Source organism: Aythya ferina, assembly GCF_964211825.1.
Source record: "Aythya ferina genome assembly, contig: HAP1_SCAFFOLD_37, whole genome shotgun sequence".
Lineage (NCBI taxonomy): Eukaryota > Metazoa > Chordata > Aves > Anseriformes > Anatidae > Aythya > Aythya ferina.
Window position 1 is genome coordinate 207,786 of NW_028181461.1, and position 142,185 is coordinate 349,970.

The 142,185-nt window shown below is 50.2% G+C and overlaps 6 protein-coding genes, 1 long non-coding RNA gene and 1 pseudogene across 9 annotated transcripts in view; 4 read left to right on the forward strand and 4 right to left on the reverse strand.

Annotated features, from left to right (window-relative positions):
- Nucleotides 1-45,929: 45,929 nt before the first annotated feature.
- LOC311428280 (olfactory receptor 14A16-like) lies at nt 45,930-88,900 on the forward strand (the record flags this gene model as incomplete). Its single annotated transcript, XM_084539807.1, has 2 exons — nt 45,930-46,472; nt 88,511-88,900. 2 exons carry the CDS (start codon nt 45,930-45,932, stop codon nt 88,898-88,900), a joined length of 933 nt encoding a protein of 310 aa, XP_084395933.1.
- On the reverse strand, nt 52,113-54,368 carry LOC311428223 (olfactory receptor 6E1-like). Of its 2 annotated transcripts, none has more exons than XM_084539762.1 (2): nt 54,279-54,368; nt 52,113-54,135 (listed from the first exon to the last, which is right to left on the reverse strand). In XM_084539762.1, exon 2 carries the CDS (start codon nt 53,316-53,318, stop codon nt 52,335-52,337), a length of 984 nt encoding a protein of 327 aa, XP_084395888.1. In that variant the 5' UTR covers nt 53,319-54,135; nt 54,279-54,368; the 3' UTR covers nt 52,113-52,334. The 2 variants fall into 2 exon arrangements, with proteins under 2 accessions (XP_084395888.1, XP_084395889.1); XM_084539763.1 differs by having other exon boundaries at nt 54,226-54,307.
- LOC311428230 lies at nt 55,856-57,830 on the reverse strand. The gene is made up of 2 exons (XR_014687629.1): nt 57,764-57,830; nt 55,856-57,497 (listed from the first exon to the last, which is right to left on the reverse strand). It is a non-coding gene; the product is annotated as an uncharacterized lncRNA (long non-coding RNA).
- LOC311428235 (olfactory receptor 14A16-like) lies at nt 61,762-62,694 on the reverse strand (the record flags this gene model as incomplete). The annotated part of the gene is made up of 1 exon (XM_084539773.1): nt 61,762-62,694. The coding sequence occupies one exon, from the start codon at nt 62,692-62,694 to the stop codon at nt 61,762-61,764; it is 933 nt and encodes a 310-aa protein (XP_084395899.1).
- Nucleotides 88,901-102,706: 13,806 nt separating the features above from the next.
- LOC311428218 (antigen WC1.1-like) overlaps nt 102,707-142,185 on the forward strand; it is a 101,438-nt gene continuing 61,959 nt past the window's right edge. The window contains 7 exon segments of the mRNA XM_084539751.1: nt 102,707-102,891; nt 104,066-104,374; nt 104,613-104,922; nt 105,027-105,356; nt 105,437-105,446; nt 105,448-105,751; nt 105,877-106,191. Coding sequence (XP_084395877.1) covers nt 102,780-102,891; nt 104,066-104,374; nt 104,613-104,922; nt 105,027-105,356; nt 105,437-105,446; nt 105,448-105,751; nt 105,877-106,191 — 1,690 coding nt within the window. The 5' untranslated portion in view covers nt 102,707-102,779.
- LOC311428236 (olfactory receptor 14A16-like) lies at nt 108,584-132,384 on the forward strand (the record flags this gene model as incomplete). Its single annotated transcript, XM_084539774.1, has 4 exons — nt 108,584-108,681; nt 109,375-109,527; nt 109,761-110,065; nt 131,396-132,384. The coding sequence occupies exons 3-4, from the start codon at nt 110,062-110,064 to the stop codon at nt 132,382-132,384; spliced, it is 993 nt and encodes a 330-aa protein (XP_084395900.1). The 5' UTR covers nt 108,584-108,681; nt 109,375-109,527; nt 109,761-110,061.
- Nucleotides 118,486-119,421, reverse strand: LOC311428237 (olfactory receptor 14A16-like; the record flags this gene model as incomplete). Its single annotated transcript, XM_084539775.1, has 1 exon — nt 118,486-119,421. The coding sequence occupies one exon, from the start codon at nt 119,419-119,421 to the stop codon at nt 118,486-118,488; it is 936 nt and encodes a 311-aa protein (XP_084395901.1).
- LOC311428238 (olfactory receptor 14A16-like) lies at nt 124,148-125,075 on the forward strand (annotated as a pseudogene). The gene has a single exon. The product of its transcript is annotated as an olfactory receptor 14A16-like (transcript).

The window sequence follows — 142,185 nt, forward strand, 5'->3', positions numbered from 1 at the left end:
CCAACAATCCTAGCCTCAGCCCCATCCCCCTTCCTACCTAGTTTAAAGCCCTCTCAATGAGCCCTGCCAGTTCCTGGCCCAGGATCCTTTTTCCCCTAAAAGATAGGGACCCGTCTGCGGCCATCAGGCCAGGTGCTGAGTAAAGTGCCCCATGATCAAAAAACCCAAGATTTCTGCGTTGGCACCAGCCCCGGAGCCACGTGTTTAACAGGTGGGCTTTCCGTGTCCTCTCTGAACTCCTCCCTGCCACTGTAGGCATGGACGAAAACACCACCTGCACTCCCGCTCCATCCACTAACCGACCCATTCCCCTAAAGTCCCTTTTGATAGCCTTGAGGCTTCTCTCTTCGATGTTATCACTGCCCGCCTGGACTATCAAAAGGGGGTAATAGTCAGAGGGGCGTACCAGGTTAGGAAGCTTCCTGGCAACGTCCCTGACCCTGGCCCCAGGGAGACAGCAGACTTCCCTACGGGTAGGGTCCGGCCGACAAATAGGGCCCTCTGTTCCCCTAAGAATCGAGTCACCAACAACAATAACTCTCCTGTCTTTTTTGGTGGAGGCAGTCCTGAGGCGCGGAGTCGACCTCCTCGCCCCAGGCATCCTCCTGGGAACATTTGCTACCTCTTCGTCACACACCGGCCTCTCAATCTCTAGGGCCTCAAACCTGTTGTGTAAGGGCACCTGGGAAGGTGGGGCCGGAAGGGGAGAGCATCGCCTGCGATGTCGAGCAGGGACCTGTTTCCATTCCTCCTCAGCTCCCAGATCCCCTCCCTCTGCCCGACGGGGACAGGGCAGGGGGTCCGCCCCCATTTGGGGAGTCTCACCTCGGCACCTCCCCTTGAGGCCCTGCAGGGAGTTACTCCAGAAGTCTATCTCCCGCTCACACTCCCTGATGGCCCTCAACCTCTCCACCTCCTCCTTGAGCTCCGCCACCATGCGGACCAGGTCATCCACCTGCTCGCACCTCACGCACGCAGTTTCTCTGCCTCCCGCCGATGGCAGCAACAGGCTCAGACACTCCATGCACCCGGTGACCTGAACTGCGGCATTTTTTAAGGGGTAGTCGGTCTGCGTGTGTACCGACTTTCTGGAGAGCGCGCTGTGCCTGGTGGCGACCATTATCGCCTAGTTACGGCTGTTGTTAACGAGGTGTTGTTTGTGTGTAGGGGGAGCGCTCTGCCCTTCCTGCGCGCCCTGCCTGCGCTACCTGCCGCGCCACTCCCTTCTGACGCGCCACGCCCTGTTTGCCCGCCCTGTTCGCCGCGCTCCTGGTCGCTCGCGCTCCCTAGGGGCTGCTTTTGAATGGCTGGGGAGGGGGCGCTGCTGGCTCCGCCTTCGCCTCGTCAGCCTCCCTCACGAGGGCTGCCGGGTCCTGGCGGCTCCCTCAAGTAGGCTCGATGCCGGACAAAATTAGCCCTGCCTGGCCCGATCCCCCGCTCCGCTGCAGAACGCGTCTGCCCCGGAGCCGATCGCCTCGGCAAATGGCTGCAAATATAATGCAGTTTCCTCCAGATGAAACAAATTCTTCAGCCTGTTCCTGACCTCAGCTGTGGAAGAAGAGACCAACCTCCAGGCACAAGCACTGAGGAAATCCTCTTTTATTACGGAGATATGACAGAGCTGTGCCATAGCACCAGATATATGTACATGGGCCTCTGGGTACGACAGAGTGTGTTCAGACCTCTGCAGAGGTGGAGTGCATGCAGAAATTCCTGGACAAACAAGATCATCTCAGCCAAAAAGATCAAAGACCAGGAGTTTCCTGAGATCAATTGGAAATCCCTTGTGAAGGACTTTGGCAGATTATGGCTTCTGAAGTACTGCTTACTGAGTCAGCTTCTTCAGTGCATCCTTGAGATCCTGGTTCCTCATGCTGTAGATGAGGGGGTTCACTGCTGGAGGCACCACTGAGTACAGAACTGTCACAACTACATCCAGGGATGGGGAGGAGATGGAGGGGGGCTTCATGTAGGCAAACATGCCAGTGCTGGAAAAGATGGAGACAACAGCCAGATGAGGGAGGCACGTGGAAAAGGCTTTGTGCCGGCCCTGCTGCGAGGGGATCCTGAGCACTGCTCTGATTATCTGCATGTATGAGAAAAGAATGAAAACAAAACAGCTGAGTACTAAACAGACACTAACCACAAGAAGCCCAGCTTCTCTGAGGTAGGCATCTGAGCAGGAGAGCTTGAGGATCTGGGAAATTTCACAGAAGAACTGGTCCAGGGCATTGCCTTGGCAGAGGGGGAGGGAAAAGGTATTGGCAGTATGCAGGACAGAGTTGAGAAAACCACTGCCCCAGGCAGCTGCTACCATGTTGACACAAGCTCTGCTGTCCATGAATGTCCAATAGTGCAGAGGTTTACAGATGGCAATGTACCTGTCATAAGCCATGATGGTGAGAAGGGAATATTCTGCTCCCAGCATGAAGAAGAGAAAAAAGACCTGGGTAGCACAACCTGAGTAGGAGATGGCTGTTGTCTTCCTCAGGGAATTGGCCATGGCTTTGGGGACAGTGGTGGTAATAGTGCCCAGGTCAAGGAGGGCGAGGTTGAGGAGGAAGAAGTACATGGGGGTGTGGAGGCGGTGGTCGCAGGCTATGGCTGTGAGGATGAGGCCGTTGCCCAGGAGGGCAGCCAGGTAGATGCCCAGGAAGAGCCCGAAGTGCAGGAGCTGCAGCTTGCGCGTGTCTGCAAATGTCAGGAGGAGGAACTCAGTGGGGAAGCTGCTGTTGGACATCTTCTTCCTGTGGGCATGGTTGTCTGTCCATGGAGGAAAACACACAAACCGTCAGGACAGGGTCTCTGAGCAGAATCGACTCTGTTTCTCACAGATTCCTTACACACTCAGTTCCATTTTCCCCTGCTCAGGATGGCATACTTACAGCTCCCTGGCTGGTGCTCTGTTCTGTTTTGTTTGAGTGAACTGTGAGGAACACAATTCCCTGCCTGAGGGCTCCTTCACAGGACACTCAGCTTACCCCAACCCTGCTGCCCCAAAGAGCTGGCATACCCAATGGCCCCAGCATAAGAGAAAGGAAGCAACACAGAGAGGTAGAGGGAAAAGGACAAGCAGCATGACCGAGAAAGGGGAGGGATAGATGAGCAAGCAGGAAGGGGTCACTCTGCCCAGCCGTGCCTGCTGCCTACCAGGCAGCACCATGACAGAACAGTGGCTCTCAGCCCTTTGCAGGACAGTGGGACAGGGCACAGAACTGGAGAGGCAGACCTTCCTTCTTCTGGGGCTCTGGCTACCCAGGAGGCAGCTCCTGCCCAGGACCCCCCAGCCCAGAGGGCAGAGGCTCTTCTGGGTGGGAGAGGAGAGCTGAGGGGGGTTGCTCAGGGATGGAACCTGCACTGCAGGGGATGGTAGGAGGTGCCTGTCTATCCTCTGCAGCAGGGTTTCACTTTGCAGTTCCTTTTCTCCCTGCCCATTTCTGCTGCCTGCAGGAGTCCCTTCCAGGAGCTCCTTTTCTGTCCCCATGTCTGTGCCCTTACAGTGCTCACACACCCCATCCCATCTGCTGTCTGCTCAGCTCTGTCCTGCACCTTTACAGTGTGTGTAGGTGCTGAAGGGCAGGCCACACAAGCCCTGATTAAACTGGGAAGGTGATGCTGCTGCATTATGAAGGACTGAGGATGCTGAATGCACTTTCTGAGGTTCCTCATAAAAATTGAGGTAACGGAAACTCAAAATCTTCTGTACTCCGTAAAGCTCTGTTTCCATTCCTATCCTGACGAACCAAAGAAACCTGAAAGCACAGCATCAGGAAAGCCCAGACCACATCAGGCAACCACAGACTGGACCTTCTGTCTGAAAAGTCCCTCTGATATGGCCTGGGGGTGCTGTGGAGCAGTGAGCATCCTGCCTCAGGCAACAGCAGGACCCTGCCCTGCCCTGCCCTGCCCTGCCCTGCCAGGAGGCTCCTTCCATCCACAGCTGCACCCTGGGCAGCTCCCCAGGCAGGCTGAGTGCTGAGCCTGGCAGGCAGCAGAGGTTCTGCCCAGGTACACAGCCCCTGGGGCAGAGCAGGGACCCTGTTCTGCACCACAGCCCTGGCCACCCCTGCCTGCACCCTGCCTGCACAGCCTGCAGCCAGCCCGGTGATTAGGAAGCCTCACGTCCTGTCCTTCTGACAGCTTTGTCAGGTAATCAGTATTCCAGGGAATATCTATCCCTGTTCTCTGTACTAGAGAAGCCAGCACAGCTCCTGTGACATGTCTTATAAGCCATGGGAACTGGCAGCTATAGAAGAACCCTGTTGGATACTGCATTTCCTGCCCTCACTCAGACACTTACCATGTTACAGCTGTGAAGATTTTTCCTGCAGTGAGCTCTCAGCATCCCCCCTCAGATGCCTTTAACATCTCCCTCCCTTCTCTCAGCCACCCTTGTCCTCTGCAGGCTGTGTCCCCAGCCCTGCTGCGCTGTGCAGAGGAGCTGCTCCTGGGCAGAGCTGTCTCTCTGCAGTGCTGCGTGCTTGCCAGGAGCTCCCCTTGGGCCCAGGAACCCGGCCCAGCTCATCAGCACAGCTCCAGCCCAATGCGTCCCTGTGTCTACCCCTTCAGCCTCCCTGGAGATGTCCCTGGACCTCCAGGGGAATTGACTTTGAAAGTGAAGCAATCCCTGATGTTCCTTCCCTCCACTGGACAAGGGAACTGATTTCCAGCACTGTTGTTATGCATTATCAGATAAACAATATGGGGAATGACACAGAATTACCTTTCCATGTCCTGGTTTCAGGCAGGTATTCCATGCAAGGACCCGGAGAGGTTTTTCTTCCCCCTGGTGAGGAAAGGGCTTCAGCTTAGTCAACCAAGACATCTCATTCTTTGCAGTCCAGAAGCTAGAAGGGGGTTCAGCTCCCTCCCATGCCTTACACAAGCCCACAGGATTCCTCTTGCCTGGGCACAAACCAGGCATCTGCATGTAATCTGCTTGCCTCAGCTCCCAGCACATTGAATGGAGCCAGAGGCCAGGAGGGAGCTGATTTGCCAGAGGTTGTCAGAGACATATGCAAGTATCTATATGGTCTGATGGATTAATTGTGGGAGTCAGGGAGCATCCGGGGGCATCATTTTTAAGTGCAGGGAGATTTTCTTGGGCTAACAGAAATGAGAGCAGATGCCTGTGTTTAGTACCACTGAATCTTTTTAGTGTCCATTAATATTTTCTGAGCAACCTATACTGCTTTCACTTGACGATATGGAGTCATGTAGCACAGGGAGAGCTAAGTTTCTGTCTTCTCCATCAACTGTGTTTACAATATCTCCATTAGTGACCATAATGGCAGTGGCCTCATGGACATTTCCACATTGCCTAAGCCAATTCAGGGAAGGTTCTTGATTTTGTTATGGCCAAATACCGGGCCTGTAGCACTACATCAGATGTCAAGACTCTCACACAAAACTACCTGTGGCTGGAAGGGCCAGCACTGGTCCTGGGAAGGAAAGCCATCCCCATCCAGAGCAAATGCATGGCAAAAAACCAAGGCAGCAATTGCAGACAGTTTGCTCCCTCCCTCCACTTTTACTCAGACTCTTGAAGTCATTGAACAAGCCAACAATTTTCACAGAGTGACTGTCAGCAGCACCTGGTTGTTCCTGGAGATCAGCTTCTCCTCTGCCAGAGACCTCCAGGGGCTGCAGAGACACACCTGGCAGCAAATCTGTTTCCTGCCAGGCCTGCCCAGGGCATCCCAGCTCTGATTCTCTCTGTCCTTGGGGACAGCAGGGTTTGCTCTCTCTGTTGGCATCCCATTTCAACCATATGTTCACATCTGCTGTCCACTCCAGCATGTCTCTGGCTACAAACAAAGTCTTTACACACTTGGAGTTTTGGAAATTTGTTACCAGGCTTCCCAAAGGAGAAGAAACAGGCTTGACATCAGAGCTGAGGGACATAAGGAAGGAGATAGAGGACTTAGGTGCCAGACCTCAAAGCAGCATTTCTGGGCCTGTTCAGGAGGCTGTTAGTGGAGATCTCATTGTCAGTAGCCCTGAAAGGCAGAAAAGCTCATTGCCATAAAACATTCCTCTGCAAAAGTTGCATGCAGATTTCAAGAAGGTCCACGAGATGAGCTGGGGAGCTAAAGCTTGCTTAGTATTACTTTGGTTGAGGAGTCTTTCCCAGAGCATGTCCTCTTGGATCTCATTGCTTGGAGTATTGATAAGAAAGTGACTGAAAGTGAGGGTAGACCATACCTGACCACCTGCAATATTTTCTAGGATGAAATGACCACATCTCTGTGTGAAAGGAGAGAAGTGGGTCTCATTTACCTGGATTCAATACAATCCCCCACAGTATTCCCTTTTCCAATAATAACAGTGTTGGAGGGATAGGCCAACTGAAACTCCATGATGTCCAGCAAGGACAAAACCCCATTTCTGCTTCTGAGGTGGACAACTGCTCTACCGTGACACAGGCTAGGGGCTGTATAGATTTATAGAATAGAATTTAAACGGATCAAAACAAATTGAACCAAATGGAACAGAATAGTTCAGTTTGAAGGGACCTTCAAAGGGTATCTGGTACAAGTGACCAATCTCTTGAGGGCTAACCCGGAAATCAGAGACTATATATGAGAGCATTATCTAAATGCCTCTCTGACACTGACAGGCTTGAGGCATCAACCAGGTCTCTAGGAAGCCTGTCCCTGTGTTTGACCACCCTCACAGAAGTGAAAGGTTTCCTATCTCCAGTGTGAACCTCTCCTTGTGTAGCTTTGTTGTCATTCCCACACATCCTGTCAGTTACCAGGGAGAAAGGATTGTCACCTCCCTCTCCACTTCTCCTTCTCTGGAAGTTGTCAAGAGTAATGAGGTCACCCCTCAGCCTTCTTTTCTCCAGACTAGACATCCCAAGTGTTCTCAGGCTCTCCTCACAGGACATGCCTTCCAGCCCATTGACCAGCTTTGCTGTCCTCCTCTGGATGCTTTCAACTCCACATCTTTCTTCTATTGTGCAGACCAGAAATGCATACATGATTTAAGGGGAGGCTGTACCAATGCTCAATATAGCTGAAAACTCACCTCTTTTGACCATCTGTCTGTGCTGTGCTTAATGCATCCCAAGATGGTTTTTGCCCTCTTGTCTGCCAGGGCACCCTGCTGGCTGATGTTGAGCCTGCTGTCAAGCAGCAACTTGAGAGCCCTTTCTGCTGAGCTGCTCTCTAGCCACTTGTCTCCCAGTCTGTGCTGGACCGGCGTCCAGCATTACTCTGTAATTCATCTGAGGTGATCAGCTCCAGGCAGTCACTTTCTCCAGAGCAGTGGCAGATCACAGCCTACAAGGGTTTCCTGAGCCAGGACAGTTCCACGGGAGTGCAGAGACCTGCCTAGAGCTTGCAGCTCTCACCAGAGTGGCTGACAAAGCATGGGCATTGATGGCAACCACCCCCCACCCTCATGAGTGCCAATGACCAGAAGCATGGCCAACAATGTGGGGAAACGGAGTGGGTCTGGTTGGTGCTGTTGTTGGTGCAGCCATTGGACCAGGAGGTGCACGGAGGGCACCCAGTGAGGGAGAGCCATCCAGGAAAGGGTGGGAGGCACCAGGTACACCTGCACCCAGGCCTGCAAGGGCTGAGGGCATGCACCCCACTGATCCTCGAGGCAGAATGGTAACCACTCATCTCCAGACAGAGGCTGCAGCTCCAGCTGGGCCACCAGCACCACCTGCCCCAGCGGTGGTTGATGCCTGCACCCAGACAGAGCTGCCGAGGTGTGAGATTGCCATGCAGACCTCAGGCTGCTGGAAGTGCCCAGGCCTTTCCCCTGGGGCAGGGGCAGGCAGCAGAACTGCCTGACAAAGTTGTGTCCAGCTGGAGGACTTCCTGCAGCAGGGGGCCGAGCTGCAGGAGGCAGGGAGAAGGCTGCATAGCAGCAAGGAGGTTGATGAGGAGTTGGAAGGCTGGATCGTGCACAGTCTGCAGGGCACCCACAGCCCACAGCCAAACAACCCAAAACTCCCTCACTGCACTCACAGAAGGGAGGGGGGGCCAATATCGCCAGAGGATGGAACGTGGCAACGACAAGGGAAGAAGAGTCTTCCCCCAAAGCCTGAGGTGCCCTTACAGAAAACGTCACCTCTCTATTGATGGAAAAGGAAAGACCTGTAGCAGGGGGTTGGAGCTGGGTTAGACACACCAGTCTGTTCCCTACATAATGGTTAGGGCAATCCCAAGCACAAACACAGGCCAGAAAGAATGGATTGAGAGTAGCCCTGATGAGAAGGACCTGAGGGTGCTGGTTGAAGAGAAGCTCAACATGAGTCAGGAATGTCCACTTGCAGCCCCAAAAGCCTACAGTATCCTGGGCTGCATCAAAAGCAGAGTGACCAGCAGGTTGAGGGAGGTGATTCTCCCTCTCTACTCTGCTCTTGTGAGACCCCACCTGGAGTTCTGCATCCAGCTCCGGGGCCCCAGCACAACAGACACATAAGATTTTGGACATAGGACTTAGAAAGTGGGACCAGAGCAGAGCCACAGCAATAATCAGTGGAGTGGAACACCTCTCCTGTGAAGGCAGGCTGAGCCAGTTGTGTTCACTGAGCCTAGAGAAGAGCAGACTCTGGAGGGAATCTTTTTCTTGCCTTCCAGCACTTAAAGGAAACTTACAAGTAACATGGGGAGAGACTTTTTCCAACTCCAACCAATTTGTGATTCAGTCATTCTGGAATGTCTTGCAATGTCTCTGAGAACTTTTCTGTAGTATCATTGCACCAGCTGTACTCCAGGTTCCCAAGGGCAGAGACTCATTTTGAGAATGACACCACTCACTGTGTAACCTTGAGGAGCAGGGATTACAAACAGTGGCGAGGCCTCAAAACACAGCATTGTCATGCACTCTAACTCCACAGTCTAGCTCTTTCTTCCCTGAGTCAGAAGGGACCTCTGGAGGTGTTCACTACCATCATCTTCTCTGAGCAGTTATAGCTTTACGGTAGATCAGGTTAGTCAGTGCTTTCTGCAGCTGGGTATTGAAATGTCTGAGCCCATGACCCAGTGCTGATCCACAGTAGCTGTTCCACCATTACAGACGCTGATGCCAGCAGGAAGATGGAGCTGGTCAAATTTCAAATATTAGCTCCCCTTGGGTAGTGGGGAATGGCCGTCCTCACACTCCCCACATGTGGTCCCCAAGCTGCTGCTGCTGCTGCGCACAACAACCAGGCTGTGGTTCTGTATCAGACAGAGGTACTTCACGAAGGGAGAAATTAATCACTCCACAGCTTCCCTTCCCTCTGCCTGCTGGATGCCCGCTCTCTTCCCTGAGATTGCGGAGTCACAGGGTCCCTGAAATACCTGGCTTTAGTTCTTTCACTGTGGCTGAGCTCACAGTGGGAGATCTCTCACTTTCAGAGGGGCTGCAGTCACTGCCCACACCAGGCTTCGCTGTCCCTGGAGGTATCCTGGGCTCTGCATGCAGCTCCAGATTCCCCTCCTGAAGGATATCACCTGTGGATCACGTGTGGGAATGGCCCTGGCTATGTAATGCAGTGACCATTCGCTGCCTCTGCTGTCAGCAGACACACATGGGTGAGTGTTAAATCTAGTCCTTGGTCTCTGACAGGTCACAATGCAAAAATGAGCTATTCCCTCCTGAACTGAAGCAGGAACAGATCCTTGTGGGGAGCAATTTTTTGGGCCTATTCTTGACACATTTTTTGGGAGAAGGAAGTCCCAGCCTTCAGGCATTGCATGGGGTAATTCCGTTTTATTACTGAGATGTCATGAGAGAGTCTTCACTGACTCACAGTGTTAGGTGCACATCTATACAGCCTACTAATGGGACAGAGCAAGTATGTTCATTCACAGCAGTAGGGGGAATCCAAATATTTATGTACAAATGCAAGGAACAGAAGCAGTAATAATGACCCACACCCCACACCCCCCCAAAAAAAAAAAAAAAAAAAAAGTAATTAATAATAATAATAATGAGTACAAAGACAACACAAGCTTGGAAGGGGATGTACTTGTATTCATTATTGGACAGTGAAGGGACCTTTATAAGTACTGGAAAACATCCTCCAAATCCGTCTCCTAACTGCACACTTGAGCTCCTTGTTTTGCATGCTGTAGATGAGGGGGTTCAGAGCTGGGGGCACCACGGAGTACAGAACGGCCAGCAAAAGGTTGAGGAATGGAGAAGAGATGGAGGGGGGCTTCAGGTAGGCAAATATGCCAGTGCTGATGAATAGGGAGACCACAGCCAGGTGAGGGAGGCATGTGGAAAAGGCTTTGTGCCTGCCCTGCTGCAAGGGGATCCTCAGCACAGCCTTGAAGATCTGCACATAAGACAGCACAAGGAAAACAAAACACCCAGATAATAAACAGGCACTAACCACAAGAAGCCCAGCTTCTCTGAGGTACGCATCTGAGCAGGAGAGTTTGAGGATCTGGGGAAGTTCACAGAAGAACTGGTCTAGGGCATTGCCTTGGCAAAGGGGAAGGGAAAATGTACTGGCAGTGTGCAGCACAGCATAGAGAAAAGTACTGCCCCAGAGAACTGCTATCATGTTGATACAAGTTCTATTGGACATTATTGTACCATAATGCAGGGGTTTGCAGATGGCAACGTAGCGGTCATAGGCCATGATGGTGAGAAGATAAAACTCTGCTGAGACAAAGAGAATAAAGAAAAAGACCTGGGTAGCACAACTTGCATAGGAAATGGTTGTGGTATCCCAGAGGGAATTGGCCATGGCTTTGGGTACAGTGGTGGTAATAGTGCCCAGGTCAATGAGAGAGAGGTTGAGGAGGAAAAAGTACATGGGGGTGTGGAGGCGGTGGTCGCAGGTTACAGCAGTGAGGATGAGGCTGTTGCCCAGGAGGGCAGCCAGGTAGATGCCCAGGAAGAGCCCGAAGTGCAGGAGCTGCAGCTCGTGTGTGTCTGCAAATGGCAGGAGGAGGAACTCAATGGGGAAGGTGCTGTTGGACATTTTCTGCCTCAGGACAGGACTGGCTATCCATGGAGGAAAAAAGCAGAGACAAGTTAGAGAGACTTTTCTGAGCAAGATTCACACCTCCCACAGAAATTACCCTTCCCTGATCTGAATGAGGAATGAGTCAGCTTATCTCCAACCCTCCCAAGTGGATGACAGGAGTGTCTGACAGTTTAAAATGAAGCTTGAGCACCTTGTTCCGAAAAAGATGCCCTCAGGTCAGGGTCCAGCATTTCATATCAGAACAGAAGCTTACACACACCTGCACCCCAGACAAGAGAGTAGGAGACCCACACACAGGTGGAGAAATAAGAAAGAATATCACAATGCTCCGACCTGCAGACAGACAGAAAGGCAGATGGGTATGCAGGGAAGCCTTCAGCTTAAAAAGCTTGCATGCCACCTTTGGAAGTGACACTGCAGGGCAGGTACTCTTAGTCTCATTCTTGTGCATCACACTGCAGGACACCGGCTCCTCTCCTCTCTGGGAGGTCCAGCTGAGGAGGAGGTGGCTCATGCCCTAAAGCCCCTGAGGGCAGAGGCTGTGCTGGGTGGCAGAGGAGAGCAGGGGGTTGCTGCAGAGAAGGTGCCTGCACTGCAGGCCTGGCAGGGAGTGCCTGAATCCCCCCCTCCCTTGGTGTTTCAGGCAGCAGCTCCCTCTCGCTCCCTGCCAAGGTCTCTGATGCCTGGAGCTGTCCCTGCTGGCAGCTGCTTCCCTGTCCCCACATCTCCTCCCTGCCATTGCTCACAGACAACATTCCACCCGCTGTGTGCTCAACTCTGTCTTGCAGACACTGCCTGTCCCTGTATAACTTTCAGGAATATCTCCATGTGTTCAGTGGCTAAGGAGTAGCGTGTACCTATCAAGAGCTAAGAAGAACTGGGCTCTCAGGGTCTTCATCAAAACGTAGAAATACATTCCCATCTCCCACTGCCACCCAGGAAAGCAAGAGGAGAGAAGTCGAAATGCAAACACCTTCCCTTCAAGAATTCCTTGCTCTGATCTTCCTCCTGAAGAGTCTCCTACAAAACACCCTAGGAGTGCTCTGGAGCCTGACTCATAGAGCAGCATCTGGACAGGAGGAGAGTCCTGCTGAGTTATGGAGTTCCTCATAAACCTACAGATCTCTTTCAGTGTAATGATCTTGGAGCTTGTTTTACTAATACAAACCTGACAACTTCCTAATGATCCCCCTGACTGCCCTTCAGGGAAGGAAATTTAAAGCACAGACTCCAGAGAGTCTTCCCTTCAGGTAGTCCCTGCCTTGGTTTTCACTGTCAAGAATATCCCCAAAGATGTAGTGGGGGTGCTGTGGAGCTGTGAGAAGCCTGTCCAAGGCAGCAGCATCTGGACACCAGCAGGACCCTGCCCTACCCTGTCCTGCCAGGAGGCTCCTTCCACCTGCAGCTTCTACCTGCATCTCTCTGGGCAGCTCCCCAGGCAGGCTGAGTGCTGAGCCTCCCAGGCAGCAGAGGCCCTGCCCTGGCACACAGGCCCTGGGGCACAGCAGGGACCCTGCTCTGCACCACAGCCCTTGGCACCTCTGCCTGCACACCCAACAGCCAGCCCTGAAAGAATAAACTCTCAAGTCCTCTCCTTCTGACAGTTTTCACAGGTAAACCCTGCTCTGGACCTTGTTCTTCTCCTCTTATCCAAAGAAGCTCTGAGAGTCCTCATGAAAGATCGCATAGGCTGCAGGATTTGCCAGCAAATCTGGAGATGGCAACAGGAACAGCAGTTGCGTTGCCCTGCAGCCACAGACTTACCCTGTTCAGGATAGTGAAGATTTCTTCTGCAGTCAGCTCTCAGCATCCCCCCTCCACAATGCCTTTAACATCTCCCTCCCTTCTCTCAGCTGCCCTTGTCCCCTGCAGGCAGTGTCCCCAGCCCTGCTGTGCTGTGCAGAGGATCTGCTCCTGGGCAGAGCTGTCTCTCTGCAGTGCTGCCCGCTTGCCAGGAGCTCCCCTTGGGCCCAGGAGCCCAGGATCCCAGCTCATCAGCACAGGGAGCTCTTGACAAGTCCCTGGGCCTCCAGGGGAATCAACTTTGAAACAAACTGAAATGAGAGAGGGAGTTAGGAGAATACAAGTTATTGTATTCTAACTTTTTAGAGAAGAAATATTATTAAAAAATTATTAAAAACTATTACTAACTTTTTAGAAAAGAATTTACTGGACTGGGGAGAGGACAGGGAGGTGTGGAGAGCTGGGGAGGCTGAGCTGGGTTGGCCTCCTTGTCCTGGTTTCAGTTAGAACAGAATTAATTTTCTTCCTAGTAGCTGGTGGAATGCTGTGTTTTGGCTTAGGATGAGAAGAGTGCTGATAACACCCCGATGTTTTAATTGTTGCAGAGCAGTGCTTATACCAAGCCAAGGACATCTCAGCCTTTCGCTCTGTCCTGCCAACAGGCAGGCTGGGGGTGCAGTAAGAGCTGGGAGGGGACAGACCCAGGACAGGTGACCCAAACTAGCCAAAGGGGTATTCCATACCATCTGACGTCATGCTAAACAATATATAGGGGTGGCTAGCCGGGGGAGGGGGCCGGACTGCTCGGGGTTAAGCTGGGCATCGGTCAGCGGGTGGTGAGCAATTGCATTGTGCATCACTTGTTTGTACATATTATTATTAGTAGTAGTATTATCATCATTGTATTATTATTATTATTATTATTATTATTATTATTATTATTATTATTATTATTATTATTATTATTTTCCTGTCTTATTAAACTGTCTTTATTTCAACTCACGGGCTTCACTTTCCATTTCTCTCCCCCGTCCCAGAGAGGGAGGGGGGAGGGTGAGCGAACGGCTGCGTGGTGTGTAGCTGCCAGCCGGGTTAAACCACGACACTCCTGCAAGTGTCAGGGAGGACCACCAGAGCAGGGACTGGGCTGGGCCCCTGTCATCTAAAGACTGCATGTGGAAACATAAGTCTGGATGTGTGGGAGGCCTTCTGAAGCATGAGCTGGTTGGCAGGCAGAGTACCCGAGGGATTGTGCAGGACATCCCCTGCACACACTGCTCCTGGGTGTGCTGGAAAGAGGCCTCCTGAGCACAACAGCTCCTTGTAGCCCTGTGGATGCTGGCTGTGAGGTCACTTCTGTCCCAACACCTGGCTGGCCAACAGCAGGGAGGCAGTGCCTCTGAGGTCATAAAGGCCTTCAGAAAGCTGCCCCCAATAGGGTGAGTCCTTTGGGGAAGCCAGGGAAATGCTGGGAGAATAAAGATGAGATATTTGGGGGAGGTAACAGGGACTTGGCTAAGAGAAAGGAAAGATTCTGAAGAAGAGAGAGGGGTTCGGGTAAGGCTACTGCTGCTGCAACACTTAGTGGGAATAAATTCATGTTAGATCCTGACAATATTTCTAACAAGTAACTGTAAACCCTAGGCCTACCCTTAAGCACTATCTCTCATTCTGAAATGAATCCTCTGTAGTAATCACCAACCTCGAACCTTACCCTGAAGACAAAGACCATAACCACTTAGACATTACCACTTACCGTTTTTTACCCCATTGCTCACCATAATCCACAGCCCTTAATTCCTAGCATTAAATTGCCTTAACCCTAGCCCTCACCCAGGCAGAAATAAAACCATAACCAAAAATCCAGCCTATAACCTAAACACTGAACGGGTTGACAAAGCAGAACACCAAAGCCTCCCCCTAAGTCTCTGACCAATCCCTAACCTGGAAGGCAAGGTCTAATCCCTAGACCTTCACCTGAACACCTAATCCTCAAATCCCTCATTTCTGGACTTTAATAATGAAAGTGAAGTGTCTGGCTGTGGAGGTGACTCTGAGGTCACTTTTGCCTCTGGAGCTGATAGGCCATCAGCAGGAGCATGGCTGGGCAAGGGACTGGGAGCAGGTATGTGGCTTGGTTGTGTCTATCTGAGGAGCTGAAAGGCCTGCAGGAAGGCTATATTGCTTGGAAGATCATGGAGAGGTTCCTTTTGTCTGGTCAGTTGACTGGCCACAGGAAAGCTGATAGGTTGGGATGCCTGTGTGAAGGATGGTTTCTGAGATGTTGGAACTTCCCTTCGTCACAGAAAACTTACCCTGATCACGATGAGAGAAAACTTGCCAGAAATTGAGGCTTGGATGATGGAGACAGGGCATGAGAGGGAAGATATATCACTGAAAGGCTAATGCTTTAGTGTCAGAGGTCACCTGGAGGGAATCTGTTCTCCGTCCATAGCTTTGTGTTTCAGGGCACAGCTGGAGAGGGTACGTGAATCATCAGTGAAGGCACAGAAATGCTAAGCTGAGAGCAGAGTAGGAAAACAAGATGCATGTTTTCAGCCTGCATGGAAACTGGGATGGGTGTGGAACAGCATAGGACAGCCAGTGGTGGAGATGGACAAGGACACTGGCAAGAGTAGACTTAACCAGGAAAACCAAGGTCTTGTCCCCTTGCCTATTGCAGGTTTCTCTGCCACCAAGGCCTAGGAGGAGACATGTTGTCCTATTAGCAATGGGGGCTCATCACCTCTTTGCACCTCCTGACAGAGGCTAAGAGGTATCACACCATTGTCTTTCACTTGTCACTGCATACCCCACATCCCACTGTCTGAGGAAGAGCCTGGAGCCTCACATGAGGGACAGGACCTCTCTGCCCAGAGCTGGCAGCAGGGTTTGGTCTTTGTGCTTGATGAACCAAAGCCAGCATTCTCTCAGCCTCAGAGCCACCTCCAAAGTGCCTTGGCCAACCCGTAATCATGACCTCTAATTGACTCATCAGTCTCCTTTCAGGAGCTGAAGTTGTTGGACTTTGCAGAAGCTATACTTCGGGGTTTATTAAGACACAGCAAGCCCTGAGTGTCTCTTAAGGAGGTCTGGACAGGTAGGAGAAGTCTGACCCTTTATGGACAAATTTGCTCCTCACCTTCCAACCCCACTATTTCTGTCATTGTCCCACCAGGATTTGCATCACTTCTCCTGACATCAGACTTCTCCACAGAAGTCTGCAGTTGCACCTTGTAGATCCCTTGCACCAGCTCCCTCCTTAGAGAAATGGCCATGAAGGAGACCATGGTGGAGCAGGTGGACCTGCACCGAAGAAGGCTGCAGCCTATGGAGGAACCCCACTAGAGAAGATTCTGGGCCAGAGCTGTAGCCCATGGAGAAGAGCCTACTCAGGAGCAGGTGACCTGGCAGGAGCTGCTGCCCGTGGCAGACCCAGGTTGGAGCAGTGTGCTCCTGAGGGACGGACCCCGTGGTACGGACTCATATCTGGAGCAGTTCTTGAAGAGTTGCTGCTTGTGGGAAGCCCACACAGGATCAGTTCGGGAAAGATGTGATCCCATGGGAGGGACCCCACGTTAGAGCAGGGGAAGAGAGTGACCAAGAAGATCAGAAACAAAGTGCTATAGACTGACCACAGACCCCATTCCCCTGTTCCCCTGTGCTGCTCGGGAGGAGGAGGTGGAAGATGGTAGATGGGGGAAAGTATTTTGGGCTTTCTTTACTTTGTTTCTAACCTCTTTAGCTTGCTAGTAATAGGCAATAAATTTTACAGTCTATCTCCCTACTCTGTGATTTGCCCATCACAATAGTTTTTGAGCAGTGTCCCTGTCCTTCTCTCAACCTTTGAGCCCTTTGCATCGTATTTTCTCCCCCTTTCCTTTTGAGGAAGGGGGAGTGATAGAGTGGTTGTGTTGGAGCTCAGCTGCCCACCCAAGTAAAACCACCACAGCTTGGAAGAGGTGATCCATGAAGACTAAGCAGCTTCCTTGGGCCCCTCTTTCCTGAAGGGCTTTGTCCCATGGGACTCTACAAAGGAAATGCCCCAAGAGGCCAAAGTCTGCTCTCCTGAAGTCCAGGGTAGTGAGCCTGCTGTGCTCCCTCCTTGCTGCACTTAGCATCCTAAACTGCACCATTTGACAGCCACTGCAGCCCAGGCTGCCCTTGAGCTTCACATTCCCCACCAGCCCCTCCTTGTTGCTGAGAACGAGGTCCATCATAGCACTTCTCTCCGCTATCAATGGAAGAAAGAAGGTATCATTAATGCATAACAGGGCCTTCCTGGATTGACTGTGCCCTGCTGTGCTGTCTCTCCAGCAGATACCAGGGTGGTTGGTCTCCCCTGAGGACCAGGGCTTTTGAATGTGAGGCTGCTTCTATCTGTTTATAGAGGGCTTCACCTGCTGGTCTTGCTGATCAGGTGGCCTGCAGCAGACTCCCACTATAATGTCCCCTGTCCCTACCCTCTCTTTACTCCTGATCCATCAGCTTGCTGTCAGATCCTCGCTCATCCCCAGGCAGGGCTCCATGCACTCCAGCTGCCCACACACATAGAGGCCACACAGAACTGAAGCAACTGAACAAGGTCCTGTGGGTTTGTGCGGTGTGTGAGGGGAGCTTCATCACAGAAGGATCATCACATGGATCAAGGGTTTCCAGCTGGGGATGAGATGCCACAAATGGATAGGTGCACTGCACAAGGGTACCTAACCCCTCCCCATCCCTGCCTGTGTGTCCTATTTGTTATTGGCCATGAACAGAGTTTTCCAGAGGGAATATTTGCACCTCTCAGAGAGTCAAACTCTCTTAGGAATAAATGTAATTCTGTATTCAGCCTCTCTCTGCTGTTTCAAAGGGATATTTGGCAATTATTTGAGTTGACTTTAAAGTATGTTCTGCAAAAGTGACTCTTGTTTTGCAGGAGCTGTCAGTCCTGGAGCCCCAGGGACATCTCAAGGGAGACAAGAAGTAAAGAGGCAGCAAAGCCTAGGGCTGGAGCTGTACTGCTGAGCTGGGCTGGGCTCCTGGACCCAAGGGGAGCTCCTGGCAAGCGGGCAGCACTGCAGAGAGACAGCTCTGCCCAGGAGCTGCTCCTCTGCACAGCACAGCAGGGCTGGGGGCACTGCCTGCAGGGGACAAGGGCAGTGAGAGAAGGGAGGGAGATGTTATAGGCATTGTGTGGGGGGGGATGCTGAGAGCAGACTGCAGGGGAAATCTTCACAGCCCTGAACAGGGTAAGTCTGTGGCTGCAGGGCAACACAGCTGTTGTTCCTAGTGCCATCTCCAGATTTGCTGGCAAATCCTGCAGCCTATGGGATCTTTCATGAGGACTCTCAGAGCTTCTTTGGATAAGAGGAGAATGACAAGCTCCAGAGCAGGAACTACCTGTGAAAACTGTCAGAAGTACAGGACATGAGGGTTCATTCATATGGAGCTGGCTGTAGGCTGTGCAGCCAGGGTGCAGGCAGGGGAGCCCAGGTCTGTGGTGCAGAGCAGGGTCCCTGCTGTGCCCCAGGGGCTGTGTGCCAGGGCAGGGCCTCTGCTACCTGCCAGGCTCAGCACTCAGACTGCCCGGGGAGCTGCCCAGGGTGTTGTGGGAAGAAGCTGTGGGTGGAAGGAACCCCCACAGCAGGGCAGGGCAGAGCAGGGTCCTGCTGGTGCCCAGAGCCTGCTTCCTGGGGCAGGCTGCTCACAGCTCCACAGCACCCCCACTGCGTCTTTGGGGATATTCTTGACAGTGAAAACCAAGGCAGGGACTACCTGAAGGGAAGACACTCTCTGGAGTCTGTGCTTTAACTTTCCTTCCCTGAAGGGCAGTCAGGAGGATCATAATGAAGTTGTCAGGTTTGTATCAGTGACAGATGCCCCTGGATCTTTACACTGAAAGAGATCTGTAGGTCTATGAGGAACCTCATAACTCAGCAGGACTCTCCTCCTGTCCAGATGCTGCTCTATGAGTCAGGCTCCAGAGCACCCCGAGGGCGTTTTGGAGGAGACTCTTCAGGAGGAAGATCAGAGCAAGGAATTCTTGAAGGGAAGGTGTTTGCATTTCGACTTCTCTCCTCTTGCTTTCCTGGGTGGCAGTAGGAGATGGGAATTTATTTCTACATTTTGATGAAGACCCTGAGAGCCAAATTCTTCTTAGCTCTTGATAGGTACGAGCTACTCCATAACCAGTGAACACAGAGATATTCCTGAAAATTATACAGGGACAGGTGGTGTCCGCAAGACAGAGTTGAGAACTCAGCAGGTGGGATGGGGTCTGTGAGCAATGGCAGGGAGGATAAGTGGGGAGAGAGAAGCAGCTGCCAGCAGGGACAGCTCAAGGAAGTAGAGACCTGGGCAGGGATGGAGAGGGAGCTGCTGCCTGAAACACCAAGGGAGGGAGGATTCAGACACCCCCTGCCAGGCCTGCAGTGAAGGCACCTTCTCTGCAACAATCCCCTGCTCTCCTCTGCCACCCAGCACAGCATCTGCCCTCAGGGGCTTTAGGGCATGAGCCACCTCCTCCTCAGGAAGACCTCCAGGAGAGGAAAGGTGCTTGTGTCCTGCAAGGTGATGCACAAGAATGAGACTAAGAGTACCTGCCCTGCAGTGTCACTTCCAAAGGTGGCATGCAAGCTTTGTAATGTGAAGGCTTCCTTGCATGCCCATCTGCCTTTCTCTGTGTCAGCAGGTTGGAGCATTGTGGTATTCTTTCTTATTTATCCACCTGTGTGTGGGTCTCTTAATCTCTTTGTCAGGGGTGCAGGTGGGTGTAAGCTTCTGTTCTGACATGGATTGCTGGGCCCTGCCCTGAGGGCATCTTTTTGGGAACAAGGAGCCCAAGCTTCATTTTAAACTGTCAGACACGCTGTCATCCAGTTGGGAGTGTTGGAGATGAGCTGACTCATTCCTCATTCAGCTCAGGGAAGGGTAAATTCTGAGGGAGAAGGTCTTAATTTTGCTCAGAGAAGTCTCTCTAACTTGTCTCTGTTTTATCCCTCCATGGATAGCCAGTCCTGCCCTGAGGCAGCAAATGTCCAACAGCAGCTTCCCCACTGAGTTCCTCCTCCTGCCATTTGCAGACACATGCGAGCTGCAGCTCCTGCACTTCGGGCTCTTCCTGGGCATCTACCTGGCTGCCCTCCTGGGCAACAGCCTCATCCTCACTGCCATAGCCTGCGACCACCGCCTCCACACCCCCATGTACTTCTTCCTCCTCAACCTCTCTCTCATTGACCTGGGCACTATTACCACCACTGTTCCCAAAGCCATGGCTAATTCCCTGTGGGACACCAGGGCCATTTCCTTCTTCGGTTGTGCTACCCAAGCCTTTTTCTTTATTGTCTTTGTCACAGCAGAGTTTTATCTTCTCACTATCATGGCTTATGACCGCTACATTGCCATCTGCAAACCCCTGCACTATGGGACAATAATGGACAGCAGAACTTGTGTCAACATGGCAGCAGTTGTCTGGGGCAGTACTTTTCTCTATGCTGTGCTGCACACGGCCAATACATTTTCACTGCCCCTCTGCCAGGGAAATCTCCTGGACCAGTTCTTCTGTGAACTTCCCCAGATTCTCAAGCTCTCCTGCTCAGATGCCTACCTCAGAGAGGCTGTGCTTCTTGTGGTTAGTGCTATTTTAGGATTTGTGTGTTTTATTTTTCTTGTGCTGTCCTATGTGCCGATCTTCAGGTCAGTGCTGAGGATCCCCTCGCAGCAGGGCCGGCACAAAGCCTTTTCCACATGCCTCCCTCACCTGGCTGTGGTCTCCCTGTTCATCAGCACTGCTATATTTGCCTACCTGAAGCCCCCTTCCATCTCTTCTCCATTCCTCAACCTTTTCCTGGCAGTTTTGTACTCCATGGTGCCCCCAGCTCTGAACCCCCTCATCTACAGCATGCAAAACAAGGAGCTCAAGTGTGCAGTTAGGAGACGGATTTGGAGGATGTTTTCCAGTACTTATAAAGGTCCCTTCACTGTCCAATAATGAATACAAGTACATCCCCTTCCAAGCTTGTGTTGTCTTCGTACTCTTTTTTTTTTTTTTTTTTTTTTTTTTTTTATTGCTGCTTTTGTTGCTTGCATTTTTACATATATATTTTGATTCCTCCCACTGCTGTGAATGAACATACTTGCTCTGTCCCGTTAGCAGGTCATATAAATGTGCATCTAACACTGTGAGTTAGTGAAGACTCTCTCATGACATCTCAATAATAAAATGGAATTACCCCAGTGCAATGCGTGAAGCCTGGGACTTTCTTCCCCCAAAAAACGTGTCAAGAATAGGCCCAAAGAATTGCTCCCCACAAGGATCTGTTCCTGCTTCAGTTCAGGAGGGAATGGCTCATTTTTGCATTGTGACCTGTCAGAGACCAAGGGCTAGATTTAAGACTTACCCATGGGTGTCTGCTGACAGCAGAGGCAGCGAATGGTCACTGCATTACATAGCCAGGGCCATTCCCACATGTGATCCGTAGGTGATGTCCTTCAGAAGGGGAATTTGGAGCTGCCTGCAGAGGCCAGGATATATCCAGGGACACTGGAGCCTGGTGTGGGCAGTGACTGCAGCCCCTCTGAAAGTGAGAGATCTCCCACTGTGAGCTCAGCCACAGTGAAAGAATTAAAGCCAGGTATTTCAGGGAACCTGTGACTCCGCAATCTCAGGGAAGAGAGTGGGCATCCAGCAGGCAGAGGAGAGGGAAGCTGTGGAGTGATTCATTTCTCCCTTCGTAAAGTGCCTCTGTCTGGTACAGAACCACAGCCTGGTTGTTGTGCGCAGCAGCAGCAGCAGCTTGGGGACCACGTGGGGAGTGTGAGGATGGCCATTCCCCACTACCCAAGGGGAGCTAATCTTTGAATTTTGACCAGCTCCATCTTCCTGCTGGCATCAGCGTCTGTAATGGTGGAACAGCTACTGTGGATCAGCACTGGGTCATGGGCTCAGACATTTCAATACCCAGCTGCAGAAAGCACTGACTAACCTGATCTACCGTAAAGCTATAACTGCTCAGAGAAGATGATGGTAGTGAACACCTCCAGAGGTTGCTTCTGACTCAGGGAAGAAAGGGCTAGACTGTGGAGTTAGAGTGCATGACAATGCTGTGTTTTGAGGCCTCGCCACTGTTTGTAATCCCTGCTCCTCAAGGTTACACAGTGAGTGGTATCATTCTCAAAATGAGTCTCTGCCCTTGGGAACCTGGAGTACAGCTGGTGCAATGATACTACAGAAAAGTTCTCAGAGACATTGCAAGACATTCCAGAATGACTGAATCACAAATTGGTTGGAGTTGGAAAAAGTCTCTCCCCATGTTACTTGTAAGTTTCCTTTAAGTGCTGGAAGGCAAGAAAAAGATTCCCTCCAGAGTCTTCTCTTCTCTAGGCTCAGTGAACACAACTAGCTCAGCCTGCCTTCACAGGAGAGGTGTTCCACTCCACTGATTATTGCTGTGGCTCTGCTCTGGTCCCACTCTCTAAGTCCTATGTCCAAAATCTTATGTGTCTGTTGTGCTGGGGCCCCGGAGCTGGATGCAGAACTCCAGGTGGGGTCTCACAAGAGCAGAGTAGAGAGGGAGAATCACCTCCCTCAACCTGCTGGTCACTCTGCTTTTGATGCAGCCCAGGATACTGTAGGCTTTTGGGGCTGCAAGTGGACATTCCTGACTCATGTTGAGCTTCTCTTCAACCAGCACCCTCAGGTCCTTCTCATCAGGGCTACTCTCAATCCATTCTTTCTGGCCTGTGTTTGTGCTTGGGATTGCCCTAACCATTATGTGGGGAACAGACTGGTGTGTCTAACCCAGCTCCAACCCCCTGCCACAGGTCTTTCCTTTTCCATCAATAGAGAGGTGACGTTTTCTGTAAGGGCACCTCAGGCTTTGGGGGAAGACTCTTCTTCCCTTGTCGTTGCCACGTTCCATCCTCTGGCGATATTGACCCCCCTCCCTTCTGTGAGTGCAGTGAGGGAGTTTTGGGTTGTTTGGCTGTGGGCTGTGGGTGCCCTGCAGACTGTGCACGATCCAGCTTTCCAACTCCTCATCAACCTCCTTGCTGCTACGCAGCCTTCTCCCTGCCTCCTGCAGCTCGGCCCCCTGCTGCAGGAAGTCCTCCAGCTGGGTGCACCTTTGGTAGGCAGTTCTGCTGCCTGTCCCTACCCCAGGGGAAAGGCCTGGGCACTTCCAGCAGCCTGAGGTCTGCACGGCAGCCTCACTCCTCGGCAGCTCTGTCTGGGTGGAGGCATCAGCCACCGCTGGGGCAGGTGGTGCTGGTGGCCCAGCTGGAGCTGCAGCCTCTGCCCAGAGATGAGTGGCTACCGTTCTGCCTCGAGGATCAGTGGGGTGCATGCCCTCAGGCTGTGCAGGCCTGGGTGTGGGGTGCAGGTGTACCTGGTGCCTCCCACCCTTTTCTGGATGGCCTTCCCTCACTGGGTGCCCTCCGTGCACCTCCTGGGCCAATGGCTGCACCAACAACAGCACCAACCAGACCCACTCCGTTTCCCCACATTGTTGGCCATGCTCCTGGTCATTGGCACTCGTGAGGGTGGGGGTGGTCACCATCAATGCCCATGCTTTGTCAGCCACTCTGGTGAGAGCTGCAAGCTCTAGGCAGGTCTCTGTACTCCCCTGGAACTGTCCTTGCCCAGGAAACCCTTGTAGGCTGTGATCTGCCACTGCTCTGGAGAAAGTGACTGCCTGGAGCTGATCACCTCAGATGAATTACAGAGTAATGCTGGACACCGGTCCAGCACAGACTGGGAGACAAGTGGCTAGAGAGCAGCTCAACAGAAAGGGCTCTCAAGGTGCTGCTTGACAGCAGGCTCAACATCAGCCAGCAGGGTGCCCTGGCAGCCAAGAGGGCAAAAACCATCTTGGGATGCATTAAGCACAGCACAGACAGATGGTCAAAAGAGGTGAGTTTTCAGCTATATTGAGCATTGGTGCAGCCTCCCCTTAAATCATGTATGCAATTCCGGTGTTCACAATAGAATCACAGAATCACAGAATTTTCTAGGTTGGAAGAGACCTCAAGGTCATCGAGTCCAACCTCCAACCTAACACAAACAGCCCTCCACTAAACCATATCCCTAAGCTCTACATCTAAGCGTCTTTTGAAGACTTCCAGGGATGGTGACTCTACCACTTCCCTGGGCAGCCTGTTCCAGTGCCTCACAACCCTTTCAGTGAAGAAGTTCTTCCTAACATCTAGCCTAAAACTCCCCTGGCTCAACTTAAGCCCATTCCCCCTCGTCCTGTTACCAGGCACGTGGGAGAACAGGCCAACCCCCACCTCGCTACAGCCTCCCTTGAGGTACCTAAAAAGAGCGATAAGGTCACCCCTGAGCCTCCTCTTCTCCAGGCTGAACAAGCCCAGCTCCCTCAGCCGCTCCTCGTAGGACTTGTTCTCCAGGCCCCTCACCAGCTTCGTCGCCCTTCTCTGTACCCGCTCAAGCACCTCGATGTCCTTCTTGTAGCGAGGGGCCCAAAACTGAACACAGTACTCGAGGTGCGGCCTCACCAGAGCTGAGTACAGGGGGACGATCACCTCCCTAGCCCTGCTGGTCACGCTGTTCCTAATACAAGCCAGGATGCCGTTGGCCTTCTTGGCCACCTGAGCACACTGCTGGCTCATATTCAGCCGACTGTCCACCATCACTCCCAGGTCCTTCTCTGCCTGGCAGCTTTCCAACCATTCCTCTCCCAGCCTGTAGCTCTGCTTGGGGTTATTGCGCCCCAGGTGCAGGACCCGGCACTTGGCCTTGTTGAACTTCATGCAGTTGACCTCAGCCCATCGGTGCAGCCTATCCAGATCCTCCTGCAGAGCTTTCCTACCCTCAAGCAGATCGACACACGCACCTAACTTGGTGTCATCTGCGAACTTACTGAGGGTGCACTCGATGCCCTCGTCCAGATCATCGATGAAGATATTAAAGAGGACCGGCCCCAGCACCGAGCCCTGGGGGACGCCACTAGTGACTGGCCTCCAACTGGACTTGGCTCCATTCACCACGACTCTTTGGGCCCGGCTATCCAGCCAGTTTCTAACCCAACGAAGCGTGCGCCAGTCCAAGCCAAGAGCAGCCAGTTTCTTGAGGAGAATGCTGTGGGAGACGGTGTCAAAAGCCTTGCTGAAGATGTGGAAAGATGAAAGATGAAAATGAAAGATGTGGAGCTGAAAGCATCCAGAGGAGGACAGCAAAGGTGGGCTGGAAGGCATGTCCTGTGAGGAGAGCCTGAGGACACTTGGGTTGTCTAGTCTGGAGAAAAGAAGGCTGAGGGGTGACCTCATTACTCTTGACAACTTCCAGAGAAGGAGAAGTGGAGAGGGAGGTGACGATCTTTTCTCCCTGGTAACTGACAGGATGTGTGGGAATGACAACAAAGCCACACAAGGAGAGGTTCACACTGGAGATAAGAAACCTTTCACTTCTGTGAGGGTGGTCAAACACAGGAACAGGCTTCTTAGAGACCTGGTTGATGCCTCAGGCCTGTCAGTGTCAGAGAGGCATTTAGACAATGCTCTCATATATCGTCTCTGACTTCCGGGTTAGCCCTCAAGAGATTGGTCACTTGTACCAGATACCCTTTGAAGGTCTCTTCAAACTGAACTATTCTGTTCCATTTGGTTCAATTTGTTTTGATCCACTTAAATTCTATTCTATAAATCTAGACAGCCCCTAGCCTGTGTCACAGTAGGGCAGTTGTCCACCTCAGAAGCAGAAATGGGGTTTTGTCCTTGTTGGACATCATGGAGTTTCAATTGGCCTATCCCTCCAACACTGTTATTATTGGAAAACGGAATACTGTGGGGGATTGTATTGAATCCAGGTAAATGAGACCCACTCCTCTCCTTTCACTCAGAGATGTGGTCATTTCATCCTAGGAAATATTGCAGGTGGTCAGGTATGGTCTACCCTCACTTTCAGTCACTTTCTTATCAATACTCCAAGCAATGAGATCCAAGAGGACATGCTCTGGAAAAGACTCCTCAACCAAAGTAATACTAAGCAAGCTTTAGCTCCCCAGCTCATCTCGTGGACCTTCTTGAAATCTGCATGCAACTTTTGCAGAGGAATGTTTTATGGCAATGAGCTTTTCTGCCTTTCAGGGCTACTGACAATGAGGTCTCCACTAACAGCCTCCTGAACAGGCCCAGAAATGCTGCTTTGAGGTCTGGCACCTAAGTCCTCTATCTCCTTCCTTATGTCCCTCAGCTCTGACATCAGGCCAAGATGTTTCTTTTCCTTTGGGAAGCCTGGTAACAAATTTCCAAAACTCCACGTGTGCAAAGACTTTAAAGCCAGAGACATGCTGGAGTGGACAGCAGTTGGGAACGTACAGTTGAAATGGGACGTCAACAGAGAGAGCAAACCCTGCTGTCCCCAAGGACAGAGAGAATCAGAGCTGGGATGCCCTGGACAGGCCTGGCAGGAAACAGATTTGCTGCCAGGTGTGTCTCTGCAGCCCCTGAAGGCCTCTGGCAGAGGTGAAGCTGATCTCCAGGAACAACCAGGTGCTGCTGACAGGCACTCTGTGAAAACTGTTGGCTTGTTCAATGACATCAAGAGGCTGAGTAAAAGTGGAGGGAGGGAGCAAACTGTCTGCAATTGCTGCCTTGGTTTTCTGCCATGCGTTTGCTCTGGATCACAGAATCACAGAATTTCTAGGTTGGAAGAGACCTCAAGGTCATCGAGTCCAACCTCCAACCTAACGCTAACAGCCCTCCACTAAACCATATCCCTAAGCTCTACATCTAAACGTCTTTTGAAGACTTCCAGGGATGGTGACTCCACCACTTCCCTGGGCAGCCTGTTCCAGTGCCTCACAACCCTTTCAGTGAAGAAGTTCTTCCTAACATCTAGCCTAAAACTCCCCTGGCTCAACTTAAACCCATTCCCCCTCGTCCTGTCACCAGGCACGTGGGAGAACAGGCCAACCCCCACCTCGCTACAGCCTCCCTTGAGGTACCCAAAAAGAGCGATAAGGTCGCCCCTGAGCCTCCTCTTCTCCAGGCTGAACAAGCCCAGCTCCCTCAGCCGCTCCTCGTAGGACTTGTTCTCCAGGCCCCTCACCAGCTTCGTCGCCCTTCTCTGCACCCGCTCAAGCACCTCGATGTCCTTCTTGTAGCGAGGGGCCCAAAACTGAACACAGTACTCGAGGTGCGGCCTCACCAGAGCTGAGTACAGGGGGACGATCACCTCCCTAGCCCTGCTGGTCACGCTGTTCCTAATACAAGCCAGGATGCCGTTGGCCTTCTTGGCCACCTGAGCACACTGCTGGCTCATATTCAGCCGACTGTCCACCATCACTCCCAGGTCCTTCTCTGCCTGGCAGCTTTCCAACCATTCCTCTCCCAGCCTGTAGCTCTGCTTGGGGTTATTGCGCCCCAGGTGCAGGACCCGGCACTTGGCCTTGTTGAACTTCATGCAGTTGACCTCAGCCCATCGGTGCAGCCTATCCAGATCCTCCTGCAGAGCTTTCCTACCCTCAAGCAGATCGACACACGCACCTAACTTGGTGTCATCTGCGAACTTACTGAGGGTGCACTCGATGCCCTCGTCCAGATCATCGATGAAGATATTAAAGAGGACCGGCCCCAGCACCGAGCCCTGGGGGACGCCACTAGTGACTGGCCTCCAACTGGACTTGGCTCCATTCACCACGACTCTTTGGGCCCGGCTATCCAGCCAGTTTCTAACCCAACGAAGCGTGCGCCAGTCCAAGCCAAGAGCAGCCAGTTTCTTGAGGAGAATGCTGTGGGAGACGGTGTCAAAAGCCTTGCTGAAGATGTGGAAAGATGAAAGATGAAAATGAAAGATGTGGAGCTGAAAGCATCCAGAGGAGGACAGCAAAGGTGGGCTGGAAGGCATGTCCTGTGAGGAGAGCCTGAGGACACTTGGGTTGTCTAGTCTGGAGAAAAGAAGGCTGAGGGGTGACCTCATTACTCTTGACAACTTCCAGAGAAGGAGAAGTGGAGAGGGAGGTGACGATCTTTTCTCCCTGGTAACTGACAGGATGTGTGGGAATGACAACAAAGCCACACAAGGAGAGGTTCACACTGGAGATAAGAAACCTTTCACTTCTGTGAGGGTGGTCAAACACAGGAACAGGCTTCTTAGAGACCTGGTTGATGCCTCAGGCCTGTCAGTGTCAGAGAGGCATTTAGACAATGCTCTCATATATCGTCTCTGACTTCCGGGTTAGCCCTCAAGAGATTGGTCACTTGTACCAGATACCCTTTGAAGGTCTCTTCAAACTGAACTATTCTGTTCCATTTGGTTCAATTTGTTTTGATCCACTTAAATTCTATTCTATAAATCTAGACAGCCCCTAGCCTGTGTCACAGTAGGGCAGTTGTCCACCTCAGAAGCAGAAATGGGGTTTTGTCCTTGTTGGACATCATGGAGTTTCAATTGGCCTATCCCTCCAACACTGTTATTATTGGAAAACGGAATACTGTGGGGGATTGTATTGAATCCAGGTAAATGAGACCCACTCCTCTCCTTTCACTCAGAGATGTGGTCATTTCATCCTAGGAAATATTGCAGGTGGTCAGGTATGGTCTACCCTCACTTTCAGTCACTTTCTTATCAATACTCCAAGCAATGAGATCCAAGAGGACATGCTCTGGAAAAGACTCCTCAACCAAAGTAATACTAAGCAAGCTTTAGCTCCCCAGCTCATCTCGTGGACCTTCTTGAAATCTGCATGCAACTTTTGCAGAGGAATGTTTTATGGCAATGAGCTTTTCTGCCTTTCAGGGCTACTGACAATGAGGTCTCCACTAACAGCCTCCTGAACAGGCCCAGAAATGCTGCTTTGAGGTCTGGCACCTAAGTCCTCTATCTCCTTCCTTATGTCCCTCAGCTCTGACATCAGGCCAAGATGTTTCTTTTCCTTTGGGAAGCCTGGTAACAAATTTCCAAAACTCCACGTGTGCAAAGACTTTAAAGCCAGAGACATGCTGGAGTGGACAGCAGTTGGGAACGTACAGTTGAAATGGGACGTCAACAGAGAGAGCAAACCCTGCTGTCCCCAAGGACAGAGAGAATCAGAGCTGGGATGCCCTGGACAGGCCTGGCAGGAAACAGATTTGCTGCCAGGTGTGTCTCTGCAGCCCCTGAAGGCCTCTGGCAGAGGTGAAGCTGATCTCCAGGAACAACCAGGTGCTGCTGACAGGCACTCTGTGAAAACTGTTGGCTTGTTCAATGACATCAAGAGGCTGAGTAAAAGTGGAGGGAGGGAGCAAACTGTCTGCAATTGCTGCCTTGGTTTTCTGCCATGCGTTTGCTCTGGATCACAGAATCACAGAATTTCTAGGTTGGAAGAGACCTCAAGGTCATCGAGTCCAACCTCCAACCTAACGCTAACAGCCCTCCACTAAACCATATCCCTAAGCTCTACATCTAAACGTCTTTTGAAGACTTCCAGGGATGGTGACTCCACCACTTCCCTGGGCAGCCTGTTCCAGTGCCTCACAACCCTTTCAGTGAAGAAGTTCTTCCTAACATCTAGCCTAAAACTCCCCTGGCTCAACTTAAACCCATTCCCCCTCGTCCTGTCACCAGGCACGTGGGAGAACAGGCCAACCCCCACCTCGCTACAGCCTCCCTTGAGGTACCCAAAAAGAGCGATAAGGTCGCCCCTGAGCCTCCTCTTCTCCAGGCTGAACAAGCCCAGCTCCCTCAGCCGCTCCTCGTAGGACTTGTTCTCCAGGCCCCTCACCAGCTTCGTCGCCCTTCTCTGCACCCGCTCAAGCACCTCGATGTCCTTCTTGTAGCGAGGGGCCCAAAACTGAACACAGTACTCGAGGTGCGGCCTCACCAGAGCTGAGTACAGGGGGACGATCACCTCCCTAGCCCTGCTGGTCACGCTGTTCCTAATACAAGCCAGGATGCCGTTGGCCTTCTTGGCCACCTGAGCACACTGCTGGCTCATATTCAGCCGACTGTCCACCATCACTCCCAGGTCCTTCTCTGCCTGGCAGCTTTCCAACCATTCCTCTCCCAGCCTGTAGCTCTGCTTGGGGTTATTGCGCCCCAGGTGCAGGACCCGGCACTTGGCCTTGTTGAACTTCATGCAGTTGACCTCAGCCCATCGGTGCAGCCTATCCAGATCCTCCTGCAGAGCTTTCCTACCCTCAAGCAGATCGACACACGCACCTAACTTGGTGTCATCTGCGAACTTACTGAGGGTGCACTCGATGCCCTCGTCCAGATCATCGATGAAGATATTAAAGAGGACCGGCCCCAGCACCGAGCCCTGGGGGACGCCACTAGTGACTGGCCTCCAACTGGACTTGGCTCCATTCACCACGACTCTTTGGGCCCGGCTATCCAGCCAGTTTCTAACCCAACGAAGCGTGCGCCAGTCCAAGCCAAGAGCAGCCAGTTTCTTGAGGAGAATGCTGTGGGAGACGGTGTCAAAAGCCTTGCTGAAGATGTGGAAAGATGAAAGATGAAAATGAAAGATGTGGAGCTGAAAGCATCCAGAGGAGGACAGCAAAGGTGGGCTGGAAGGCATGTCCTGTGAGGAGAGCCTGAGGACACTTGGGTTGTCTAGTCTGGAGAAAAGAAGGCTGAGGGGTGACCTCATTACTCTTGACAACTTCCAGAGAAGGAGAAGTGGAGAGGGAGGTGACGATCTTTTCTCCCTGGTAACTGACAGGATGTGTGGGAATGACAACAAAGCCACACAAGGAGAGGTTCACACTGGAGATAAGAAACCTTTCACTTCTGTGAGGGTGGTCAAACACAGGAACAGGCTTCTTAGAGACCTGGTTGATGCCTCAGGCCTGTCAGTGTCAGAGAGGCATTTAGACAATGCTCTCATATATCGTCTCTGACTTCCGGGTTAGCCCTCAAGAGATTGGTCACTTGTACCAGATACCCTTTGAAGGTCTCTTCAAACTGAACTATTCTGTTCCATTTGGTTCAATTTGTTTTGATCCACTTAAATTCTATTCTATAAATCTAGACAGCCCCTAGCCTGTGTCACAGTAGGGCAGTTGTCCACCTCAGAAGCAGAAATGGGGTTTTGTCCTTGTTGGACATCATGGAGTTTCAATTGGCCTATCCCTCCAACACTGTTATTATTGGAAAACGGAATACTGTGGGGGATTGTATTGAATCCAGGTAAATGAGACCCACTCCTCTCCTTTCACTCAGAGATGTGGTCATTTCATCCTAGGAAATATTGCAGGTGGTCAGGTATGGTCTACCCTCACTTTCAGTCACTTTCTTATCAATACTCCAAGCAATGAGATCCAAGAGGACATGCTCTGGAAAAGACTCCTCAACCAAAGTAATACTAAGCAAGCTTTAGCTCCCCAGCTCATCTCGTGGACCTTCTTGAAATCTGCATGCAACTTTTGCAGAGGAATGTTTTATGGCAATGAGCTTTTCTGCCTTTCAGGGCTACTGACAATGAGGTCTCCACTAACAGCCTCCTGAACAGGCCCAGAAATGCTGCTTTGAGGTCTGGCACCTAAGTCCTCTATCTCCTTCCTTATGTCCCTCAGCTCTGACATCAGGCCAAGATGTTTCTTTTCCTTTGGGAAGCCTGGTAACAAATTTCCAAAACTCCACGTGTGCAAAGACTTTAAAGCCAGAGACATGCTGGAGTGGACAGCAGTTGGGAACGTACAGTTGAAATGGGACGTCAACAGAGAGAGCAAACCCTGCTGTCCCCAAGGACAGAGAGAATCAGAGCTGGGATGCCCTGGACAGGCCTGGCAGGAAACAGATTTGCTGCCAGGTGTGTCTCTGCAGCCCCTGAAGGCCTCTGGCAGAGGTGAAGCTGATCTCCAGGAACAACCAGGTGCTGCTGACAGGCACTCTGTGAAAACTGTTGGCTTGTTCAATGACATCAAGAGGCTGAGTAAAAGTGGAGGGAGGGAGCAAACTGTCTGCAATTGCTGCCTTGGTTTTCTGCCATGCGTTTGCTCTGGATCACAGAATCACAGAATTTCTAGGTTGGAAGAGACCTCAAGGTCATCGAGTCCAACCTCCAACCTAACGCTAACAGCCCTCCACTAAACCATATCCCTAAGCTCTACATCTAAACGTCTTTTGAAGACTTCCAGGGATGGTGACTCCACCACTTCCCTGGGCAGCCTGTTCCAGTGCCTCACAACCCTTTCAGTGAAGAAGTTCTTCCTAACATCTAGCCTAAAACTCCCCTGGCTCAACTTAAACCCATTCCCCCTCGTCCTGTCACCAGGCACGTGGGAGAACAGGCCAACCCCCACCTCGCTACAGCCTCCCTTGAGGTACCCAAAAAGAGCGATAAGGTCGCCCCTGAGCCTCCTCTTCTCCAGGCTGAACAAGCCCAGCTCCCTCAGCCGCTCCTCGTAGGACTTGTTCTCCAGGCCCCTCACCAGCTTCGTCGCCCTTCTCTGCACCCGCTCAAGCACCTCGATGTCCTTCTTGTAGCGAGGGGCCCAAAACTGAACACAGTACTCGAGGTGCGGCCTCACCAGAGCTGAGTACAGGGGGACGATCACCTCCCTAGCCCTGCTGGTCACGCTGTTCCTAATACAAGCCAGGATGCCGTTGGCCTTCTTGGCCACCTGAGCACACTGCTGGCTCATATTCAGCCGACTGTCCACCATCACTCCCAGGTCCTTCTCTGCCTGGCAGCTTTCCAACCATTCCTCTCCCAGCCTGTAGCTCTGCTTGGGGTTATTGCGCCCCAGGTGCAGGACCCGGCACTTGGCCTTGTTGAACTTCATGCAGTTGACCTCAGCCCATCGGTGCAGCCTATCCAGATCCTCCTGCAGAGCTTTCCTACCCTCAAGCAGATCGACACACGCACCTAACTTGGTGTCATCTGCGAACTTACTGAGGGTGCACTCGATGCCCTCGTCCAGATCATCGATGAAGATATTAAAGAGGACCGGCCCCAGCACCGAGCCCTGGGGGACGCCACTAGTGACTGGCCTCCAACTGGACTTGGCTCCATTCACCACGACTCTTTGGGCCCGGCTATCCAGCCAGTTTCTAACCCAACGAAGCGTGCGCCAGTCCAAGCCAAGAGCAGCCAGTTTCTTGAGGAGAATGCTGTGGGAGACGGTGTCAAAAGCCTTGCTGAAGATGTGGAAAGATGAAAGATGAAAATGAAAGATGTGGAGCTGAAAGCATCCAGAGGAGGACAGCAAAGGTGGGCTGGAAGGCATGTCCTGTGAGGAGAGCCTGAGGACACTTGGGTTGTCTAGTCTGGAGAAAAGAAGGCTGAGGGGTGACCTCATTACTCTTGACAACTTCCAGAGAAGGAGAAGTGGAGAGGGAGGTGACGATCTTTTCTCCCTGGTAACTGACAGGATGTGTGGGAATGACAACAAAGCCACACAAGGAGAGGTTCACACTGGAGATAAGAAACCTTTCACTTCTGTGAGGGTGGTCAAACACAGGAACAGGCTTCTTAGAGACCTGGTTGATGCCTCAGGCCTGTCAGTGTCAGAGAGGCATTTAGACAATGCTCTCATATATCGTCTCTGACTTCCGGGTTAGCCCTCAAGAGATTGGTCACTTGTACCAGATACCCTTTGAAGGTCTCTTCAAACTGAACTATTCTGTTCCATTTGGTTCAATTTGTTTTGATCCACTTAAATTCTATTCTATAAATCTAGACAGCCCCTAGCCTGTGTCACAGTAGGGCAGTTGTCCACCTCAGAAGCAGAAATGGGGTTTTGTCCTTGTTGGACATCATGGAGTTTCAATTGGCCTATCCCTCCAACACTGTTATTATTGGAAAACGGAATACTGTGGGGGATTGTATTGAATCCAGGTAAATGAGACCCACTCCTCTCCTTTCACTCAGAGATGTGGTCATTTCATCCTAGGAAATATTGCAGGTGGTCAGGTATGGTCTACCCTCACTTTCAGTCACTTTCTTATCAATACTCCAAGCAATGAGATCCAAGAGGACATGCTCTGGAAAAGACTCCTCAACCAAAGTAATACTAAGCAAGCTTTAGCTCCCCAGCTCATCTCGTGGACCTTCTTGAAATCTGCATGCAACTTTTGCAGAGGAATGTTTTATGGCAATGAGCTTTTCTGCCTTTCAGGGCTACTGACAATGAGGTCTCCACTAACAGCCTCCTGAACAGGCCCAGAAATGCTGCTTTGAGGTCTGGCACCTAAGTCCTCTATCTCCTTCCTTATGTCCCTCAGCTCTGACATCAGGCCAAGATGTTTCTTTTCCTTTGGGAAGCCTGGTAACAAATTTCCAAAACTCCACGTGTGCAAAGACTTTAAAGCCAGAGACATGCTGGAGTGGACAGCAGTTGGGAACGTACAGTTGAAATGGGACGTCAACAGAGAGAGCAAACCCTGCTGTCCCCAAGGACAGAGAGAATCAGAGCTGGGATGCCCTGGACAGGCCTGGCAGGAAACAGATTTGCTGCCAGGTGTGTCTCTGCAGCCCCTGAAGGCCTCTGGCAGAGGTGAAGCTGATCTCCAGGAACAACCAGGTGCTGCTGACAGGCACTCTGTGAAAACTGTTGGCTTGTTCAATGACATCAAGAGGCTGAGTAAAAGTGGAGGGAGGGAGCAAACTGTCTGCAATTGCTGCCTTGGTTTTCTGCCATGCGTTTGCTCTGGATCACAGAATCACAGAATTTCTAGGTTGGAAGAGACCTCAAGGTCATCGAGTCCAACCTCCAACCTAACGCTAACAGCCCTCCACTAAACCATATCCCTAAGCTCTACATCTAAACGTCTTTTGAAGACTTCCAGGGATGGTGACTCCACCACTTCCCTGGGCAGCCTGTTCCAGTGCCTCACAACCCTTTCAGTGAAGAAGTTCTTCCTAACATCTAGCCTAAAACTCCCCTGGCTCAACTTAAACCCATTCCCCCTCGTCCTGTCACCAGGCACGTGGGAGAACAGGCCAACCCCCACCTCGCTACAGCCTCCCTTGAGGTACCCAAAAAGAGCGATAAGGTCGCCCCTGAGCCTCCTCTTCTCCAGGCTGAACAAGCCCAGCTCCCTCAGCCGCTCCTCGTAGGACTTGTTCTCCAGGCCCCTCACCAGCTTCGTCGCCCTTCTCTGCACCCGCTCAAGCACCTCGATGTCCTTCTTGTAGCGAGGGGCCCAAAACTGAACACAGTACTCGAGGTGCGGCCTCACCAGAGCTGAGTACAGGGGGACGATCACCTCCCTAGCCCTGCTGGTCACGCTGTTCCTAATACAAGCCAGGATGCCGTTGGCCTTCTTGGCCACCTGAGCACACTGCTGGCTCATATTCAGCCGACTGTCCACCATCACTCCCAGGTCCTTCTCTGCCTGGCAGCTTTCCAACCATTCCTCTCCCAGCCTGTAGCTCTGCTTGGGGTTATTGCGCCCCAGGTGCAGGACCCGGCACTTGGCCTTGTTGAACTTCATGCAGTTGACCTCAGCCCATCGGTGCAGCCTATCCAGATCCTCCTGCAGAGCTTTCCTACCCTCAAGCAGATCGACACACGCACCTAACTTGGTGTCATCTGCGAACTTACTGAGGGTGCACTCGATGCCCTCGTCCAGATCATCGATGAAGATATTAAAGAGGACCGGCCCCAGCACCGAGCCCTGGGGGACGCCACTAGTGACTGGCCTCCAACTGGACTTGGCTCCATTCACCACGACTCTTTGGGCCCGGCTATCCAGCCAGTTTCTAACCCAACGAAGCGTGCGCCAGTCCAAGCCAAGAGCAGCCAGTTTCTTGAGGAGAATGCTGTGGGAGACGGTGTCAAAAGCCTTGCTGAAGATGTGGAAAGATGAAAGATGAAAATGAAAGATGTGGAGCTGAAAGCATCCAGAGGAGGACAGCAAAGGTGGGCTGGAAGGCATGTCCTGTGAGGAGAGCCTGAGGACACTTGGGTTGTCTAGTCTGGAGAAAAGAAGGCTGAGGGGTGACCTCATTACTCTTGACAACTTCCAGAGAAGGAGAAGTGGAGAGGGAGGTGACGATCTTTTCTCCCTGGTAACTGACAGGATGTGTGGGAATGACAACAAAGCCACACAAGGAGAGGTTCACACTGGAGATAAGAAACCTTTCACTTCTGTGAGGGTGGTCAAACACAGGAACAGGCTTCTTAGAGACCTGGTTGATGCCTCAGGCCTGTCAGTGTCAGAGAGGCATTTAGACAATGCTCTCATATATCGTCTCTGACTTCCGGGTTAGCCCTCAAGAGATTGGTCACTTGTACCAGATACCCTTTGAAGGTCTCTTCAAACTGAACTATTCTGTTCCATTTGGTTCAATTTGTTTTGATCCACTTAAATTCTATTCTATAAATCTAGACAGCCCCTAGCCTGTGTCACAGTAGGGCAGTTGTCCACCTCAGAAGCAGAAATGGGGTTTTGTCCTTGTTGGACATCATGGAGTTTCAATTGGCCTATCCCTCCAACACTGTTATTATTGGAAAACGGAATACTGTGGGGGATTGTATTGAATCCAGGTAAATGAGACCCACTCCTCTCCTTTCACTCAGAGATGTGGTCATTTCATCCTAGGAAATATTGCAGGTGGTCAGGTATGGTCTACCCTCACTTTCAGTCACTTTCTTATCAATACTCCAAGCAATGAGATCCAAGAGGACATGCTCTGGAAAAGACTCCTCAACCAAAGTAATACTAAGCAAGCTTTAGCTCCCCAGCTCATCTCGTGGACCTTCTTGAAATCTGCATGCAACTTTTGCAGAGGAATGTTTTATGGCAATGAGCTTTTCTGCCTTTCAGGGCTACTGACAATGAGGTCTCCACTAACAGCCTCCTGAACAGGCCCAGAAATGCTGCTTTGAGGTCTGGCACCTAAGTCCTCTATCTCCTTCCTTATGTCCCTCAGCTCTGACATCAGGCCAAGATGTTTCTTTTCCTTTGGGAAGCCTGGTAACAAATTTCCAAAACTCCACGTGTGCAAAGACTTTAAAGCCAGAGACATGCTGGAGTGGACAGCAGTTGGGAACGTACAGTTGAAATGGGACGTCAACAGAGAGAGCAAACCCTGCTGTCCCCAAGGACAGAGAGAATCAGAGCTGGGATGCCCTGGACAGGCCTGGCAGGAAACAGATTTGCTGCCAGGTGTGTCTCTGCAGCCCCTGAAGGCCTCTGGCAGAGGTGAAGCTGATCTCCAGGAACAACCAGGTGCTGCTGACAGGCACTCTGTGAAAACTGTTGGCTTGTTCAATGACATCAAGAGGCTGAGTAAAAGTGGAGGGAGGGAGCAAACTGTCTGCAATTGCTGCCTTGGTTTTCTGCCATGCGTTTGCTCTGGATCACAGAATCACAGAATTTCTAGGTTGGAAGAGACCTCAAGGTCATCGAGTCCAACCTCCAACCTAACGCTAACAGCCCTCCACTAAACCATATCCCTAAGCTCTACATCTAAACGTCTTTTGAAGACTTCCAGGGATGGTGACTCCACCACTTCCCTGGGCAGCCTGTTCCAGTGCCTCACAACCCTTTCAGTGAAGAAGTTCTTCCTAACATCTAGCCTAAAACTCCCCTGGCTCAACTTAAACCCATTCCCCCTCGTCCTGTCACCAGGCACGTGGGAGAACAGGCCAACCCCCACCTCGCTACAGCCTCCCTTGAGGTACCCAAAAAGAGCGATAAGGTCGCCCCTGAGCCTCCTCTTCTCCAGGCTGAACAAGCCCAGCTCCCTCAGCCGCTCCTCGTAGGACTTGTTCTCCAGGCCCCTCACCAGCTTCGTCGCCCTTCTCTGCACCCGCTCAAGCACCTCGATGTCCTTCTTGTAGCGAGGGGCCCAAAACTGAACACAGTACTCGAGGTGCGGCCTCACCAGAGCTGAGTACAGGGGGACGATCACCTCCCTAGCCCTGCTGGTCACGCTGTTCCTAATACAAGCCAGGATGCCGTTGGCCTTCTTGGCCACCTGAGCACACTGCTGGCTCATATTCAGCCGACTGTCCACCATCACTCCCAGGTCCTTCTCTGCCTGGCAGCTTTCCAACCATTCCTCTCCCAGCCTGTAGCTCTGCTTGGGGTTATTGCGCCCCAGGTGCAGGACCCGGCACTTGGCCTTGTTGAACTTCATGCAGTTGACCTCAGCCCATCGGTGCAGCCTATCCAGATCCTCCTGCAGAGCTTTCCTACCCTCAAGCAGATCGACACACGCACCTAACTTGGTGTCATCTGCGAACTTACTGAGGGTGCACTCGATGCCCTCGTCCAGATCATCGATGAAGATATTAAAGAGGACCGGCCCCAGCACCGAGCCCTGGGGGACGCCACTAGTGACTGGCCTCCAACTGGACTTGGCTCCATTCACCACGACTCTTTGGGCCCGGCTATCCAGCCAGTTTCTAACCCAACGAAGCGTGCGCCAGTCCAAGCCAAGAGCAGCCAGTTTCTTGAGGAGAATGCTGTGGGAGACGGTGTCAAAAGCCTTGCTGAAGATGTGGAAAGATGAAAGATGAAAATGAAAGATGTGGAGCTGAAAGCATCCAGAGGAGGACAGCAAAGGTGGGCTGGAAGGCATGTCCTGTGAGGAGAGCCTGAGGACACTTGGGTTGTCTAGTCTGGAGAAAAGAAGGCTGAGGGGTGACCTCATTACTCTTGACAACTTCCAGAGAAGGAGAAGTGGAGAGGGAGGTGACGATCTTTTCTCCCTGGTAACTGACAGGATGTGTGGGAATGACAACAAAGCCACACAAGGAGAGGTTCACACTGGAGATAAGAAACCTTTCACTTCTGTGAGGGTGGTCAAACACAGGAACAGGCTTCTTAGAGACCTGGTTGATGCCTCAGGCCTGTCAGTGTCAGAGAGGCATTTAGACAATGCTCTCATATATCGTCTCTGACTTCCGGGTTAGCCCTCAAGAGATTGGTCACTTGTACCAGATACCCTTTGAAGGTCTCTTCAAACTGAACTATTCTGTTCCATTTGGTTCAATTTGTTTTGATCCACTTAAATTCTATTCTATAAATCTAGACAGCCCCTAGCCTGTGTCACAGTAGGGCAGTTGTCCACCTCAGAAGCAGAAATGGGGTTTTGTCCTTGTTGGACATCATGGAGTTTCAATTGGCCTATCCCTCCAACACTGTTATTATTGGAAAACGGAATACTGTGGGGGATTGTATTGAATCCAGGTAAATGAGACCCACTCCTCTCCTTTCACTCAGAGATGTGGTCATTTCATCCTAGGAAATATTGCAGGTGGTCAGGTATGGTCTACCCTCACTTTCAGTCACTTTCTTATCAATACTCCAAGCAATGAGATCCAAGAGGACATGCTCTGGAAAAGACTCCTCAACCAAAGTAATACTAAGCAAGCTTTAGCTCCCCAGCTCATCTCGTGGACCTTCTTGAAATCTGCATGCAACTTTTGCAGAGGAATGTTTTATGGCAATGAGCTTTTCTGCCTTTCAGGGCTACTGACAATGAGGTCTCCACTAACAGCCTCCTGAACAGGCCCAGAAATGCTGCTTTGAGGTCTGGCACCTAAGTCCTCTATCTCCTTCCTTATGTCCCTCAGCTCTGACATCAGGCCAAGATGTTTCTTTTCCTTTGGGAAGCCTGGTAACAAATTTCCAAAACTCCACGTGTGCAAAGACTTTAAAGCCAGAGACATGCTGGAGTGGACAGCAGTTGGGAACGTACAGTTGAAATGGGACGTCAACAGAGAGAGCAAACCCTGCTGTCCCCAAGGACAGAGAGAATCAGAGCTGGGATGCCCTGGACAGGCCTGGCAGGAAACAGATTTGCTGCCAGGTGTGTCTCTGCAGCCCCTGAAGGCCTCTGGCAGAGGTGAAGCTGATCTCCAGGAACAACCAGGTGCTGCTGACAGGCACTCTGTGAAAACTGTTGGCTTGTTCAATGACATCAAGAGGCTGAGTAAAAGTGGAGGGAGGGAGCAAACTGTCTGCAATTGCTGCCTTGGTTTTCTGCCATGCGTTTGCTCTGGATCACAGAATCACAGAATTTCTAGGTTGGAAGAGACCTCAAGGTCATCGAGTCCAACCTCCAACCTAACGCTAACAGCCCTCCACTAAACCATATCCCTAAGCTCTACATCTAAACGTCTTTTGAAGACTTCCAGGGATGGTGACTCCACCACTTCCCTGGGCAGCCTGTTCCAGTGCCTCACAACCCTTTCAGTGAAGAAGTTCTTCCTAACATCTAGCCTAAAACTCCCCTGGCTCAACTTAAACCCATTCCCCCTCGTCCTGTCACCAGGCACGTGGGAGAACAGGCCAACCCCCACCTCGCTACAGCCTCCCTTGAGGTACCCAAAAAGAGCGATAAGGTCGCCCCTGAGCCTCCTCTTCTCCAGGCTGAACAAGCCCAGCTCCCTCAGCCGCTCCTCGTAGGACTTGTTCTCCAGGCCCCTCACCAGCTTCGTCGCCCTTCTCTGCACCCGCTCAAGCACCTCGATGTCCTTCTTGTAGCGAGGGGCCCAAAACTGAACACAGTACTCGAGGTGCGGCCTCACCAGAGCTGAGTACAGGGGGACGATCACCTCCCTAGCCCTGCTGGTCACGCTGTTCCTAATACAAGCCAGGATGCCGTTGGCCTTCTTGGCCACCTGAGCACACTGCTGGCTCATATTCAGCCGACTGTCCACCATCACTCCCAGGTCCTTCTCTGCCTGGCAGCTTTCCAACCATTCCTCTCCCAGCCTGTAGCTCTGCTTGGGGTTATTGCGCCCCAGGTGCAGGACCCGGCACTTGGCCTTGTTGAACTTCATGCAGTTGACCTCAGCCCATCGGTGCAGCCTATCCAGATCCTCCTGCAGAGCTTTCCTACCCTCAAGCAGATCGACACACGCACCTAACTTGGTGTCATCTGCGAACTTACTGAGGGTGCACTCGATGCCCTCGTCCAGATCATCGATGAAGATATTAAAGAGGACCGGCCCCAGCACCGAGCCCTGGGGGACGCCACTAGTGACTGGCCTCCAACTGGACTTGGCTCCATTCACCACGACTCTTTGGGCCCGGCTATCCAGCCAGTTTCTAACCCAACGAAGCGTGCGCCAGTCCAAGCCAAGAGCAGCCAGTTTCTTGAGGAGAATGCTGTGGGAGACGGTGTCAAAAGCCTTGCTGAAGATGTGGAAAGATGAAAGATGAAAATGAAAGATGTGGAGCTGAAAGCATCCAGAGGAGGACAGCAAAGGTGGGCTGGAAGGCATGTCCTGTGAGGAGAGCCTGAGGACACTTGGGTTGTCTAGTCTGGAGAAAAGAAGGCTGAGGGGTGACCTCATTACTCTTGACAACTTCCAGAGAAGGAGAAGTGGAGAGGGAGGTGACGATCTTTTCTCCCTGGTAACTGACAGGATGTGTGGGAATGACAACAAAGCCACACAAGGAGAGGTTCACACTGGAGATAAGAAACCTTTCACTTCTGTGAGGGTGGTCAAACACAGGAACAGGCTTCTTAGAGACCTGGTTGATGCCTCAGGCCTGTCAGTGTCAGAGAGGCATTTAGACAATGCTCTCATATATCGTCTCTGACTTCCGGGTTAGCCCTCAAGAGATTGGTCACTTGTACCAGATACCCTTTGAAGGTCTCTTCAAACTGAACTATTCTGTTCCATTTGGTTCAATTTGTTTTGATCCACTTAAATTCTATTCTATAAATCTAGACAGCCCCTAGCCTGTGTCACAGTAGGGCAGTTGTCCACCTCAGAAGCAGAAATGGGGTTTTGTCCTTGTTGGACATCATGGAGTTTCAATTGGCCTATCCCTCCAACACTGTTATTATTGGAAAACGGAATACTGTGGGGGATTGTATTGAATCCAGGTAAATGAGACCCACTCCTCTCCTTTCACTCAGAGATGTGGTCATTTCATCCTAGGAAATATTGCAGGTGGTCAGGTATGGTCTACCCTCACTTTCAGTCACTTTCTTATCAATACTCCAAGCAATGAGATCCAAGAGGACATGCTCTGGAAAAGACTCCTCAACCAAAGTAATACTAAGCAAGCTTTAGCTCCCCAGCTCATCTCGTGGACCTTCTTGAAATCTGCATGCAACTTTTGCAGAGGAATGTTTTATGGCAATGAGCTTTTCTGCCTTTCAGGGCTACTGACAATGAGGTCTCCACTAACAGCCTCCTGAACAGGCCCAGAAATGCTGCTTTGAGGTCTGGCACCTAAGTCCTCTATCTCCTTCCTTATGTCCCTCAGCTCTGACATCAGGCCAAGATGTTTCTTTTCCTTTGGGAAGCCTGGTAACAAATTTCCAAAACTCCACGTGTGCAAAGACTTTAAAGCCAGAGACATGCTGGAGTGGACAGCAGTTGGGAACGTACAGTTGAAATGGGACGTCAACAGAGAGAGCAAACCCTGCTGTCCCCAAGGACAGAGAGAATCAGAGCTGGGATGCCCTGGACAGGCCTGGCAGGAAACAGATTTGCTGCCAGGTGTGTCTCTGCAGCCCCTGAAGGCCTCTGGCAGAGGTGAAGCTGATCTCCAGGAACAACCAGGTGCTGCTGACAGGCACTCTGTGAAAACTGTTGGCTTGTTCAATGACATCAAGAGGCTGAGTAAAAGTGGAGGGAGGGAGCAAACTGTCTGCAATTGCTGCCTTGGTTTTCTGCCATGCGTTTGCTCTGGATCACAGAATCACAGAATTTCTAGGTTGGAAGAGACCTCAAGGTCATCGAGTCCAACCTCCAACCTAACGCTAACAGCCCTCCACTAAACCATATCCCTAAGCTCTACATCTAAACGTCTTTTGAAGACTTCCAGGGATGGTGACTCCACCACTTCCCTGGGCAGCCTGTTCCAGTGCCTCACAACCCTTTCAGTGAAGAAGTTCTTCCTAACATCTAGCCTAAAACTCCCCTGGCTCAACTTAAACCCATTCCCCCTCGTCCTGTCACCAGGCACGTGGGAGAACAGGCCAACCCCCACCTCGCTACAGCCTCCCTTGAGGTACCCAAAAAGAGCGATAAGGTCGCCCCTGAGCCTCCTCTTCTCCAGGCTGAACAAGCCCAGCTCCCTCAGCCGCTCCTCGTAGGACTTGTTCTCCAGGCCCCTCACCAGCTTCGTCGCCCTTCTCTGCACCCGCTCAAGCACCTCGATGTCCTTCTTGTAGCGAGGGGCCCAAAACTGAACACAGTACTCGAGGTGCGGCCTCACCAGAGCTGAGTACAGGGGGACGATCACCTCCCTAGCCCTGCTGGTCACGCTGTTCCTAATACAAGCCAGGATGCCGTTGGCCTTCTTGGCCACCTGAGCACACTGCTGGCTCATATTCAGCCGACTGTCCACCATCACTCCCAGGTCCTTCTCTGCCTGGCAGCTTTCCAACCATTCCTCTCCCAGCCTGTAGCTCTGCTTGGGGTTATTGCGCCCCAGGTGCAGGACCCGGCACTTGGCCTTGTTGAACTTCATGCAGTTGACCTCAGCCCATCGGTGCAGCCTATCCAGATCCTCCTGCAGAGCTTTCCTACCCTCAAGCAGATCGACACACGCACCTAACTTGGTGTCATCTGCGAACTTACTGAGGGTGCACTCGATGCCCTCGTCCAGATCATCGATGAAGATATTAAAGAGGACCGGCCCCAGCACCGAGCCCTGAGAAATGGATGGGGATGGCTTTCCTTCCCAGGACCAGTGCTGGCCCTTCCAGCCACAGGTAGTTTTGTGTGAGAGTCTTGACATCTGATGTAGCGCTACAGGCCCGATATTTGGCCATAATAAAATCAAGAACCTTCCCTGAATTGGCTTAGGCACTGTGGAGATGTCCATGAGGCCACTGCCATTATGGTCAGTAATGAAGATGTTGTAAACATGGTTGATGGAGAAGACAGAAAGTTAGCTCTCCCTGTGCTACATGACTCCATATCGTCAAGTGAAAGCAGTGTAGGTTGCTCAGAGAATACTAATGGACACTAAAAAGATTCAGTGGTGCTAAATGTAGGCATCTGCTCTCATTTCTGTTAGCCCAAGAAAATCTCCCTGCACTTAAAAATGATGCTTCTGGATGCTCCCTGGCTCCCACAATTAATCCATCAGAGCATGCAGTTACCTGCATCTGTCTCTGGCCACCTCTGGAAAATCAGCTCCCTCCTGGCCTCTGGCTCCATTCAATGTGCTGGGAGCTGAGGCAAGCAGATTACATGCAGATGCCTGGTTTGTGCCCAGGCAAGAGGAATCCTGTGGGCTTGTGTAAGGCATGGGAGGGAGCTGAACCCCCTTCTAGCTTCTGGACTGCAAAGAATGAGATGTCTTGGTTGACTAAGCTGAAACCCTTTCCTCACCAGGGGGAAGAAAAATCTCTCCAGGTCCTTGCATGGATGACCTGCCTGAAACCAGGACATGGAAAGGTGATTCTGTGTCATTCCCCATATTGTTCATCTGACAATGCATAATGACAGTGCTGGAAATGAGTTTCCTTGCCCAGTGGAAGGAAGGAACATCAGGGATTGCTTCACTTTCAAAGTCAATTCCCTTGGAGGTCCAGGGACACCTCCAGGGAGGCTGAAGGGGTAGAGACAGGGAGGCCTTGGGATGGAGCTGTGCTGCTGAGCTGGGCCAGGCTCGGGGGCCAAAGGGGATCTGCTGGCAATTAGGCAGCACTGTAGAGAGACAGCTCTGCCCAGGAGCAGCTCCTCTGCATAGCACAGCAGGGCTGGGGGCACTGCCTGCAGGGGACAAAGGCGTCTGAGAGAAGGGAGGGAGATATTAACGGCAGTGTGGAGGCACTGTAAAAAAAAAAAAAAAAAAAAAAGGCAGTGTAAAGGCAGTGCTGAGAGCTCACTGTGGGAGAAATCTTCACAGCTCTAACATGGTAAGTGTCTGTGTGAGGGCAGGTAATGCAATATCCTACAGGGTTCTTCTATAGCTGCCACTTCCCATGCAGGCTTCTCTACCACGGCTGGCTTCTCTAGTACAGAGGACAGGGATATTCCCTGGAATACTGATTACCTGACAAAGCTGTCAGAAGGACAGGACATGAGGCTTCCTAATCACCAGGCTGGCTACAGGCTGTGCAGCCAGGTTGCAGGCAGGGGTGGCAAGGGCTGTGGTGCAGAGCAGGGTCCCTGCTGTGCCCCAGGGACTGTGTGCCGGGGCAGGGCCTCTGCCGCCTGCCAGGCTCAGCACTCAGCCTGCCCGGGGAGCTGCCCAGGGTGTTGCGGGGAGAAGCTGTGGGTGGAAGGAGCCCCCACAGCAGGGCAGGGCAGAGCAGGGGCAGGATGCTCACAGCACCACAGCACCCCCAGACCATATCAGAGGGGACTCTTCAGACAGAAGATCAAGTCTGTGGCTGCCTGATGTGGTCTGGGCTTTCCTAATGCTGTGCTTTCAGGTTTATTTGGTTCATCAGGATAGGAATGGAAACAGAGCTGTACAGAGTACAGAAGATTTGGAGTTTCTGTCACCTCAATTTTTATGAGAAACCTCAAAAAGTGCCTTCAGCACCCTCAGACCTTCATAATGCAGCAGCATCACCTTCCCAGTTTCATCAGGGCTTGTGTGACCTGCTCTTCAGCACCTGCACACACTGAGAGGGTTCAGGACAGAGCTGAGCAGACGGATGGGATGGGGTGTGTGAGCACTGGCAGGGCACAGACATGGGGACAGAAATAGAGCTCCTGGAAGGGACTCCTGCAGGCAGCAGAAATGGGCAGGGAGAAAGGGAATTGAAAAAGGAAACCCTGCTGCAGTGAATACAAGGGCACCTCCCTGCCATCCCCTGCAGTGCAGGTTCTGTCCCTGAGCAACCCCCCTCAGCTCTCCTCTCCCACCCAGCAGAGCCTCTGCCCTCTGGGCTGGGGGATTCTGGGCAGGAGCTGCCTGTTGGATAGACAGAGCCCCAGAATAAAGAAGGTCTGCCTCTCCTGTCATGTGCCCTATCCCACTGCCTGGCAAAGGGCTGAGAGCCACTGTTCTGCCCTGGTGCTGCCTGGCAGGCAGCAGGCACGGCTGGGAGGGTGACCCCTTTCTGCTTGCTCACCTCTCCCTCCCCTCTCTCAGTCATGCTGCTTTTCTGTCCACTTCTCTGTATTGTTTGTTCTCTTGCACTGGAGGTCTGGCATACGTAAGTAATTTGGGACAGCAGGCTGGGGGTCAGCAGAGGAGCAGATGCTGGCACTCAGGCAGAGAATTGTGTTCCTTACAGTGCACTCACCCAGCACAGGGCAGAGTGCCAGCTGGGGAGAGGGAAATATGCTATCCTGAGAAGGGAAGAATGGAAGTTAGCGTGCAGGAGCTCCATGAGAAACAGAGTGGATTTTGCTCAGATACCCTGTCCTGATTGTGCATTTTCCTCCATGGACAGGCAACCATGCCCTGAGGCATTTGATGTCCAACAGCACCTTCCCAACAGAGTTCCTTCTCCTGGCATTCGCAGACACACGCCAGCTGCAGCTCCTGCACTTTGGGCTCTTCCTGGGCATCTACCTGGCTGCCCTCCTGGGCAACGGCCTCATCCTCACAGCCGTAGCCTGCGACCACCACCTCCACACCCCCATGTACTTCTTCCTCCTCAACCTCGCCCTCCTTGACCTGGGCACTATTACCACCACTGTTCCCAAAGCCATGGCCAATTCCCTGTGGGACACCAGGAACATCTCCTACTCAGGATGTATTGCCCAGGTCTTTTTCTTTCTGTTCATGATTGGAGGAGAGTATTGTCTTCTCACCGTCATGGCCTATGACCGCTACATTGCCATCTGCAAACCCCTGCACTACGGGACAATAATGGACAGCAGAACTTGTGTCAACATGGCAGCAGCTGCCTGGGGCAGTGGCTTTCTCAATGCCATGGTGCACACTGCCAGTACGTTTTCCCTCCCCCTCTGCCAAGGCAATGCCCTGGACCAGTTCTTTTGTGAAATCCCCCAGATCCTCAAGCTCTCCTGCTCAGATGTCTACCTCAGGGAAGTTGGGCTTGTTCTGATTAGTCTCTCTTTAGCTTCGGGGTGTTTTATTTTTATTCTTTTCTCCTACGTGCAGATCATCAGATCAGTGCTGAGGACACCATCCAAGCAGGGACAGCACAAAGCTTTTTCCACGTGCTTCCCTCACCTGGCTGTGGTCTCCATCTTTTCCAGCACTGCCTTATTTGCCTACCTGAAGCCCCCTTCCATCTCCTCCCCATCCCTGAACCTGGGTGTGACAGTGCTGTACTCAGTGGTGCCTCCAGCAGTGAACCCCATCATCTACAGCATGAGGAACCAGGAGCTCAAGGATGCACTGAAGAAGCTGAGTCAATCAATAGTCCTTCAGCAGCAGTAAGCTGCACATGTCTCTTCACAAGGGATTTCCGATTCATCTCAGGAAACTGCTGGTCTTTGTGCTTTTTTTCTGTGATAATCTTTTTGTGTGATAATTGTCTGCCTTCACTCCACTTCTGCAGAGTGGCCTAAACCCACTCTTTTTGACCCAGAGGCCCTTGTATCTGTATCTATTGTTAAGGTATAGCTGGCTACCCCTGTCAGGTCTCTTTAATAAAAGGGTGTTTCCTCAGTGCTGGTGCCTGGACGTTGGGTTCTTCTTCCAATGTTGTGGTCAGGAACAGGTTGAAGAAATTGTTTTATTATCAGGTGGAGGTCATTGCTCTATGAAGTTGCTATTCATGACTCTATGTCCAGGTGGAGGCCAGTGAGGAGTAGTGTCCTTCAGGGTCTGTCTTGGGACCAGCACTGTTTAATATTTTTATCAGAAGACGTAGACAGTGGGATCAAGTGCACCCTCAGCAACTTTGCCAATGACACCAAGCTGAGTGGTGCTGTTGATACCACAAAAGGAAGGGATGATATCTGTTTGGACCTGAGCAAGTTTGAGAAGTGGGCCCATGTGAATCTAAACAGGTACAACAAGTCCAAGTGCAAGGCGCTGCACCTGGGCCAGGACAATCCCAGACATGAGGACAGACTGGGAGAAGAACTCCTTGAGAGCAGCCCTGCTGAGAAGGACTTGGGGGTTCTGTTGGACAAAAAGTTTGACATGAGCCAGCAGTGCATACTTGCAGCCCAGAAGCCAACTGCACCCCAGGCTCCATCAACAGAGGAATGTCCAGCAGGATGAGGGAGGTGATTGTGTCCCTCTGCTCTGCCCTTGTGAGGCCTCATTTGGAGTGTAGGGTCCCCAACACGAAAAGGAAGTTGATCTGTTAGAGTGGGTCCCTAGGAGGTTCACATAGCTGATTAGAGGACTGGAGCACATCTCCAGTGAAGAAAGGCTGAGAGAGCTGGGGCTGTTCAGCCTGAAGAAAAGAAGGGTCCTGGGAGCCCTCAATGCAGCTTTTCAGTGCTTAAAAGAGTCTTATTGTGGTGGTTTTACCGTGCTGGGCAGCTAAACCCCACAACCGCTCTCTCACTCCCCCTCCTTTAGATGAGGAGGGGGAGAAGTAAAGCAAAGAACAACTCACGGGTTGAGATAAGGATAATTTAATTAAAGGGGAAAAATTATAATAATTAAATAAAGACTACCATGAACTAAACAATTTAACTAAGGGGAAATAAAAAGGGAAAGGGGAAAAGGGAGGGGAAAAGGAAAAATAAAAAGAAGGGAGGAAAACAAACAAACAAAATAAATGAAAGCTATATGGAAGTGCAGAGGAAAGAAATTACTCTCTACTTCCCACAAAAGAGCGATGATTGACCACGTCCTTGAAGCAAGGCCTCAATGCACGCAGCCGGTGTTCGAGAGGAGGACCGACGTTTTCCCAACGAGAGCCCACCCCCTCCCCTCTTCTTCCTTTTTCCACCTTTTATTGCTGAGTGTGACACCACATGGTATGGAATATCCCTTTGATTGGTTTAGGTCAGCTGCGCTAGTGATGTTTCTCTCCTCACTTTTTGCCCACCCCCTTGGAGGGTTAGAGAAAGGCCCAATGCTGTGCCACTGCTGCTCAGCAGTAGACACAACACAGGTGTGATAACACTGCTGTTCCAGCTACAAGTACAGAGTACGGCACTGTATGGGCTGCTGCCGGGAAAGTTAACATTCCAGCCAGACCCAGTACACTTATAAATAAGATAAAGAGTAACTTTTTGTTGGGCCAATAATGACAGGACAAGAGAGAATGGCTTTAAACCAGGCCCATTACTCTCCAGAGCATCACCACCAGCTCTGGGCACTTCATGGACCACAGGAAGGGGACAGGAGTGGCAGTTCCTGTCCTGCCAAAGGAAAACTCAGATATTGTCTGAGTTGTGTGGCCATGCTGGGTGAGGACTCACAGCAGGGCATTTGTGGTGCAGAGCCAGAGCTCGTGGACAGGAGTAACATGCAAGTGCAGGAGGCAGGTGGTCACTCTGGGCCATTGGTGGAATGATTAGCATGGAAAGGTGGCCCAGGACGTTCGTCATCCCCAGCCTCTAGCGATGGCTGTTCCTAATACTGGCTGCTCACTCAGATTTATGGCTGGGGTTTGCTGCCAGGCCACCCCCATCCTCACCTTCAGCTCCCTGCCTGTGTGGGGGAATGGCCAACCCTGTCCAATGTCTTCCCTGGACCAGACACCTTCAGACCCCAGAGCAGGGATGTCTGTGAAACCTCCCGTGGGACATGGTCAGGGCAAGGCAGGCATCAGGTGCAGGGGGAAGGGGAGAGCTATAGAGAAAGGGAAGCAAGGGCTGCCATGGGGTTCATGGCTGGGGACCATTACCCACCCTGACCACACCCTTCCCTGTGCTGTGCCTGAACAGTGGGGCCATGGAACCATGTGTGGGACAGAAGGGACAGGCTGGTGCAGGGATAGAGCCCAAGTTAGGGAGAAGTGTCTATCTGCCAGAGGGTATGAAGGCCCCTCAGAGTGACCTGGACAGGATGGATCAAAGGGCAGAGGCCAATGGGATGAGGTTCAACTTGGCTAAGTGCATCCTCATGCAACGCTACAGGCTTGTGGCAGAGTGTCTGGAAAGCTGTGCAGAGGAAAAAGATCTGGGGGTGTTTGTTGATGCTCACTTGACCATGAGCCAGCAGTCTTCCCAGGTGGCCAAGAAGGCCAATGGCATCCTGCCTTGTGTCAGGAATAATGCAGCCAGCAGGACCAGGGAGGTGATCATCCCCCTGTACTCTGCTCTGCTGAGGCTGCACCTTGAGTACTGTGTTCAGTTTTGGGCCCCTTACTACAAGAAGGACATTGAGGCCCTGCAACATATCCAGAGAAGGGCTACAAAGCTGGTGAAGGGCCTGGAACATAAGTGCCTTGAGGAGCAGCTGAGGGAACTGGGGTTGTTTAGTCTGCAGAAGAGGAGGCTCAGGGGAGACCTAATTGCTCTCTCTAGCTACCAAAAGGAAGTTGTGGGGAGCTGGGGGTCAGCCTCTTCTTGCAGATAACTACTGATAGGATTAGAGGGAATGGCCTCAGGTTGCTCCAGGGAGGTTTAGTTTGGAAATTAGAAGAAATTAGAATTTTCTTCTCAGAAAGAGTAGTCAGGCATTGGAATGGGTTGCCTAGGGAAGCGGTGGTGTCACCGTCCCTGGGGGGGGTTTTAAGGAGAGGTTGCACCTGGCACTTAGGGACATGATTTAGTGGGTGACATGGGTAGTATTGGCATCTTTGGACCAGATGACCTTGGAGGTCTATTCAAACTTAATTATTCTATGATTCTATTCTGCCCAGTTGCTGTACATGTATGAGCTTCAGGGAGTTAAAAAACTGCCCCATCTCCCAGAACTCTCATGAACTCCTTTACAGTATTTTTCTTTCTATGGTCTGTTTTTCTAAGACTTTTCCTGTGCAGATAGCCCTTAGATGCAGCATGGTCATGGCAGGCATTTCTTCTGCACTATGGGCCTGTGTCTTGGTTGTGGAGAAACTTTCCCAAGAGGTCCACCAACTCAAAGAGCATATACTTTCCTCGCTCTACATGTACGAACCAGTACCTCAGCTGTTAGGAGTAAGCATGCCTCTGCTCAAGAAAGGGGTATGGTGGGTCCACACAACATACCACTCTGTGGTTTTACCCACGTGACAATGGAGGGGACATGAGAAAATGGGCTGGGAAATCTACCTCAACCCTAGAGGCATGGGTATATAAGTTACAAGAAAAAACAATTGCAAAAGGGGGTGGGGGGGTGGGGGGGGGGTGGGGGGGAGACGGGGAATGGCCCTTCCAGGAAAATTGCTGCTCCAATTTCCATGAATACTCTGACCAGAACTAGAGGTGCTCTGCCTCCAATCGGGTGGAGGGACAACTGAGTTTATTGGACTGTGTGGGTTCAATGGCCTGACACATCAGACCAACAGAAGTTTAAGGCTCTTGTGGACACCAGAGCACAGTGTACTGTAATGCCATCCAGCTATAAAGGGGCAGAACTCATTTTTATTTCTGGAGTGACAGGCGAATCCTGACAGTTAACTGTATTGGAGGCTGAAGCAGAGTTACATTAAGATGATGACCTTGCCTGGTCTCTTGGAGAACCCTTCTGTTGTGGGGTTGCTGAGGGTCAAAGAGCAGCAGATGCTGATCATTACCCCAGTGGTGCACAGGGAGCAATATTGCACTGAAACTCCCTGATTCACATTCATGAGTTGGTTTATTGACTGGAGAGACAAGAAGTGATCAGCAAGACTTGCTCACCCTTTAATAGTCCCATATGGCTAGTGTGAATTCTTGACAAAAAGTGGAGACTAACAGTGGACTATCGTGGCCTGAATGAAATCATGCCACTACTGAGTGCTGCAGTGCTGGACGTGGTAGAACTCCAATATGAACTAGAATCAAAGCCAGACAAGAGGCATGACACGACTGATATCACTAATGTGTTTTTCTCAATCCCTTTAGCAGCAGAGTGCAGTCCACAATGACACAGGACACGGGTGAATGCAGGCAGGCACACTCAGCATTCACACAAACACAAACAACACCAGCAGCATTATCCTGATTGCCTCTCTGGCTGAGCAAGATGGAGGCCCATTAGTGGGAAATGTAAAGTGCTTGTGTGCGCAAATGCATGTGCATGTGCGTGTGTGCAAGGTAGATCCCTCCAGCAGCTGGGATCAGATACTCAGCCTGCCCAGGACAAGTTCCTGGCTCCCAGTCTGCCCAGCTGAAGACAGTTGGACATATGAGCCCCCGTAGGCGCAGCCCCACTGTAGCTGCTGGCACACACCACCCCAATCTAACACACACTCACAAGGACACAGGCACACACACATTAAGTCCACACACTCCCATCTCTCCTGTTGCTGACTACAATGACACATGGGCCCTCTGATGCCCTGGTTCTAGCCCAGCTGCTGCACTTACCCCTATGTATCATCATAGTGACCTACAGCCCATGGCAGCAATCCCATTACTCCAAATGGTGATGTGGAAAGCTGCTGCCAGTGATGCATCAGGATGGGTTTCTGCCTGGACAGTGGGGTGACAGCCCTCCCAAGGCAGTCCTGGAAGGAGCTGGGACAAGATCTTAGTTCCACAGGAGCCAGTGACTTGGATTCCCACCTGCCACTGTGCTTTGTGCTCTTCTGGGCTCATGCAGATGGGCTTTTGTTGAGCTGAGGGCTCTCCTGTGATGGGCCTGGAAGCAGTCAGAGCAGGGCATGAACTGAATTATTCATCCTGACATCATTTCCTTGGGCCTTCGTTTTGTGTACAGACGTGCTTCTTATCACACAGCCTAACACAATCCAGCAAGAACATAAACCTCTGGAGACATCTGCATGTGGAGGTCACATGTATATGATGGTTGTGTTACATAAGATATGACAGCAGAGAACTCAAATTGCTTTTCAGAAATGCATCATGGTTAGGGGAAAAGCTGTGTTGTTGCATGGGCCATGGTTTCCTTCAGGGCCAGCATCACGGCCTTGTTTCTAAGACTGTAAATGAATGGGTTTAAGAATGGGTACAGGACAGTGTTCAGCAAAGCTACAATGCTGTTGGTCTCCAAGGAAACATGTCCTGATGAGGGTGCGTAGAGAGCAATGCAGCTTCCATAGACAATGGCCAAGGTGGTGAGATGGGAAGAGCATGTAGCAAAAGCTTTTCTCCTCGCAGAGGCTGCTGGCATTTGTAGAATACAGAAAAAGATACACGTGTAAGATGCCACAGTTAAACACAAGGAAGACAGCACAATAAACAATATGAAAACCGATTCTGTTTTCCAAAGCAGGGTGACATCAGAGCAGGACAGTTGGAATAAGGGGGTGTTGTCACAAAAAAAATGCTGGATCTTGTTCGAACCACAGAAAGTGAGCTTGGAGAGCAGCGCCAAGTGGTAACTCAAGAATGTGAAGCCCATGACCCAAACAGCAGCAACCAGCTGGATGCAGAGCCGATGCTTCATGATGGCAGCATAGCGCAAAGGCTGGCAGATGGCAACATAACGGTCAAAGGACATGACAACAAGGAGAGAAAACTCTACAGCACCCAGGGCAAAATAGAAGGAGGACTGGGCAAAGCATCTGCCTACTGAGATTGTTCTCCTGCCAGAGCTCAGAATCACTAACAGTTTGGTGCTTGTGGAGGACGTAAACCAGATTTCCAGGAATGCCAGATTGCCAATGAAAAAGTACATGGGGGTTTGCAGGTGGTTATCCACACACACCAGGAAAATGATAGCTGCATTCCCCATCACCGTTGTCAGGTACATGAGTAGAAGGACCAGGCAGAGAAATAGCCGTAGCCTTTGATCAAGCCCTGAGAAGCCCATAAGGATGAATTCAGAAATGACAGTTCCATTGCCTGTTCCCATACCCAAGTTCCATTCATCCTGCTGACATAAGAACATGGCAAAAACAAGTCCAATAATTTCATGGTCTGGAAAGAAGGCTATATCCTTCCTTCTCTCTTGCCTTGCTTGCAGACTTACTATACAACACACACACAGATTCTTTTGCACATTCCTCACACCCTGACTTTTCTGTTTCACATATCATGCAGAATCCTCAGAGAATTTCTTGTCTTCTTTCCACCTTTGCCCATCAGCTACAAATGATTCTCGCTACAAAAACACAGGGCTAAGAACGGATTGTTACTCTGTTATACTCTATTCCTGTGTAATTCCACTCAGAAGAATTGCAAGAATCCATCATACCAGTGTTTCCAAAGGGAATTTCATGTCCTGCATAAATGCTTTCTATTATGTAAAAGCTAAATCATCAGTTCAAATATGTACATTGGAATTTATTATCTCTCCTCTTCAGTATCCACCCTTTTTGGACTAGCAACCACTGGGGATCCCTTGCTTGATTTCAAATTAAACAAATTTCAAGTACCTCTTTTGTAATGCCCTGTTTTCTTCTACATCATCTTCCTTTGTTTCTTTAGGAAAGATGGAATACAAGTAGCAAGTGTAGCTTGCTTTTTTCAGTACTCTAAATTAAAGTCAAAATTCATTATGGTCCCACCAGGTCAGTGGAAACAGATCTGTCACAGAGTCGCATCTGACCTCATTCTGTGTGGAAATGCAGTTGTTTCCAAACATTTGCTCTTCTCTCGTACAATCAAATGGCCTCACCTAACTGCCTTACTTTTCTGAGAGGTGGAAAAAAATTTGTCATCTTTGAAAGCTTAAGGACAGTCCTTGATGTAGAAAGAGGAAGCACCTAGAAAAAACGAAGTACCAATATTACCATACAGGTGTATATTTCAGTTGTCTAAAAGTTATATCATTCAGGTTGAACAATTTAACTTACTCTCATCCCGTCAATGCTGAGAGAGAGAAGAGCATCTGAAAGAGATTCCTCACCTTTATTTTGCATTACAGTTCTAGGCTGTGATGACCCAGCCACGAGCACTTTCTCTTCTCTCCATTTACTGTTGGGGGAGCCTCGGGAGAACAAGTTCTCACAGGCACCAGGAGTGAAGTAGGTGAAACTCATTACTGAAGTCTCAGGTGTCTGATGATTTTGGTAAATTATTCTCTTCTGTAAATCAAACTACTCTTCTAACAGAAAATAAACAAACAAACAAACAAACAAATTAAATAAATAAATAAATAAATAAAGAGAGAGAAACTTGTTTAATAAAACAGACCTTTTCTCCTTCACCTTTCCCTATGTTTTTAGACAGAAAGGATCAGAGAAATGACTGCAAAAAGAGACAGCCTCAAAATACAGGGGTGGAGGAGCAGAAGACAGGTTGGAGGCAGAAAATTAGTTTCTCAGTGGGCTGTATTGTCCCCTCAGGACCTGTCCCAGGGCAGAATGGGTGCACTTAGGCAGGAAAATGGGAAGCTCAGAAGTGGGGAGTACAACCATGTTTGCATGGACATTTCAGACTGGGGTTTGGGCTGCTCTTAGACTCCAAATAACCTGCCTTGCTCTTTGCCTCTTGACTGGCAAAGGGGAATCTGTGCACTGGCTTCCTCTGGAAAACTTGTTCAGATTAATCCATTGGCTGTAGTTGTTCTAGCTGAAGATTGGCCCAGTCACCAACAGCAATATGTTGTGGTTTAGACCTGACAGGCAGCTAAGCACTGAGGGGATCTGGTCAAGGACCTTTTTCCCTACAACAAGGGTAAAAAAGCATGGGAGGCAGTGATGGGAATCAAGTCTGGTCAGCCACATTAATCATAAGACCACAAAAACATAGAAAGATTTGGTCTCAAAGGTACCTAAAACATCATACAGTTCCAACAGCCCTGCAGTAGGCAGGGGTACATTGCATCAGACCAGGTTGATCAAACCCCATTAAACCTGGCCTTGATGAATTCCAGGAATGGGGCACCCACAACTTCTCTGGTCAACCAGTTACAGTACCTCACCGCCCTCAGAGAAATCAATTTCTTCTGAATATCCAGTCTAAAACTACCCTCTTTTAGTTTAAAAGCTACCTCTGTCTTGAATGGAAATGCAGGACAGGAAGACCCACTGGGCACAGTTGTTTGTGCTGCTGCTGCTAAGGTCAAGAGATATGCATCCCAGTCTGTCTCAGAAGCCTCACACTGAAATGTAGGTGCACAGGGTTCATGTGCAAGCCTGATACATGAACTCCTCATTCTGGTGGAGATAGTCAAGGAAGAGGAACACTCTTTTGTAAGCACCCAGGAAAGAAGTGCACAGCATCTGTCCCAGTCCATGTCTTTTCCACCTCATGCAGCTACTGAAATGGGGGACAGTCACCTTAAAGGTCTATGTCATGCTTTTCTGATCCATGCAGATTTATCAGATACCCAAAGGTATCAGAAATGACCCCAGAAACCAATGTTTGGGTTATCTCATCTATTTTTATTCACAGGCTCTCATCTGCATGGTATCTCTCCTCCAGCTGGACCCCTTCCTTCACATCTAATTCCTTTGCTCCCAGTGGGCTGCATCACCTCAGTACTTTGGCAACTTGATTGGCCATGTTGCACCTGGGCTATTGCTCATGGTGGGGGTTAAGAGAATTTCCTTTCCTCTTCTTGTCTCACACCTGGCTTTCTCGTCTGGAAGAAATCTCAGCTGATGAGCTACAGACTTCAGAAAAATGTTGTCTCTTTGTGAAACTCCAGAGAAATATCCTCATCAATCAAAGTGTTCATCAAGCAAGGATCTGTGTGGGTTGTGTTTGCTGAAAGTTGAGAAGCAGACAGTCCTGGAATTGTGATCATTGGTGGGCTAAAGCAGCCCTGTGTTTCAATTCTCTTCTGTGCTGAGGAAGGATGCTGCCAGCTGACACTGAGCAAACCAGAACCTTGGTAAGGAAGCCTCTGAGACATGGGTAGAGAAAGGAGTAAAAGTTTTATTTATTCACCCCTGAATTTTGATAGAGGGAACTTGATTTGATTAAGGTACTCATTAAAGGTGCTGTTTATATTTTTTGTGTGTGAAGGTATTGTTTGATGTTACAAGAAAGATGCATGATATTGTTCAATATACAAGAAAAACATGGTAATATATATATATGGTAATATACATAGGCTAAATGTAGTAATATACGTATCATGTATAGTTCTTTAAGTTATAGGATGTTCTAAGGAAAGTAGGAGGGATCTGGGACAAGGGAACTACAAGGGGCAACTGCAGACTTGAGTGGAGAAGTCTGATGTCAGGAGAAGTGATGCAAGTCCTAGGGGATCAATGAGAGAAATGGTGCAACCTGGGGAGGTAAGGAGCAAGGTTGTCTCTACAGGGTCAAACTTCTACCTGTCCAGACCTCCTTAAGAGACCTCTAGGCCTTTCTGTGTCTTAATAAGCCCCAAAGTGTAGTTGATGCTAAGTCTATCAACTTCAGCTCCTGAGAGCAGACTGATGAAATGTCTCAGAAAGTCAAAGTCAGAAGCCAAACCCCAGAGTTCTTCAAAGCATTGATTGGTCGCAATGAGGGCCATTTCTGAAAAAGCCCCATGGACACCTTAGAGCACTGTGGTGGCAATTGGAGGCCATGATCAGAGGTAGGCCAAGGCCCTGTGCAGGTGGCTCTGAGGTTGAGAAAATGCTGGCATCCTTCACACAGGCATCCACACCCATCAGCTTTCATGGGGCCTGTCAGATGACCAGACACAAGGAACCTCACCATGATCTTCCAGGCTATGTGACCTTCCTGATGGACTTTCAGCTCCTCAGATAGACACAACCAAGCCACACGACTGTCTCTCTCCAGTCATGTACTCAGGCACAAGACATTTGACAACCCACTGCCAAGGCTGCTTCTGAATGGGCCTTTCAGGTACTTGGGCAGAGGGCATCACACAAGCACCATACCAGACAGGTGCCTTCTGCTGGCCTGTGACAGACGCTGGGAGATGTGAGCCTAAAAGGCCCTTCTGCCAGCCAGGAGGCAAGGGTTGACCTGGCAGCTACTTCAGAAAGATGGTACCTCCCAGTCCCTTGTCCAGCCATCCTCCTGCTGCTGGCCTCTCAGCAGAAGTGACCTCACAGTCCGCACCAAAGCCAACTGCTTCCGACTGGATTCAGAGTTTCTCAAGCACAATCGACACCCTCTAAGAACATCCAAAACTGGCACTCTCCTTGACGCCTGGCACCTAGCAAGATAAAGGCAAGGTCGTTTTCATCTTCCAAGGCCATATACCTCCTGATGGCCTTTCAGCTTCTCTGATGGACAGAAGACCCCTGCGTGCAAGCTCTGTTAGGTACTAGGTCAGGACTGACCTTGAAATAAATATTTACACTAGCTTCATGTCAGCATCTCCTCAGTTACTTATGACAGCTAAAATGATAAAAGTATACACTGGCCATGTTGTTGAAGGTGGCACATGATATCCTCAGTCAGAAGTGCCCTGACACCCACCTGCACGGCCATGGGCCTTGTGTTGCCTCTGGAGATCCCTAGGCACAGCTGACCTGAGCAGTTCATCCCCACTAGTCTCTGGTTAGGGTTTTATCATGTGCTTTGTTATGGGACAAGGGTTGGTGTTAAGGCTGGCAATTTAATGCTAGTGATTAAGGGCTAGGGATGAGTGTGATCAATTGGATAAGACAAATGGTAACAGGTGATGTGTTTGGGGGTTTAAGATAAAGGTAGGATTTGAAGTTGGGGATTAGAGCAGTATATTCTTTCCATGGTGAAGCATAGTAATTAGGGTAGCACTAGGTTTTAATGTTCCTGGTTAGAAATATTACGAGGGCATAACATAAATATTTTCCCTGTGAGTATTGCAGAACCATCAGCCTTACCTGAACCATTGTCACTTCTTCAAAATCTTTCCTTTCCATTAGCCAAGCCAATCTTCTCTCCCCCAGATCTCCTAGCTTTATTCTCCCAGATTTCCCCTGACCTCCCTAAATGTGTCACCCTTTTGGGGGCAGCTTTTTGATGGCCTTTATGACCTTAGAGGCTCTTCCTTTCTGCTGTTGGCCAGCCAGTTTCTGGGACAGAAGTGACCTCACAGCTAGCATCTACAGGGCTACAAGGAGCTGTTGTACTCAGGAAGCCTCTTCCCAGCCCACCCAGGAACACCTGGTGCAGGGGATGTCCTGCACAATCCCTCAGGTACTCTGCCTGCCAACCAGCTCATGCTTCAGAAGGCCTCCCACATGTCCAGATTCACGTTTCCCGATGCTGCCTTTAGCAAGTCCAGGTCATACTGAAAGAAATTACCACCTCTTTGTGGAAAAGTGAATTAAGAACTGTATATATAGTTTAGGAAAAAGTCGAGAACTCTTCAGTGAAGGAGTTGGTGTGAAAGTCATAGAATCATAGAATGGCCATGTGTTGAAAAGGACCTTAAAGATCATCTAGGTTCAGCACCCCTGCTCTGGGCAGGGTTGCCAGCCACTAGAGCTCGCTGCCCAGAGCCGCATCCAGTCTGGCCTTGAATGCCTCCAGGGATAGGGCATCCACAACCTCCCTGGGCAACCTGTTGCAGTGCCTCACCACCCTCTGAGTGAAAAACTTTCTCTTACTTTCTAACCTAAATCTCCCCTGCCTTAGTTTAAGGCATTCCCCCTTGTCCTATCACTATCAACACATGTAAACAGGCGTTCCGCCTCCTGTTTATATGCACTATTTATGTAGTGGAAGGCTGCAGTGAGGTCTCCCCAGAGCTTTCTCTTCTCCAAGCTAAACAAGCCCAGTTTCCTCAACTTTCTGCATAGGAGAGGTACTCCAGCACTCTGATCATCTTTGTGGCCCTCCTCTGGACACCTTCCAAGAGATCCACATCCTTCTTGTGCTGGGGGCCCCAGGCCTGCACGCAGTATTCCAGGTGGGGTCTCACAAGAGCAGAGTAGAGAGGGACAATCACCTCCCTCTCCCTGCTGGACTTCCCTTTTTTAATGCAGCCCAGGACATAGTTGGCTTTTTGGGCTGCAAGCACACACTGCTGGCTCATGTCCATCTTCTCATCCATCAGGACCCCCAAGTCCTTCTATGCAGGTCTGCTCTCAACTTCTTCTTCTCCAAGTCGATATGAATACCCGGGATTGCCCCAGCCCAAGTACAACACCTTGCACTTGGCCTTCTTGAACCTCATTAGGTTCTCATGGGCCCACTTATCCAGCCTGTCCAGGTCCCTCTGGATGGCATCCCTTTGGTCTATTGTATTGACTGCACCACTCAGCTTGGTGTCATCTGCAAACTTGCTGAGGGTGCACTCAATTCCGTCATCTATGTCGTTGATAAAGATGTTGAAAAACACTGGGCCCAAGACTGGCCCCTGAGGGACACCACTTGTGACTGCATGTCATGATGACTAGCATTGCTTTATTCAGCTGGTTTTCCAGAGGGCCATACCTCCAATGGGAAGTGACCCTGAGACTCTATCTGTCCCACTGGACATGATGGCACCCTTAGGTAACAGCTTGTGGCACTTGGGCTCATTCAGGTTCATCTCACCACACCCACACCATGTGTACTCTCATACGGACAAGGCAAACATGGACTCCTGATGCAGTCATTTGGTGTCCATAGCTGGAGGAACAAACCACCTGTGAGAGCTGGGGCGAGAGCTCAGTGCTGGCAATGGTGGTTGTGGGGGGCTGCTCTGGGACCATTGTCCTGGGGCAGGATCTCCCAGGGTGTCCAGGGTGTTTCCCAAGGGTCCAGACCAACCCCTGCTCTGCTGGTCCTCCCTGTCTCTGCTAGGAGGACAACACAGCCCAGACCCTCCCCAGTGCTCCAAAATTCTCTGACCTCTTCACAGCCTAACCCAGCCCAGCAGAACAGCCCAGGCTGGGCTGGCCCCACAGCAGCAAATGAAGTAGGGGAGGTCAGTGGTCGTGTCTCTGATGCTGCAATTAACCTTCCCTCCTTTCCCCCCTGCCTCCAACCCTTTTCTCTCCCCCAGGAATCCTGCAATCCCCAGGCCAGTGCCACTCCCCAGCACAGCACACCCAAACTCTGCTGGCCCTGAGGCTCCTCAGACAGCACCACTGCACAAACACAGCACCCTGCTTTTCTCCCAGGACATCCCATGTCCCCCTGTCCAATGTGCCCACAGCCCCCAAGCTCGTGGTGCTGCTTTGCAGAGTGAGGGGGCTGTGGTGTGCGGGGCCGTGGGGGCACTCCGCAGGGCCTTGCTGGTCAGGCTGGGAAGGCAGAGTCATCTGGTGGGGGGCACTGCCACTGACTGCCTCCCACACAAGTGGTTCTTTGGCCATGGAGGGTACACACTGATAGCCGGCCTCCTTCAGAGTCAGAGACTCATGGAATACATGTAGCCCAAGCTGGGAGGGACTCACAAGGATCATCAAGTCCAACTCATTTCCAATGTCAGGAGAGATTTTACGGTGATTCAGGTGATCCAGTCTATGAAATTTCACCAGAGATATAACAACCAATTAAGCAGACTGCTTTCCCTGTGTCTGCTGTGTTTCCTGGAGTTGCAGAGCTCTCCTTCACCTGCTTGCACCTAGATTTAGCATCTTGTCTCTGGGTCACTTGACCTTGGACATGGTCATACTCTATGAGCTCTATGGCCTGCTGACTCCCTGGCACATATTGTCCCTGCTAGTCCACTGGATTCTCCTGGCAGCTCCTGCATCCCTCCAGAAAGATGCCTGCCTGCCTTCAGCCCTATTGCATGCTCTGGATCCATTCTAGTGAAGCCACCATCTCTGTGGGTGCCAGGCACCAGAAGGCAATTGCAGAATCAGCCCTTCTTGCCTAAAAGCTCATCCCTGGTGATCAGCTGATCTCATGCCCTGAGCGCACAGAGAAACAAGCAAAGCAAGAAGCCTCCTTTGAGTCCATTCCTTTGCAATATCCATGAGAGCAGCTTTGGGAGAAGAGCTGAGCCTTCAGACACTGCCCCAAGCAGATCCCCATTTATGCTGGAGGTGCTGGTACAGAGCCAGCTATGTTAGAGAAGTGCCCCTGGCCTGTCCCTGCCTGTGGACACAGGACTGCCCCACAGCAGCACAGTGAGCAAGCAACAAGAGCAATCAGTCCTCACAGCAACACAAGGGCTCTGAAGGAGAGCATGGGAGGTGAAAAGGAGAGCAGCTTCCACCAAACCAATCCCTGGGGTTTCGTGGCAGTGCTGCTGTGCCAGGACTCTTCTTCCTTCCATCTCTGCGCACAGCCAAGTGCCCCTGCAGCTCCACCACAGGTCTCTGAGGAAGGATCCGTTTATTTAAATATATCTCAAACACACTTTAAATAAACCTTGTTTCCACCAGTTTTCAGAGTCACTCAAGACAGGTGGATGTTTACATGGAAGAAAATGAACAAATCATTTCATTTTGGACAATATTACCACAAGATATGAAAAGCAAAATAAGGAAAAAAAATACATCTCACCTGGAATGAGTTTTATTTTGAGTGATATGAGAAGGAAGATAGACAGTTTATCGCTTCTGAAAAACAGTCATGAGGTTCCACACTGCATCCTTCAGCTCCTGGTTCCTCATGCTGTAGATGAGGGGGTTCACTGCTGGAGGTACCACCAAGTACAAAAGAGCAAGCAAAAGATTCAGGGACTGGGAAGAGGACATGGTGGGGGACTTCAGGTAGGCAAAAAAGGCAGTGCTGAGAAACAGTGAGACCACGGCCAGGTGAGGGAGGCAAGTGGAAAAGGCTTTGTGCTGGCCCTGATCTGAGGCAATCCTCAGCACAGCCCTGAAGATCTGCACATAGGACAGCACAAGGAAAACAAAACACCCAAATGCTAAAACAGCACTAACCACAAGAAGCCCACCCTCTCTGAGGTAAGCATCTGAGCAGGAGAGCTTGAGGATCTGGGGGATTTCGCAGAAGAACTGGTCCAGGGCATTGCCTTGGCAGAGGGGAAGGGAAAAGGTATTGGCAGTGTGCAGCACAGCATAGAGAAAAGTACTGCCCCAGGTAGCTGCTGCCATGTTGACACAAGTTCTGCTGTCCATTATTGTTCCATAGTGCAGGGGTTTGCAGATGGCAACATAGCGGTCATAAGCCATGATGGTGAGAATATAAAATTCTGCTGAGATGAAAAAGACTAACAGAAAGGCTTGGGTAGCACAACATGCATAGGAAATGGTTGTTTGGTCCCAGAGGGAATTGGCCATGGCTTTGGGGACAGTGGTGGAGATGGAACACAGGTCAAGGAGGGCGAGGTTGAGGAGGAAGAAGTACATGGGGGTGTGGAGGTGGTGGTTGCAGGCTATGGCTGTGAGGATGAGGCCGTTGCCCAGGAGGGCAGCCAGGTAGATGCCCAGGAAGAGCCCGAAGTGCAGGAGCTGCAGTTCGCGTGTGTCTGCAAATGGCAGGAGGAGAAACTCAGTGGGGATGCTGCTGTTGGACATTTGATGCCACGGGGACCTGCCCATGGAGGAAAAGAGTGACAAGTTAGGGAAACCCCGCTGCTTCTCTCACAGAAATCACCATTCTCTTAGCTTGCATTTCAGCTATGGAAGTGACACTGCAGGGCATGTACTCTTAGCCTCCTCGTTGTGTATCACAGTCCAAGACACAGGCTTTTCTCCTCTCCTGGAGGTCCAGCTGAGGAGGAGGTGGCCCAGGAGGTGACCTGCCCAGGTCTGTGCTGCCTGAAGCTGGCCCTGCTGACAGCTGCTTCCCTGTCCCCACAGCTCCTCCCTGCCATTGCTCAGAGACTCCATCACATCCACTGTGTGCTCAGCTCTGCGCTGCAGACATCCCCTGTCCCAGGATAATTTTCAGGGACAATTCCCCATGTTCAGTGGGTAATGAGCAGCTCTGACCTAATAGGAGGTAAATAGAACTGGTGAGTCAGGGCATTCATAATAATGTAGAAATAAATTTGCATCTCCTACTGCCACCCAGCAAAGCAAAAGTAGAAATTTCAAAGGAAAGAATGCTTCTCCTCAAGAATCCCTTGCTCTGACCTCTTAGTTGAGGAGTCCTCTCTGATGTGTTTTCGGTGTCCTGTAGAGCTCTGAGCAGCATGCCCCAGGAAGCAGCCTACCACAAGCAGCAGGACCCTGCCCTGTCCTGCCCTTGTTGGGGGGCTCCTTCCACCCACAGTTTCTCCCCACAGCACCCTGGGCAGCTCCCCAGGCAGGCTGAGTGCTGAACCTGGCAGGCGGCAGAGGCCCTGCCCCGGCACACAGCCCCTGGGGCACAGCAGGGACCCTGCTCTGCATGCCACATGTACAACCTGTATCTGGCCCTGTGAGAAGGAACCCTCATGTCCTGTTCCTCTGTTATTTATGACAGATAATCCATGCTCTGGAGCTTCTCATTCTCCTCTTCTCCAAAGAAACTCTGACAGTCCTCCTGAAAGCTCCCACAGGCTGTGGGATTTGCCAGCAAATCTGGAGATGGCAACAGGAACAACAGCTGTGTTGCCCAGCAGCCAGAGACTTACCCCGTTCAGGGCTCTGAAGATTTCTCCCGCAGTCAGCTCTCAGCATCCCCCCCCCACACACACACTGCCTTTAACATCTCCCTCCCTTCTCTCAGCCACTCTTGTCCCCTGCAGGCAGTGCCCCCAGCCCTGCTGTGCTGTGCAGAGGATCTGCTCCTGGGCAGAGCTGTCTCTCTGCAGCACTGCCCGCTTGCCAGGAGCTCCCATTGGGCCCAGGAGCCCAGCCCAGCTCATCAGCACAGGGACCTCTTGACAAGTCCCTGGGCCTCCAGAGGAATCAACTTTGAAACACACCGAAGTAAACATTCATGCTGATTCCCTCCATTGGATAGGGGACAATGTCCTTTTTCATTTCAGAAGAGGTATGATGTCCAAGAATCACTTTTTCTATATCCTGGTTTTAGTCAGAACTAAACTCTCCTGAGGGAAGAGTTTCAGCTGGGTCATTCAAGGCATCTCCTTCTTTATTTGCAGTCCAGATGCTAGAAGGGGGCTTAGTTGCCTCTCCCATGCCTCACACAAGCTCACAGGATTTGGGATTCCTCTTGCCTTGTTTTAAATATGCACAAATCAGGAATCTGCATGTTAGCTGCTTGTCTCAGCTCCCAGCACATTGAATGAAGACAGAGGCCAGGAGGAAGCTGTTCAGATGCAGACACCAGGTGAAAATGGAGGTGCCAGAGAGACATTAGAGTAATATTTGAAGTGCCAAATCCCTCTGGGCCATAAACGGAGATTTTATTGATGTATGTTCAGTATAATATAGTTGTAGCCATTTCTCAAGAGCAAAGAAATAAAAAGCAAGCTATGACTTGGTTGCAATAACTGAAACATGGTGGGACTACGCTGATCACTGGACTGCTACAATGAATGGCTATAAGCTGTTCAGAAGGGACAGGCAGCACAGAAGGGGTGGTGGTGTGGCTTTTTATATTAGAGAGTGTTTTGATGTTGTGGAACCTGAATCTGGGAATGATAATGTTGAGTACATATGGGTTAGGGGTAGCGGAAAGGCCAACAAGGCAGGCATCGTGCTGGGGGTCTCTTATAGATCACCAAACCAGGATGAGGAGATGGATGAGGTGTTCTACAAGCAGCTGGCAGAAGTTCCGCAATCACCAGCACTTGTTCTCATGAGGGACTTCAACTTTGCAGACATAGCCTGGAAATGCAATGCAGCTCAGAGGAAGCAGTCTAGGAGGTTCCTGGATAGTGTCAAGGATAGCTTCCTGACCCATTTGGTTAGTGAGCCTACCAGGGGAGGTGCCCTGCTAGACCTGGTGTTCAAGAACAGAGAAGGACTGGTGGGAGATGTGGTGGTCAGGAGCTGGCTTGAGCAGAGTGACCACGAAAATGTAGAGTTCTCTATTCTTGGTGAAGTCAGGAGGGGGATCAGTAAAACTGCTGTCTTGGACTTCCGGAGGGCAGACCTTGAGCTCTTCAGGACACTGGTTGGCAGAGTCCTTTGGGAGACAGTCCTGAAGAGCAGAGGAGTCCAGAAAGGCTGAGCACTCTTCAAGAAGGAAATCTTAATGGCTCAGGAGCAGACTGTCCCCACATGCCCAAAGATGAGCCAGCATGGAAGAAGACTGGCCTGGCTGAACAGAGAGTTGTGGCTAGAGCTTAGGAAGAAAAAGAGGGTTTGGGACATTTGAAAAGAGGGCAGGCCTCTCAGGAGGGCTATAAGGATGTCACGAGGCTGTGCAGGGACAAAATTAGAAAGGCCAAAGCTCATCTGGAGCTCACCCTGGCTACTGCTGTTAAAGATAACAGAAAATGTTTTTATAAATACAGAAACACAAAAAGGAGGACTAAGGAGAATCTCCATCCTTTACCGGATGTGGGAGGAAACTTAGTGACAAGAGATGAGGAAAAGACTGAGGTGCTTAATGCCTTCTTTGCTTCAGACTTTAGCAGCAAGACCAGTCGTTCTCTGGGTACCCATCCCCCTGATCTGGTGGAAGGGATGGGGAGCAGAATGTGGCCCTCATAATCCATGAGGACATGGTTGGAGACCTGCTATGGCACTTGGATGTACACAAATCAGTGGGGTCAGATGGAATCCACCTGAGGGTACTGAGAGAACTGGTGGAAGAGTTGATCAAGCTGCTTTCTATCGTTTATCAACAGTCCTGGCTATCAGGGGAGGTGCCAGTCAACTGGCGACTAGCAAATATGATGCCCATCTACAATGAGGATTGGAGGGTGGACTCAGGAAACGACGGGCCTGTTAGTTTGACTTCAGTACCAGGGAAGCTCATGGAACAGGTTATCTTGAGTGTCATCATGCGGCACTTGGAGGACAACCAGGCAATCAGGCCCAGTCAGCATGGGTTTATGAAAGGCAGATCCTACTTGACGAACCTGATCTTCTTCTATAACAAAGCGACACACTTAGTGGATGACGGAAATGCTGTGGATGTGGTCTACCTTGACTTCAGCAAGGCTTTTGACATCGCTTCCCACAGCATTTTCCTGGAGAAACTGGCTGCTTGTGGCTTAGACTGGTGTATACTTCATTGGATTAAAAACTGACTGGGTAGCTGGGCCCAAAGAGTTGTGGTGAATGGAGGACTCTGCTAGTGACCAGCAGTTGGAGGCCGGTCACTAGTGGAGCCCCCCAGGGCTCAGGACTAGGGCCAGTTCTCTTTAGTATCTTTATTGATGATCTGGATGAGGGGATCGAGTGCACCCTCAGTAAGTTTAAAGATGACACCAAGTTAGGGGTGTGTTTCAACCTGCTCGAGGGTAGGAAGGCTCTTCAGGAGGATCTGGATAGGCTGGACTGATGGGCTGAGGCCAACTGGATGAAGTTCAACAAGGACAAGTGCCGGGTCCTGCACCTGGGACACAACAACCCCAAGCAGAGCTACAGGCTGGGAGATGAGTGGTTGGAAAGCTGCCAGGCGGAGAAGGACCTCAGAGTATTGGTGGATAGTCGGCTGAATATGAGCCAGCAGTGTGCTCAGCTGGCCAGGAAGGCCAATGGCATCCTGGCTTGTATAAGAAGCTGTGTGGCCAGCAGGTCTAGGGAAGTGATTGTCCCCCTGTACTTGGCTCTGGTGAGGCCGCACCTTGAGTACTGTGTTCAGTTTTGGGCCCCTCGCTACAAGAAGGACATCGAGGTGTTCAAGAGAGTCCAGAGAAGGGCAACGAAGCTGGTGACGTATCAGGAGAACAAGTCCTACAAGGAGTGGCTGAGGGAGCTGGGATTGTTCAGCCTGGAGAAGAGGAGGCTCAGGGGCAACCTTATCGCACTCCATAGGTGTTTCAAAGGAGGCTGTAGCGAGGTAGGGTTTGGTCTATTCTCCCATGTGCCTGGTGACAGAACGAGGGGGAACAGGCTGAAGTTGTGCCAGGGAAGGTTTAGGTTGGGTATTAGGAAGAACTCCGTTCCCAAAAGGGTTGGTAGGCATTGGAATGGGCTGCCCAGGGAAGTGGTTCAGTCACCATCACCGGAGGTCTTTAAAAGACGTTTAGATATAGAGCTTAGGGAGCTTAGGGATATGGTTTAGTGCAGGACTTGTTAGTGTTAGGTTAGAGGTTGGACTCAATGATCGTGAGGTCTCCTCCAACCTAGAAATTCTGTGATTCTGTGACTCTGTGAGTCTGTGTCACCATCCTGCTTCCTGTTATAGCCTGCTGGGCGTAGGTTGGGGAGATCTTACCTGTCCTGGAGAGGGTTGGCAGCTCTTATCCCAGCTGATTTCTCAAGGGGAGAGCGGCAAGGAGTGTGCTGTGTTTTTATGCCATCGCTGTGTGATTCTGGCTGAAATAGAAGAAGCCCCAAACACAGAAGCATCCCTCTCTAAGCATGGGAAGCCCCTGCCTCTGTGCCCGAGGGTCTCCAGTGAGTCACCGAGGCTGTCAGTGTCCCGTCAACCTGATGGAGTGGTCACTCCCGTCCTAACCAGATCGTGTCACCGTCCTGCTTGCAAATAGAACCTGCTGGGTGTGGATTGGGGCGATCTTACCTGTCCTGGAGAGCGTTGGCAGATCTTCCTCCCAGCTGTCTTCTCAAGGGGAGAGCGGCAAGCTTGTGCAGTGGTCTGGTTCCATCGTTGTGCGTTTCTGGCTGAAAGAGAAGCACCACGAGACAGAGCAGCATCCTCCTGAGACCACAGGCTGCCCTTGCCTCTGTGCCCGACAGTCTCCAGCGACTCACCAAGGCTGTCATTGTTCCGTCATCCTGATACAGCGGCCACTCCCGTCCTGATCCGATCGTGTCACCGTCCTCCTTGCTGTTAGACCCTGGTGGGTGTGGACTGGGGCAAACTTACCTGTCCTGGAGAGCGTTGGCAGCTCTTCCTCCCAGAAGACTTCTCAAGGGGAGAGCAGCCAGGATTGTGCCATGGTCTGGTCGAATCGCGGTGTGATTCTGGCTGAAAGAGAACAAGCACCAAACGGAGCAGCAGCCCTCTGTCAAACAGGCAGCCCCTTCCTCCATGCCCTAGGCTGTCCAAAGCTGTCCCTGTCCCATCATCCTCATGGAGTGGTCGCTGCCCTCCTGGCCCGAGCATGTCACCTTCCTGCTTGCTGTTAGAGGCTGGTGGGTGTGGGTTGGGGTGATCTTACCTGTCCTGGAGATTGTTGACACCTTTTCCAGCTGACTTCTCAATGCGAGACTGTCCAGGAGTGTGCCATGGCTTCATTCCAGCACTGTCAGTGTCTCCAGCTGTAATAGAGGAGGCGACGAACCGAGCAGCCACCCCCTCTCAGCACTGGAAGCCATTCCTTCCTCCTTGCATGAGGCTCTCCCAGCCTCACACCAAGGCTGTCCATCTCCCATCTTCCTGATGTCCAGGAGATGTTCCTTGTAGATTAAATGTGCCATATTCCCACTTAGCGTAGTGACACCGTGGTGGGGAATGGCTTGGGGCTGTCTTATCTGTCCTGGAGAGCGTTGGCATCTTTTCTGGCTGAGTTCTCAAAGCGAGAGAGGCCAGCAGTGTGCCATGGTCCAGTCTCATCGCTAGGGATGTTTCTGTCTGAAAGGAAAAGCACCAAACGGAGCAGCATTTCCCTCTAACCATGGGCATCCCCTGCCTCTGTGCCTGAGGGTCTCCAGCGACTCACCGAGGCCGTCCCTGTCCCCTCATCCTCATGCAGCGGGCACTCCCTTCCTAACCCAATCGTGTCACCATCCTGCTTGAAGAGAGAGGAAAAAGAAGCTGACTCCCTCTGGTTGAGGTTGTGTCTGGAGCGGACACTTGAGCGGGAGGAGCAGGCAGCCGAGCAGCCTCCCCGTCAGCACGGGCAGCCGGTACAGGCCTGCCCAACCGCCCAACCGCCCTTGGGGCCAGCATTCCGCAGCCATGGCCGTCCCCAACGCTTTGTGTTGTGCCAGCCTGGGCTTTGCTCTGCCCTTGCCCCGCAGGGTGCAGCAGCCTGTGGGTTGCCATGTTCTTCAGCTTGCTCTCTGGAAAAAGGCACGTGTGGCTAGAAGCATGCCTGCTGTTGTAATCCAGTTACATTTAACTGGAGTTAAAGCCACTTGGAGGCCGGTCACTAAAGGAGTTCCCCAGGGGTCAAGACCAGGGCCAGTCCTCTTTAATATCTTTATCGATGATCTGAATGAGGGGATCGAGTGCACCCTCAGTAAGTTTGTAGATGACACCAAGTTAGGTGCGTGTGTCGATCTGCTCGAGGGTAGGAAGGCTCTGCAGGAGGATCTGGATAGGCTGCAACAATGGGCTGAGGCCAACTGCATGAAGTTCAACAAGGCCAAGTGCTGGGTCCTGCACCTGGGGCACAACAACCCCAAGCAGCGCTACAGGCTGGGAGATGAGTGGTTGGAAAGATGCCAGGCCGAGAAGGACCTGGGAGTATTGATGGATAGTTGGCTGAATATGAGCCAGCAGTGTGCTCAGGTGGCCAAGAAGGCCAACAGCATCCTGGCTGGAATAAGAAGCAGTGTGGCCAGGAGGGCTAGGGAAGTGATTGTCTCCCTGTACTCGGCTCTCGAGACTCTTTTCTGAAGGGGAAGCCACAGTATCTCTTGTCAAGTGTTCAGAAATTGTACTGATACATAACGGATCATTTCCATATCCTGGAAATATCCTCTTTCCATATCCTCTTGGACTTTTTCTTCATTGCTCTGCTGATCTAGACATAGTTCTTTCTATATCTCCATTTGTTCTTATTTCAGCCCACAAATAATTAGATTCCATTTACTTCTGAGCAAGATATATCTCACTGCAGAAAGAAAGGAGTTCTCCAAGTAGCAAACGGATTACACAAGAGCTAGCAAGGTCCACCCTATCTATCAGTCACTTCTGAACTAACTAGTGATGCACTGCTTCCCATGCTCGCTATCACATGATACAGCAAAATAGAACCACTTCCACGCATCAAAGGCTCATCTCCTACAAACAGGGATCGCTGTTATTTATGGTTCATGTGTTCAGTCATGTGTCAAACACGAACATCTAGATTCCAAGATCTGTGTCCACGCTGATGGGTTCACACGGCACTCTCAGTCTTACCATCTGTTCCATAAATCCTTAGAGCTCTTTGAAGTATGAGGCCCTCACCCTCAGACTTCGAAGTATATTCCCATCTGCATAAACACATATTGCTTAAATCCATCTCCCTGCACTGTGTAGTTTTACTGTAATATAATATGGTGGATTTTTTTTATTATTATTATTTTTCTTAATGGAAGGCTTAGAAGCAGGTGTTTTACTGACAGGAAGAATGAAAAGACGTCCCAGTTTTTCATTCCCTCGACAGCAGGTCAATCTTCATCAGCTGGCAGAATCATAAGAGCTCATGCAGCTCACAGAACTGCAGTGAAATATGTCTCCGGCTAGCTAGACAAGAGAAGGTTGGTGTGCAGATGTAGACATGGGTTATAGGTAAATACATCAGAAGAAGTGGGAAGCAATAGCTGTAAAATAAGGCAACTGGAGAGGAACAGCTGACAATAGGACATAGTGAAAGTGAGAAAGGAGGAAAGGAAGAGCGAAGCTATAAATCTGAGTTACGGAAGAATAACTTTTTCCTCTGGCTTTATTCAACTAAGAAACACATAGTTTTGAACTGCGCTTTTCACAGATTAGGAAAAGTGGTAAATCTATCATTTAATCAGCCATTTGGATAGTTAAGGTGCTGCCCTGTGTTTAGGCAGAAGCAGCTGGAGTGAAGATTAGACTGGTTCAAAACAGGACAGGGTGTAATTATTTCAGCCCTCTGAGCCCAGATTTTTACTTTCCCTGGGCAGCTGCAAGATAGCTAGAGAGCAGCTCTCTGCCATTTACAGATAGATAAGTGATTGTTTTCCATTTCCAAAATTCGATTTATTTTTGATTAATAAGCATCCAAACTCTTCTGTATCACCCTATCTCTGTCAGAAAAGGAGAACAATGAAGAAAAAAAAGGGGGGGGGAACGACGACACGTGGTATAAGCAACCCAGACAAGTAAATCAATATTCCAATTCTCAACCAGACAAAAGTTCAAAATACTGAAAGGGTGTCAGAAAGCTTCCAGGAATTTTAGCCCACACTGAAGATATTGGCACCCAGAGAGGACTGACAGCATGAGTGTCTGCTGGACAAAGAAATTACTAATCACGTGCGTCTACCATTTAAGTAACTTTCAAAGGGCAATCTGAATAAAGGAGGCAAAGGATTGATCTTATAGGCTAACTACTGGTATACTGGGTCAAAATCCTCTGTGAAGAGAAGTTTGAGGTCTCTTACCTAAGGAGAAGGCTTAACAACCCTTAAAATTACGCCAAAAAGTAATGTTTTTAATGCCATGGAATCTTGTCCAATCTTTATGACTTCTCTACGGCTTTCTTCCTGCCTTCTCTTTTTTTTATAGTTGCCTGAATATTTACCTGGGTGAGTTACGTTGCCCTACTAGCATTAGCAAGATTTGATTATGTGCTTAAAAGTTGATTCGGATTTTGTATCTGTCCCATTTTTTAGTGATCAATACCCACTTGTTTTGAAATACTGTTGTTGATGTTTATGAAAAGACTTATTTATTGACAAATGGTGCTCCACTGTGTCTAAGGACTTCCAGAATGCTTCAGCCTATGTGTCTTGAATAATGTTTTTTAGACTATTAGAAAGCTCTATAGCACATTATCATTCATTAATGGAAACAGCATCCAGGTGCATTATAATAAATAAATATTGTGTTTATTGTATTTATTTGAGTCATATATCAAAATTCTGGAACCTATAATGTTACAATGCACACATGCTACTTGATCTCCGCCTACTATATTTTACCACCAGCAGTTATTGCCATGAATACTGCACCAAAAATACAAAAGAGTTGCATGAACTCTATCATACAGGAAAATTAAATATTATGTTTTCTATTTTAGAAGTGTATCTGATTTTAAGCGGCACTTAGGCACTCACTCTAAGAAATTTTTAGTAGGAAGTGTGTGTGCTGTAAAGCTTTAATAGGATGTAAAATGCTTCATTAAGCATTATCTAACATGTCTAAACCAAAATGCAGACTAAAGATGTGGTACTTTGGATGTTATTATAATTTCCCCTAGCATCATATGTAGAATTACAATCCCAAGTGATTAATTTCCACACTTAAATGTCAGCAGAAAATGAAGTTCTAAGTTTGATTTCAGAATATAAATATACTGCGGTAGTGGAGAATAATTAAGGGCTTGATGTTCTCGTGTACTTTCTTGCAGATGGTTGGAGTCCTGTTAACTGAACCATAGGCTCCACATGGGAGAATAGGTCTGCCCAGGCAGACTGTAGTGCTCATGTCTCAGGCCTTCAAATGCACTGGTGTTCAGACCTTTAGGACTGCCTTTGTCTCCATTTCATAATTCTTTGGGCATAAGGAACAGAGTTTAAAAAAAGACTGGATTTGGAGACGTGGCATTTTTCAGGCTCAAGACTGGCGAACTATCCCTGATTAAACTGGTGTTTTTCAGAAATATTTTCCAACCTTTTTGCCATTTGACTGACTCGTTGTTGGAGAAAAATGTGTGAATGGCAATACTGTCTAATAAGCAATAAAATGAGAAGAGATAATGTGCTATTCAGACTCTCAAAAACAAATCTGAAAGTTGTTTTTTTGTTTGTTTTTGTTTGTTTTTGTTTTTTCCTTGATGTTTTGTCTCAGTGCTAAGATGCTTGAAACAGGATCTAATCACATTCCCTGCATGGGTATGATCTTCAATGTTTCTGTTCAGATTTTTTAAAATCATTGATTTTAAGATTCATTAAAATCATCTACTGACAGTATCCATTTAGAACGTTTCTCAGATCTTTCCTGTACTGATAATTATTTGGCAGGGACCAGGACTTGCTACTGCAAGACTGTTGTATACTAGGGTGAGACTACTATCAACGGAAGGAGAAATTTGTTGGATTATCGGAAATCCAGAGGAAACCAGCTGTGAGGCCTGCCATTGAACACTGCTCTATGAATGCCAAACAACATCTAAAGTGTTAAAAATAGGCTTCAATCCTTAGAGCCATAGGCTTTCAAACCTCAACATTTGTTGGAATTGTCTTGGTGTGCGAAAGCTACTGATACTCTCATTTCTTGAGTACTTCCAGGAATTTAAAGTCTGAGCCTCTTGCTGTGTCATGGGTTTACGTGGCAAGGTTTTGGTGTTAGGGGGCCACAGGCGTGGCTTCTGTGAGAAGGATCTAGAAGCTGCCCCATGTTTGGCAAGGGCCCCACTGCTGGCCAGAGCTGAGCCAGTAAGTGATGTTGTTTTGCGCCTCTGTGAGAGCAGATTTAAGAAAAAAAACACAACACTGTGCCACACAGCAGCTGGGAGAGTGAGAGGAGTGAGGAACAGCCTTGTGGGTGCCAAGGTCAGTGTAGAGGAAGGGGGAGAGGTGCTCCAGGCATGGAGCAGAAGTCCCCTGCGGCCTGTGGTGAGGCCCATGGTGAAGCAGGCTGTCCCCCTGCAGCCCATGGAGTACCACGGTGGAGCAGGGTTCCACGCTGCAGCCCGTGGAGGAGCCCACGCAGGAGCAGGTGACCTGGTAGGAGCTGCTGCCCGTGGGGGACCTGTGCTGGAGCAGTCTGCTCCTGAGGGATGGACCCCATGGTATGAAGCCATGTGGGAGCAGTTCTGGAAGAGCTGCTGCCTGTGGGAAGCCCACGCCAGGTCAGTTCAGCAAGGCCTGCATCCTGTGGGAGGGACCCCACAGCACAGGGGACAAGAGGGATTGAGAAGGAGCGGTGGAGAAGCGCTATAGACTGACCATAACCCCCATTCCCCCACTCCCCTGTGCTACTCGGGGGGAGGAGGTGGAAGAGGGTGGATGGGGGGGGATAGATGCTTTTGGTTTCTTTCCTTTGTTTCTCGCTTTTCTAGCTGCTTAGGAATAGGCAATCAATCTGACTGTCTCCCTATGCTGAGTCTGTTTTGCCAGTCACAATAATTACTGTGCGTCCCTCCTGTCCTTATCTCAACCCTTGAGCCCTTTTGATTGTATTGTCTCCCTGTTCCTCTTTGAGGAGGGGGAGTGAGAGAGCGGTTGTGGTGGAGCTCGGCTGCCCACCCGAGTAAAACCACCACACTGTTTAAGGAGAATAGCAAGGCAGAATACACATACCCACACTTCAGGTGACATAGCAATCCAGGTGGCCATACTGTGACCCGTGTTGTTTATGCATGTATCTACTCCTTGCTATTTTTCCCCTAAAATACTGTTCCTTTCAGGGAAAGGATTACATACTGCTTTTTCTCTTTAATCATCAACTTGGTGATGAGCTTGAGACCTTGAGAAGCTACTTAGAGAACCAAAATTTTATATCAGACTTTGACTTAAAAGTAGGAGATGCAAAATCTACAGATCCAAAGGCAGATGCAGGGATAAAAATGTATGGAAACTGACTTTTAGATCAATAAAACTCACACATACTTTGTTGTTATTATTAAAAGTCCATGCAATGGCCAATTGTACAAATTGTCAACTGTCAGTTGTAGAAAACTGGAGAGCAGCTAAAACTGAGCCATACAAGGAAGTGAATAAGAGTAAATTAACTCAATATATGATGAAGAGTTTTGAGATACATGGTCTTAGTTGCCAGAATGATGACTACGATTGCTACTTAAAAAATGTTTAACCTGACTTAACTACTGCATGTGTGAATATTTTTGTGTGGCTAAACTTCCAAATAATAAATGCAATTACATTATATAAAATTAACTTTTTTTTTTTTTTTTTTTTTTTTTTTTTTTTTTTTTTTAAGAAATAGCTTCCTCAGAGAACTGAGTCCAATCTCTGTTAGCCAAAATATGGTCTTGAATCACGGTTCCTAACATTGGCGTGAGTGTCTGCCTGTAATGTGCTGTGGAGGTTCGCTATTAGGCTTTGTGCGTGGCAGCAAGGTCATTTGTGAACCTCATTCACTGGAAACAGGGAAATGTCAGAGAAACTATTGAAACATGTATCGTTTCTCTCTTCACACCTAGTCTCTGCTTTTCATCTGCAGTCCCTTCTCATATACTCACATTTTTCTTCCAGCACCAGTAGCAAAACAGATGGGCTCAGATGGGCTCACAGGTCATGGGGAATTTATGCTGTTTCAAACGTGTTACTGGCCACAAGATGCTTCTTTTCCTCTTGTTCAGTGAATGGGACTAGATAAAGCACTACACTTCCCTGATACAATTGCAGGTGTTTTTTGTTTTTGTTTTTGTTTTTGTTTTTTTTTCTGGCTTCATCCCTGATGAATTACTTGTATTTTGAAAATATGTTCTTAAACGTATCTCAGATTTTCCCTTGCATTTCCTTTGGTAAATCTTGATTCTTTTGGGCTACTTTTAATTTATTTAATGTTCAGTAAGGGTCTGATTTTATTTAACATGCAAGTGCAACTTACCCCCCCAGTCTTAATGGCATTGCAACCACATGTACTGCACTATACATTTATTGTAATACTCCTCTCAGCTTTCACTGTATTCATCGTGTCTAGTTTATTTCTAGTCACTATATCCACATTACCCTTTTCCTGTGGCCTGAGTGGCTTTTGAGCATATTCCGTAAGGAAGCAATCCTGTATTACTCTTATATTAATGCTTGCTTAATAGTTTTTCACACTAACATTTTCCTAGGAAATGTCTAAGTAATTGAACTCCTCAACTGGATCATTACACTGGATTCGATACAGACTTCCTTCATCTGTAAAAACGTTTCCTGATACGCTTTCTCATCCTCTCCTGAAAGTCTCTGGCAAGGTCCAAGGACTAACTTTTTCCATATCTCATTCTTCTGTTTACTTCAAACAGTCCCTGTTGTGTCATCCAAAATCCTAGTGTCATTTATTTCTGTTTATTCAGTACGCAAATTACTCCCTCCCTCATTACTTTTGTTTTACCTCACCCATCTGCAAACTTTATACCTTGGTAATTTTATCTCCCAGTTGATAGCTTGATTTAAACAAGTCTCAGTCATTCCAATGTAATCATAATTTTCCCTCAACATATGTTTCTAACACAGCAATCTTGTTACATATGTTTCTAGCATTTGTAAAACACATTCATCCTGTTCTTGGTCCTTTAGGTTCCCTTTTTTTTTTTTTTTGAATGTGTAGAAAGAAAGGGTTTCCACATTGACTTAATTTACAAATTCTGTGCCCCTTTCTCTAAGCGTTAAAGTCCTTATCTTTTTTGTCTATGTGAACTCTGGCTTCTGAGTAATACAAGAAAATTAAGACTCTTTAAATTACTTTTCTCATCTCAGTCTGAAAGTGTTTCTGTAAAGTCAATGTCTTTCGATTTTGAAGGGTCGTTAACCCTTCTCTTTAGGGAAGACACCTCAAACTTCTCTTCACAGAGGATTTTGAACCAGCATACCAGTAGTTAGCCTATAAGATCAATCCTTTGCCTCCTTTATTCAGATTGCCCTTTGAAAGTTACTTAAATGGTAGACCCACATGATTAGTAATTTCTTTGTCAAGCAGACACTCATGCTGTCAGTCCTCTCTGGGTGCCAATACCTTCAGTGTGGGCTAAAATTCCTGGAAGCTTTCTGACACCCTTTCAGTATTTTGAACTTTTGTCTGGTTGAGAATTGGAATATTGATTTACTTGTCTGGGTTGCTTATACCACGTGTCGTCGTTCCCCCCCCCCTTTTTTTTTCTTCATTGTTCTCCTTTTCTGATAGAGATAGGGTGATACAGAAGAGTTTGGATGCTTATTAATCAAAAATAAATCGAATTTTGGAAATGGAAAACAATCACTTATCTATCTGTAAATGGCAGAGAGCTGCTCTCTAGCTATCTTGCAGCTGCCCAGGGAAAGTAAAACTCTGGGCTCAGAGGGCTGAAATAATTACACCCTGTCCTGTTTTGAACCAGTCTAATCTTCACTCCAGCTGCTTCTGCCTAAACACAGGGCAGCACCTTAACTATCCAAATGGCTGATTAAATTGTAGATTTACCACTTTTCCTAATCTGTGAAAAGCGCAGTTCAAAACTATGTGTTTCTTAGTTGAATAAAGCCTGAAGAAAAAGTGATTCTTCCGTAACTCAGATTTATAACTTCGCTCTTCCTTTCCTCCTTTCTCACTTTCACTATGTCCTATTGTCAGCTGTTCCTCTCCAGTTGCCTTATTTTACAGCTATTTCTTCTCACTTCTTCTGATGTATTTACCTACAACCCATGTCTACATCTGTACACCAACCTTCTCTTGTCTAGCTAGCCGGAGACATATTTCACTGCAGTTCTGTGAGCTGCATGAGCTCTTATGATTCTGCCAGCTGATGAAGATTGACCTGCTGTCGAGGGAATGAAAAACTGGGACGTCTTTTCATTCTTCCTGTCAGTAAAACACCTGCTTCTAAGCCTTCCATTAAGAAAAATAATAATAATAAAAAATCCACCATATTATATTACAGTAAAACTACACAGTGCAGGGAGATTGATTTAGGCAATATGTGTTTATGCAGATGGGAATATACTTCGAAGTCTGAGGGTGAGGGCCTCATACTTCAAAGAGCTCTAAGGATTTATGGAACAGATGGTAAGACTGAGAGTGCCGTGTGAACCCATCAGCGTGGACACAGATCTTGGAATCTAGATGTTCGTGTTTGACACATGACTGAACACATGAACCATAAATAACACTGATCCCTGTTTGTAGGAGATGAGCCTTTGATGCGTGGAAGTGGTTCTATTTTGCTGTATCATGGGATAGCGAGCATGGGAAGCAGTGCATCACTAGTTAGTTCAGGAGTGACTGATAGATAGGGTGGACCTTGCTAGCTCTTGCGTAGTCTGTTTGCTACTTGGAGAACTCCTTTCTTTCTGCCGTGAGATATATCTTGCTCAGAAGTAAATGGAATCTAATTATTTGTGGGCTGAAATAAGAACAAATGGAGATATAGAAAGAACTATGTCTAGATCAGCAGAGCAATGAAGAAAAAGTCCAAGAGGATATGGAAAGAGGATATTTCCAGGATATGGAAATGATCCGTTATGTATCAGTACAATTTCTGAACACTTGACAAGAGATACTGTGGCTTCCCCTTCAGAAAAGAGTCTCGAGAGCCGAGTACAGGGAGACAATCACTTCCCTAGCCCTCCTGGCCACACTGCTTCTTATTCCAGCCAGGATGCTGTTGGCCTTCTTGGCCACCTGAGCACACTGCTGGCTCATATTCAGCCAACTATCCATCAATACTCCCAGGTCCTTCTCGGCCTGGCATCTTTCCAACCACTCATCTCCCAGCCTGTAGCGCTGCTTGGGGTTGTTGTGCCCCAGGTGCAGGACCCAGCACTTGGCCTTGTTGAACTTCATGCAGTTGGCCTCAGCCCATTGTTGCAGCCTATCCAGATCCTCCTGCAGAGCCTTCCTACCCTCGAGCAGATCGACACACGCACCTAACTTGGTGTCATCTACAAACTTACTGAGGGTGCACTCGATCCCCTCATTCAGATCATCGATAAAGATATTAAAGAGGACTGGCCCTAGTCCTGAGCCCTGGGAGACTCCACTAGTGACCGTCCTCCAAGTGGCTTTAACTCCAGTTAAATGTAACTGGATTACAACAGCAGGCATGCTTCTAGCCACACGTGCCTTTTTCCAGAGAGCAAGCTGAAGCACATGGCAGCCCCCAGGCTGCTGCACCCTGAGGGGCAAGGGCAGAGCAAAGCCCAGGCTGGCACAACACAAAGCGTTGGGGACGGCCATGGCTACGGAATGCTGGCCCCAAGGGCGGTTGGGCGGTTGGGCAGGCCTGTACCGGCTGCCCGTGCTGACGGGGAGGCTGCTCGGCTGCCTGCTCCTCCCGCTCAAGTGTCCGCTCCAGACACAACCTCAACCAGAGGGAGTCAGCTTCTTTTTCCTCTCTCTTCAAGCAGGATGGTGACACGATTGGGTTAGGAAGGGAGTGCCCGCTGCATGAGGATGAGGGGACAGGGACGGCCTCGGTGAGTCGCTGGAGACCCTCAGGCACAGAGGCAGGGGATGCCCATGGTTAGAGGGAAATGCTGCTCCGTTTGGTGCTTTTCCTTTCAGACAGAAACATCCCTAGCGATGAGACTGGACCATGGCACACTGCTGGCCTCTCTCGCTTTGAGAACTCAGCCAGAAAAGATGCCAACGCTCTCCAGGACAGATAAGACAGCCCCAAGCCATTCCCCACCACGGTGTCACTACGCTAAGTGGGAATATGGCACATTTAATCTACAAGGAACATCTCCTGGACATCAGGAAGATGGGAGATGGACAGCCTTGGTGTGAGGCTGGGAGAGCCTCATGCAAGGAGGAAGGAATGGCTTCCAGTGCTGAGAGGGGGTGGCTGCTCGGTTTGTCGCCTCCTCTATTACAGCTGGAGACACTGACAGTGCTGCAATGAAGCCATGGCACACTCCTGGACAGTCTCGCATTGAGAAGTCAGCTGGAAAAGGTGTCAACAGTCTCCAGGACAGGTAAGATCACCCCAACCCACACCCACCAGCCTCTAACAGCAAGCAGGAAGGTGACATGCTCGGGCCAGGAGGGCAGCGACCACTCCATGAGGATGATGGGACAGGGACAGCTTTGGACAGCCTAGGGCATGGAGGAAGGGGCTGCCTGTTTGACAGAGGGCTGCTGCTCCGTTTGGTGCTTGTTCTCTTTCAGCCAGAATCACACCGCGATTCGACCAGACCATGGCACAATCCTGGCTGCTCTCCCCTTGAGAAGTCTTCTGGGAGGAAGAGCTGCCAACGCTCTCCAGGACAGGTAAGTTTGCCCCAGTCCACACCCACCAGGGTCTAACAGCAAGGAGGACGGTGACACGATCGGATCAGGACGGGAGTGGCCGCTGTATCAGGATGACGGAACAATGACAGCCTTGGTGAGTCGCTGGAGACTGTCGGGCACAGAGGCAAGGGCAGCCTGTGGTCTCAGGAGGATGCTGCTCTGTCTCGTGGTGCTTCTCTTTCAGCCAGAAACGCACAACGATGGAACCAGACCACTGCACAAGCTTGCCGCTCTCCCCTTGAGAAGACAGCTGGGAGGAAGATCTGCCAACGCTCTCCAGGACAGGTAAGATCGCCCCAATCCACACCCAGCAGGTTCTATTTGCAAGCAGGACGGTGACACGATCTGGTTAGGACGGGAGTGACCACTCCATCAGGTTGACGGGACACTGACAGCCTCGGTGACTCACTGGAGACCCTCGGGCACAGAGGCAGGGGCTTCCCGTGCTTAGAGAGGGATGCTTCTGTGTTTGGGGCTTCTTCTATTTCAGCCAGAATCACACAGCGATGGCATAAAAACACAGCACACTCCTTGCCGCTCTCCCCTTGAGAAATCAGCTGGGATAAGAGCTGCCAACCCTCTCCAGGACAGGTAAGATCTCCCCAACCTACGCCCAGCATGCTGTAACAGCAAGCAGGATGATGACACGCTTGGGCCAGGATGGCAGTGACCTCTCCATGAGGACGACAGGACACAGACAGCCTCGGTGAGTCGCTAGATACTCTTGAGCAGAGACGCAGGGACTGCCATGGTTGCAGTGGGTTGTTGTTCTGTTTGGTGCTTTCCCACTTTCAGCCAGAAACAGCACAATCCAGAAACAGACACACACAGCGACAAGACCAGACCACGGCAAACTCCTAGCCTCTCTGGCCTCGACTGCTCAGCTGGAAGGAAAATCTGCCAACTGTCTCCAGGACAGGTAAGATTTCCTAAACCCACACCCACCAGGCTGTAACAGGAAGGAGGATGGTGACATGATCGGGCCAGGAGGGCAGTGACCGCTCCATGAGGACGATGGGACAGGGACAGCCTCGGTGAGTAACTGGAGACCCTTGGGCACAGAGGCAGAAGCTGCTCGTGTTCAGAGAGGGATGCTGCTCTGTCTCGTGGTGCTTCTCATTTAGCCAGAAATGCACAGCGATGGAACCAGACCACGGCACAATCCTGGCCACCCTCTCCTTGAGAAGACAGCTGTAAGGAAGGGCTACCAGCGCTCTCCAGGACAGGTAAGATTGCCCCAACCCACACCCACCAGGTTCTAACAGCAAGAAGGATGGTGACATGATCGGGGTAGGACGGGAGTGGTTGCTGCATCAGGACGATGGAACAATGACAACCTCGGTGAGTCACTGGAGACCCTCGGGCACAGAAGTAGGGGCAGCCTGTGCTCTCAGGGGGATGCTGCTCCATTTGGTGCTTCTCTTTTGCAGCCAGATTCACACAGCCATGGGACCAAACCACAGCACAATCCAGGCCACTCTCCCCTTGAGAAATCAGCTGGAATGAGCTGCCAATGCTCTCCAGGACAGGCAAGATTTCCCCAGGCCACACACACCAGGTTCTAACAGCAAGCAGGATGGTGACATGATTGGGGTAGGACGGGAGTGACCACTGGATCAGGATGACGGAGCAATGACAGCCTCGGTGAGTCGTGGTAGAGCCTCGGATAGAGAGGCAGGGGCTGCCCATGGTCATGGAGGGATGCTGCTCCTCTTTTTCCTTCTCTTATTAAAGCCAGACACACACAGAATTAACTCCAGACCACGGCACACTCCTGGCCTCTCTCCCCTTGAGAAGTCAGCTGGAAGGAAGAACTTGCCATGCTCTTCAGGAGAGGTAAGATCACCCCAAACCACACTCACCAAGGTCCACAGCAAACAGGAATATGATTTGATTGGTCTTTACGGCAGTGAGCACTCCAACAGGATGATGGCAGGAGTAAGACTTGGTAAGATGCTCGAGAACTTTGGGCACAGAGGCAGGGTCATCCTGTGGTCACACGGGGGGTGCTGCTCCGTTTGTTCTTTCTGATATTAAAGCAAGACAGACACACAGTGATGGGACGAGAGCACGGCACAGTCCTGGCCTCTCTCCCCTTGAGAAGTCATCTGGAAGGAACTTCCAGTGCTCTCCAGGACAGGTAAGATCGCCCCAACCTATGCCCAGCAGGCTTGAAGAGCAAGGAGGACGGTGACACACTGGGGCCAGGATGGCAGTGAGCGCTCCATGAGGACGAGAGGACACGGACAGCCTCGGTGAGACGCTAGATACTCTTGAGCAGAGAGGCAGGGACTGCCCATGGTCACAGGGAGTTGCTGCTCTGTTTGGTGTTTTTCCTCTTTCAGCTAGAAACAGCACAATCCTGGCCTCTCTGCCCTCGAGCAATCAGCTGGACGAAAGAGCTGCCAATTCTCTCCAGGACAGGTAAGATAGCCCTAATGCACACCCACCAGGTACTAACTGCAAGCAGGACAGTGAAATGATCGAGTTAGGATGGGAGTGACCGCTGCATGAGCATGATGGGACACGGTCAGCCTCGGTGAGTCGCTGGAGACCCTTGGGCACTCAGGCAAGTGCTGCCCATGGTTACAGGGGGATGCTGCTCTGTTTGGTGCTTTTCCTCTTTCAGACAGAAACATACGTAGCCATTAGACCGGACCATGGCAAACTTCTGGCCTCTCTGACCTCGAGCACTCATCTGGAGGAAGAGATGCCAACACTCTCCAGGACAGCTAAGATCGCCCTAACGCACACCCACCAAGTTCTGTTAGCACGCAGGATGGTGACATGATCAGGGTAGGATAGGAGTGGCCACTGTATCAAGATGACGGAACATTGACAGCCTCGATGAGTCGCTGGAGACCCTCGGGCACAGAAGTAGGGGTAGCCTGTGCTCTCAGGGGGATGCCACTCTGTTTTGTACTTCTCTTTTTGCAGCTAGATTCACACAGAGATGGGAGCAAACCACAGCACACTCGTGGCCACTCTCCCCTTGAGAAATCAGCTGGAAGGAAGGGCTACCAGCGCTCTCCAGGACAGGTAAGATCGCTCCAACCCTCACCCCTGATGGTGCACAGGAAGCAGGAAGCTGACAGAGTTGGGGCAGGACGGCAATGAATGCTTCATCAGGAAGTCGGGACACAGACATCCTCGGTGAGTCGCTAGATACTCTTGAGCAGAGAGGCAGGGGCTGCCCATATTCACAGAGGGATGCTTCTCCAGTTGGTGCTTCTCTTTTGCAGCCAGAATCACACAGCGATGGAAAAAAACGATGGCACAACCTGGCCGCTCCCCTCTTGAGAAGCCATGGCAGACTCCTGGACTCTCTCACATTGAGAAGTCAGCTGGAAAAGGTGTCAATGATCTCCAGGACAGGTAATTTCGCCTCAACCCAAACCCCAGCATGGTCTCTTTGCAAGCAGGACAGTGACACACTTGGGCCAGGATGGGAGGGACCACTCGGTCAGGATGGCGGGAGACGGATTGATGTGGTGAGACGCTCGAGGTTGTTGGGCACAGAGGCAGGGTCAGCCCCTGGTTACACGGGGGTGTAAGATCACCCTAAACCGCACCCACCAGCCCATAACAGCAAGCAGGAAGCTGACATGGTCGGGGTAGGACAGTAGTGTCTTCTGTATTAGGATGATGGAACAATGACAGCCTCGGTGAGTCGCTTCAGACCCTCGGGCACAGAGGTAGCGGCTGCCCGTGTTGACAGAGGGATGCTGCTCTGTTTGGTGCTTCTTCTCTTTCAGCCAAAATCACACAGAGTGTTTACCAGACCACGGCACAATCCTGGCCTCTCTCCCTTGAGAAGTCAGCTGTAAGGAAGAGCTGCCAACGCTCTCCAGGACAGGTAAGATCTCCCCAACCCAAACCCACCAAGTTCTATTAGCAAGAAGGATGGTGACATGATCGGGGTAGGACGGGAGTGACCACTGGATCAGGATGACGGAGCAATGACAGCCTCGGTGAGTCGTGGTAGAGCCTCGGATAGAGAGGCAGGGGCTGCCCATGGTCATGGAGGGATGCTGCTCCTCTTTTTCCTTCTCTTATTAAAGCCAGACACACACAGAATTAACTCCAGACCACGGCACACTCCTGGCCTCTCTCCCCTTGAGAAGTCAGCTGGAAGGAACTTCCAGCACTCTCCAGGACAGGTAAGATCACCCCAACCTATGCCCAGCAGGCTGTAAGAGCAAGGAGGATGGTGACATGATCGGGCCAGGAGGGCAATGACCACTGCATGAGGACAACGGGACATGGACATCCTCGGTGAGTAACTGGAGACCCTCGGGCACAGAGGCAGGGGCTGCCCGTGTTTCCAGAGGGATGCTGCTCCGTTTGGTGCTTCTTCTCTTTCAGCCAGAATCCAACAGCGATTGGACCAGACCAAGGCACAATCCTGGCCACTCTCCTGTTGAGCAGTCAGCTGGAATAAGAGCTGCCAACCCTCTCCAGGACAGGTAAGATCGCCCCAACCCACACCCCCGATGGTCCACAGCATGCAGGAAGCTGACAGAATGGGGGCAGGACGGCAGTGAATGCTGCATCAGGAAGACGGGCCACAGACAGGCTTGATGAGACGCTAGATGCTCTTGAGCTGAGAGGCAGGGGCTGCCCACTGTCACAGGGAGGTGCTGCTTTGTTTTGTGTTTCATCTCTTTCATCCAGACACACACAGTGACAAGACCAGACCACGGCAAACTTCTAGCCTCTCTGCCCTCGACTGTTCAGCTGGAAGGAAAATCTGCCAACGCTCTCCAGCACAGATAAGATTTCCCCAACCCACACCCACCAGGCTCTAACAGCAAGCAGGACAGTGAAACGATCGGGGTAGGATGGGCAGTGACCCCTGGATCAGGATGATGGAACACGGACAGCCTTGGTGAGTCGTGGTAGAGCCTCGGGCAGACAGACAGGGGCTGCCCGTAGTCATGGAGGGATGTTGCTCCTCTTTTTCCTTCTCTTTTAAAGCCAGACACATACTGATCTCCCCAACCTGCATCCACCACTGCTCACAGAAAGCAGGAATGTGACACCATCAGGCTAGGATGGCAGTGACCGCTCCATGGAAACGACGGAACACAGAAAGCCTCGGTGAGTTACTAGAGACCCTTGAGCACAGAGGCAGGAGCTGCTCGTGTTCACAGAGGGATGCTGCTCTGTCTTGTGGTGCTTCTCTTTTAGCAAGTAATGTACAGCAATGGGACCAGAGAATGGCACAATCCTGGCCGCGCTCCCCTTGAGAAATCAGCTGGAAGGAAGAGCTGCCAACACTCTCCAGGACACGTAGGATCGCCGAACCCACACCCACCAGGCTCTAACTGCAAGCAGGACGGTGACATGTTCGGGGTAGAATGGGAGTGACTGCTGAATCAGGATGACGGAACACGGACAGCCTCAGTGAGTCGTGGTAGAGACTCAGGCAGAGAGGCAGGGGTTGCCCGAGATCACATGGGGGTGCTCCTCCGTTTGTTTTGTCTTTTATTAAAGTCAGACACATTAGGCGATGGGACGAGACCATGGCACAGTCCTGGCCTCTGTCCCCTTGAGAAGTCAGCTGGAAGGAACTTCCAGCATTCTCCAGGACAGGTCAGACCTCATCAACCTACGCCCAGCAGGCTGTAAAAGCAAGCAGGATGGTGACACGCTCAGGCCAGGAGGACAGTGACCGCTCCATGAGGACAACGGGACACGGATAGCCTCGGTGAGTCTCTAGATACTCTTGAGCACAGAGGCAGGGGCTGCCATGGGTGCAGGGGGCTGCTGCTCCGTTTGTTGCTTTCCCACTTTCAGCCAGAAACAGCACAATCCTGGCCACTCTGTCCTCAAGCACTCAGCTGGATGGAAGAGCTGCTAACTCTCTCCAGGAAAGGTAAGACCGCCCCAGCCCACACCCACCAGCCACTAACAGCAAGCAGGACGGTGACATGTTCAGGCCAGGAGGGCAGTGACCGCTCCATGAGGATGATGGAACAGGGATGGCCTCAGTGAGTCGCTAGAGACCATCGGGCACAGAAGTAGGGGCTGCCTGTGTTCACAGAGGGATGCTGCTCTGTCTCGTGGTGCTTCTCTTTCAGCCAGAAATGCACAGCATGGAAGCAGACAACGGTATAATCCTGGATACTCTCCCCTTAAGAAGTCAGGTGTAAGGAAGAGCTCCCAATGGTCTCCAGGACAGGTAAGATCGCCCCAGCCCACACCCGCCAGGCTCTAACTGCAAGCAGGATGGTAACAGGATCAGGTCAGGATGGCAGTGACCACTGCATGAGGATGACGGGACACGGACAGCCTTGGTGAGAAGACCCTTGGGCACTCAGGGAAGCGCTGCCCATGGTTACAGGGGGATGCTGCTCCATTTGGTGCTTTTCGTCTTTCAGACAGAAACATCCCTAGCGATGAGACCGGACCATGGCACACTGCTGGCCTCTCTCGCTTTGGGAACTTAGCCAGAAAAGATGCCAATGCTCTACAGGACAGATAAGACAGCCCCAAGCCATTCCCCACCATGGTGTCACGCTTGGACCAGGAGGGCAGTGACCGCTCCATGTGGACAATGGGACAGGGACGGCCTTGGTGAGTCAGTAGAGACACTCAGGCACAGAGGCAGGGGATGCTCGTGTTCAGAGAGGAATGCTGCTCTGTCTTGTGGTGATTCTCTTTTAGCAAGAAATGCACAGCGATGGAACCAGACAATGGCACCTCCTTGCCGCTCTCCCTTGAGAAGTTAGCTGTAAGGAAGAGCTGCCAACGCTCTCCAGCACAGGCAAGATCGCCCCAACCCACACCCTTGATGGTCCACAGCAAGCAGGAAGCTGACAGTGAATGCTTGAGCAGAGTGGCAGGGACTGCCCGTGGTCACAGGGAGGTGCTGCTCCATTTGGTGCCTCTTCTCTTTCAGCCAGACACACACAGTGACGAGACAAGGCCACAGCAAACTTCTGGCCTCTCTGCCCTCGACCGCTCATCTGGGAGGAAGAGCTGCCAACGCTCTCCAGGACAGGTAAGATCGCCCCAACCCACACCCACCAGGCTCTAATTGCAAGCAGGATGGTGACAAGTTCAAGTCAGGACAGGAGTGACGGCTGGATCAGGATGAGGGGACACAGACAGCCTCAGTGAGTCGCTGGAGACCCTTGGACATTCAGGCAAGCACTGCCCATGGTTACAGGGGGATGCTGCTCCGTTTGGTGCTTTTCCTCTTTCAGACAAAAACATAGCTAGCAATGAGACCGGACCATGGCACACTGCTGGCCTCTCTCGCTTTGAGAACTCAGCCAGAAAAGATGCCAACGCTCTCCAGGACAGATAAGACAGCCCCAAGCCATTCCCCACCACGGTGTCACCACGCAAATTGGGAATATGACACATTTAAGCTACAAGGAACATCTCCTGGACATCAGGAAAATGCGAGATGGACAGTCTTGGTGTGAGGCTGGGAGAACCTCAGTGATTCGCTAGAGACCCTCAGGCACAGAAGTAGGGGCAGCCTGTGGTCTCAGGGGGATGTTGCTCTGTTTCGTGCTTTTCCGTTTGCAGCCAGATTTACACAGCGATGGGACCAAACCACAGCACACTCCTGGCCACTCTCCCCTTGAGAAATCATCTGGAAGGAAGAGCTCCCAACGCAGTCCAGGACAGGTAAGATCCCTCCAACCTACACCGCCGATGGTCCACAGCAAGCAGGAAGCTGACAGAATGGGGGCAGGAAGGCAGTGAATGCTGCATCAAGAAAACGGGACACGGACAGCCTCGGTGAGTCTCTAGATACTCTTGAGCAGAGAGGCAGGGGCTGCCCATAGTCGCAGGGAGGTGCTGCTCTGTTTGTTGCTTTTCCTCTTTCAGTCAGAAACAGCACAATCCTGACCTCTCTGCCCTCTTGCACTTAGCTCAACAGTAGAGCTGCCAATGCTCTCCAGGGCATGTACATGTAAGATCGCCCCAACCCACATCCACCAGCCTCTAACAGCAAGCAGGATGGTGACTAGATCGGGCCAGAAGGGCAGTGACCGCTCCACGAGGATGATGGGACAAGGACGGCCTTGGTGAGTCGCTGGAGACCCTCGGGCATAGAGGCAGGGGCTGCCCGTGTTGACAGAGGGATGCTGCTCTGTTTGGTGCTTCTTCTCTTTCACCCAGAATCACACGGCGATTGGACCAGACCACGGCACAATCCTGGCCGATCTCCTGTTGAGAAGTCAGCTGGAATAAGAGCTGCCAACGCTCTCTATGACAGGTAAGATTGCCCCAACCCACCCCCACCACTGTCCACAGTAAGCAAGAAGGTGACACGATCAGGCTAGGACGGGAGTGACCGTTCCATGAGGATGACGGGACACGGACAGCCTCGGTGAGTTGCTAGATACACTTGAGCAGAGAGGAAGAGGGTTTATGAACAAACCATAAATGTTTGTTCACTGTCTTTTGTATTATAAAAAACAAGGAGTTCTGTTTGAGGAGCGGGAGTTGCGAAAGCTCCCTGCTGAAGTAAGGAGCAGTATAATGCTTGGCTAGACACTATGAAAATTCCTTTGCTTAATGTAACAAAATCTTTTGTTACCCCAGATCCTCACGCTCTCCTGCTCAGATGCCTACCTCAGAGAAGTTGGGCTTATTGTGGTTAGTGCTGTTTTAGCATCTGGGTGTTTTGTTTTTCTTGTGCTGTCCTATGTGCAGATCTTCAGGGCTGTGTTGAAGATCCCCTCACAGCAGGGATGGCACAAAGCCTTTTCCACATGCCTCCCTCACCTGGCCGTGGTCTCCCTGTTCATCAGCAGTGGCACATTTGCCTACCTGAAACCTCCCTCTATGTCCTCCTCATCCCTGAATCTTTTTCTGGCAGTTCTGTACTCGGTGGTGCCTCCAGCAGTGAACCCCCTCATCTACAGCATGAGGAACCAGGAGCTGAAGGATGCAGTGTGGAAAGTGATGACTGGAGTGTGTCAGAAACAATAAATGGTCTGTTTTCTTCTACATATCACTCATAATGTAACTCATTATAGGCCCAAATGTTCGTTTTCTCTGAGTGTGCCTTGCTCTTTTATTCTTTTTTCCTTTTTTTTTTTTTTTTTTTTTTTTCCCCTTACTTATGATTGTGTCCACAAAGGCACAAAGACATAACATTTTTCCTCCCCTTCATTTCAGTATCTGCCTGCTTGAGTGACTCCAAGACTTGGTGGAAACAATGAGCCAGGCTCTCTGTATGTTTAAATAAAAGAAAGGACCCTGTAGTGACTTTCTTGCCTGAGATCCTTCCTCAGACACCTGTGGTGGAACTGCAGAGGCATTTGGCTGTGTGCAGAGGTGGAGGAGAGAAGAGTCCTGGCACAGCAGCATTACCAGGGAGCCTGAGGGTTTGGTTTGTCCTGAGCTGCTCTCTTTCACCTCCCACACTCTCCTTCAGAGCCCTTCTGTTGCTGTGAGTTCTGATTGCTCTTGTTGGTTGCTCACTGAGCAACTGTGGGGAAGTCTTTTGTCCACAGGCCAGGGTCTCTAACACAGCTCCGTACCAGCACCTCCAGCATGAAAGGGGATCTGGCACTGAGGGCAGTGCCTGAAGGCTCAGCTCTTCTCCCACATCTCATCTCATGGATATTGCAAAGGAACGGACTCAAAGGAGGCTCCTTGCTTTGCTTGTTTCTCTGTGGGCTCAGGGCGACGAGATCAGCTGATCACCAAGGATCAGCTTTTAGGCAGGAAGGGCTGATTTCAGAATTGCCAGCTGGTGTCTGGCACCCATAGAGATGGTGACTTCTCTTGCCTGTATCCACAGCATGCAATAGGTGTGAAGGTGGGCAGGTGTCTTTCTGGAGGGAAGTGGAAGTCACCAGGAGAGCCCAGGGGATTGGCAGGAACAGTGTGTGCCAGGGAGTCAACAGGGCATGGAGCCCACAGAGCATGAGCATGTCCAAGGTGGAGACACCCAGAGGTAAGATGCTAAACCTGGGATGGAACAGGCAAAGGAGAGCTCTGCAACTGCAGGGAACACAGCAAGCATAGAGAAAGCAGTCTGCTGAATTAGTTGTTAAACCTCTGGTGAAATTTCAAAGACTAGATCGAATGAATCACCCCAAAACATCTCTGACATTGGAAATGAGTTAGACTCAATGAGCTTTGTGTGTCTCTTCTACGAGGGGAAGGCGAGGAGTTGAGGTAATCTGCAGATGTCAGCAGCAGGGACAGTGCCACTGCCCTCCACTTTTCCACTTGCTGCTGTTAGGAATGTTTTAACAATTTGTGTCCATAAAGAACAGTCCTGTCTGTCTCTGGGCCCTGCACTGGCAATTTAATTCTTGAACCACAGATGCAGTGTGTCCCAGTCTCCCCCTCATTCTAGTCAATTGATCAAGTCTTCAGAAAATACTCCTCAAATTTATGAACCTGTTTGCTTTTGTTATTCCGGACTTCTATTTCTAACAGTTACAGCCTTTTTTTCCATCTTCTTCGAGATTAACTAAACACAGCTATAGGTGTGAGTGTCCCTGTGAATGGCTGGTGAAGAATGTTTTAATTACTGGTGAAGTGTCAATAAGAAAGCTATTTGTGTTTGTATGAAGTCTTTGATGTCTGGGAGTTTCAGAACAACTGATAACAACTAGTGACTGTTATGGGATACTATGCAGGCCCCTGATATCTGGCCAGGTGGCCAAGAGATTAAGAAGAAGAAAAAAAGAAGCTGAAGGACGGCTGGGAGACAAGACCTGCAGGGGATGTTCTATAAACTTGATACGGTGCCAAAGGAGTACAAAGGGGAAGGACGAGAAAAAAACTTGGAGAGGAAGACTACGAGCCTTCAGCATGAAAGACCCCTAGAGACCCCCAGAGGAGACTGATGCGCATGCTCCAGTAGGAGGGACTGGACCCCAGAAGCTAATTATAATAACCTGTATTTTTTAGAAGTAGTAATGAATATGTATTAGTCTAGGAGCATAAAAATCAGCTGCTAGATGTAACTGGTGTGTGTCCTGGTGGAGCGGAGACTCCTGGTGCACCCAGCGCTGTTTGCTTACCTCTATTCTTTCATATTCTTTTAATAAATCCTATTTTTTATTTAATCCTAATTTGAAGATTGAGCCATTTCTAACACTGCTTTGGGGCCATTCCAGCCTGGGCTGGGCTGGGCTGGGCTGGGGAGAGGACGGGGAGGTGTGGAGAGCTGGGGAGGGTCTGGGCTGTGCTGGTCTCCTGGCAAAGACAAGGAGGAGCAGCAGAGAAGGGGCTGGGCTGGGCCCTTGTTCTCTGGACACCCTGGCAGATGCTGCCCCAGGGCAATGGTCTCAGAGCAGCCCCTCACAAAGACCATTCCCAGCACTGGGCTCTTGACCCAGCTCACACAGATGGTTTGGAAGGACATGGAAGGACACCAAATGACTACATCAGGAATCCATGTTTGCCTTGTCCATATGAGACGGCCCATAGTATTGGTGCAGTGAGATGAACCTGAGTGAACACAAGTGCCAGAAACTATTCTCTAAGGCTGCTATCATGTGCAGTGGGACAGACAGAGTCTCAAGGTCCCTTCTCTTTAGAGGTATGGTCTCCTGGGAAACCAGCTAAATAAAGCAAATCAAGACAACATAACTTTCACACCAACTCCTTCTCTGTAGAGTTCTCAACGTTTTCCTAAAATTCATTTATTGATTCACTTTTCCACACAGAGATGGGCATTTCCTTCAGGATGCACTGGTGTTGCTAAATGCTACATGGGGAAACATGAGGGACTGTGCAGGGTATCCCCTGCACCCACTGCTCCTGGGGTGGGAGGACGTAGGCTGGGAAGAGACCTCCTGAGCACAACAGCTCCTTGTAGCCTTGTGGATGCTGGCTGTGAGGTCACTTCTGTCCCAGCCCCTGGCTGGCCAACAGCAGGGAGGCAGAGCCTCCGGGGTCATAAAGGCCATTAGAAAGCTGCCCCCGGCAAGATGACATTTATGGGAGGCCAGGGGAAAGCCAGGAAAATAAAGTGGCAGGTTTGGTGGAGAGAAGACTGAAGTGGCTAAGAGAAAGGAAAGATTTGGAAGAGAGAAAAGGGTTTCAGGTAAGGGTGCTGATGCTGGAAAATATTCAAGTTTGGCAATATTTCTAACTTGCAACCTTAGGACATACATGTAGTCCTACCCGAAATGCCATCCCTCACCCTGAACAAATCCACTGCTCTAATCCCCAGCATCAAATCCTACCTTGAACTCAAACTCCAAACACGTCTCCTGTTACCATTAGTCTTAACCTATTGATCACCCTAATCTCAGGCCTTTAACTTCTACTATTAAATTCACAGTTTTAATAGCAGCCCTCATCCCCGAACAAAGCAGATAATAAAACCGTAACCAAAAATCTAGCCCATACCTTAAACAGTGACTGGCTACCCAAAGCAGAACACCAAAGCCTCCCTCTAAGACTCTGACAAATCCCTAAACCTGGAAAGCAAGATCTAATCCCTAGACCCTAACCTGAAGACCTAACTCCCAAATCCCTGCACTCTGATCATGTAATCAAATCAGGTTGGCCCCAAGAGGCTGATATAGATCTGGCCAGGTCATAGGGCTCAAGAAGATGGGTGGGGATGTTCTTCTGAGGTAGGTCACCTGTGCCTCAGGATCTCAAGAGGAGGCCCATGGCTGTGCAGGTGGGTGTTGGAGTATTGTGCCTAAGGGCCTGATAGGCCGCCTTCAGGCACATGGCTGGTGTATCATAGAATGATAGAATATCCCGAGTTGGAAGGGACCCATAAGGATCATCGAGCTCAACTACTGGCACCACACAAGTCTACCCAAAAATTCAGACCATATGACTGAGAGCACTGTCCAAACCCTTCTCAAACTTCAGCAGGCTTGGTGCCGTGACTATGTCCGTGGGGAGCCTGTTCCAGTGGGCGACCACTGAAAATAATAAAATATTAAACAAAGAAAATAATTCGGCGCCTGCCCCTCCACTCTCCCTCATGAGGAAGCTGTAGACCACGATGAGGTCTCCTCTCAGCCTCCTCTTTTCCAGGCTGAACAGGCCAAGTGACCTCACATTTGCTTACCTGAAGCCCCCCTCCATGTCCTTCTCCTCTGTCCTGGTTTCAGTTAGAACAGAATTAATTTTCTTCCTAGTAGCTGGTGGAATGCTGTGTTTTGGCTTAGGATGAGAAGAGTGCTGATAACACCCCGATGTTTTAATTGTTGCAGAGCAGTGCTTATACCAAGCCAAGGACACCTCAGACTTTTGCTCTGTCCTGCCAACAGGCAGGCTGGGGGTACAGTAAGAGCTGGGAGGGGACAGACCCAGGACAGGTGACCCGAACTAGCCAAAGGGGTATTCCATACCATCTGACGTCATGCTAAACAATATATAGGGGTGGCTAGCCGGGGGGGGGGGGCCGGACTGCTCGGGGTTAAGCTGGGCATCGGTCAGCGGGTGGTGAGCAATTGCATTGTGCATCACTTGTTTGTACATATTATTAGTAGTAGTACTATTATCATCATTGTATTATTATTATTATTATTATTATTATTATTTTCCTGTCTTATTAAACTGTCTTTATCTCAACTCACGAGCTTCACTTTCCATTTCTCTCCCCCGTCCCAGAGAGGGAGGGGGGAGGGTGAGCGAACGGCTGCGTGGTGTTTAGCTGCCAGCCGGGTTAAACCACGACAGTCTTTTTGGCGCCCAACGTGGGGCTCGAACCCACGACCCTGGGATTAAGAGTCCCATGCCCGCGCCTTGGTTTTTCAAAAAGACTGTCGTGGTATCATAATACAATGATGATAATAGTACTACTACTAATAATATGTACAGACAAGTGATGCACAATGCAATTGCTCACCACCCGCTGACCGATGCCCAGCTTAACCCCGAGCAGTCCGGCCCCCCCCCCCCGGCTAGCCACCCCTATATATTGTTTAGCATGACGTCAGATGGTATGGAATACCCCTTTGGCTAGTTCGGGTCACCTGTCCTGGGTCTGTCCCCTCCCAGCTCTTACTGTACCCCCAGCCTGCCTGTTGGCAGGACAGAGCAAAAGTCTGAGGTGTCCTTGGCTTGGTATAAGCACTGCTCTGCAACAATTAAAACATCGGGGTGTTATCAGCACTCTTCTCATCCTAAGCCAAAACACAGCATTCCACCAGCTACTAGGAAGAAAATTAATTCTGTTCTAACTGAAACCAGGACATCCTCCCTCAACCTTTTTCTGGCAGTCCTGTACTCGGTGGTGCCTCCAGCAGTGAACCCCCCCATCTACAGCATGAGGAACCAGGAGCTGAAGGATGCAGTGTGGAAAGTGATGACTGGAGGTTTCTGAGCAGCAAATAACTGCATGTCCATTTCATATCACTCTTAATGTAACTCATTAAAGGCCAAGGAAGATCTTGTTGTTTTCTTTTTCTTTTTTTTTTTTTCTTTTTTTTCTTTTTGTCTTTTTTTCTTTTTTCTCTTTTCTTTACTTATGTGGTGATATATTTTAAAAAATAAAAAATCCTTTTATTTCCTCTTCCAGTTCGCTACTGAATGTCTCATGTGACTCTGAGACTTGGTATAAAAGAGGTGTATTTAATGGACAATTAAATATTGAATGTGTATTTAAATAAAAAGATGGTTCCTGCAGTGACTTGTCTTGCCTGAGATGCTTCCTCAGAGAAAGGTGGTGGCACTTGGCTGTGTGCAGAGGTTGAGGGGAAAAGAATCCTGGCACAGCATCAACGCCAGGGAGCCCCAGGGCTTGGTCTGTCCAAATCAGCTCTCCATTTCACCTCCCACACTCTCCTGTGGAGCTCTTGTGTTGCTGCAAGGACTGATTGCACTTGTTACTTGCTCATCGTGCTGCTGCGGGCAGTCCTGTGTCTACAGGCAGGGAGAGGCCAGGGGCTCTTCTCTAACACAGCTGGCTCCATACCAGCATCTCCAGTATAAAAGGGGATCTGCTCAGGGCAGTGCCTGAAAGCCCAGCTCTTCTCCCAAAGATGCTCTCATGGATATTTCAAAGGAATGGACTTGAAAGAGGTTCCTGGCTTTGCTTGTTTCTCTGTGGGCTCAGGCAGATAAGATAGGAGTGCCAGGATCATATTTTAGGCAGGAAGTTATGATTCCATTCCTGCCTGTTAGTGCCCAGCACCCATGAGATTTTGACTTCACCGGCCTGTATCCACAGCATGACAGGCTGTCTTCCTGGGAGAGTCAGGGAGGACCAGCAGAGCAGGGGCTGGGCTTGGACCTTATTCTCTGGACACCCTGGCAGATGCTGCCTCAGGACAACGGTCCAAGAGCAGCCCCTTGCAACCACCGTTCCCAGCACTGGGCCCTCGCTGCAGCTCACACAGATGGCTTCTTCCTCTGGATATGGACACTAAATGACTACATCAGGAGTCCATGTTTGCCTTGTCCATATGAGACTGCATCCCGTGTGGGTGTGGTGAGATGAACCTGAATGAGCCCAAGTGCCATAAGCTGTTCCCTAAGGGTGCCATAAATTCCAGTGGGACAGAGAGTCTAAAGTTCACTTCCATTGGAGGTACGGTCCCCTAGAATACCATCTGAATAAAGCAATCCTAGCCATCATAACTGTCACACCAACTCCTTCTCTGCAGAATTTGCCTAAAATATATGTTTTCCCAAAGTATATATTCAGTTCTTGAATCACTTTTCCACACATGGGTGGGCATTTCCTTTAGGATGCAATGGAGTTGCTAAAGGCTGCATGAGGAAACGTGAGCCTGGACATGTAGAAGACCTTCTGAAGCATGAGCTGGTTGGCAGGCAGAGTACCCGAGGGACTGTGAAGGGCATGCATCTGGTGCTCCTGGGTGGGATGGAAAGAGGCCTCCTGAGCACAACACCTCCTTGTTACCCTGTGGATGCTGGCTGTGAGTTCACTTCCGTCCCATCCCCTGTCTGGCCAACAGCAGTAAGGCAGAGCCTCTGAGGTCATAAAGGCCTTCAGGAAGCTGCCCCCAACAGGATGACACATTTGGGGAGGCCAGGGGAAAGCTGAGAAAATAAAGGTGGGAGATTTGGGGGAGACAAGAGGGACTTGGCTAACAGAAAGGAAAGATCTGGAAGAGGTGAGAGGGGATCAGGCAAGGCTGTGCTGCTGCAACACTTACTAGGAAAACATCCATGTCAAGCCCTGGCAATATTTCTAAGCAGTAACCGTAAGCCCTACCCTAACACCTAAATGCTATCCCTCTCTCTGCAAGGAATCCACTACTCTTACTCCTAACCCCAAATCTCACCTGGCGTGGGTTAGCCAAGTCCCAAATCCATAAGGCCTTACCATACACTCTTAGCTCAATTCTCACCCTATTCCTCAGCCTTTCATCCCTAGCATTGAATTCCAGCCTTAACATGATTCCTCAACAGAGCCCTGAAGAAAATGCCAACATAACATAACATAGTCTCTACACTAGACACAGACTAGAACCCAAAGCAGTAAACACAGGCCTTCCTCTAATACTCTGCCCAACCACTAACCCTGGAAGGCAAGATCTAATCCCTAAACCCTAACCTGAACACCTAAGCCCCAAATCCTGCATTCCTGTGGTCTAGTCACCTAACTGAAGCAGTTTGGCCTCATGAAGCTGAGCAGGGCTTGAGAGGTCCTACAGCAATCCCTTGGTCTTGGAGGAGGCAAGTGAGGTGACCATGGTGGATGTGGTCAGCTCACAGGACTCAAGGAGGAGATGGGTGGGGATGCTCTGCTGAGGTTAGCTGTGCCTCAGGCTCTCAGGTGGCAGCAGGAGGCCCATGGCTGTGCAGGTGGGTGTTGGGGCACATTCTCAAAGCTTGTTTGACTATTACTTGAACTCCACAGGCTGGAAATACTGCACTGAGCACTTTGGGGAGCTTTCCAGCTCAGAGCAGGTTTAGCACATGCCTTGAGCAAAGCTAGAATATCTCTGAGGAGTCCCCTTGGTCCTAGAATCACTAGCGTGTGTGTCACCCAATGTGTCCTGTCAGGAAATGCATGGGTGTGTAGAGCTGGGCCATGATAGTGTGGTCCCTGTTTCTCTGGGATGTATATGTGTGTTCGGTTTGGTACAAACACCTGGGCTTGTTTCTAACCTCCCCCCTAAACACAAGTGTGGAATAGCTCACCCCCTGCCAAAACCCTCCTTGTTTTATCTCATCCATGGAGGGAAGAGCCAAAAAAAAAAAAAATCTCTGAGCAATTTTCCCAGGGTTTTTGTCTGCTAGCAGCCCCAAAGCAACAGCAGTGTCTTGCCCTTGCCGACTCATGGGTCTGCTGGTGCTTGTCTGGGCTCTGCTTTTACCTTGCAAGTGGGAGGTTGTATTGGGCTTACATGGAAAGGGTTTTGTAGCGGGGGGGGGGGGGGCTGCAAGGGTGGTCTCTTTGAGGTGTCCATAATTTGCCCCTTGTTAGGGAAGTGCAAGTTCCACATGGCTCCAAAATGGACACACTGCTGGCCAATGCTCAGCCAATGAGTGATGCTGAGCATTTTCAAGGAAGGGGAAAAAATGACATGAAAGAATAGCTGGGAGAGAAATGTGAGAAAATGTGAGAGAAACAACCAAGGTCAGTGAAGAAAGAGGGTGTGGTGGTGCTACAGGTGCTGGAGAAGAAGTTCCCCTGTGGTGCACCATGTTGGAGCAGATCTCCATGCTGCAGCTGATGGCAGACCCCATGTGGGAGCAGGTGGATGTGGCCTGAAGGAGGCTGCAGCCCTTGGAGAGACCCCTCGGGAGAAAACTCCACATCAGAACTATGGAGAGCTCTAGGCAGCCTCTGGGGATGGGGCCTTTCTTCTGAAGACAAACTTATGTCAACTCTTTGACAGATGCTGCACTTGCAAGAACAGGACTCAGGATGGCATAGCCCTTCAGGAAGGAGCTACCTTTGGGATTCCCTCAAAGTGTGGAACTCCTGGCTGTGTCACAGCTTGAGTCACTGCACTGTGAATGCTGACCTAGGTCCCACCATTACAGATCCAACCTCATGCTTTCCCTGCAGCCACTCCTCACAGTCCTCCTGAACTACCATTGGTGCTGAAGACTCAAGCACACAGAGATAAAAGGAAGTGCAAGAATGCCACTGTTGTGCAAACTCAGGGACAATGATACATGCTAGCAAGTAACTGGAACAGGAGCTGAGCACCAGCTCATCACAAGCACCAGCTTCATGCTTAGTTGGTTTGAAAGGACTGAGCACAGGGCATTAGAAAAAAAAATAATAAAATAAAATAAAATAAAATAAAATAAAATAAAATAAAATAAAATAAAATAAAATAAAATAAAATAAAATAAAATAAAATAAAATAAAATAAAATAAAATGAGTTACATCTTCTCAGTGTGGACTCAGCAGCAGCAACTCTGCAGAATGACAACCCATCTGGCTGCTGATAGCTTGGACAAGTGTGCAGTTTGCTGCTTGAAGAACTGTCTCAAGACCATGCTCAAAGAGTCTGCGTGAAGAGAGATCAGTCCAGTTGGTGGATGTTACCGGTGGCATTTTCCAGGCCTCTGTACTGGGTCCAGTTTTGTTTACTATTTTGATAAATGATCTGACTGAGAAGAACAAGTGCACCCTCAGTATATTTGCATATGATAACATGTTAGCTGGGACAGTTGATCTTCTGGAGAATAGGAAAGCTTTGCAGAGGGATCTGGAAAGGCTGGATTGATGGACTGAGTCCAATCACATGACATTCAACAAAGTGTTGGGTCCTACCCTTGAGTTATAACAACCCCATGCAGCAGCATAGGCTTGGCGAAGAGTGGCTGGAAAGCTGCCCAGCAGAAAAGCACCTGGGAGTGTTGGTTGACAGCCAGCTGAACGTGAGCCAGTGGTGAACCCAGGAGGCCAAGAAGGCCAATGGCATCCTGGCCTGCATCAGAACCAGGGTGGACAGCAGGACCAGGGAAGTGACTGTTCCCTTTCTACATGGCACAGAAATATAGAATGTTTTGTGTTGGAAGGGACCTTAACGATCATGTAGTTCCACCACAGACCCACACACCACCTCCTAATAGGCAGGGACGTGTTCCAATAGATCATATGTGCTTACGAGGTCACTGTTGGCTGAAGATAGGCCACGAGCGGGACCATGGCAGGTGAATGTTCCTGTGATGCCAGTGGTGCCTGCATAGCTGACAGGCTGAGAGCAAGGATGGCCTGTGCTAGACGCTGTGAGGACCCTGGTGCCTGAGAAGATTGTGGGCCAGGAATAAGCACATGGCTCGTGTGGGTCTTTTGGAGCTTATGATGTCATGTCAGCGATGGCACCCCATGCTTGATTACTCCTGGAACCCACCACCAGAAACCCCAGGCACCTGTCTACTGGTGCATCACACTTGTTCATAGGTGAGCAGGTAGCAAATAGGTGTCTATGTGGTGCTCAGGTCAGTGGTGCCTGTGGAGCTGACAGACCAGCAGCAGGCCCACAGCTCTCATAAGTGCTTGTGAGGGCACTGTTGCCTGAGAAGATGACAGACAGGATGGAAACCCATGCCTGGGGAATGTACTTCTGATGCTACTCTTGGCTGAGTAGCCGATAGGGCAGGAGCAGGTGCATGGCCATATAAGTTCTTGGGAGGTCACTGGAGCCTGACTACTTCCATGGCGAGTATGCATCAGCTGCACGGATATCAGAGAATCACAGAGTCATAGAATGGTTTGGGTTGTAAGAACCCTAGTGACCATCTAGTCCACATCCCTCTGCTACAGGCAGGGACACCTTCCATTAGGCAACATGTGCTTATGAGGTCATGGTCAGTTGAGGAGTTGATAGGCCAGGAGCAGGCCCCTGGCCTATGGATGTCATTTGGATGCCAGTGGTGCCTGTGTAACTAACTGGCTGAGAGCAAACATGGCCTGTGCTAGATGCTGGGAGGACCCTGGTGCCTGAGAAGCCAGGAGGCCAGGAATAAGCACATGGCTGGTCTGGGTCTGTGGGGAGGTCACTGGTGATCAATTAGCTAATAGGTCAGGGCAAGGCCCACGGATTGTACAGGTACCTGTGAGGTCACTGGTGCCTGAGGAGCTGGCAGGGCTGGAACACGCCAAGAACTTGTGTAGGTGTTTGTGAGGTCGTTGCTGCCTGACTACAGGCCAGAAGCAGGCCCATGGCAGGTGAAGATGCTATGGCATCACCTGGAGCTGAGTTGGAGAGAATAATGAAATATCTCACGTAGGAAAGAATCAAAGATCAGTGAGTCCAACTCCAGCCACCAGACAAAAAAATAACTTATATTTATCTAAAAAACTGTAAAAACTATAAATATATAATAAAAATATTAACATACATATTTATAAAATAAACTTTATACATAATATGTACAAAATAATATAATAAAAATAAAATAATATAGTAATATAAAATAAAATAAAAATAAAAATAAAAATAAAAAAAATTATATAATACAATATAATTAATATAATAAAATATACCGTAAAATATAGCGTAATACTCTATAATATCATACTGTATGGAATATAAATATAACATAAAATAATATCATATAATACATGTATTATATATAATATATTATATAATATGCAATATAAAATAACAAATATTTAATATTAATATATGATGTGATGTAATGTAATATATCCTAATATAATATAATAATGTATATGTAAATTGTATATTTTGTATATATTTATAAAAAATATATATTCTTTTAAAAATAAATAATATGTATATATATACTTATGTGTGTTTGTATATATATATATATATATTGTCCCAACACTTCTTGGACTCTGCCAGGCTTGGAGCTGTGAGGAGGCTGGGAGGCACCGCAGGGCCATGCCTGGGCACGGGGCCAGGAGGAAACCACCGTCTTCCTGCCCGGGCGCCATGTCACGTGGGCTGCGGTTTGTGCACCTGCAGTGGCAGGCAGGCTCCAGCTCCCGACCCGCCGCGGGGAATAACGGCCCCTGGGTGACACGCTGAGAGCCAGGGAGACGCCTGAGGCTCTGGGCTGCAGCTCTGCTGCCAGGGCAGGCCCTGGACCAGCTCTGGCTGCTGCCGGGACCCCACAGGAGGCTCCCTGGGGAGGGACGGGACAGCCAGCACCCCCATAATGGGGCTCTGGCCCTGCCAAAAGGCCTTTCCCAGCTGCTGCTGCCAGCACAGAGGGGGGGTATAGCAGGGGCAGGGGCTGGTCTCTTCCCAGCCTGACACAGCCCCGCTGCAGGCACAGACCTGAGGATCCCATGGCGCAGGGATGGCTGGACAATCGCACCTTGGGCTCTTGGATGCTACAGCTTAGGAGATGCTCCGTGCTCCCACAGCAGGCTGCAAGGGGTGTCAGAGCCATCTGCCCCCACACCCAGCCCTACCCCACGATCATCTCCCACCGCAGTGACGTGAGACCCGCAGCGCAGCCGTCCCTCATATATGGTCATGAAGAGCGCTGGAGAAGTTCATTGGAGAGCTGGGCTGTGTCGGAGGGGAGATAAGTGCCGATAACGTCTAAAAAGGTGCCTGCTGCTTCGATTGGCTCCTCCTGCAGCTGGGACAGCATCTGCACAGATATATTGCCCTCCCATCATCTCCATTGCCTCGTGGGTCCCCAGGAGCTCCAGCAGCAGGGCTGTGCTGTCAGGGCAGGAGCCTCAGGATGGGAACAGAGGGACTCCTGCCCCCTTGGGTGCTGTGGCTGCTCCTCTGGGTGCATCCATGCAGAGGTAAGTGGCAGCTATTTTCTTCAACAGATTGGGGCCAGTGGGCAGCAGTGGGGTCATTGGGATCTCTCTGGGAGTGGGGTTGCTTTGCAGGCACCACTGAAATGAGAGGCAGAAGGTGCTCAGTCCCTCATCCCTGTGTTTTAATCTGTGCCTGTCTGGGTGGGAGAGGGTAATCCATTTCCACAGCTCCCATGTATTTGGCAGACCATGCTTGGCTTCATTTCTAGAAACCTTGACCTTGGGTACCCTTTTGGGACCCCTTTTTTCCCGGCACTGTCACCCTGGGTCTGGAGGACTCCCAGACAGTGAGAGTGGCCCTCAGTGATCTCCAGGGCACAGCCAATGTCTGGGATGCCCCAGAGGGCTTGTGTGCTGTTCCCTGCCCCTGGGATCTGGGTAAATACGGACTCCAGGAGGGCAGGTTGTGTCCCAGTAACAGAAGGGGACTCGGGCATCTGCACCCAGAAGTGGTAGAGAGGTGTCCTTCCTGGGGCCCTGGCTAAGCACAGGGACTGGTCTGACAGCAGGGACAGAGAAGGGACGCAGTTTGTTGGTATCCTTGTGATCAATTCAGTGCCCTGTGGGCACCCTCGAGGTCCTGGGTTGGGAATTTGGGAGGTGCCTGTGGCAAGCAATGGGCAATGGAAGCTGCTCAGGGGCAGGGGGCTGTTTGTGAGACACTGGACTGGGGAGGAGCGGGAGCCCTGTGCAGGGCTGGGGGCTGTGTGGGGGTGGGCGGGGGCAGGGGGCCACTGGGGTGGGAGGAGGTGTTGAGGGCTGTGGGGAAGTGAATGGCCCAGGGGTTTAGAGCTGGGTACCCCCAGCCAGCATAGCCCATGGGGAGTGGAGAGACACCCTCACACACTGCCCCAGGGACTGCCCGTGGGGCAGGGCTCCCACCCTGGGACCTGTGACTCTGGCTGGGCAGGAGGCACTCACAGACCCACAATGTGGGGCTCGAAGCTCTCCTGACCCTTCCTGTGTTGGTGTTTGAAGGGGCTGCGGAGATGAGGCTGGTGGATGGCGGCAGTCACTGTGCTGGGAGAGTGGAGGTGAAACACCAGGACCAGTGGGGGACCGTGTGTGATGACTCCTGGGATATGTCCGATGCTGCAGTGGTTTGTAGGCAGCTGGTCTGTGGGGTTGCTCTCAAAGCTTTTAAGGATGCACACTTTGGGCCAGGATCTGGACGCATTTGGATGGATGATGTTGAATGTAATGGCACTGAGTCTGCCCTGTCTGACTGCACCCACAGGGGATGGGGTCAAACAAACTGTAATCATGGTGAGGATGCTGGAGTGACATGTTCAGGTAAGGACTGAATTTGGTCCCTTCCTCTGGGTCCAGGAATGTTGTAAAGGACCTGTAAAGGGCTGTTGTAAAGGATCTCAGGAAGCAACAAGTGGACACCAGAACATGGCTCTGTGTGTCAAGTTGCACTCTGAGCTGGGTCTGTCACTGCTGGTGTCCCTTGTCCTTGGAGAAAGCCCAGTGGGAACACACCCAGCCTGGCCCTGAAGCTGGAGCAGCCAAGCCTGGGGAGGTGCCTGGGGCTGGGAGAGGAAAGCCCCCACCCTCCAGCTCCACCAGTCTCCAGCAGCCTCAGGGAAGGGCATGCAATGGCCCAGGACTTATGGGTTGTACTCCCAGCAGACAAGAGAACCTCGGCCAAAACAAGGGGGCTGTTCAGAGGGCAGGAGCACTGGGCTTGAGCAGAGGAGCAGGGTGCCAAATGGCACCTTGTTCCTGTCCAAGGGTCACCCGATGAGAGCCAGTCCTTGGAGACACAGCCCCTTCAGGTAGTGCTGACCTGAGGCCCAGCCTCTCCTGCCTGCCCTGTGCCCCAGGGGCTGTGCCAGCACCTGCTGTCTCTCCTCTCTGCCTGCCCTCACACCAGGAGCTCGTGTCAGCCCAGGGCTGCTCTCTGCCTGCTCTCCTGCCCTCTGCTCAGCTGGTGGCTGGGCACGTGCCTGTCCACACCACACTTTGTCCCTGCCTGAGGACCCCCGTTTTCCTGCTCCCCAGATGTGCCCCATGTAACAGCATCTTCCCAAGAGCCCTAGAAGCCCCAGGGACCAGGAAGCTTCTCTGGCAACTCCAAGGGGTTCCTCAACCTCACCTGAGCCTGGTGGGGCAGAGCCAGCTGCAGAAGCCCCCAGTGCCTGGGCCCATTTCCCTGGGCCCACGTGCTGTGGCTGCTGCAGTGCTGGGTCTGGGGCCGGGCAGCCCAGGGGCTCCGGGCAGCAGCAGTTTGTCTGAGCGGTGCCTGTGGCTGGGGGCTGGGAGAGAGGGCAGCCCATGGGTGCTGGGCTGGATTCTGAGAATCAGCAGGGGGTCCCAAACCTCTTTGTGCCATCAGCACACCCTGAGAGCTGCTGGGCTGGCCGTGGGGCTCTGAATCTGGCCACCTCAGGGATGAGGTGGGAGGTGGGCACGGAAGTGCCAGAGGGCTCTGGGAACTCACAGGTCTCCTTGGTTGCTCCAGGATTTGTCCGGCTGGTCGGAGGGGACAGCCCCTGCTCAGGAAGTGTGGAGGTCTACAACAGGGACCAGTGGAAAGCTGTCTGTCACTCCCACTTTGGTGCCAAAGCTGCCGAGGTGGTGTGCAGGGAGCTGCAGTGTGGCACAGCCCTGTCTGTCCATGGGGCAGCTCAGCTGGGAGAAGGGGCCGGTCCTGTCTGGGACAGAGAGCTGCAGTGTGTGGGGAATGAATCCACCATCCTCTTCTGCCCCTGGGGGGCCCCCAAGGACAAGGCCTGCACCCAAAGCAATGGCACTCATGTCACCTGCACATGTAAGGACTTGGGGTGGGATGGTGCCCACGGGGGCTGTGGTGGGGGCAGGAGAGCAGGGTGGGCACTGGGCTGTGCTGGGTGGGGGACAGGTGGGGTGAGGTGGTGGTCTGCAGCCCTAAAATGAGAGTGCTGCAGGAGGAGAAAGGCACACTGTCCCTTTGGCCTCTCCTGCAGATCCTGTGGGAACAAGAACACAAATGTGGCCTCTCTCACCCTCCTTTGTCCTTGAGTACACAGGGTTCAGGCTGGTGAACGGCAGCACAGCTTGTGAGGGCAGGGTGGAGGTCGATGTGCTGGGGATGTGGGGGACCCTGTGTGCCTCCCGCTGGGACCTCTCAGACGCCCACGTTCTCTGTCGGCACCTCGGCTGTGGCTTTGCTGAGTCCATTCCTGGAGGAGGGCATTTTGGGAGAGGAACCGGCCCCGTCTGGAGAGACTCGTTCCACTGTGACGGGACTGAAGCCCACCTGGGGCAGTGCCCGGTGACTGCCCTGGGGGCCTCGCTGTGCTCCCAGGAGAACGCTGCTGCTGTCATTTGCTCAGGTGAGTGCTGGGCAGTGCTGCAAAGGCCATTTGCCCGTGGTGTGTGACATGGCCACCCAAAGCTTTGCACCCCATGGCAGCACCAGGCTGAATTTCTGCTCTCACCAGGCCCGGCTCACCACATATGTCTGTACGGTTGGTGGGTGGAGGGAGCCGGTGCGACGGGCGCGTGGATGTCTTCCAGCACGGGACGTGGGGCAGAGTCCTGGATGAGCAGTGGGACATGCAGGAGGCCAGCGTGGTGTGCCGGCAGCTGCAGTGCGGAGAGGCAGAGGCAGCCTACACCCCCGTGAGGGCCGAGCGAGGGCCAGGACCTGTGGGGCTGCGTGGGGTGCGGTGTGCAGGGCACAAGGCTGACCTGAGCCTCTGCAACACCTCCCTGCCTGAGAGCCACCCAGCAATAGGGATTGCGGAGGACGTGGGGGTCGTGTGCCGGGGGTGAGTGGTGCTGCACGTCCCCCAGGTGTGGGGCTGGGAGGGCAGCCAGTCCCTGAGGGTCAGGGTTCTCCCCACTGCAGGGAGCCGGTAGGTCCGGCTGGTGGACGGGGCCGGGCGCTGTGCCGGGAGAGTGGAGATCTACTACCAGGGGCGCTGGGGCACCGTCTGCGACGACGCCTGGGACCTGGCCGACGCCGCCGTCGTTTGCCGCCAGCTGGGCTGCGGAGGGGCCCTGGAGGCAGCCGGCTCTGCTCGGTTTGGGGAGGGCTCCGGGCAGATCTGGCTGGATGGCGTCAACTGCTCCGGGGCTGAAGCTGCTCTCTGGGACTGCCCTGCCAAGGCCTGGGGGCAGCACGACTGCAGGCACAAGGAGGACGCGGGAGTCATCTGCTCAGGTCTGTGCTGGGAGTGGGGCTGGGAGCTGGGGCCAGTGAGGCTGGGGTAAGGGTAGAGCCAGTTAGAGCCAAGGCCATCAGTGACTGACATCCAAGGACGTCCCTGGGGCCTTTCCTCCTTCCAGAGTTCATGGCCCTGAGGCTGGAGAACAGCGATGGCTGCTCCAGGCGCCTGCAGGTTTTCTACAACAGGACGTGGGGCAGCGTTTGCTCCAACTCCATGACCACCGAGATGGTGTCACTGGTGTGCAAGGAGCTGGGCTGCGGGAATGAAGGGGACCGGGAAATATTCTTAAATTATGCCAAGCTGTCTGGCACCGCATGGCTGGATCACGTGGAGTGTGGGAAGAGCAACAGCTCCTTCTGGCAGTGTCCCTCTCATCCCTGGAATCCGCAGTCGTGTGATGACCTCCGAGAAGAGACCCACATCACCTGCAATGGTAAATCTGAGCCATCAAGGCACCAGGTCCTGTTCCCCACTGGGCATGGTGAAATGCAGAGAAGGAACCCAGAGGGGCTTTGACTTCCTGCATTAGACCCTGTTGCTACTGGTACACAAAGGTGACTTCAGCTCACAGAGCCACCCATGTCCACCAGTAGCAGTCAACAGCTGGGCTGCCAGCAGCTCCCTGGGGGATGCAGAGGCAACTCCAGGCAAGGGCTCAGAGGAGACCATGCAGGGCTTTCAGGAGTCCCCCCTCCAAGGACAGCCTCTTGCTGCTCTATGAATCAGGGACCCTGTGGGGCTGAGCACTTGGGACCCCCTGCAGAACCGTGCGTGTCCCCTGAATGAACAGGGTGCTGCTGCTGCCCTGACCCAGGCAGCATGGGGACGTGTGAGCAGAGGTCAGCTCTGCTCTCTTCTGCACAACCCCTAGAGCAGCCCTTTTCAGCCCAACTTCTCTTTCCTTTGGGACATGGACAGAAAGGCCGCAGGTGGCTGCATGCCCCAACTCCACCAGGTGCACAGGTAGGGAGCTGCCCCTGCGCGTGCCCCCCTCACCTGGCAGGGCTGTCCCAGCTGTCCTGGTGCCATGGGACATTGCTGCCTCCTCAGACAGGGAGAAGATCCGCACTGTGGCAGGCTGCTCGGGCAGAGTGGAGATCTGGCACCGCGGCACCTGGGGGACGCTGTGTGACAATGCCTGGGACATGCGGGATGCCGAGGTGGCGTGCAGGCAGCTGGGCTGTGGCCCCGCGGTCTATGCCCTGGGCCAGGCTGCTGCTGGAGAGGGGACGGGCCCCATGTGGCTGATGGAGTGCAGGGGGACGGAGCTGTCTCTGCAGGACTGCTGGGCCCAGCCAGGGGACAGCGGTGCCTGCCAGCATAAGGCAGATGCGGCTGTGCATTGCTCAGGTGAGCAGTGGGGCTGGGAGACATGGCTGGGGGCTTGGCAAGGAGCTGTCTTGGGCATCTGCTCTTCTGGATCCTGGCATGGCCCCGCTGCTGGCCTGAGCAAGGGTGTTCCTGCAGGGTGGGGGGCTGGTGTTGGGTGGGGAGCAGCCTCTGTGGGGCTGGATGTGCTAGCACATCCCCTGGGCTGCCTGCACTGTCCTGTGAGCAGCCCAGAGCAGTGGTGCTGGGCCCTGTCCCTGCCACCCTGCCCAGCCCTAAAGGGACACATTCACATGGCTAATTTTGGGGTCATTTGCCAGAGAGGCTGCCTGGTGCCACAGCCCCAGCCTCTCAGCCCAGCCCTCCTTCTGCTCCCCTGCAGCTGCACCCAGGACAGCAACATTCCCCCCACAAGCAGGTAAGCTGTTCTTCCCCAGGGGCTGGGTCTGTCCATGTTCACGCTGTGACCCATAGCCAAGGGAAGGGGCTCCCTGTTGGGCTGTGAGACTCCCAGAAAACCAAAGCAGCTGGGAGAAGTCTGTGATGTACCCAGAAGGGTGGGACCTGCCCCATCACCCAGCCCTGTCCCCCCCAGCCTCTGCTGCCTTGTGTGGTCAGGAGTGACATGTCCTGCCTCCAACCTCTCCCTTGTCTGATGCTGCCCCTGCCATGTTCCTGCCCATGCAGATCCCCCATGGAGCCGTCCGACCACCAGCAGTGAGAGACTCTCAATGCCTGTTGTCATCTGCATCATCCTGGGGGCCCTCCTCTGCCTGCTCCTGGCCCTCCTGGCTGGGCAGGTGCAAAGCGCCAGGGCTCAGCATAAAGGTGGGTCCTTCCCCAGTGGTGCTGGGGGGAGATGCCTCCTGGCAGGGCTGGGGGTGCTGGGGGTGTTGGTGTTCTGGGGCACAGAAACAGAGCCGTGTGCTGCCTCCTGCCCCATGTGCTGCCCCACTGACTGACAGACCATGGGGCACCAACATCAAGGGGTGGAGAGAGTCCAGAGCCTGAGGCATCAGTTCTGGGGTGAGAAGAGAAATGTGAGAGCTGGGCTGGGTGAGAAAGGGAGGATGCACTGCTGGCAGTGCTCTGGGCAGGTCTGGCAGGAGGAGCATGGGGCAGTGGAGTCCATCACCGTGGTGTCAGCCACCCCCCAGCAGAGCACGGGCTGTGCTATTGATGTGTGGGGCAGAGATAGAGCAGCTCCATGGGAAGAGGAAATGATGGTATTGGTGCAGGGTCTGCATTGGGACACGACCAAGGGAAAAAAGGGGCACAAGGGCTGTCTCCAGAGGGATGGTGCGAGGCTGACTATGTCCCAGACCATCTCCATGGGGATGCTGCCCTCCCTGGGGATGTGGCCTCAGTGCCAACACAACACAGTGGGGCTGTACTGTGGGGACAGCCCTGTGCTGGCCTAGGGAATGGGGCTGAGGGAACCCAGTGGGGTCCTGTCCCTCTCTGCCTATCCCCAGACCTGCCCTGCCTCTGTCCCCAGGCTCTGGGAGAGCTGGGGAGCCCTTCCCTGAGGCCGTGTATGAGGAGATCGCTTACAGCCTGGCGTGGGAGAAGCAGGTGAGGTTCAGTCTCTCAGGTGGGTGTATGTATCTGGAGGAGCACTTTCTCCCTGCCCCAGACCAGGGCTGTGCCCTGCGGTTCCTGCCCATGGTCCCCAATATCGCTGGGCTGTGGGGATTTTGGGAGAGCATCCAGGTGCTGGCCCCCACAGAGGAGCTTCCTCCACACCAGCTCTGCTCATTCCAGAGGGGACAGCCCCTCTCTGCTTGTCCCTGCACCTTATTGAGAGACAAGTGCTAAGCAAAGGGCTGTCCCAGGGCAGCTCTGGGAACCTCTCTGGAAGTGCCTTGTCCCAAGGGAACTGGTCTCTCACCCAGCTCTGTGGGTGCCCATCCCCAGCAGTGCTGACCACCAGTCAGGGCAGCAGGGCTCATCCCACAGCACCCACTGCAGCTCTCTGCAGCCTCCTTTTCAGAGGGGTCCCTGACCCAGCTGCAGCCCTACCCCAGCCACATGAGGAGGAGGATGATCTGGGGCCATACCCAGGGATAAGAGGTGTGGAGGGGAGGAAGGGCTCCATTTCTCCTCCCTGCAGACAGACCAGATGGACAGCAGTGCCACCGAGTGTTATCATCAGAGCTGGAAGCATGAAGGCTCTGCTGTGACCCTGACACCAGCAGCATGTCAGCCCTGTGTCCCCACACACCCTCCCATCCTCTGCTCTGCAGAACATCTCTTCTCATTGCCACCACCTTCCCTCTCCTTTCAGATGTCCCTGTCCTGCCCGGAGGTTACCCAGCAGATGGCTATGATGATGCTGGGGAGGTTTCTGACCCTGGGGAGGATCCTGTCCCTGGGCAGGGGGAATGGGAAGTGCCCAGGACACCAGAGGAAGGAGATGGGCGCAGGGATGCAGTCACAGGTGAGAGGGCAATGCAGCACTGCCACTTCCTAGGTGCCAACCCCAGGCCTAGGAGAATCCATGGCATATTGAAAGCCTGACCTTCTCCACATGGAGAACCTGTCCTGGGATATTTTGTGGGGGCTGGGAGAATGGGCCAAATGTCTCAGGCTGGTGAGGACGAGGAAGGTGATAAACAGCCCCAAGGGGCACCCCACAGACCCAACCACAACAGCCTGCCTTGATGCTTACAGGGGGAAGCCTGCGCTCCCGGAGAAGTGCTGGGGACCCTGGAGCTGAGGGAGACACCTCGTCACCTTTCCTGGGGAGCACGGGCTATGACGATGTTGAAGAGGTGTCTCTGGCATGTCCCCATGAGGACACCCAGGATGTGACACCAGAGCCTCCTGCACAAGAGTTCCAGAGCCCCAGGCCAGCAGAGCCCAGCCCTGCTGAGCAGCTGGGTGCAGCTGGGAGGGAGGAGAGCTCAGTGCCACTGGGAGAGCCGTGAGTGCCAGGAAATGGTCTTCCTTTTCCAGCAGTCAGCAGACGCACATGGGTATTTGCCCTCTTGGTATTCCCCTGTTTTTATGCTGTGTGTTGGTATTTCCTCATATTAAAACCCTCTGGGGGCTTTGCCCCAGATCCAGTGCTTCCCTGCCCATGTATCTGGGCATCTTCCTGAGGCTAATCAAGGGGAGCAGAGCTGAGAAACACAGCAATCGGGGAGGGTCTCGTCATAGGGTCAGCAGGATCAGTGTCTGGCTGTGGTGCTGACAGAGCCCCTGGTCCCTGGACACTATTCCTACTGACAGAGACATTTCTGTCCTGCCAGCCACAGGCAGTTTCCAGGCAAAGTGGATCTCTGTGAAGCCCCGTGAGGCACTCACTTGCAGTGCCCACCCTCTGCTGCCTTGGGCCCCCATAGAGCCCAAGGATGCCTGCCCAGCACCCACGGGCAGGGATACCTCTCTTGCAGGAGTTGAATAAGTAGAAAGGTGGGACCCTTGGGCAGAGCTTGGAACCCAGACAGCCCTCCCAGCTCCTGCTGGTGGATCCCCACAGCCTTCCAGCTCTTTCCCAGTAGGCTTCTCTGCTGCAGGCTGGGAGGTGCTTTTGGTAGTGGGATGGTGGGCTGGAACACCTATTGGAGCATCTATTTAATCCGTTTGGGTCAGTTGTCCTGGCTGTGTGCCATGGCATTGTCCTGCATACCCCCAACCTACATGTTGTGGGGACAGTATGAGAGATGGAGAACCCATTGGTATGGTTCAGCAGTAAGTGAAACACTGCTCTGTTAACAACACTGCTTTGGTCTCAAATGCAAAACTCAGCTCCAGAGTTTAGGGATTGTATTTTACCTTCCAAGTTTAGGAACTGGGCAAGGTCTTAAAGGGAGGCTTGTGAGTTCTGCTTTGGGTAGACAGTCAGTGTTTAGGGTATAAGCTAGATTTTTGGTTAGGGTTTTATTATGTACCTTGTTACGGGATGATATCTGGCAATATAATTCAAGGAATTAAGACCTAGGGATTAGCAAGAGCAATATGTTAAGACTAAAGGTAAAAAGTAATTTGTTTGGGGTTTGACTTCAAGGTAGGAAATGAGGTTGGGGTTTAGAGTAATGGATTCCTTTCAGGGTGAGGGAGAGCATTTAGTACTAGGTTAGCACTAGGTTTTCAGGTTGCTGGTTAGAAATTTTGCCAAGGCCCAACATGAATGCTTTCCCAGTGAGTGTTGCAGAAGCATCAGCCTTACCTGAACCCCTATCACCTCTTTGAAATCTTTCCTTTCTCTTAGCCAAGTCCCTCTTCTCTCACCAAGGTCTTGCACCTTTACTCTCCTGGATTTCCCTTGGTCTCCCATACGTGTCACCCTCTTGGGGGCAGCTTTCTGAAGGTCTTTGTGACCTCAGAGGCTCTGCCTCCTTGCTGTTGGCCAGCCAGCTGCTGGGACACAAGTGACCTCACAGCCAGCATCCACAGGGCTACAAGGAGCTGTTGTGATCAGGAGGCCTCTTTCCAGGTCCCCCAGGAGCAGTGGGTGCAGGGGATGCCCTGCACAATCCTTTGGGTACTCTGTCTGCCAACCAGCTCATGCTTCAGAAGACCTCGCACAAATCCAGACTCACATTTCCCCATGTAGCCTTTGCAAGTCCAGAGCATGCTGAAGGAAATGGCCACCTCTCTGTAGGAAAGTGATTCAAGAACTGACTATATATTTTAGAAAAATGTTGAGAACTCTTCAGAGGAGTTGCTGTGAAAGTCATGATGACTAGCATTGGTCATATTCATATGCAGTGAACAAAGGCCCAGCCCAGACTGCTCTGTGGTTCCCCTCTCTCTCCCAGGAGGCCAGCCCAGCCCACTCCCTCCCCAGCTCTCCCCAACCCAGCCCAGCAGAGAAGTCCTGTGGAGGAATGGTTAAGTGAAGTAGGTCATGTGAATGTTGAGCAACTAGGAGGTCGCGAGCTAAAAAAGTATCGAACGCAGCTCATATGAGTCTGAGAAAGTACGTAACGTCTGGGAGCTAATCAGGCACAAGGACACGATATCCATTGGAGGTTTGGGAAAGTACTAACTGTGTTATTTCAGTTGATGGGAGTGAGAAACTAGCTGATAAAATAGAGAAATGCACTAACCAATCATGAGCTTAGCTTTTGCAATATGTATGAGCTAATTATATTGAATTAGATAAAAGACGACTGAGCTATCCAATAAATCGAAGTTCACTGATCACTCATATTGAGCGTCTGTGTCTTCCTTCCGTCGACAACAAATGTCCTCGCAACAAATGGCGCCCGAACAGGGACCGATCTGAACGGGAACAGGGACTCCGCTGGAGTTGAACCTGCGAGCCACGGTTGGACGGAATATGGGAACCGGTCCTGCAACGCAGCTCAGGAGGTGAAAAGGATTATAAATTGCTGAATCCACGCACCCGAGGTCTGAAAGGTGAAAGGAAAACTTGGAACCCCTGCACCCGCAGCTCGGAAAGGGAGTCCTCGCACCCGGGATGAGCCTATAGAGGGTCCCGCCGGAAAGCGCCGCCGAGGTCTTTGCAAAGGCTGCAACGGTACCGACGTATATAAAGGTATGGAGAGACAAGCGGCGTATGATTTGCTCAAATGCTTTTTAGAAAAGCGTAGCACGCAGCTTATAGACTGCAAAAAGGATTTACCAGGATTATTAGCATATGGAGTAGCGCAGGGTTGTTTTATCAATCCTGATACAGTTTTTGAACAAACAGAGTGGCGTAAATTTGGGGACAAATTGTTTGATGAAGTTATTGATGAAAATAAGGCTGCTGAAAAGTTATTGAAGCCTTGGAGAGCAGTCACTAACGCCTTAGTTATACATCAGGCTGAGCAGAGAGTCGCTGCTGCCGTTACAGAGCAACTGGGATTACCGGGAAGTGCTGGAGCTGGGGATTGCCCACTGCTGCCTTCAGTGAGAACGATAACGCTGCCTCAGGGGGCTACAGGGCAATGGGAGCCTCCCCCCCCCTCATTCACTGCCACGAGCAGCGCTGCACTCGGAGTTCCGCGGAATCGAACGGCAGCCGACCCTCACCGTGTGGCGAGTCGGCACAGAGCAGAGGGACGGACATCAGGACCCTGCAGCCTGTCTGATGGAAGCAGCAGCAGCTGTGCTGCTTCTCTCTGGCATTCTTTTTAAAAGAGGTTTACCTTGCAATGCAAAAGGGATACTAACTGGAGTGTTAATAATTGTATGTGTTATTCTTAAATGTCCAGGTATTTTGTGTTGAAAGTATTTGTGTAAGGGTAAGGTTTTAAAACAAAGTGTTGCAAGTCACTTCAGGAGGAACACAATGAGAGACAATACTTGTTTGTTTGGTTATGATTCTAAATTATATTGGCCGCACGTATTGTTTGCTTATCATTCTAAATTATATTCTTGTGGTATGATTGAGGTTGTGGTATGATTGAGAGTGAGATGTGCCAGAGGCCTCTGAGTGTACAATTGTGCTCTGGGTGTGCAAGTGTGCTCTGGGTGTGCAAGTGTGCTCTGAGTGTGCAAGTGTGCTCTGGGTGTGCAAGTGTGCTGTGTACTGTGTTAGTGAGAGCCCATTTATTGCCATAGTACAGGCTGAAATCATAGGAAATTAGTACTGGTCGAGCAAAATCATGTTTCACAAGTATGGAGTCATTGTGTGAAGTAGCCACTTGGAGAAACTTAAGGGAACGTACTGTTTAAAACTTTTTGATCATAATGAGTCAATTCACAAATCCATTACTTTCTTGAAGGAGCACATGAGAAAGAGTCAATATGGTATCAATCCTTTCAATCAATGGTTCACTGATTTGTTTGAAACAATGCATAGATGGTTACTGGGATTAATCAAAGAGGGATTAAAGATTTTGTTCGCTGTGGTGTCAATCATCATTGCATGTAGTATTGTGATAAATGTGGTTAAAGGGTTACTTGCAAAAATGTTATAGAGATTTTGAAGTGGTGCCGGAAACAGGTACCCAGTGGATCACTGCAAAGCGGACTGAAGCAGCTTTAGAATCTGCACATGCCGAAGACAACCATGAAGAGGTTCCTGATAATTATTCTGACAATGACGTGGGCTGTGACACCTCAAGGACTATCAAGAACAGCCTTCGATCACCATCAAGTGATTAGGTTTAAGTGTGTTACTATTAAGTTGTGTTACTTACTATTAATTGTGTTACCATTAAGTGCTTACAGTAATTGTAGTGTTATTAGGGTTAAGTTGTATAGTTGTGTTATGTTATGTATTTGACATCTGATGTAAAACCAAGTACTGCCTGTACTAAAAGAAAAACGGGAGTAGAAACTGTGGTATGGGAATGGATAGCTCCCCCATTGCAACCCCGAAGAACAATTCAAGAAAAAATTGACACATTATCAGAATTAGTAAAGAAAGGAAGAAATCGGATACTACAAATAGACGGGGTTCCTCCGAATACGATCTGGTTACCCATGAAGCCAAGCGATTTGGAATGGTATATACAAAACTCTGAAGAATTACAAGCTGCACTACTACAGGATGGCGCCACAATAGTGGCAAAGACATTACTATCAGCTACATTGTCATGGATGGAAAGCCAAGGATGGATAACCCAGCCCAAGCGGTCGGTTGCTCCATTGGCGGATGCAGTAACTGTTTTTACGGACGCTGGGAAGCGCTCCAAGTCTGCTGCAATAACATGGAAAGACGAACAAGGCTGGCAACATCAAATATTAAAGGGCCAGGACGACTCATTACAGACATTAGAGCTCTATGCAGTTGTATGGGCTTTTATAAAATGGAAAGATGCCCCTTTAAATGTAGTATCTGATTCTCTGTATGTAGTAGGCATAGCTAATCGCATAGAGGACTCTGCCTTAAGAGATGTAAAAAATGAACGCCTTGCAGAACTATTAACTAGCTTACAGCTTGCTATAGCGCAGAGAAGCAAATCCTATGCAGTGATACATATACGAAGTCACCAATGGGTGGAAGGACTGGGAGAAGGCAATGCTTGGGCAGATAAATTAGTTGCCGCTCCAGCCACTGAAGCGCCATTATCTCCCTTCTGTAGAGCTCGGGAGGCTCATGCTATTTTTCACCAGAATGCTAAGGGACTTGCGCGGGCTTACAAACTGTCTAGAGCTGATGCGCAAGCGATAGTAAAAGCTTGCCCAACGTGTAGTAATTATAACTCAGGGGTGGGACTCGGAGTCGGGGTAAACCCGAGAGGGCTTAAAGCCAACGAAGTGTGGCAAATGGATGTCACTCATGTTCCAGCATTTGGACGATTGAAATATCTGCATGTAACAATAGACACTTATAGTCACATGATCTGGGCTACACCGCAGCCCGGGGAAAAAGTCCGGGATGTACGACGTCATCTTGCCAGTTGTTTTGCAGTAATGGGAGTACCACAGACTATAAAGACTGATAATGGTCCAGCCTATGTTAGTGGGCCACTTAAGCGATTCTTGGAGCTATGGGACATTAAACATATTACTGGTATTCCACATTCACCAACTGGTCAGGCTATTGTGGAAAGAGCTAATGGAACAGTTAAACAATACTTAGAAAGGTTTAAAGACATTATTGATATTAGAGAAAGGGTGGGCAAGACTCTATTTGTTCTCAATCATTTGTGTGTTTTTGGGGAGAATGAAGAACCACCTGCAGCACGTCATTACACCAAGTCTGAAAATGATAATAAAAGTGCTATGAGAGTATTGTACAGAGATATGAAAACAGGACAATGGTCGGGGCCTGCTGATGTGATTTATGTGGGACGAGGTTATGTATGTGTCTCTTCCCCTACAGGTCCGACCTGGGTGCCTAGTCGATGTGTAAAGCCAGCCATCGAAGAAAAGCCAACTAAAGAGGATTACAAAGACCATGGCTGAATTAACAGAACAAGGGACTTTGATTATGTTATCAGTTATAATAATGGCTGGACATGGTAATGCCATCTTAGGGAAAATTGACCCTCAGCGGAATATATGGGTCACCTGGGCTAATGAAACCGGACAGAGTTCATTTTGTCTGTCTCTCGCTTCTGCATCTGATCCTTTTAGAACATGCTTGTTTGGGGTCCCAATAGGGGATCCAAAGGAACTGAGTGAAATGTTAGCACCATATTCTGCCAGTATTACTCTACTCAGTAGATCCCTTTCTGCAAACGTCTCGGATGGAGTAGTTGCTGCCCTGCAAGCTCTTAATAACTCACTGCCATGGGACCCTCAAGAACTGGATCTCCTGGGGTGTGTGGTAGTAGGAAATAGCAGTAGTAACTGGACACAAACATGCTTTGTACTCAATGAAGGGAAACAAAATAAAACACGCTGGACCAACATAACATTGAGGACCTTTGGATTTGAGGCCAATGGACATTACTGTGGATGGAACAACACCGGTAACATTAGTGTACCACTTGGGGCGTATGGAATAGGTGACACCAATTCGACCTGTTTTCAAAGTCAGGCCAAAGCTTTGCCACCTGGCATGTTTTTAATCTGTGGGGACCGTGCATGGCAAGGAATACCAGCCAGTGCTTTTGGAGGTCCATGTTACCTAGGACGACTCACACTTTTCGCTCCAGATTTGCACTCGTGGCAGAACTCGACAGGGAGCAGAAGAATTAAACGAGAACTAAAAACTTTGGGTTCTGACTGTAATGATGGTGTAGAATTGTGGGGTCCAGCAGGAAGATTCTTTGCTTCTTTGGTGCCTGGTGTGGGAACTGCACATGCTTTGACTAACATTAATAAACTTGCTTGTTGGGCTGTTAAACAATCAAACGTAACAACACAAGTTCTTTCTGAAATGTCGCAAGATATGGAGAGCATAAGACATGCTGTATTACAAAATAGGGCTGCTATTGATTTTTTGTTACTAGCGCAAGGACATGGATGTGAAGATGTAGAAGGAATGTGTTGCTTTAATCTCTCTGATCATGGTCAATCAATTCACAATCAATTGAAATGGCTAAGGGATCATACACAAAAAATTACGATACAGAATGATTGGTTTGATGATTGGCTTAAATCTATCTTTGGAAATGTGGAAGGATGGGTTTTTTACTTAATCAAAGAGGGACTTCGCTTTTTGCTTATAATTATGTTGATTATAATTGCTGCGCGGGTAGTCTTTAACTGCTTATCTAGGAAGCTTGAACAACTCACTGAAAAGGCATTTGTAGCCCAAATTAAAAACGGGGGAATTGTGGAGGAATGGTTAAGTGAAGTAGGTCATGTGAATGTTGAGCAACTAGGAGGTCGCGAGCTAAAAAAGTATCGAACGCAGCTCATATGAGTCTGAGAAAGTACGTAACATCTGGGAGCTAATCAGGCACAAGGACACGATATCCGTTGGAGGTTTGGGAAAGTACTAACTGTGTTATTTCAGTTGATGGGAGTGAGAAACTAGCTGATAAAATAGAGAAATGCACTAACCAATCATGAGCTTAGCTTTTGCAATATGTATGAGCTAATTATATTGAATTAGATAAAAGACGACTGAGCTATCCAATAAATCGAAGTTCACTGATCACTCATATTGAGCGTCTGTGTCTTCCTTCCGTCGACAACAAATGTCCTCGCAACAAAGTCCAGGCTGGGCTGGCCCCAAAGCTGCAAATGAAGCAGGGGAGGTCACTGGCAGTGTCTCTGCTGCTGCAATCTGCACGAGAAAAACCCTACCGATCCACCTTCCCAGACAGCCTGCACTCCCCCCTGGACCAGTGCCACTTCCCAGCACAGCACAGCACCACACTGCTGGCCCTGGGGTTCCTCAGGCAGCACCACTGTACACACACAGCACCCTACTCTGCTCCCAGGACACCCCATATCCCACAAAGACTTGCCCTAGCCCAGCATGATTGGGCTGGCCTGAGCAGCCATTCCTACAGCCCCTGCCCATACTGCCCACAGCCCCCCAGCTGGCGGTGCTGCCCTGCAGAGCGAAGGGGACTGTGGTGTGTGGGGCTGTGAGGCACTCTGCAGGGCCGTGCTGGTCAGGCTGTGAAGGCAGAGCTAACTGGTGTGGGGGGCACTGCCACTGACTGCCTCCCACACAAGTGGTTCTTTGTCCATGGAGGGTGCGCACAGATAGCCCGCCTTCTTCAGAGTCAGAGACTCGAATAAATTCATTGAAGGGACCCACAAGCATTATCAAGTCCAACTCATTTCCAATGTGAGGAGAAGTTTTGGGGTGATTCACTCGATCCAGACTATGAAATTTCACTGGTTGAATAATTAATAATTTTCCCAGTCCCTTTCCCATTGCCTTGTGTTGCAGGGCTCTCCTTTGTCTGTGGAACACAAATAATGATCATATTTCTCTCTGGACATCTGTATCATCTTATCATCATTAGTAGACATCTTATCATCAGTAAAACAAAGTAAGAGTAAAAATAAAAGGAAAACAAAATGAAAACTGTATCTCGGTCTGTAACGAGTCGCATTATCAGTGATATGCAGAGGACAGTAACTATATTGCTTCTGAAAAACACCCAGACATCACTTTCCACACAGCATCCTTCAGCACCTGATTCCTCATGCTGTAGATGAGGGGGTTCACTGCTGGAATCAACTCTGAGTACAGAACTGCCAGTAAAATATTCGGGGATGATGAGGACATGGATGGGGGTCTCAAGTAGGCAAATGTGCCAGTGCTGATGTACAGGGACACTATGGCAAGGTGAGGAAGGCAAGTGGAAAAGGCTTTGTGCCGTCCAGGCTCAGAGGATATCCTCAGCACAGCCCTGAAGATCTGCACGTAGGAGTAAAGAATGAAGAGAAAACACACTAAAAGTGAACATGCAGTAAAAACAATAATCCCAACTTCTCTGAGGTAGGCATCTGAGCAGGAGAGCTTGAGGATCTGGGGAATTTCACAGAAGAACTGGTTCACAGCATTGCCTTGGCAGAATGGTAGCGAAAATGTATTGGCAGTGTGCAGCACAGCATTGAGAAACCCACTACCCCAGGCAGCTGCTGCCATGTTGACACAGGTTTTACCACATATGATGGTCCTGTAGTGCAGGGGTTTGCAGATGGCAACATAGCGGTCATAGGCCATGACGGTGAGAAGAGAAAACTCTGCTGGAATAAAGACAGCAAACATAAAGACCTGGGCAGCACATCCCGGTAAGGAGATGGTATTGGTGTCCCAGAGGGAGTTGGCCATGGCTTTGGGGACAGTGGTGGAGATGGAGCCCAGGTCAAGGAGGGCGAGGTTGAGGAGGAAGAAGTACATGGGGGTGTGGAGGTGGTGGTTGCAGGTTACAGCAGTGAGGATGAGGCCTTTGCCCAGGAGGGCAGCCAGGTAGATGCCCAGGAAGAGCACAAAGTGCAGGAGCTGCAGCTCGCGAGTGTCTACAAATGGCAGGAGAAGGAACTCTGTGGGGAAGCTGCTGTTGGACATTTGTTGCATCTGGGCATGGTTGCCTGTCCATGGAGGAATAGACAGTGACATGTTAGAGTGACTTTTCTGAGCAAAAACTAAACCTTATTTCAAAAAAAACATCCTTAACAAGGCTGTATCCTCACTGCATCTTCATCTGAAGAAGACCTGCTCCTGCCTGGAGCTCTGCATCTGTCTGCCTAAGGGTGCCACAGAGACCATGCAGATCCTCTTTAGACTCAGCAAGAGTTAGTACTGCCAAACAGTATATAGTAAAGAGCACCAGGAATGGATCTCAGACATCTGCTGGCCAGAGGCATCTCCCTCCTTACAAGTGCTGAGAGGGAGTTCCAACAATCCCACAAAAAACAAGGAAGGTTGTGTTGGTGCTCTCTGTAAGCTAAAGAGTGTGGAGTGAAATTGTGAGGCTCCTCAGACCTAGAGGTCCCTTTCAGTATAATGCTCTATTAGTTTCAGTCCCTTGTATAATCCTGACAACAGCATTATCATCCCCCTGACTGCCCTCCAAAGCAGGAAGTTGAAAGCAGAGACCTCAGAGAGTGCCTTTCCTTCAGGTATGGCAGGTGTTGTTCTTCCCTTTCAAGAATTCAAAAATACTCTAGATTAAGCTCCCATGGTAATTACAGGAGATAGAGTGGTGAGTAGTTCAAATCATAGAATCATAGAATATCTCAAGTTGGAAGGGACCCACAAGGATCACATCCAACTCCTGGCACCACATGGGTCTACCTAAAATTTTAGACCATGTGACTGAGTGCACAGTCCAAATGCTTTTTAAACTCTGACAGGCTTGGTGCACTGACTACTCCCCTGGGGAACTAGTGAGGTGTCCAACCACTGTTCTGTACTTGTATGCTGCTCACCTGGGATCCTCACTAAAAGTCTTTTATTCTTCTTCCTCACACCCCTTGGGATGTGGGACCCCACAATTTCAAGACAGTGACTGCCAGGGCTGACACGGATCATCACATCCCTGACCAGCTCTTTCTGGCATGCAGGTATCATATCCAGGTTTGTGTTTACTCTGTTGGCCCACCTGGCAGCTGGACCTAGAAACTATTTCAAGACGCTCTAGAAAGTACCCGTACTGTTTCCACAGAGCTCTGTTCCCCTTCTGGAAAATGGCAGGAATGATAAAAAGCCCTCAGGGAGACCCACACTCATACATCCAGAGACTTCTTTGGGGTGCTTAACAATGACTATGTCCACTTGGTCGCCCTGGCTGCAGGTTCTTTTTCTCCCACCATGCTATCCCTTCTCTGCCCCCTTCTCTGATTGGCACCTACAAGGGCTCACAGAACTTTTCACAATGTCACATAAAGGAGCTCCATATATCCAAGCAGCTTCAATGAGGAAATCTAACTCTGGATCATTCCAGCCTGTCTGTCCTGAAGTCTGCATCCACCCACTGAAGGATCCCATAGCTGCATGTCCTGTCCCACCATGCCTTGGCAGTGACTCCATGGATGTCAGAAATCACAGGCTGCAGCTTGTTCTGATCTGTGCTCCTGGCTGAGGGTGTCGCTACATCTTTGGGCTGTCACATCTCAGCTGTTGGACGATGCCAAACTCTGCCTGCTGTCTGCAATGACAACGAGAAACAGAGCTGGGATGAGCAGCTCTAGCAAGAAATGGGTTTGCTTTCGGTCTATGTCTGCATCCCCTGTGGGCCATTGGTGGAGGTTATGCAGCTCTCCAAGAATCTCAAGGTACTGCTGAGAGGCACACTCTGAAAATGGTTGGTCTGTTCCTTGACAGATACATAAAAGGATAAGTAAAGGATGGAGGAGAGAGAAAGGAGTTTGAGAGCACAGGCACATGAGTGGAGTGTCCTACATCTACTAAAGGGGCCTTACTGAGACATCTTGATAGATTGGAATGGTGGTCAGTCACCTACCATTTAAAATTTAACAAGAACTAATGCCAGATGCTGCATATCAGACAGTGTATTCCTGGACATACATATAGATTGGGGGATAAGTGGATGGAACATAACCCTGCAGAAAGAGATCTGGGGGCTGTGGTTCATGGTAAGCTCAGGATGAGTTAACAATGTTCCCTGCAGTGACCATGGTCGAGTTGATCCTGCAGGAGGGCAGCATAGCTGACAAATAGCAAGCTCACAACTCTGGTCTTTGGGAGAGCAGTCTTTGGCCTCTTCAATATCTGCTCGGAAGAACACTGTGGGATAAGATCCTGGAGAAAAGAGCAGTCCAACAAAGATTGTTAATATTCCAGGATAACCTCCTACAACATCGATAACAGTACATCCCAGGAAAGATGAAATCAGGCAAAAATGGCAAGAGGCCTGCATGGATGAACCAGGAGATCCAGGCCAAACTCCAACCCAGAAAAGAAGCATAGCAACACTGGAACAGATAACATGAGAGGAATACAGAGGCCTTGTGTGGGCATGTAGGGATGAATATCGGAAAGCTAAAACTTGACTCTAATGGAATTTGTCCACAGATGTCTACGGCAATAAGAAGGGCTTCTGGAAGTACATAGGTGACAAAAGAAAGGTTCTGGAATATGTGGATCCACTGCTGAATGAGGCCCAGGATCTGTTGACAAAGGACAGGGAAAAGACAAGAGGTGCTGAGTTCCTTCTTCACCTCAATCAGTACAGGCAAGGCTGCCCTTTGAGAATCCCAGGTCACAAAGAAAGGGGAAAGTCTAGGGCAAGGAAGATGTACACTTGGTGGGAGTGGGTCAGGTCAGGGCATACTAGACCAAATGGGATACACAAGTCTATGGGAGCTGATGGGATTCACCCATGAGAGCAGAGGGAGCTGGCTGATGTCCTTGCAAGGTCACTCTCTTGGTCATCTGGGATCAGTCCTGCTGACCAGGAGAATCACCCCAAGACTGGAGGAAGGCATATGTACTTCCTAGCTGCAAGAAGGGCAAGGATGAGAGCCCAGGGAAGTACAGGGTGTTCAGGCTCCACTCCATCCCTGTGAAGACGATGGAGCAGTTCATCCTGGAACCCATTTCCAGGCTCAGGAAAGACAAGAAAATCATCTGGAGCAGCTGGGACATCTTCATATAGGGGAGGCCACGCTTGACCAATTTGGACATGAAATGTCCATGCTGAAATGACTGACCTGGCAGAAGAAGGCTGAGCAGTGGTTATAGATCTCCTCTGACTTCAGTAAGGTTTTGTAGTGGACTAACCTGGAAGTAGCTAAGCACCACACAGCAGCTAGTTTGGTCCCCCCACCCAGTGGGTCTAAAAGTGAGAAAGCTTGTGGGCTGAGATAAAGAGAGTTTAATAAGTAAAGCAAGAGCTCTGAACACGTGCAAAGTAAAATGAAAATAAAATAAAATAATGAAATGAAATGAAATGAAATAAAGTAAAATAAAATAAAATAAAATAAAATAAAATAAAATAAAATAAAATACATGTAATAAAAAGAACTCGTTATTCTCTACTTGTCATTGACGAGCAGAAGTTCAGCCATTTGCAGGAAAACCATGTTTCATCAAGTGTAACCATTAGTTGCAAAGGAGGATGTAATATTTCTCAATATTCCTCACACCATGAATAAAAGAAAAATACAGACTTTTTTAGTGTTTCTTCAATAGCTCAATAAATGCCTATCTTTTTATTTCTGTCTCAGCTCAGCATAATAGACACATCAACTTAGTAGAGCAGGTCCAGAGCAAGGCTACAAAATCTTTCAGAGGGCTGGAGCAGGTCTGTTATGTAGAGAGGCTGGGACAACTGGGGTTTGTCAAGATGGAAAAGAGAAGGCTCCAGGGAGACCTTACAGCAACCTTCCATTACCTAATACGGGCCTACAGAAAAGCTGGGGAGGGACATTTTATCAGGGAATGTAGTGACAGGACAAGAGGTAATGGCTATAAAACTAAAAGAGAAAAGTTTTAGATTAGATATTAGACATTCACTTACTGATGAACCACGTAAGCACAGCATCAAGGGTTTCTGTTTCTCATACTGCCCCCCATGACATGTGGGTTGAGAGCGTGCAAGATATTGTGATGGGACACAGTCAGAAAAGCTAACGCAAAGAGATCAAATTGCTGTTCCCCACCATTCAGCCCCCCCCTGCAGCCCACTACCCCACTACCAAAAGCATGCCATGGACAGCAAACATACCTTCTGTAAAGAGAGGCTGAGAGAGTTAGGATTGCCTAGTATCGAGAAGACAAGAATCCATGAGAAATTATTGTAGGTTTCTAGTACATAAAGAGGACCTGCCCATGTGTGTAGTGATGAAGTGAAGGGAAGCAGAATGAGCAGAGCGGAGAAGAGAAGAGAAGAGAAGAGAAGAGAAGAGAAGAGAAGAGAAGAGAAGAGAAGAGAAGAGAAGAGAAGAGAAGAGAAGAGAAGAGAAGAGAAGAGAAGAGAAGAGAAGAGAAGAGAAGAGAAGAGAAGAGAAGAGAAGAGAAGAGAAGAGAAGAGAAGAGAAGAGAAGAGAAGAGAAGAGAAGAGAAGAGAAGAGAAGAGCTAGGGATCAGGTAGGTATAAACTTCTATTCTGAACTGGACTGCTGGTGAACAAGGTGCCCAAACTCCATTTTACACTGTCAGACACACTGTCATTCAGGTGAGAGGGCTGTTAAATGAGGTGCCTCATTCTTCATTCAGCACATGGAATAGTAATTTCTGTGCAGGAGGAGTGGGTTTTCCTCAGAGAAGTCTACCTTACTTGTCACTTTTATCTTCTCCTAGTGCAGACCTGCATGTCCTGAGGCAGCAAATGTCCAACAGCACCTTCCCCAATGAGTTCCTCCTGCTGGCATTCGCAGACACACGTGAGCTGCAGCTCCTGCATTTTAGGCTCTTCCTGGGCATCTACCTGGCTGCCCTCCTGGGCAACGGCCTCATCCTCACCGCTGTAGCCTGCAACCACCACCTCCACACCCCCATGTACTTCTTCCTCCTCAACCTCGCCCTCATCGACCTGGGCTCGATCTCTACCACTGTCCCCTAAGCCATGGCCAATTCCCTGTGGGACACCACGGCCATTTCCTACACAGGTTGTGCTACCCAAACCTTTCTGTTAGTCTTTTTCATCTCAGCAGAATGTTATCTTCTCACCATCATGTCCTATGACCGCTATGTTGCCATCTGCAAACCCCTGCACTACCGGACAATAATGGACAGCAGAACTTGTGTCAACACGGCAGCAGCTGCCTGGGGCAGTGGTGTTCTCAACACTGTCCTGCACACTGCCAATACCTTTTCCCTCCCCCTCTGCCAAGGCAATGCCCTGGACCAGTTCTTCTGTGAAATTTCCATAGATCATCAAGCTCTCCTGCTCAGATGCATACCTCACAGAAGTTGGGCTTGTTGTGTTTAGTGTTGTATTAGCATTTGGATGTTTTGTTTTCCTTGTGCTGTCCTATGTGCAGATCTTCAGGGCTGTCCTGAGGATTGCCCCAGAGCATGGCCAGCACAAAGCCTTTTCCACTTGCCTCCCTCACCTGGCCTTGGTCTCACTGTTTCTCAGCACTGTCTTTTTTGCCTACCTGAAGCCCCCCTCCATGTCCTCCTCATCCCTGAATCTTTTGCTGGCAGTTCTGTACTCAGTGGTGCCTCCAGCAGTGAACCCCCTCATCTATAGCATGAGGAACCAGGAGCTGAAGGATGCCGTGTGGAACCTCATGACTGTTCTTCAGAAGTGATAAATTATCTGTCTTCCTTCTCATATCACTCATAATAAAACTCATTACAGGTGAGATGTATTTTTAATTTTTTTCTCATTTTGCTTTTCATTTCTTGAGGTAATATTGTCCAAAAAGACATTATTTTTTCATCTTCTTCCATGTAAACACTCACCTGTCTTGAATGACTGAGATGTGGTGGAAACAAGGTTTATTTAAAGTGTGTTTGAGATATATTTAAATAAAAGGAAGGACCTGCAGTGACTTGCTTGTCTGAGATCCTTCCTCAGACACCTGTGGTGGAGCTGCAGGGGCACTTGGCTCTGTGCAGAGAGTCCTGGCACAGGAGCACTGCCAGGGAGCCCCAGGGCTTGGTCTTTCCTGTCCACAGGCAGGGTCAGGCCAGGGGCATGTCTCTAACACAGCTGGCTCTGTACCAGCATTTCCAGCATAAAAGGGCATCTGCTTGGGGCAGTGCCTGAAGGCTCAGCTCTTCTCCCAAAGCTGCTGTCATGGATATTGCAAAGGAACGGAATTGAAGGAGGCTCCTTGCTTTGTTTGATTCCTTGTGGGCTTATGAGGATGAGATCAGCTGATCACCCAGGGTCAGCTTTTAGGCAGGGAGGACTGATTCTGGTGTTGCCTGCGTGGATATGGTGACTCTACCAGCCTGTGTCCACAGCATGCAGTAGGTGTGAAGGCAGGCAGGCATCTTTCTAGAGGGAAGTGGAAGCTGCCAGAAGAGCCCAGGGAATCATCAGGGACAGTGTGTGTCAAGGAATCAGCAGGGCATGGAGCCCACAGAGCATGAGCGTTTCCAAGGTAGAGCCACCCAGAGATATTATGCAAGATCTGGGATGGAACAGGCAAAGGAGAGCTCTGTAACTCCAGGGAACACAGAAGGCATAGGAAAAGCAGTCTGGTGCGTTATTTATTACACCTCTGGTAAAATTTCATAGACTGGATCTACTAAACCACACGAAAACATCCCTTGACATTGGAAATGATTTGGACTTGGTGATCCTTGTGGGTTCCTTCCACAAGAGGAAGATGAAGTGGTGAGGTAATTTGCAGATGGCAGCAGCAGAGGCACTGCCACAGACCTCCACTTCTCCATTTGATGCTTTGGGGTCTGATGTGTCTGAAGCTGATGAGTTTGGTTGTGTGGGAGACCTTCTGATGCCTAAGCTAGTTGGCAGGCAGAGTACCTGAGGTGCACTGGAGTACCCGCTGGTGCTCCTGGGTGGGCTGGGAAGAGGCCTCCTGAGCACAACAGCTCCTTGTAGCCCTTGTGGATGCTGGCTGTGAGGTCATTTGTGTCCCAGCCCCTGCCTGGCCAACAGCAGGGAGGCAGAGCCTCTGAGGTCATAAAGGCCCTCAGAAAGCTGACCCCAACAGGGTGACACAACTGGGGAGGCCAGGGGAAAGCTGGGTGAATAAAGGTGGGAGATCTGGGGGGAGAGAAGAAGGGTTTGGCTAAGAGAAAGGAAAGATTTTGAAGAGGTAAAAGGGGTTCAGGTAAGGCTGATGCTTATGCGACACTCACTGGGAAAATATTCATGTTATGTCCTGGTAATTTTTCTAACTAGTAACCCGGAAATCTAGTGCTACCCTAAATGCTTTCTCTCACCCTGAAAGGCATCCACTGCTCTAATCCTGAAACTCAAATCCTACCTTGAAGTCAAACCCCAGACACATTACCCATGCAACAGCACAAATTTTCCCCTATTTGTGAAGCATTTCTGAAGAACAATTTGAGTTCTCTGCTGTCATATCTTACATAATACCACCTCCGTAGGTATGTGAGCTCCACAAGTACATGTCTCCAGAGGTTTATGCTCTTGCTGGATTGTGTTAGGCTGTGTGATAAGAAGCACATCTGCACACAAAGTGAAGGCCCTGGCTAGTAATGGCAGGAAGAGTAATTCAGCTCATGCCCTGTCCTGTCTGGTTGTAGACCCATCACAGGAGAGTCCACAGCTCAACAAGAGCCCATCTGCATGAGCCCAGAAGAGCACAGAGCACACTGCCAAGTGGGAATCCAAGTCACAGGCTCGTGAGGAAACAAGATCTTGTCCCGGCTCCTTCCAGGGTTACCATGGAAGGGCTGTCAGCCCAGTGTCCAGGCAGGAAACACTTCAAGATGAATCAATGGCAGCAGCTCTCCACATCACCATTTGGACTAAGGGGATTACTGCCAAGGGCTGTAGGCCACCTAATGGTTGTACACAGAGGTAAGTGCAGCAGCTGGACTAGAATCAGGGCATCAGAGTGGCCATGCAGTCAGCAGGAGAGATGGCAGTGTGTGGACTCAGTGGACTTATGTATGTGAGTGTGTGTGAGATTGGGGTGGTGTGTGCCAGCAGCTACAGTGGGGCTGCAGCCATAGGGGCTCATACGTCCAAGTGCCTTCAACTGCACAGACTGGGAGCCAGGAACTTGTCCTGGGCAGGCTGAGTATTTGATCCCGGCTGCTGGCAGATCTACCTTGCGCACACAAACATGCACGTGTGCACACTACCACTTTGTATTTCCCACTGTCAGGCCTCCTTCCTGCTCTGCCAGAGAGGGAATCAGGATAAGACTTCTACTGCTGTTTGTGGTTGTGTGAATGCTGAGTGTGCCTGCCTGCATTCACCTGTGTCCTGCCATGTATTGATGCCTATGTGTTGTGTATGTGGACTTGCGTGTGAGCCTCCCAGGAGTGCATGCTCTGCCCATCTCAGCTTGGACTGAGGGGCAGAGAGCTGCAGCAGCCTCAGCTCCCTCGGGCTGCTGAAGAGGGCTCTCTGTTGAATAGAGTTGTGCGCCTGCTGGGCAAAAAACCATCTCTGTATATGACATAGATATGGCAAGGCTGAAAGGAATGGAAAGGCAAAGGGGGTTGTGGTTGATAGCAAGCAGAATATGAGCCAGCAGTGTGCCCTGACAGCCAGGAGGGCCAACTATATCCTGGGGTGCATCAAGCATGGCATTGCTAGTCAGTCAAGGGAAGTGATTGTCCCACTCTACTCTGCACTGGTGTGGCCTCACCTCGAGTACTATGTGCAGTTCTAAGCACCACAGTACAAAAAGGACGTGAAACTGTTGGTGGATGGATCCTTGCGTGTCCCTTCCAACTTGGGATATTCTATGATTTTCTGATTCCAGGCCATCAAATCCACACAGTGCAATAAACGTGATTGTCCCTTCCCTCCATCTGGCTGGAAGCAGGGTCCCTCGAGCCCTATTCATAGTAGTTGTCAGTGTGTCTCAGGGACTGTAGTGGAAACAGGAGCAGCTGTTTTCTTAGAAGGCCCCCCTTTGGCCATTGTTTTTCCTTACAACTCACATACCCATGCCTCTAGGGTCAAGGCAGATTTCCCATCCCATTTTCTCATGTTCTCTCCATGGTCATGCAGGTAAAACCATGGGGTGGCACATGGTGTGTACCCACCATATCCCCTTTCCTGAGAAGAGCAGAGGCCAATGACAAGCTTGACACGAGCCGACAGTGTGTGCTTCCATGCCAGAAGGCCATCCGCATCCTGGACTGCATCAAAAGAGGACTGGCTATCAGGTCGAGGGAGGTGATTGTCCCCCTCTACTCCGCTCTTGTGAGGCTCCACTTGGAATACTGTGTCCAGGTCTGGGGCCCCCAGCAGAAGAAGAATGTTGAGGTGTTAGCAGGTCCAGAGGAGGGTCATGAAGTTGATCAGAGGGCTGCAGCACCTCTTTTACAAAGAAAGGCTGAGAGAGCTTGGGCTGTTCTGTCTACAGGAGAGAAGGCTCTGGGGGGACCTCACTGTGGCCTTTCAGTACTTAAAGGGGGCTCATACAAAAATGGAGAGAGACTCTTTGCTCAATCAGATAATGACAGGATGAGAGGGGAAAGTTTTCAAACTAAAAGAGGGGAGATTTAGATTACAGGTTAGGATGAAATTCTTCACTCAGAGGGTAGTGAGGCACTAGAATAAGTTGCCCAGAAAGGTTGTGGATGCCCTGTTCCTGGAGGTGTTCAAGACCAGGCTGGCTGAGGCACTGGGTAACCTGATCTAGTGGGTGGCATCCTTGCCCCCGGCAGGGGGCTTGGAACTGGATGATCTTTAAGGTCTCTTCCTCACCAAGACATTCTTTGACTCTATCTTTCTATGATCCAAATACCTCTTGAACACTGACAGTCATGGGACATCAACCAGGTAACTAGAAAGCCCATTCCAGTGTTTGACCACCCTCACAGTACAGAATATTTTCCTAATGTCCAGTCTGAACAGCCCCTGGTGCAGCTTTGTGCCTTTCCCACAGTTCCTGCCATTGGTTACCAGGGAGAAGAGACCGGCACCCCACTTCTCCACTCTCCACTTCTCCTCCTAAGGAATTAATTGACAGCAATGAGGTCACCCTTCAGCCTTCTTTTCTCCAGACTACCCAACAGTCCACAGGCTGTCTTCATAGGACATGCCCTTTTACCAGCATTTCCCCTTTTCCCTTGGTTTCCCATCTAAAAAGTTCCTAATCACATAACCTCCCTGGAGCAAACATTTTCTCTGTCCCATGCTCTCACCAGTCAGTGTGACTGACCAGGTCTGGTTCCCTTTACTGCCTCCTTTATCACTTGTCAGTCAGGTTTGTGTCCCTGGACGCATTGTGCTTTCTCCCCAGGAAGTAGCCAAGCACCACACACACACAGCCAGTCTCTCCTTCCCCCTGCTTAAGAGAACAGGGGGAGATAAACAGGCTATGGGGAGAGACTCTTTATCAGGGAGTGTAGCAGTAAGACAAGGGGCAACAATTAAAAATAATAAAAAGAAGTGAGTCACTGGAACAGGTTGCTCAGAGAAGTGGTGGATGCCTCATCCTCCCCTAGCAGTGTTCAACATCAGGGTGGATGGGACCTTGAGCAAAGAGGTCTAGTGGCAAGAACACTTGCCCGTGGCAGGGGGATTGGAACTAGACGGTCTTGAAGGTCCCCCCAGACCCAAAGAGTTCTATGATATGGTGATCCTGCAGGCCAGAAATTGGTTGTGTAGCTTATGTACACAGAGGGAGTTCAGTTTCTATGAAAAAAATCATCTCCCTGAGTATCAACAAGTCCTTGGATGAGATGGGACGCAGCCTGCCTCTCACTTTGTGGTTGTCCGGTCTCACAATGGAAGAAGAAAATATAATTCTCATGCCAAACGCTTATTTTCAATTAGGAGAAAAGATAACACTGGGAGTAAATGTCTATCCCCAGCTCAAAGAAGAAAATCAGTGATTGCTTCAGCCTGTTTCAAGGGGGAGCTCATCAAGGGGGAAGAGCTCCCTCTGCAGCTAAGTTGGGCTGGGCTCCTGGGCCCAAGGGGAGCTCCTGGCAAGAGGGCAGCACTGCAGAGAGACAGCTCTGCCCAGGAGCAGCTCCTCTGCACAGCACAGCAGGGCTGGGGGCACTGCCTGCAGGGGACAAGGGCGGCTGAGAGAAGGGAGGGAGATGTTAAAGGCAGTGTGGAGGGAGGATGCTGAGAGCTCACTGCGGAAGAAATCTTCACAGCTCTAATGTGGTAAGTGTGTGAGGACAGGCAGGTGCAGTATCCTAGAGGGTTTTTCTATAGCTGCCACTTCCCATGGCTGATAGACCATGTCACAGGGGCTGTGCTGGCTTCTCTAGTAAAGAGGACAGGGATGTTCCCTGGATTACTGATTACCCGCCTAAGCTGTCAGAAGGACAGGACGTGAGGGTTCCTTCTCACAGGGCTGGCCACAGGCTTTGTAGCCAGGGGTGCAGGCAGGGGTGTCCAGGGCTGTGGTGCAGAGCAGGGTCCCTGCTGTGCCCCAGGGGCTGTATGTCATGGCAGGGACTCTGCCACCTGCCAGGCTCAACACTCAGCCTGCCTGGGGAGCTGCCCAGGGTGTTGCGGGGAGAAGCTGCGTGTAGAAGGAGCCCCACAGAAGGGCAGGGCATGGCAGGGTCCTGCTGGTGCCCAGGGACTGGTGCCTGGTGCAGGCTGCTCGCAGCTCTACAGCACACCCAGGGCATCCTTGGGGGAGATTCTTGACAGGAAAGACCAAAGCCTGCACTACCTCAATGACTCTGTCTTGAGAGTCTCTGTTTTCATTTTCCTGCTGTGAAAGACCATAATGTCAATGATAATGGATAAGTTTCTGGTGGTCGTTAATGTACAGTGTAGGAAAGTACTGACCCTTCCAGAGTCCACAGACAATTAACCAGGTCTCTGTGGCACACATGCAATGAAACCCAGATCTCCAAACAGGAGAATGCATTCTTCACAGAGAAGGGGCAGTATATTATGTTGCATAGGTTCTGTAAAATAAGGTTTAGGTTTTGTTCTCTAACTTCCCACTCTATTTTCCTCCATGAACAGGAAAACATGACAAGAGGAAGCAAATGTCAAACTGCAGTTTCCCCACTGAATTCCTCCTCCTGCCATTCACAGACACACGTGAGCTGCAGCTCCTGCACTTCGCACTCTTCCTGGGCATTTACCTGGCTGCCCTCCTGGGCAACGGCCTCATCCTCACTGCCATAGCCTGCGACCACCACCTCTACACCCCCATGTACTTCTTCCTTCTCAACCTCGCCCTCATTGACCTGGGCTCGATCTCTACCACTCTCCCCAAATCCATGGTCAATTCCCTGTGGGACACCAGGGGCATTTCCTATGTCGGTTGTGCTACCCAAGCCTTTCTGTTAGTCTTCTTCATTTCAGCAGAGTTTTCTCTTCTTACTGTCATGTCCTATGACCGCTACATTGCCATCTGCAAACCCCTGCACTATGGGACAATAATGACCAGCAGAACTTGTGTCCAGATGGCAGCAACTGCCTGGGGCAGTACTTTTCTCTATGCTGTGCTGCACACTGCCAATACCTTTTCCCTCCCACTCTGCCAAGGCAATGCCCTGGACCAGTTCTTCTGTGAACTTCCCCAGATCCTCAAGCTCTCCTGCTCAGATGTCTGCCTCAGAGAAGTTGAGCTTCTTGTGGTTAGTGTCAATGTAGCTTTTGGTTGTTTTGTTTTCCTTGTGGTGTCCTATGTACAGATCTTCAGGGTTGTTCTGAGGAACCCCTTCCAGCAGGGCCGGCACAAAGCCTTTTCCACATGCCTCCCTCACCTGGCTGTGGTCTCACTGTTCACTTGCACTGCCTTTTTTGCCTACCTGAAGCCCCCCTCCATATCCTCCTCCTCCCTGAATCTTGTGCTGGCAGTTTTGTACTCAGTGGTGCCTCCAGCAGTGAACCCCCTCATCTATAGCATGAGGAACCAGGAGCTGAAGGATGCAGTGTGGAAAGTGATGACTGGAGGTTTTTCAGAAGCAATAAATGAACTGCTTTCTTCTGCATATCACTCATAGTGTAACTCATTACAGGCCAAGCTGTTGGTTTTCTGAGTGTGTGCATTGATTTTTTTTCTTCTGCTTTATTTATGATAATGTTGTCCACAAAGAGATAACATTATTCATTCCCTTCCATTTCAGTGTCTACTGGTATTGGGTGACTCCAAGAGTTGGTGGAAACAAGGAGCCAGTCTCTCTGTGTATACTAATAAAGAAAGAAACCTGCAGTGACTTTCTTGTCTGAGAGACTTCCTCTACTTCCTTGGAGACCTGTGGTGTAGTTTCAGGGGCATTTGGCTATGTTCAGTGGTGGAGGAAAAAGGAGTTGTGGCACAGCAGCACTTCCAGGGAGCCCCAGAGCTTGGTCTGTCCCAGGCTGCTCTGACTTTCACCTCCCATGCTCTCCTTCAGAGTCCTTGTGTTGCTGTGAGGACTGATTGCTCTTGTTAATTGCTCACTGTGCTGCTCTGTGGCAGTCCTGTGTCCACAGGCAGGGACAGGCCAGGGGCACTTCTCTAACACATCTGGCTCCGTACCAGCATCTGCAGCGCAAAAGAGGATCTGCTGGGGGTAGTGCCTGAAAGCACAGCTCTTCACCCAAAGCTGGATATTGCAAAGGAATAGACTCAAAGGAGGCTCCTTGCTGTGCTTGTTTCTCTGTGGACTCAGGGAGAAAAGATCTTCTGATTACCCAGGATCAGCTTCTAGGCAGGGAGGGCTGATTCTGGAATTGCCTGCTGGTGCCCAGCACCCATAGAGACAGTGACTTCACTGGCCTGTATCCAGAGCATGCAATAAGTGTGAAGGTAGGCAGGCATCTTTCTGGAGAGAAGTGGGAGCTGCCAGGAGAGCCTAGGAGTTGAGCAGGGACAGTGTGTTCCAGGGAGTCAGCAGGGCACGGAGCCCACAGAGCATGAGTATGTCCAAGGTGATTAAGTGACTCAGAGATAAAATGCTAGATCTGGGATGGAACAGGCAAAGGAGAGCTCTGCAAATCCAGGGAATACAGCAGACATAGGGAAAGCAGTCTGCTGAGTTCTTTGTTATACCTCTGGTGAAATTTCATAGACTGAATAAAGTGAACCACCCCAAAACATATCCTGACATTGGAAATGACTTGGACTAAGTGGTCCTTGTGGGTCCCTTCCAGCTCGAGCTATTCATGCTGTGCTGTTCTGGGAAGGGGGCTCGCCGAGAGAGGGGTGGGGGGGATGAAGGCTGCCTGGGGGAGGGGAACCTCCTGTAGATGGCAACAGAAGGGACACTGCACTGACCTCTACTCCTCCATTTGCTGCTTTGGGGCCATCCCAGCCTGGGCTACTCTGCTGGGCTGGGCAGGGCTGGTGTTGTGGTTTCAGCCAACCAGAAGCTAAGCACCACACAGCTGTTTGCTCACCTTCTCCCCTCCCTCACTGGGACGGAGGAGAGAATCAGGAAAATGAAGCCTGTGGGTTGAGATAGAGAGAGTTTATTAAGACAGGAAAATAATAATAATAATAACAACAATAATAGTAATAGTAATATGTTTGAAAATAGTGATGCACAATGCAGTTTGTCACTACCCGCTGACTGATGCCCAGCCTATCCCTGAGCAGTCCGACCCCCCCACCCTGGCTAGCTACCCCTATATATTGCTTAGCATGACGTCAGATGGTATGGAATACCCCTTTGGCCACTTTGGGTCAGCTGTCCTGGGTCTGTCCCCTTCCAGCTCCTGATGCACCCCCAGCCTGCCCGCTGGCAGGACAGAGCGAGAAGATTAAAAGTCCTTGGATTAATGTAAGCACTGCTCTGCAACAATTCAAACATCAGCATGTTATCAGCACTCTTCTCATCCTATGCTAAAATGTAGCACCCTACCAGCTACTAGGAGGAAAATTAGGAGGCACCCTAAAAGATATCCTTCACTCTGAAATGAATCTGCTGCTCTGATCCCCAATCTCAAATCCTGCTTCAAAGCCCAACCACAACAACATCACCTGTTATCATTATTTTTTACATATTGGTCTCACTAATCCGTAGTCTTTAATCACTAGCATTAGAATATCATCCCATAACAAAACATATAATAAAATCCTTACCAAAAATCTGGCTGATACCCTTAACACTGGGTGGATGGTTTGGTGCTCAAAGCAGAACACCAAAGCCTCCCTCTAAGGCTCTGCCCAATCCCTAAACCTGAAAGGCAGGATCTAATCCCTAAACATTAATCCGAACATCTAATCCTCAAATTCCTCATTCCTGCACTCTTATCACAAAACTGAAGTGGTTTGGCCATACGAGGGTTATCAGGGCTTGAGATGACCTGGAGCAGTCACCTGGTCTTGGAGGAGGCAGGCAAGGTGACATGGATCTGGCCAGGTCATAAATCTAAAGAAGAGATGGATGGGGATGCTCTGCTGAGGTCAGCTATGCCTCAGGATGTCAGGAGGCAGCAGGAGGCCCATGGCTGTGCAGATGGGCGTCGGGGCACTTCTGACTGAGGGCCTGATAGGCCACCTTCAGACATGTGGCTGGTGTATGTGTGTGTCATTTTAACTGTGAGCCACTGACATGCAGATAGAGCGAGTATTGATTTCAATGTCATTCCTGTTCTAATACCTAACATAGGTATCTCTTGCCTATCAGAGAAGCTGAAAGGCTATGAGAAGGTGCATGCTTTGGAGAATGAAAACAACCGTGCTTTTATCTTGTTAGATGCTAGGCCTCAAGGAGGGTGCCAGGTTTGTACGTTCTTATAGGGCAGTCTATTTTGCCTTAGAAACTCCAAATCCAGTAGGAAGCAATGGGCTTTGGTGGAGACTCTGAGGTCACTTCTGCCTCTGGAGCTGATAGACCAGAAGCAGGAACATGGCTGGGCAAGGCACTGGGAGGTCCCATCTTTCTGGAGTAGCTGCCAGGTCAACCCTTGCCTCCTGGCTGGCAGATGGGCTTTTAGGCTCACGTCTCCTCCCAGTGTCTGTCACAGGCCAGCAGAAGGCACCTGTCTGGCATGGTGCTTGTGTGATGCCCTCTGCCCATGTATCTGATAGGTCCATTGGACTTGGTTGTGTGTTGTCAAGTCTCTTGTGCCTGAGTACATGACTGCGGAACAGCAGGCATGTGGCTTGGTTGTGTATCTGAGGAGCTGAAATCCTAGTAGGAAGTCCACATGGCCTGGAAGATCATGGTGAGGTTCCGTCTGCCTGATCAGCTGATAGGCCAGAGAAAGTCTAATGGGTTAGGGTGACTGTGTGAAGGTTAGTTTCTGAGATGTTGCTATAAGGTAAGGGAATGTGCTATAGTGTGTGAGGTCACCTGGAGGGAATCTGTTATCAGTCCATGGGTTTATGTTTCAGGGCACAACTGGAGAGGGAACAGGCATCAATGAAGGTATGGAAAGGTCCAGGTGACAGCAAGGTAAGAACGCAAGATGGGTATTTGTAGCCTGCAGGAAAACAGAGACAGGTTTGGTACATCATAGAGAAGCCAGTGGTGGAGATTGCCAGAGCACTGGCAAGGCAAAACTTAGCCAAGAAAACCAAGGTCTTTGTCCCCAAGGCAGGTCTCTCTGCCATCAAGGCCTAGGAGAAGACATGTTCTCTTTGCACTGGGGGGCTTATCTCTCCTTTGCACCTTCTGAGTGAGGCCAGGAGGTGTCACACCACTGTCTTTCACTTGGCACTGCATACCCCACATCCCACTGCCCGAGGAAGAGCCCAGAGACCCAGGTGAGGACAGGACCTCTCTGCCCAGGGCAGGCAGCAGGCCTTGGCCTTTCTGCTTGATGAAAAAAGACAGCATTTTCTCAGCCTCAGAGCCACCTGCGCAGGGCCTTGGCCTACCTCTAATCATGGCCTCCAATTACCTGCTCTAAGGAGTCCATGGGGTTTTGTTGGTAATAGACTTCAGAGGGACCATTCAGTGCGTTGAAGGACTTTGGGGTGTGTCTTCTAACTTTGGTTTTCTGAGAGATCTCATCAGTCTCCTCTCAGGAGCTTCTTGGACTTGGCACAACTACTCTTGTCTAATAAGACAGAAAAGCCCTAAGAGTCTCTTAAGGGGGTCTGAACAGGTAGGAGAAGTTTGACACTGTATGACAGCCTTGCTCCTCACCTCCTTGCAACATTTTTCTCATTTTACCCCTAGGACTTCTGTCACTTCTCCTGACATCAGGCTTCTCCACTGAAGTTTGCACCTTATATCTCCTTTGCCCCAACTCCCTCCTGCTTCACTTAGAGAACAGGCTGCACAGAGGTAGAGAAGGATAATTCTTAATTGCAAGCAAACTATAAAAAAGTATGATGAAGCTTAATAATCAATAAAACATACTTCTCAGTCGTATGCTAGCTCCAGGCAGTATCCAACGAGGTTCACCTTCCAAAATGGGTAGTCTTATTCTCTTTTTTTTCTTTTTTTTTTTTTTTCTTTTTGCAGTATATAGATGTGAAAAAATATGTGAAAACAGTTTCAGAATTGCCTAAAGACACCAATAGAATACATAAAGGAAGTAAAAGCTATGAACTTATGAACTCCCTGAGGCTTAAAGCAGCAGCTAGATCGTAGCATGACAGAGTCATAGAATCTTAGAATCAAAGAATGATACAATCTCAGAATGATTTGGGCTGGAACAGGACTTGAAGATCATGGGCAGAGGCATCTCTCACTACATCAGGTTGCTGAAAGGACTTTTAACCCAGCTTTCAACACCTGCAATGATGAGGCATTAAAAACTTCTCTGGGAAACCTGTTGAAGTGACACACTATTCTCATCCTAAAATCTTTCCTCCTTATATCTATTATATATCTACACCCTTTCAGTTCAAAACCATGACCCTCTGTGCTGTCACTACAGGCTCTAATAAAAAAAATGTCTTTCTCATAAGCCCCCTTGAAATACTGAAAGGCAGCAATAAGATCTCTCTGGAGCCTTCTAATCTCCATGTTGAACAACAGCTACACTCAGCCTTTCTTTGTAGGAGAGCTATTTCAGCCCTCTGATTATTGCCCTCCTCTGCATCCACTCTAACAGGTCTATGTCTTTCTTGGATTGGGGGACCCAAAAAAGGATGCAGGACTGCAGGTGGGGTCTCACAAGACCAGATAGGAGGGGAGAATCACCTCCTTCAGCCTGCTGAACTTTCTTCTTTTCATGCAACCCAGAATATGATTGTCTCTCTCAGTTGCAAGAGCATCTTGCCAGCTTATGTCCAAATCTTCAAACACCAATACTCTGATGTCCCTCTCAGCAGGACTGCTATCAATATTTTCATCTCCCCAATCTATATTGATAGTTTGAATTTCCCTGACCCAGGTGTAGCACCTTGCACGCCTCCTTGTTGAACTTCAGGAGGTTGATACAGGACCACCTCTCCAGTCTCTCCAGGTTCTTCTGAATGACATCCCCTCCCGCTAGCATACCAATTGCACCACTCAGCTTGGTGTCATCAGCAAACTAGCTTAGGGTGTACTCAGTCTCACTTTCCATTTTGTTAATGAAGATATTAACAGTTTTGGTCCAAGCATAGGCCTCTAAGGGATAACACTCCCATTTTAAGAGATAACACTCACATTTTCAGTTGTTCATTAAGCCATTGACTCTTTGGACATGGCCATCTGGGCAATTCTTTTGTCCCTCTATCAGTCATTCCAGCAAACCCATATTTCTCCAGTTTAGTGCCAGGAATGTTGCAGTGGACCATATGAAATGTGTTACAGAATTCCAGGTAGATGACAACAGAAGCTCTTCCCTTGTGCGATAAGGAATGTCAAAAAATAGAACATAACCACTTAAATCTGTCATGTGAATAAATACATATATGCATGTAGTTATATAAATATTGCTTGCTAATAACTTAAGGCCTATAAAAATACATACAACATTTACTACAATAACTATCATATACCTTTGGTGTAGTATATCAAACAATATTCTCACATTCGAAGAATAAAAATGGCACCTTATTTGAGTACCTTATACAAAACAAGTACCTTCAGTGAACATTCCAGAGGTGAGCAAATAAAGCTTTTTATCTGTTCTGTTCCCCATGTCTCAGAGGCTTCCTTATAAAGAACCTGGTTTGCTCAGTGCCAGCTGACAACGTCCTTGCTCAACACAGAATTGAAACACAGGGCTTCTTTATCCCACCAGAGATAACAATTTTAGGACTGTCTGCTTCTCAGCTTTCAGCAAACACAACCCACTCCGATCCTTGCTCGATGAACTCTTTGGTTGATGAGGATATTTCTCTGTAGGATTGTAGAAAGACCAAATTTTTCTGATGTCTCTAGTTTATGAGCTGAGATTTTCTTCAGATGAGACAGCCATGTGGGAGATAAGAAAAGGAAAGGAGCTTCTCTCCATCCCCACCATGGACAAAGGCCCAGATACAACACTTACAACCAAGTTTCCAAACTGCTCAGCTGATGCAGTCCACTGAGGTCCTTGGCAAAGGTATTTGATGTGAAGGGAGGGGTCCGGTTGGAAGAGAGATGATATAGATGAGAGTCTGTAGATAAAAATAGATGGGATAGGCTGGACATTGTTTTCTTGGGACATTTATAATGCCTTTGGTTATCTCTAATGTCTGCATGGGCCAGAGGAGCATGACATAGGCCTTCAAGGTGACTGTCCCCCATTGCAGTGGCTGCAGGAGGTACTAAAGAAATGGACTGGGAGAGCTGATGTTCACTTCCTCTCTTTGCTCCTCTTCCCTGAACACCACCACCAGGATGAGGAGTTCATGTATCAGGCTTGGACATGGACTCCATGCACCTACATATCAGCATGAGGTTTCAAAGGTAGACTAGGATGCATATCTCTTGTTCTTTGCAGCAACACCAGCAGAAACAACTGTGTCCTGGAGGTTTCCCTCTCCTGCCTTCCTGAGAGATTTCTTTGGAGGAGAGTTATTTTTTCCCTCTGATCTTTGCCCTCCACTGTAGCCTCTCTAACAGGTCTGTCTTTCTTGCACTGGGGGACCCAGAAAAGGATGCTATAGTGCAGGTGTCGTGTCCAGAGAGCAGAGTTGAGGGAGATCACCTGCCTCAACCTGCTGTTCCCTCTTTCTTTCATGCATCCCAGGATGAATGGCTTCCTGGGCTGCAAGAACACCTTGCCAGATCATGTCCAAGTCTTCAAACATCACTACTACCATGTCCTTCTCGGCACAGCTGCTCTCAAAACATTCATCCCCAAATCTATAATTATTCCCTGACCCAGGTTCAGCACCTTGCACTTCTCTTTGTTGAACTTCAGGAGGTTGATACAGGCCCACCTCTCCAGTCTCTCCAGCTTCTTCTGAATGGCACCCCCTCCCACTGGCATACCAACTGCACCTCTCAGCTTGGTGTCCTCAGCAAACTAGCTTAGGGTGTACTCAATCTCACTCTCCATATTGTTAATGAAGATACAAATAGTATAGGTCCCAAAACAGACCTCTAAGAGATACCATTCCTCATTCATTTTGACTTGGACCATAAGCCATTGACTACAACTCTTTGGATGTTTCCATCTTTTGTCCAACTAACAGTCAATCCATCAAAACCATGTTCCTCAAGGTAGTGGTAGGAATGTTGCAGGAAACCATGTCAAAGGCTTTACAGAAGTCCAGGTAGATGACATGAGTAGCTCTTTCCTTGTGTGATGAGGAATATCAAAGAACAGAACATAACAAAAGAATTCCTTTACATGTGTAAGAACATATAAGTTTGTAATTACATATATTTTGTGCTATCATGTCAAGGCCTCCAAAGAATATGTATAACATATTTCTATATATCTCTAATATACTGAAGACTATCATAAACACTCGGTGTAACATATCAAACAACATTCTCATATTGAAGGAATAAATTGGCACCATGAATGAGTACCTTAATCAAAGCAATTAAGTGAAATGAAATCTCCAGGGATGAAAAAAAAAAAAAAAAAGCTTTCAATCCTTTTTATACCCCAGGTTTCTGAGGCTTCCTTACAAAGATCCTGGTTTGCTCAGTGCCAGCTGGCAGCATCCTTGCTCAACACAGGAGAGGAGAATTGAAACACAGGGCTGCTTTAGCCCACCAGGGATCACCATTATAGGATATATACGATGTGGATGACAGGCTGTGAATAAAAACAGATGGGTTAACCTAGATATTGGTTTCTGGGGACATTTCTGATACTTCTGGGTATCTGAAAACTCTGCATGGATCAGAAGAGCATGGCATAGGCCTTCAAGGTGACTGTCCTCCATTGGCAGTGGCTACAGGAGGTACAAAAGACATAGACTGGGACAGCTGCTATGCACTGCCTTGCAGGGTACAGACAAAAGAATGCTCCTCTTCCTTGAACATCACCACCAAGATAAGGAGTCCACGTATCAGGCTTGGACATAGACCCCTTGCACCTACGTTTCAGTGTGAGGCTCCCAAATTAGACTGGGATGCATATCTCTTGTCCTTAGCAGCAGCAACACAAACAGAAATGTCCACTGGGGTGTCCTGTTATGCATTTTCAGCTAGGGTAGAGGCAGATGAAATGCTTCTCCTGCAGTGGAAGTCCAACATGCGGGAGGAGTCATGGACGTGCTGCCCTGGGCTACTAGGAGAGGCCCCTATGCACCTCCCATGCTAGAAAGAGGAATCATGTCTGTAAGGAGGTATGGATTCCTCTGCTCCCTTCAGCCTCCAACAAGACAGGCCCCACTGTCTCAGAAGAGCTGAGGCGTTCTACATCCCAGCTCCAGTTGTGCTTCTCTGGCTGCATCTCAAGATTTTACCCAGTATACTGGGTCTGGCTGGACCCAGTTCATTTGGATAGATTTCATTTACTCTGAAGTATCTAGTGCTATGCTGGACCTCATTCTCAGCAGCAACGAGAGGCTGGTGTGGAATGTGAATCCGAAGGGCAGCCTTAGCTGCAGTGACCATGAACTGGTGGTGTTCACCATCTGTCAAGCAGGACAGAGGGCACAGAGTAAGCTCCCAACCCTGGACGGATTATGACCCCTTCATTGATCTGTTTTGTAGAGCATCATGGGACAAAGCCCTGGAGATAAAAGGGTCCAGGAATACTGGCTATTCTTCAAGGATCACCTCCTCCTAGCTCAGGAATGATGTATCCCAGCAAAGAGGAAGTCAGTCAAAAATGACAGGTGATCTGCATGGATGATCAAGGAGAAACTGACCAAAGTCAATTACAAAAAAGAAGGTGTAGTGGGTTAACATGGCAAAGGTTTTTTAGTGGGGGGCTTCAGGAGTAGCTTCTGTTAGAAGAATACAGAAGCTGTCCCATGTTAGATAAGGGGCTTGCCACTGTCCAGAGCCAAGACGATAACTGATGTTGTTTGCGCCTTTCTGAGATCATACTTAAGAAAGAGGAAAAAAAGAAAAGAAAAGAAAAGAAAAGAAAAGAAAAGAAAAGAAAAGAAAAGAAAAGAAAAGAAAAGAAAAGAAAAGAAAAGAAAAGAAAAGAAAAGAAAAGAAAAGAAAAGAAAAGAAAAGAAAAAAAAAACAAGAAGAAGAAGAAAAAAGAAAACTGGTGCTCAAAAGCAGCTGGGAGAGAGAGGAGTGAGAAACAGCCTTGCAGAGGCCAAAGGTGGTAAAGAAGGAGGGGGAGGGTGTTCTCCCCCTTCTGCAGAAATTCTCTTGCAGCCTGTGTTGAGGACTGTGGTGGAGCAGGTTGTCCCCTGCAGCCCCATATATAGCACGATGGATCAGGTCTCCATGCTTCAGCCTATGGAGGAGACCATGGTGGAGCAGGTGGACCTGCACTGAAGGAGGCTGCGGCCTGTGGAAGACCCCTGTCAGAGCAGATACCAGGACGGAGCAGTAGGCTGTGGAGAGGAGCCCAAGCAG

What these genes read in the sequence shown, in the direction of transcription:
- LOC311428223 (XM_084539762.1), bottom strand. Translation starts at nt 53,318, where the DNA reads ATGTTCTTATGTCAGCAGGATGAATGGAACTTGGGTATGGGAACAGGC.